At 37.3% G+C, this 128,071-nt stretch overlaps 29 protein-coding genes, 2 long non-coding RNA genes and 1 other non-coding gene across 37 annotated transcripts; 16 read left to right on the plus strand and 16 right to left on the minus strand.

Annotated features, from left to right (window-relative positions):
• Positions 1-1,750: 1,750 nt before the first annotated feature.
• Positions 1,751-3,845, plus strand: LOC18018130. The gene is made up of 3 exons (XM_006400000.2): positions 1,751-1,921; positions 2,122-2,168; positions 2,266-3,845. The coding sequence occupies exon 3, from the start codon at positions 2,273-2,275 to the stop codon at positions 3,722-3,724; it is 1,452 nt and encodes a 483-aa protein (XP_006400063.1). The 5' UTR covers positions 1,751-1,921; positions 2,122-2,168; positions 2,266-2,272; the 3' UTR covers positions 3,725-3,845.
• A 342-nt stretch (positions 3,846-4,187) lies between these two features.
• On the plus strand, positions 4,188-6,214 carry LOC18018131 (EID1-like F-box protein 1). The gene is made up of 3 exons (XM_006400002.2): positions 4,188-4,521; positions 5,087-5,906; positions 6,005-6,214. Exons 2-3 carry the CDS (start codon positions 5,132-5,134, stop codon positions 6,124-6,126), a joined length of 897 nt encoding a protein of 298 aa, XP_006400065.1. The 5' UTR covers positions 4,188-4,521; positions 5,087-5,131; the 3' UTR covers positions 6,127-6,214.
• LOC18018151 (chaperone protein ClpB3, chloroplastic) lies at positions 6,159-10,480 on the minus strand. Its single transcript, XM_024156569.1, is given in 9 exon segments — positions 6,159-6,679; positions 6,974-8,160; positions 8,243-8,551; positions 8,652-8,802; positions 8,885-8,939; positions 9,027-9,222; positions 9,310-9,547; positions 9,635-9,853; positions 9,994-10,480. Coding segments are annotated over 9 exon segments (2,910 nt in total). The 5' UTR covers positions 10,219-10,480; the 3' UTR covers positions 6,159-6,349.
• A 273-nt stretch (positions 10,481-10,753) lies between these two features.
• On the minus strand, positions 10,754-11,911 carry LOC112086773. Its single transcript, XM_024156507.1, has 3 exons — positions 11,708-11,911; positions 11,468-11,599; positions 10,754-11,347 (listed from the first exon to the last, which is right to left on the minus strand). Exons 1-3 carry the CDS (start codon positions 11,909-11,911, stop codon positions 10,754-10,756), a joined length of 930 nt encoding a protein of 309 aa, XP_024012275.1.
• Positions 11,912-12,168: 257 nt separating this feature from the next.
• LOC18018132 (membrane-anchored ubiquitin-fold protein 2) lies at positions 12,169-13,810 on the minus strand. The gene is made up of 4 exons (XM_006400003.2): positions 13,573-13,810; positions 12,930-13,178; positions 12,593-12,757; positions 12,169-12,440 (listed from the first exon to the last, which is right to left on the minus strand). Exons 2-4 carry the CDS (start codon positions 13,060-13,062, stop codon positions 12,352-12,354), a joined length of 387 nt encoding a protein of 128 aa, XP_006400066.1. The 5' UTR covers positions 13,063-13,178; positions 13,573-13,810; the 3' UTR covers positions 12,169-12,351.
• A 362-nt stretch (positions 13,811-14,172) lies between these two features.
• Positions 14,173-17,898, minus strand: LOC18018152 (probable galacturonosyltransferase 14). The gene is made up of 6 exons (XM_006400004.2): positions 17,224-17,898; positions 16,429-16,484; positions 16,180-16,335; positions 15,352-15,942; positions 14,954-15,256; positions 14,173-14,857 (listed from the first exon to the last, which is right to left on the minus strand). The coding sequence occupies exons 1-6, from the start codon at positions 17,432-17,434 to the stop codon at positions 14,576-14,578; spliced, it is 1,599 nt and encodes a 532-aa protein (XP_006400067.1). The 5' UTR covers positions 17,435-17,898; the 3' UTR covers positions 14,173-14,575.
• Positions 17,899-19,268: 1,370 nt separating this feature from the next.
• LOC18018153 (zinc finger protein 485) lies at positions 19,269-20,477 on the minus strand. The gene has a single exon (XM_006400005.1). It carries the CDS (start codon positions 20,475-20,477, stop codon positions 19,269-19,271), a length of 1,209 nt encoding a protein of 402 aa, XP_006400068.1.
• A 594-nt stretch (positions 20,478-21,071) lies between these two features.
• LOC18018154 (UDP-glucose 6-dehydrogenase 3) lies at positions 21,072-23,708 on the minus strand. Of its 2 annotated transcripts, none has more exons than XM_024155916.1 (2): positions 23,615-23,698; positions 21,072-22,784 (listed from the first exon to the last, which is right to left on the minus strand). In XM_024155916.1, exon 2 carries the CDS (start codon positions 22,761-22,763, stop codon positions 21,321-21,323), a length of 1,443 nt encoding a protein of 480 aa, XP_024011684.1. In that variant the 5' UTR covers positions 22,764-22,784; positions 23,615-23,698; the 3' UTR covers positions 21,072-21,320. The 2 variants fall into 2 exon arrangements, with proteins under 2 accessions (XP_024011684.1, XP_006400070.1); XM_006400007.2 differs by having other exon boundaries at positions 21,101-22,775; positions 23,615-23,708.
• A 1,985-nt stretch (positions 23,709-25,693) lies between these two features.
• Positions 25,694-27,263, minus strand: LOC112086699 (KRR1 small subunit processome component-like). The gene is made up of 6 exons (XM_024155883.1): positions 26,872-27,263; positions 26,686-26,754; positions 26,470-26,517; positions 26,253-26,291; positions 26,050-26,161; positions 25,694-25,944 (listed from the first exon to the last, which is right to left on the minus strand). Exons 1-6 carry the CDS (start codon positions 26,956-26,958, stop codon positions 25,895-25,897), a joined length of 405 nt encoding a protein of 134 aa, XP_024011651.1. The 5' UTR covers positions 26,959-27,263; the 3' UTR covers positions 25,694-25,894.
• Positions 27,264-27,409: 146 nt separating this feature from the next.
• Positions 27,410-29,798, minus strand: LOC18018155 (ankyrin repeat-containing protein BDA1). Its single transcript, XM_006400008.2, has 2 exons — positions 29,379-29,798; positions 27,410-28,806 (listed from the first exon to the last, which is right to left on the minus strand). The coding sequence occupies exons 1-2, from the start codon at positions 29,692-29,694 to the stop codon at positions 27,734-27,736; spliced, it is 1,389 nt and encodes a 462-aa protein (XP_006400071.1). The 5' UTR covers positions 29,695-29,798; the 3' UTR covers positions 27,410-27,733.
• A 724-nt stretch (positions 29,799-30,522) lies between these two features.
• On the plus strand, positions 30,523-32,651 carry LOC18018156. Its single transcript, XM_024156514.1, has 7 exons — positions 30,523-31,441; positions 31,526-31,571; positions 31,696-31,788; positions 31,884-32,003; positions 32,094-32,192; positions 32,273-32,332; positions 32,427-32,651. Exons 1-7 carry the CDS (start codon positions 30,633-30,635, stop codon positions 32,541-32,543), a joined length of 1,344 nt encoding a protein of 447 aa, XP_024012282.1. The 5' UTR covers positions 30,523-30,632; the 3' UTR covers positions 32,544-32,651.
• A 5,233-nt stretch (positions 32,652-37,884) lies between these two features.
• Positions 37,885-39,675, plus strand: LOC18018157 (biotin carboxyl carrier protein of acetyl-CoA carboxylase 2, chloroplastic). Its single transcript, XM_006400010.2, has 7 exons — positions 37,885-38,120; positions 38,486-38,527; positions 38,605-38,723; positions 38,806-39,112; positions 39,277-39,348; positions 39,482-39,547; positions 39,648-39,675. The coding sequence occupies exons 1-7, from the start codon at positions 37,998-38,000 to the stop codon at positions 39,669-39,671; spliced, it is 753 nt and encodes a 250-aa protein (XP_006400073.1). The 5' UTR covers positions 37,885-37,997; the 3' UTR covers positions 39,672-39,675.
• Positions 39,676-40,209: 534 nt separating this feature from the next.
• LOC18018158 (sister chromatid cohesion protein SCC2) lies at positions 40,210-50,693 on the minus strand. Its single transcript, XM_006400011.2, has 28 exons — positions 50,213-50,693; positions 49,510-49,619; positions 48,964-49,214; positions 48,802-48,889; positions 48,466-48,719; positions 48,080-48,187; positions 47,844-47,955; positions 47,503-47,602; positions 47,242-47,428; positions 46,715-47,146; positions 46,135-46,643; positions 45,853-46,063; positions 45,727-45,777; positions 45,454-45,612; positions 45,195-45,362; positions 44,766-45,065; positions 44,536-44,688; positions 44,166-44,335; positions 43,880-43,988; positions 43,279-43,440; positions 43,091-43,195; positions 42,753-42,986; positions 42,535-42,668; positions 42,170-42,448; positions 41,678-42,089; positions 41,073-41,165; positions 40,836-40,961; positions 40,210-40,732 (listed from the first exon to the last, which is right to left on the minus strand). The coding sequence occupies exons 1-28, from the start codon at positions 50,482-50,484 to the stop codon at positions 40,496-40,498; spliced, it is 5,526 nt and encodes a 1,841-aa protein (XP_006400074.1). The 5' UTR covers positions 50,485-50,693; the 3' UTR covers positions 40,210-40,495.
• Positions 50,694-53,247: 2,554 nt separating this feature from the next.
• On the plus strand, positions 53,248-54,583 carry LOC18018159 (expansin-A23). Its single transcript, XM_006400012.2, has 2 exons — positions 53,248-53,465; positions 53,863-54,583. Exons 1-2 carry the CDS (start codon positions 53,294-53,296, stop codon positions 54,483-54,485), a joined length of 795 nt encoding a protein of 264 aa, XP_006400075.2. The 5' UTR covers positions 53,248-53,293; the 3' UTR covers positions 54,486-54,583.
• Positions 54,584-55,207: 624 nt separating this feature from the next.
• Positions 55,208-60,049, minus strand: LOC18018160. Its single transcript, XM_006400013.2, has 7 exons — positions 59,730-60,049; positions 59,281-59,465; positions 56,725-59,195; positions 56,592-56,640; positions 56,258-56,505; positions 56,039-56,143; positions 55,208-55,890 (listed from the first exon to the last, which is right to left on the minus strand). The coding sequence occupies exons 3-7, from the start codon at positions 58,911-58,913 to the stop codon at positions 55,674-55,676; spliced, it is 2,808 nt and encodes a 935-aa protein (XP_006400076.1). The 5' UTR covers positions 58,914-59,195; positions 59,281-59,465; positions 59,730-60,049; the 3' UTR covers positions 55,208-55,673.
• A 505-nt stretch (positions 60,050-60,554) lies between these two features.
• LOC18018162 (ribosome biogenesis protein WDR12 homolog) lies at positions 60,555-63,993 on the minus strand. Its single transcript, XM_006400015.2, has 14 exons — positions 63,734-63,993; positions 63,352-63,440; positions 63,133-63,239; positions 62,720-62,755; positions 62,529-62,614; positions 62,328-62,386; positions 62,145-62,255; positions 61,928-62,053; positions 61,651-61,794; positions 61,418-61,526; positions 61,182-61,318; positions 61,055-61,090; positions 60,863-60,958; positions 60,555-60,743 (listed from the first exon to the last, which is right to left on the minus strand). Exons 1-13 carry the CDS (start codon positions 63,888-63,890, stop codon positions 60,866-60,868), a joined length of 1,290 nt encoding a protein of 429 aa, XP_006400078.1. The 5' UTR covers positions 63,891-63,993; the 3' UTR covers positions 60,555-60,743; positions 60,863-60,865.
• A 4,150-nt stretch (positions 63,994-68,143) lies between these two features.
• On the plus strand, positions 68,144-68,946 carry LOC18018163. Its single transcript, XM_006400016.2, has 2 exons — positions 68,144-68,589; positions 68,700-68,946. The coding sequence occupies exons 1-2, from the start codon at positions 68,144-68,146 to the stop codon at positions 68,944-68,946; spliced, it is 693 nt and encodes a 230-aa protein (XP_006400079.2).
• Positions 68,947-69,628: 682 nt separating this feature from the next.
• On the plus strand, positions 69,629-72,027 carry LOC18018164 (transcription initiation factor TFIID subunit 8). Its single transcript, XM_006400017.2, has 3 exons — positions 69,629-69,900; positions 70,128-71,396; positions 71,893-72,027. Exon 2 carries the CDS (start codon positions 70,257-70,259, stop codon positions 71,394-71,396), a length of 1,140 nt encoding a protein of 379 aa, XP_006400080.1. The 5' UTR covers positions 69,629-69,900; positions 70,128-70,256; the 3' UTR covers positions 71,893-72,027.
• On the minus strand, positions 71,705-75,367 carry LOC18018165 (protein LONGIFOLIA 1). 2 transcript variants are annotated; one of them, XM_006400019.2, is made up of 5 exons: positions 75,177-75,367; positions 74,809-74,864; positions 73,050-74,726; positions 72,821-72,962; positions 71,705-72,667 (listed from the first exon to the last, which is right to left on the minus strand). In XM_006400019.2, exons 1-5 carry the CDS (start codon positions 75,331-75,333, stop codon positions 71,889-71,891), a joined length of 2,811 nt encoding a protein of 936 aa, XP_006400082.1. In that variant the 5' UTR covers positions 75,334-75,367; the 3' UTR covers positions 71,705-71,888. The 2 variants fall into 2 exon arrangements, with proteins under 2 accessions (XP_006400082.1, XP_024011465.1); XM_024155697.1 differs by having other exon boundaries at positions 72,821-74,726.
• LOC112086682 lies at positions 74,191-75,197 on the plus strand. Its single transcript, XR_002899546.1, has 3 exons — positions 74,191-74,526; positions 74,615-74,836; positions 75,113-75,197. It is a non-coding gene; the product is annotated as an uncharacterized LOC112086682 (long non-coding RNA).
• An 8,191-nt stretch (positions 75,368-83,558) lies between the features above and the next one.
• On the plus strand, positions 83,559-84,337 carry LOC18018166 (protein SPIRAL1-like 4). Of its 2 annotated transcripts, none has more exons than XM_006400020.2 (3): positions 83,559-83,618; positions 83,734-84,005; positions 84,108-84,337. In XM_006400020.2, the coding sequence occupies exons 2-3, from the start codon at positions 83,772-83,774 to the stop codon at positions 84,198-84,200; spliced, it is 327 nt and encodes a 108-aa protein (XP_006400083.1). In that variant the 5' UTR covers positions 83,559-83,618; positions 83,734-83,771; the 3' UTR covers positions 84,201-84,337. The 2 variants fall into 2 exon arrangements, with proteins under 2 accessions (XP_006400083.1, XP_024011868.1); XM_024156100.1 differs by having other exon boundaries at positions 83,568-83,618; positions 83,743-84,005.
• Positions 84,338-84,629: 292 nt separating this feature from the next.
• Positions 84,630-87,409, plus strand: LOC18018168 (eukaryotic translation initiation factor 3 subunit M). 2 transcript variants are annotated; one of them, XM_006400021.2, is made up of 10 exons: positions 84,630-84,842; positions 85,199-85,328; positions 85,449-85,587; positions 85,701-85,913; positions 85,995-86,133; positions 86,278-86,428; positions 86,526-86,635; positions 86,726-86,823; positions 86,899-86,968; positions 87,060-87,409. In XM_006400021.2, the coding sequence occupies exons 1-10, from the start codon at positions 84,750-84,752 to the stop codon at positions 87,174-87,176; spliced, it is 1,260 nt and encodes a 419-aa protein (XP_006400084.1). In that variant the 5' UTR covers positions 84,630-84,749; the 3' UTR covers positions 87,177-87,409. The 2 variants fall into 2 exon arrangements, with proteins under 2 accessions (XP_006400084.1, XP_024011867.1); XM_024156099.1 differs by having other exon boundaries at positions 86,726-86,968.
• Positions 87,410-88,037: 628 nt separating this feature from the next.
• LOC18018169 (COBRA-like protein 4) lies at positions 88,038-90,011 on the plus strand. The gene is made up of 6 exons (XM_006400022.2): positions 88,038-88,239; positions 88,329-88,408; positions 88,501-88,957; positions 89,091-89,238; positions 89,332-89,609; positions 89,695-90,011. The coding sequence occupies exons 1-6, from the start codon at positions 88,149-88,151 to the stop codon at positions 89,976-89,978; spliced, it is 1,338 nt and encodes a 445-aa protein (XP_006400085.2). The 5' UTR covers positions 88,038-88,148; the 3' UTR covers positions 89,979-90,011.
• On the minus strand, positions 88,293-90,110 carry LOC112086718. Its single transcript, XR_002899586.1, has 4 exons — positions 89,872-90,110; positions 89,107-89,205; positions 88,658-88,927; positions 88,293-88,565 (listed from the first exon to the last, which is right to left on the minus strand). It is a non-coding gene; the product is annotated as an uncharacterized LOC112086718 (long non-coding RNA).
• Positions 90,111-90,689: 579 nt separating this feature from the next.
• Positions 90,690-90,762, plus strand: TRNAF-GAA. Its single transcript has one exon. It is a non-coding gene; the product is annotated as a tRNA-Phe (tRNA).
• A 742-nt stretch (positions 90,763-91,504) lies between these two features.
• On the plus strand, positions 91,505-94,216 carry LOC18018170 (solute carrier family 25 member 44). The gene is made up of 6 exons (XM_006400023.2): positions 91,505-91,950; positions 92,511-92,892; positions 92,977-93,173; positions 93,290-93,437; positions 93,614-93,770; positions 93,893-94,216. The coding sequence occupies exons 1-6, from the start codon at positions 91,889-91,891 to the stop codon at positions 93,916-93,918; spliced, it is 972 nt and encodes a 323-aa protein (XP_006400086.1). The 5' UTR covers positions 91,505-91,888; the 3' UTR covers positions 93,919-94,216.
• Positions 94,217-96,336: 2,120 nt separating this feature from the next.
• On the plus strand, positions 96,337-98,489 carry LOC18018246 (UDP-arabinopyranose mutase 2). Its single transcript, XM_006400024.2, has 4 exons — positions 96,337-96,781; positions 97,305-97,555; positions 97,638-97,806; positions 97,917-98,489. Exons 1-4 carry the CDS (start codon positions 96,440-96,442, stop codon positions 98,244-98,246), a joined length of 1,092 nt encoding a protein of 363 aa, XP_006400087.1. The 5' UTR covers positions 96,337-96,439; the 3' UTR covers positions 98,247-98,489.
• A 456-nt stretch (positions 98,490-98,945) lies between these two features.
• On the plus strand, positions 98,946-100,214 carry LOC18018247 (putative F-box protein At1g26515). The gene has a single exon (XM_006400025.2). It carries the CDS (start codon positions 98,946-98,948, stop codon positions 100,212-100,214), a length of 1,269 nt encoding a protein of 422 aa, XP_006400088.2.
• A 1,073-nt stretch (positions 100,215-101,287) lies between these two features.
• On the minus strand, positions 101,288-111,617 carry LOC18018248 (protein furry homolog). 2 transcript variants are annotated; one of them, XM_006400026.2, is made up of 18 exons: positions 111,483-111,617; positions 111,241-111,382; positions 110,778-110,896; positions 110,403-110,448; positions 110,135-110,207; positions 109,991-110,048; positions 109,771-109,866; positions 109,474-109,591; positions 109,141-109,407; positions 108,961-109,062; positions 108,386-108,743; positions 108,188-108,301; positions 107,378-108,009; positions 107,094-107,290; positions 106,459-106,681; positions 106,190-106,309; positions 104,785-105,561; positions 101,288-104,509 (listed from the first exon to the last, which is right to left on the minus strand). In XM_006400026.2, the coding sequence occupies exons 2-18, from the start codon at positions 111,334-111,336 to the stop codon at positions 101,435-101,437; spliced, it is 6,471 nt and encodes a 2,156-aa protein (XP_006400089.1). In that variant the 5' UTR covers positions 111,337-111,382; positions 111,483-111,617; the 3' UTR covers positions 101,288-101,434. The 2 variants fall into 2 exon arrangements, with proteins under 2 accessions (XP_006400089.1, XP_024012030.1); XM_024156262.1 differs by lacking the exons at positions 110,403-110,448; positions 110,778-110,896; positions 111,241-111,382; positions 111,483-111,617 and having other exon boundaries at positions 110,131-110,151.
• A 284-nt stretch (positions 111,618-111,901) lies between these two features.
• LOC18018249 (DNA-directed RNA polymerase 2, chloroplastic/mitochondrial) lies at positions 111,902-118,070 on the minus strand. Its single transcript, XM_006400027.2, has 19 exons — positions 116,931-118,070; positions 116,507-116,722; positions 116,275-116,408; positions 116,117-116,183; positions 115,796-115,854; positions 115,415-115,532; positions 115,211-115,324; positions 114,986-115,117; positions 114,484-114,900; positions 114,291-114,341; positions 114,127-114,197; positions 113,958-114,042; positions 113,524-113,676; positions 113,339-113,413; positions 113,160-113,249; positions 113,004-113,051; positions 112,794-112,908; positions 112,585-112,688; positions 111,902-112,487 (listed from the first exon to the last, which is right to left on the minus strand). Exons 1-19 carry the CDS (start codon positions 117,861-117,863, stop codon positions 112,377-112,379), a joined length of 3,093 nt encoding a protein of 1,030 aa, XP_006400090.1. The 5' UTR covers positions 117,864-118,070; the 3' UTR covers positions 111,902-112,376.
• Positions 118,071-122,689: 4,619 nt separating this feature from the next.
• On the plus strand, positions 122,690-125,812 carry LOC18018250 (F-box/kelch-repeat protein At5g15710). The gene is made up of 3 exons (XM_006400028.2): positions 122,690-124,563; positions 125,609-125,684; positions 125,754-125,812. The coding sequence occupies exon 1, from the start codon at positions 123,064-123,066 to the stop codon at positions 124,405-124,407; it is 1,344 nt and encodes a 447-aa protein (XP_006400091.1). The 5' UTR covers positions 122,690-123,063; the 3' UTR covers positions 124,408-124,563; positions 125,609-125,684; positions 125,754-125,812.
• LOC18018251 (GDSL esterase/lipase 7) lies at positions 124,917-126,410 on the minus strand. Its single transcript, XM_006400029.2, has 5 exons — positions 126,148-126,410; positions 125,932-126,059; positions 125,595-125,843; positions 125,225-125,483; positions 124,917-125,137 (listed from the first exon to the last, which is right to left on the minus strand). The coding sequence occupies exons 1-5, from the start codon at positions 126,389-126,391 to the stop codon at positions 124,917-124,919; spliced, it is 1,101 nt and encodes a 366-aa protein (XP_006400092.1). The 5' UTR covers positions 126,392-126,410.
• Between the last annotated feature and the right edge of the window lie 1,661 nt (positions 126,411-128,071).

The raw sequence follows: 128,071 nt of genomic DNA on the forward strand, positions 1-128,071 counted from the left end.
GAACACAATTGATTTGTTTGTTTTTGAATGAATAAAAACAATGGCTCTAAAAATCGAAGTAAAAAAAAAAAACACACCTGAGTGTTAACTGTTAAGTATGAGAGGAATTGATTGAATAAACAAGTATGGAACGAAGATAGTAGAGAATAATTTTAGTCGTCTCATTTCTATTGGATATATAGTTGATGCATGTAAGATAGCAGATGATATAATTATATTTCAAAACTATTAACAAATATGGAAATTTTTTGTTTTTATATAATAAAATAATATTATTTAATTTTAATTTTTATATATTTAAATAATATATCTAAAATATAAAATATTGTAATATTTTTTTTTTATAATTTGTATTATTGTATTTGAATATATATATATATATAAATTGGTTTAAATTTATATTTTAGTATATTGCAAAAACATGTTAAATAAATAGATTAGTTGAGTTTGACAACTCTGTTTATAATAATCAGTTACATGTATTATAACTTTTTTGAAAGATATCAAAATAAATTTTATAAAAATTATAAGGATTTAGTAAGCCAATGAGGTATAACAATATCATTTCAAAAATGATAGCGAACATAAGTAATATTGTTTAATGTACTTTTCTAGCGTAGTGAAAGAAGACAAAAAATAACCATGTGCAATAATTCTGTCTTTTTCGTGTCTAGTTATGTAAACCAGGCAAAGAAGAAAAACATTAGGGACCAAAGTGGCATAAAAGGAAAAATACAACGTGACATTATTTGATTCGATTGTATCTGGTTGGTCGACATTCCTTCGATAGACTCAATACCAATAAATAGAAATGCTGAAATATCGATTTTGACCTTGGCGATTTGAACACGACATTTCTTTTGGTTTTGAGTTCGTTCACGCGAAGGAGATCTAAGGCTTTTTTGGAACCAAATATTTTCACCAAAAAACTGTATAAATATATTTTTCGGAATCTTCGATTTTGTGAACGATTCGGTTTTAAGATCCTCTGATTATAAAATACCAAACCTAGCTGAAAAGTGAAACCGATAGTTTTCTGTTGGTTGGGGTTTTCACATCTTTTTGTTTGGTGTGTAATTCAGTTCTGGCACGTTTACTTTCATTTGCAAAGTTCTAAAAAAATCTATAAAGAGTAGCAAATATTTATTGGTTCGGTTAGTTAAACATAATAAACTGAGTTACAATTCGACCTGTTTAAGAAAATAAAAATCAAATTGTTAAGTCTAATAATGCACTGCTAGCTATCTTTGTAGGTAATTTTTTCCTAAACTATTATGATCCGATTACTTAAATAATCTAGTTTGAACTTCGTTTCGAAATGATGTATTTATCACATGCTGATCTGGGTCGAGGAAGAATATGGATCTAAAATACTGTATTCCATTAATTTTTTAAAATAATAAGAGAAAACAAATTATTATTCGATTTTTTTTTGTCAACACAAATTATTATTCGATTTAAAACTCTTATTTTAAAACCATTAAAGGAAAAAATCAGTCAACGCAACTCTTTTTTTTTTCTCGACACAAAAATACAAATAAACCCATACATGTATTGTTGGCAGATATACCATGAAGGGCCACGTAAGCCTAAGAAATTCCGGCCCATTAAAAGAAGTGGTCACACCACAGCTATATATTATATATTTACCCACGTGTCAGGGTGCTATTTTTCGATTTTCTATAATCGAAAAGAGTTCCGTAAAAAAAGGATTTACTCTCGTCGGAAAAAAAAAAACGAATAACCCTTTCCTAAGAAATCTGCGAAAAATGCGGAGAGCAGGAGAAAATCCCCAAATCGAAACTCAAAAACGAAACAAACAGACTTCTTCTCTCCTTGGTAATTGGTATGAAACAGAAACGTCAGAGAAAAAATGAATGTCGTCTTTTACATCCTGAAAGTTCTCTGCATAAACAAAAAGGTGAAACTTTTTTCTGGCTATAAGAGTCCCCTTTGCCACCTTTAACAGAAATGATTTCCGCTCAGCTTGAGAATCGACAAATTCAGTGTCTTTTCATGATGATGATGATTTATAATGTTGATTGAAGCTGGATTGATTAATGTTCAGCATATTCGTAATTAGCTAAGAGCCTAAGATTGTATTTTTATTTTTCCTGTCAGGTCGAGGATCTTCTCTAGCCTAAATGTGTAACTAAGAACATCAAAAGGTTAGAGTCCTTTGATTTCCTGAATCAAACATTCTCTCTTTGTGTTTCTTTGTCCTTAACATTTGTAGTTAAAGAAATTATCTTTGAATCTCTCTAGCTGATTAATGGCTGAGGAGACCGTACGTTTGCCTGATTCACGGGATGTAAACAGATCATGGAGAAGGATTTCTACTGGAAAACTGAGTTTTCTATACAGTGAAGAGAAGATCCTTCCTAATTACCTCAGATCTCCGACTGGTTCTTGTCATGATGTCTGCAAATACGGAAGAAAACATGAATCTGAAGACAAGCCTAGAGTCTCACCTCTCAGAAAAAGGGTTAACAGAAGCTTTTCTGGAACTCTAAGCTTTGATTCACCATTGAGGAAGAAGGCATTGACCAAATCAGTGTTGAATCCTTCTTCTGGTTCTGATGATTCTGCTGGTGGGTGTGATCATGCGATGAGCCAAGTTAGAAACTTTTCCACCAGAGTTTGTGATGTTAAGAAGCAGAATGCGGAGAGAACAAGGAAAAAGGCGGTATCTTTCTCAGATTCTCGGTTAGGTGATTCGACTAAACGAAAGAAGACGGTTTCACACTCTTTCAAAACGATTGGTGTGTCACGGAGAAGAGCGTTGGAGATGGTTGAACATAACAAGCGTGTCACTGCTTTGAAGCTGAAATCCGTTGCACAAACAGCAGCGATTGCTCTTCGTCGCAGCACTGTGAATAGAAAGAAGATTAATGGCGGATCTAAAGCTGCAGAACCAAAGAAAGCAGTTGTGTCTTTAAGAGCCACAGTTTCTTCAAAACGGTATCCCCTAAGCTTGAAGACAAAGAAGGAGAGTAACAGCTTGAGTAGCGTTCCTCTTAATAAAACCCGGAAACTGGTGGATGATAAGTGTAAAGAGTTGGTTGAAGAGAAAACTCTCTATGTTATTAAGATGAAAACAGGGAATGAGACTATTGAATCTGATCAGAACCAAAGTTGTGTCATGGATTCGCCTACTGATGATCCAAAGAGCGAAAAGAGCCAAGACGAAACTGAGTGTAATGTGACTGAAGCTGATGATGAATCTTCTCAAGAAGAGGAAGATGAGAATGCGTCTTTCTCTGAAGATAATAACACAACAAGGCAAGGAAAAAGCAAAGCTCCCTCAACAGAATCCGTTGTAAATGACAAGTCGATGAGACTGAGATTCAAAATAGGAAAGTTTGTGGATGTTGGATCACAAGACAACAGTCCAAGAAAGCTCAAGTTCAAGAGAGGAAAAATCGTTACCGGAGCTGACAAAACCTCAAAATCCGGTGGCCGGAGAAGTTTAAAGACCAAAGGAACCAGCTTTAGCAACGACAAGGAACAACAACACAAATCCAGATCGTTGAAAGTTGTTCTAAAACACCAAGATACACAGAAGAAGAGAGGTTCAAGAGTGTTGTTGTTCAACAATGTAATCGAGGAAACAGCTAAACAGCTTGTTGAGACTCGCAAGAGCAAAGTTAAGGCTTTGGTGGGTGCTTTTGAGTCTGTCATATCTCTCCAGGAAAGAAATCAACAACAGAACACATATGAATGATTGTTCTCAGAACAAACTCTAACTAAATCATCTTTTCCTACTTTTCACTGGTGTTTATGTATGTATGTAAATGTAGATGTATATGTAATGACTCATAAAATTCTACAATTTGTGGGGGTTGTCATGTCTAATCAAATTTCTAATTGTTTTTTTCTCTTATTATCCTCAAATTAATCAGATTGTTCACTAATCTTGTGATTGGATACATACTAAGAAAGGTTATACCCTATATTATAAGCTTTTGATTCTATGGTTACAATATGTTGAGTTACATTAAACTAGGGGCTGAAAATAGAAAAACATGAAACCGGACCCCACGCCACGCCGTCCTTTAAAAGCCATTGACTATCTAGATTCTTTAACCAACGTGTCATATGGTTATTGGTTATTGTCGTTTGTGTCTATCACAGGCTGTCCCTCTACCATTCCTGGACTTAATTTAATTTTCCTTCGTCTGCTACATGGAGTAAAAAAAATTAAAGCTCTGAGATTTCTTTCCTTATCGATTTGTTTCCACGAATTGTTCGTTGTTATCATCTGCTACTGAGTTTTTCATTTTGTTTTCTCTTCCTTCTTCTTGATTCTGTGTTTTATTTCGAAGTTTTCGAGGTTCCTCATACGTTGCTTCCGTGGAACTTCTCTTTCTGTTTACTTTTGTATTTTTTTTTGTTGCTTTCAACCTTTAAATGCCCTAATTTCCAGGTTCTAGTTTACGGTTTCTGGATTAGGAGCAGAAGCCCTTTCTAGAAAACTTCATGTTACTAGCAATTTGTTGAAGTTCTCACAGTTTTATTCTGGTAAAGTTGGTCCCTTTACTCTTTCAAAGATCTTCGTTTTGTTGTGTGTTCCGGTTTGTGGCGTTTTATTATCGTGAATTTTTGGGATTAGAAATGGGTTAGATGAAGAAGATTTGAGGTTCGAATTAGCTAGATTTTCTAATAGAGTGTTGTTCTTGATGTGTTCTTATAGATCTGAGTTACATTGCTGGTGTTGCCTCGAAGGTCTTGGGCTTGTTTGACTCCGATTTTATTGGTCGTAGATATTTGGCGTTGATGGTTGAGAACGCGTGACTCGTTATTTTGATTTCTTGGCGTTTTATTTGATAAGCAGTGATGTCTAGAGAGATTAGCTAGTTAAGAACTAATGAATCTGAAAGCAGTTCCCTTGAGAGTCTCCGTTTAGTGGGTTGTTATGAGGCCTTGTCTTGAACCATGTTTAGTGGATTGTTTCATTTCTTGTGGAGCCTGTATGGCACCGAGATGCTTATTATGTATTTCTTGAAATGAGAAACTGTTTGCTATAGAGCTCAAGTGTATTGGAGTATTACGAGAACTGATGAATCTCTTATTTCTCATTGTGCAGTTGGAAGCTCTTTGTGTTTCCTTCGGTGATTGAAACGCAAAGGGAATGATTTTACCAAAGCAGTATCGTTGCACACACTCCCCAAGCTGCCAATGCACGAGAGGCCATCTAAGCGAAGACGTTTTGTTATTAGTGTTCCAACATCTGAACTGGAATCCTAAATTAGTTGCAACACTTTCCTGTGTATGCAAATGGTTTGATGATTTCGCCAAACGGGTTCTATGGAAAGAGTTTTGCAAGACTCGTGCCCCAAGAATGATGCTTGATTTGCAATCTAGTGGTAGTCACTGCATCGACGGTAACTGGCGAGCACTTGGGAAGCTTCTCATCTACTGCTCAGGATGTACACAAGGCGGTCTATTTAATAGCTCGGTTCAGATACCAGGCCACTTTGTTTACAGAACAAGGTTCTCAAGAACATTGGGAAGAAGCCTCCTTCCACCTCAATGTAGAACCGACGTACTCTACGTATCTGATCCATGCGAGCATCTTGATCAAGGAGAAGAAGGTGATGTGGGTTTGTTCCGAGGGATTTTCAAGTCATTTCCGACATCTAAAGTCCGGAAAGTTATCATCAACAAGGCGGTTCCTTTTCATCCATCCGAGGTTTGTCCGTATTGTAAAGCTAGACTATGGAGCATGCTACAAGCTAAGATAATACCTCAGAGTGCATGTATTCGTTTGGAAGCTTATGAAGACTGCATCGAGTATTTCGTTTGCCTCAATGGACATTTGCTTGGTATCTGCACTCTCGCGCCTTTGTCTGATTCAGAAGATGCAAATCCAAGCGAAGATAGCAATCACATTGAGAAGAAACAAGGTATTCTTCATAACCCACTCTTACTGGTATATTACAAGACACGCTATTTTTTCACCTGACAACAGCAAAATTTTGTTTGTTTGTTTGTCTATTTGCAGACAATTGCTTTGCTAAAGAAAACGTATTGAAAAGGAGAAATTCTTTGTTGGGTGGAAGTGAAATTGGACCTTCGCCTCAAAAACGACTGACCAACTCGAATCAATGTAACATTGATGTGTGAAACATCTGTAAATTTGTCAATTTGTGTACTTCTGCTAAAATCTATTGCATCTTCAGAAATTCAACATTCATATACAGTCAAATTATGATGATCATCAGTTTCCATAATCATTGGATTTTGAGACATCAGTACAATGACTCATCAGCTTATTACAAGTAACTCGCTAGAAGTTCTGTACTACTATATAGTCTGAAACTTCTTGAGCTTCAAAAGGCTTCATTTTTCAATTACTCTGTCTTGAGAAAGCGTCCTCTTCTTTCTTAGCATCTGCTGTTTCTGACTCGATCTTTTTGAATGTGAGCTTTTGCTGAGGTAACTGGCCATTGGAAAACGCTGTGACCTCTGTATCGATCAAAATACCATCTTCTTCCTTGAAGTCTCCTCTCAAGATGCCTTTCGCGAGCTCGTTCTCAATGTTTTGCTGTATCACACGCTTCACAGGTCTAGCTCCATAGTTAGGATCATACCCGAGGCTTCCGAGAAGATCCACTGCAGCATCTGTGATCTCTATCTTCATTTTCCTGTCTGCAATTCGCTTCTGCACACGAGCCAGCTGTAGTATACATAGAAAGAGAGTTATTCAAGGATGGTTTTAAGAAAGACTGTTATTCATCTGTGATCTCTATCTTCATTTTAAGAAACTTCAACTTTGATCAAATCCATTTTGAAACAAATCTTTCTCAATTTTGGCTTAAGAAGTAATCTCCCAACTAGAATCAAGTGAATCATACGGTTCAGAAGTAAAGCTATTCACCAACGTCTATCATCCTAATCATGTCATCACTACAATAATTTTACAAAATTGAGGGGGTAATTTTGTGATTCTTCCTGGACAAGAAAAGCGTACCTGTAATCGGACAATCCTGTTGATCTGCTCGCGGTCAAGAGGTTGGAAAACTATATACTCATCAACCCTATTCATGAATTCAGGACGAAAGATGGATCTTGCAGCATCCATCACTCTCTGCTTAATCGTTTCATAAGCGAGCTCTTTTGCATCATCATCTGTGTTGTTCAGGATAAACTGCGAACCAACGTTCGAGGTCATAATAATAACGGTATTGGTGAAACTCACTGTACGTCCTTGAGAATCCGTGACACGCCCATCATCCAAGATTTGGAGGAACACATTGAAGACGTCGCCGTGAGCTTTCTCAATCTCATCAAAGAGGATGACAGAGTAAGGCCTTCTTCTAACCGTTTCTGTTAGCTGTCCACCTTCTTCATAACCGACATATTACCCGAGGGGTGCAAATAGAGAGCGTTGCCCTTCGTCTGAGTACTCACTCATGTCGATTCTCACTAAAGCTTCTTCTGTGTTGAACAGATAAGAAGCAAGTGCTTTGGCTAGCTCGGTTTTACCTACACCGGTTGGTCCCATAAACATGAAACTAGCTATTGGCCGGCCTGGATCCGAAAGACCGGCTCTTGATCGTTGGATCGCTTCAGCTACTGCGGTTACTGCTGGATTCTGACCGACTACCCGTTTATGCAATTCTTCTTCCAAATGTAAAAGTTTATCTCTTTCGGATTGCTGAAGCTTTGATACTGGGATTCCAGTCCATTTACTCACAATCTCTGCTATATCGCTACCCAAAACTTCTTCTCTAAACATCGATTTCCCAGAGCTTAAGTATTCGTTCAGCTCTTTCTCTGCTTCGTTTAGTTGTCGCTGCAACGAGTTTAAGCTTCCGTATTTGAGCTCTGCTGCACGGTTAAGATCGTATTCACGCTCTGCTTGCTGGATCTCGAGGTTAACCCGATCAATCTCCTCTTTAATCGATTGAAGACGGGACATAACAGACCTCTCGTGCTCCCACTGTTCGGTTAACTCAGCTTGCTTCTCCTTTAGTAACAATAACTCTGTTTCGATTCGATTCAGCCTTTCTCTGGAAGCTTTGTCTGTATCATTAGTGAGTGAAAGCCTCTCCATTTCAAGCTTTATCACCGCACGGTCAAGTTCGTCAAGAGCTGTTGGTTTCGAGGTGATTTCCATTTTCAGTTTAGCTGCCGCTTCATCAACCAAGTCAATTGCTAGAAAACCAAATACCAATCCAGTTAGTAACATTGTCTTAATGAAGATCATATAATAAAATGGTAATGACAAAGTATCAACCTTTATCGGGTAGAAACCGGCCACTGATGTAACGGTCAGAGAGAATAGCAGCTTCGACTAGGGCACTATCCGAGATGCGAACTCCGTGATGAAGTTCATACCTTTCCCGCAAACCACGGAGTATTGAAATAGTGTCTTCGACCGTGGGTTGATCGACATAAACCTGTTGAAACCTACGCTCCAAGGCTGGATCTTTCTCTATGTACTTCCTATACTCATCAAGCGTTGTTGCACCGATACAACGTAACTCGCCTCGACCCAGCATCGGTTTCAGTAGATTACCAGCATCCATCGCCCCATTAGTCGCACCTGAAAGAAAGAAAAGAAAAAACCAAATTTTCTTTTATCATCATTGCAAAGAAAAAAAAAAGTATAAACTGTTACCATACGGTCCAAGGACGTTGCATACCGGCACCAACAACTGTGTGGATTTCATCGATGAACAATATGGTTTGGCCTTCTGAGTCTGTGACTTCCTTAAGTACAGCCTTTAGCCTATCTTCGAATTCTCCTCGATACTTTGCTCCAGCAATGAGTGCGCCCATATCGAGAGATATCAACTGAAAAGAAACCAAAGCACGATTAAATCAGTTGTTGACCAAATTGTAAGAAAAGAGAAGACAGTTTGAATATAGTGAATACCTTTCTGTTCATCAATGCTTGAGGTACATCCCCTTGCACAATCCTCTGAGCAAGTCTGTTTCAGAAGTGGAAATGTGATAACTTAGCATTACATACATAGATGGTTAAATTTCTGATTTTAAGTGTTTTGATGATAATTTACCCTTCTGAAATTGCGGTTTTACCAACACCTGGTTCACCGATCAACACAGGGTTGTTCTTTGTTCTCCTGGAGAGAATCTGAATGCATCTACGGATCTCATCATCTCTCCCAATCACAGGATCGAGTTTCCCTTCTCTCGCCATTGCTGTCAAATCTTTTCCATACTTCTCCAATGCCTCGTACTTGCCTTCCGGATCTGTCAAACATGATTATTAACTCTCTTATCCACTAAATATGCAAATGATTTTTCTTTTAACTATCAACCACAAAAATGGTTACTAACCTTGGTCAATGACTGATTGTTTCCCTCTAATGGATTCAATGGCAGATTTCAAGCTCTTCTCTGATATCTGAAAATCCTTAAACAACTGTTTCCCAAATCGCTTATCATCAGCAAAAGCAAGAACTAAATGCTCCACTGAGACATAAGAGTCTCCTAAGTCTTTCTTATACTGCCTTGCTCTCTGAAACAGACCTTCCAAATCCCGCCCCAACATCGAACCAGCAGCTTCTCCATAGACCTGAAGTCACTAACTAAATTCTCATTAGCATCCCAAAAAAAAAGGAACAAACTTCATACGTTATTACATTGAAGAGACATCCATTACCTTTGGTTGGCGTTGAATGAATTTTTCTGTGGCTTCTAGAACTTTCGTGTTATCCACACCGATCTTAGAGAAAATCCTGCGCGCTAAACCATTCTTCTGCTCCAAAAGAGCTTTCATTAGGTGCTCTGTCTCCACAATCTGTTGCTTATTCTCCTTCGCCACATCTGGTGAAGAAACTATCGATTGCCACGCCATTTCTGTGAATTCTTGCTGCGTAAGCTATAGAAGCAATCAACATATAACCCAATTAGCAATCCAATTAGCAACATCGAGTGTTCATATCGATTCCAGATTCATAAAACTAAGGAAGACTTAAAAGTACAGTGCAAATAAAACCTAAAGTTTCAGACTTTACTTACCCGTCCATTGGAAGAAGCTTCACATCTGACAACGAACGGCCGATGCTCAGGCCGCCGCGTGAGGCTCACGCTCTGCTTTAATTTCAGAGCTTTGAAGGAGTTGGGCTTCGCCGGAAAAGCCACAGAGGGTTGAAGATGAGAAAAAGAAGAAACCCTTCGAGTCTCCGTTCCTACGCCGACTACACCACTAAACGCCGCCGTGGCAGCCGTCTTAGCCGTCGCCATTTGCTCGGAGACTTAAAACGGCAAGCGATTCACAAAGGAAGATGAAATACGACAGGGAGTTTAGCACAAATTCGCCAAAATGGCGAGATGTTTACTTAAGAATTCAGCAAAGATAACGCTTTTGCTTTCTCTGTTCTATTTGTTTTGTTTTTTTTTTGTCTTCGCGTAGTTTAGCGAGAAGCAGGAGAAGGTGAACGAGGAAATAATAATAAAGTAGAAGGTGCTAAACGACGCCGGAGGATTCGTGAACCCTCGGGATGAGGTGCACACTTAGTCCTTCTTGTGACACGTGTCCGCTCACGGAAATATATGGTTTTCCGAAGTAGAAATAATATAAGCCGTCCAAAATAGAGAAGAAATATAATACTATAAAATCTGTTTTCCCGAAACTTGGGCTAAAGAGGTCGGCCCAGAACGACAGTAACGTAAATTAACCACTCGCATGTATGGAGCGTGGACTGTACGCGCGTTAGAACTGTATTTTTCTTTTTTTTTTCTCAACATCAAACTTTCCATTAACCAAATGAAAAAATACTCAATTACAACTCTGTTTTTCTTCCTCAATAAAAGATAGAACACAATCAGGCATGATAGAAAACAATTTGGATGCATGATTCAACAGTGAAAAAGCTTCCTTTGCCATTCTATCAGCCACACGATTTCCATCTCTAGGATAAAAGCAAATCCTAAATGCATACGGGGAACTAAGGATCAGCTGTATGTCCTGATGGTAGCTGCTAATGATCGGCCATGGTGTCTCATCTTTTAGAGCATCCACCAACGTCTTCGAATCAGACTCAAAAAAAACATTCTTGTAGCTTAAATTTGAGATACAGACCATGGCCCAGCGCAGAGCTTCAGCTTCTGTATCAATCACTGATTTCAGCAAAGGTAATGACTTAGTTCCAGCCCATAAAGCTTCCCCGTTGCTATCTCTTAGAATCCAACCAATACCGCTTCGGCGATGATTATCATCTCTTGCTCCATCAACATTACATTTCAACCAGCCATCTGGGGGAGGTCTCCAAGAGGATCGTGACACCGAAGCAGAGAGAGGTTTCACAGTAAGCTTAATCACCTCTTTTCTTTGAGCCCATTCCTCAGAGTCTTCTTTTGCCTTATTGATAACCTGATGAGCCTCCCATGATATGCCTTTAAAAATAAAGTCATTCCTCACCTTCCACAATCTCCATAGAAGCCAGGGGACATAACAATGTAAATTATTTTGATGGCTCTGATTGTCCTTTACCGTTAAAGCTCGGTAGAGATTGGTGAAGAGAGTATTGTGCGTAGCTGCATCAGGTGGTTCAGAAATAGGAGAGATCGTCCAGACTAGTCTGGCAAAAGGACACTGGAATAATAAGTGATTGACACTTTCATCCTGGGATTGACATCGAGCACAAAATGGGTTTTTGAGAAGGTGCCTATGAGCTAGATTGCCTGTAACAGGTAAACAATTTGAGAGACATCTCCACAGGAAGTGTTTTACCTTTGGACTTGTGTCCAAATTCCAGATAAATTGGTATAGCGGGTCTAAGCTGGGCTGGTTGAGCTCTTGAAGATTCTGCTTTTTGAGGACGATATTGGCTGCCACCCAATACCCGGACTTGACCGTGTAATGCCCATTTTTGGCTAAATCCCAGCAATAAGAGTCCATGGTGGAAGCACCTCTTGGTCTGACTTCCTCAATCATTTCGCAGTCCTCATCAACAAAGAAGCTTCTTAATAGAACTGTATTTTCTTTTAGTGTAATATTTTTTATGTGGTGCCAATGTAGATTTATTTATATCTTTTTTATTACGACAAAAAAAATTGATATCTTTTTTATTTAGACATAAATCTTTCAATGCTCATGAAAAAAGAAGAATGATTTATGCTGGTGCTAAAGAAAGAATAAGCCAACAAAATGGTATGTAATTCGTACAATGATTCATAAAAACACGCATTATGTTTAGATCTTCGGTGATAATTAGCTTATATCTGCCGTATTATTCTTAACGATTCACACTAATCTGCAAATTTGAAATGTTTTCTAAGATTGCACGGTGTTGCGAATCAGAATTACATCAGAAGCCAAACCTTCAAGCGATTAAAAACAAAAAAAATCATAGGAAAAGAAATATTGAGAAAGGATCAAGAAGAAAACCGATATCCAAAACATAAACAGACACATTTGTTCTGTTTCAGATCACCGTTTTTAGGCTTCTTCTTCTTCGTCTTTTCTGTTGATAACATTGGCAAAACAAAGAATCAACATTGGCAAAACAAAGATCTCAGATTCTCATACAAAGACAGATACGAACGAAGCGATTAAAAAGGGATAAAGATTTTGATCAAATGATCTAAGAGATGTTTGTATAATAAAAAGTTTTACCTTTTTCAGTAACCTGAGGTTGAATGAGAACATGCATTGTGGTGACAGCACCTGAGAGATTACAGACAGGACTCCTGCAATCTCCAACAGTCTTGTTGTTCTCCAATACTCTACCCGCGCTTATCAATTTCACATCTTTCACTGTCTTTGGCCCATTCTCCTTTTCTGCTCAAACTCATAAAGACCAAATGATTCACATTTTAGAGAACAGATTTTGATTTTATCACGGAAATAAGCGTGAAAAAACCAATGTAAAAGCAAAGCCAGCATCTTTCTCCGAAACAATGGGAAACCTTTACAAGCTCAATGCATAAGAAGAAAGCCGGAACACACAAACCTCTTGGCCATTGAGCAACAACAGTTTCTTTCAATGTTGCAACGGTTGTAGCATCAGGAAACGATTTAGGACCGATATCTGAACCATCCGCTAACCGGAACTTAATCTCCAAATGTTCCTTCACCTCTGCCATGATATCTCCAAGAACCAACTGGCCTCACCAGTGATTTCACAAGAGCTCGACTATGTATCGAGCTCCAAAGAACCAGGAAAGTCTATATGTTATATAGCTCGTAGGGTCTTTCCTTTCTGCAACGAATCGAAAAAAGGAAGAATTGTGTGACAAAAGAACAAATTTCCATCACCGAAGAATTAATAATGTCTGTAAAGAAAAAAAAAAAAAAAAATGAAAAAAACAGATTTTCTGTAGCTCAGCCTCATTGTGAAACGTGAAGCTCATAGATTTAAGGTTGATCTTGAATATTGGAAATGAATATAAGAGCACTGATTAAACAATACGAATCGCAAAGATCTTCCATCATAGATAAGAATCAAGACTTTCTCCTTAAAAAAACTCATGAAAACAATCAACAAATGAACTAATGAAGTATCAAATAGAATAATTCTTATATCAAACCACTAAAAACTCGGATTGGGTTTAGCTGATCATAAAACAAAAATAAGCCCTAACTGGTGTTCTTACTTGGGTCCGCGACTGATTTGAGTTTGATGAATCAGAAGGATCCTTGAAACCTCCACATCACAGTGAGAAAGAGACCAGCGAGAGCGAGAGGGAGAGAGATATGAAATAATTAGGAGATCTCGAAGATTTGAGAATCAATTGCAGCCAAATGTTCCATTCCTTCCTGTCGTTCTTCCCATCTATACGCCAATGAAAATGCTCAACCCTTTACATTCGAGCCCATTTATTTTATTATTTTTAATTTATTATCAAGATACGAAATGCACTGTACGAAATGATCTCCCAATTTCTTTTTTTAATCGAAAAATTATAAAATTTTACATTCAAAAGCATTTGGCTTTCTCTTTTGTTTATTGGCAAGGTCATCAACTTTTGTTCAATAGTTTTTTTCGGGGTCTAATTATCTTAAATTTTTAATGGTTCTACCTGACAAAACATAGCTCCAAATGTTTTTGCTAAAAATAAGTATAGCTCCAAATGCATATGCAACTGAGGAAGAAGATACATTTCTAAGGAGAAGATGTTATGATCGATGCAAACAGAATCCAGAATTAAGAGATTTGTAGAATATACGAACCGCAAATGATATAACAAGAAATGTGGAACAAATGCAACAAATGTATAATTGTTCTGTTCTTCAATTATCAACAACTGGCCTTTTTGGTCATGACCCCTTAATAAACCAAAAAAAAAAAATCCAATCTTTCCCATCCTTATAAAAGATTCAAGAATTGGAGTCTCCCAATCGAAACCAAAAGAATTTCAAAAAGGATACCTTCTATTTTACAGAAGAATGAATCTTTATCTCTCTTTCTCTTATGCAGCTTTTCCCCTTCGCTGCAACAAGTTTCTTATGTATGTGGCAAACTAAATTTCTGAATCTTTAAACTGTGAGTAAAATCTGCAGTGCTCGTCTTTAATCTCTGCTTTTTTACTTCCTAATCTCTTCCTCTGTCTTTTACACCCGTTGTACCTTCAATACCATCTGAAAGTTTCGGTTTTGCTACTCCAAGATGTGACAGTTCTTGATGAAATCATTCGAGTAGTTGACGTATTTCGTCCAGAATGGCCGGAGATGCTCGAAACCAATCTCGAGCCATGGCTTTGACTGGCCATTGTAGTGGATCACTGCAGCTTTCCTGACATTTTCTATGTTGGTCTTGTTCTGATAGCCTAACCCAAGCATATGCCATGACGAGTCTATTATATGAACATGGCCCTTAAACGCGATAAGAGCTGGAGGCAAGGTTCCAAGCTTCCACATTGTCAGATTCGACTTTAGATTCTGCTCAAAACCAAAAGCAAACAAGAGTAGGAGAGTGAGGTAACTTGAGATTCTGCTAAGGAAAACAAAAGAGTGTAAGGTCGAATACATTCATACCTCTCTAAGCCATGAGTGATACGTTTCTCTGATATTTGTCTTCCTCCAGGTTTGTAGATCGAAGACATTCATACCATATGCCCAAGCGCATTCTTCAGGATCTAAATGCTTTGCGATGAGCGGGTGAGAGAAATTGAAGTAGTTCCTTAAACGCTTTGACATCACCCATTCATCTTCACCCCGGCAAGTTTCTACTGCTCCATTGACCTTACCACCAAGGTCAACATCCCAAAGTGGCGTCAAGTCTCTCTGGACAACGATATCATCGTCTAAGAAGACTACCTTGTCTAAGTTCGGGAAAAGCTATTCCAAAAAACAAAACAAAAAAGGGAATTGGGATATGATTTCAGAGAAAAGGGGCATAAAGCTACGTTGCAAGTTTAGCATAAAACATTTACCTCCGGTATATATATTCTAAGATGGTTGAGCAAAGAAATGTATTTTGGACTTCTAGACTGCAATTTTGAAGCAAAGGTTCGAGGAGTTGTTTCAGTGAGGTTTGCCCCAGCGACATGATTCCCGTGGTAATAGTTCCTGACACCATTATGGCTTTCCACAGCTTCCAAAACCGGAACATTCTCTCTCGTCAACCAGTCAAACTGATGAACACCTTTAACTTCCACAATAGCAGGTGCTACAGAATTGAGCGCAAACCATGAATGCATACCCGCGTAGGTTTTCTTGTCTGTGATGATGTGAAAGACAATTTTCTCGGGTTTTGAAGATGACTGCACAGCGGATGAGACCACAACTGATGCTGCCAGTATATTGTCCGTGGACAGAATAAAATGGTGGTATGCATTATCTGAAAGAACAGGGAGAAACTCTGGTGAAGGAAGCTGTCTACGAGCATGAGCATTGGAGGAATATTCATCTGTCAGTCTTAGAGAGAGACAATGAATGCCTTTGGGAATAGAACTTGCTGCAAAGTGCTTGTTCATAAGTTCTGAAAATTTAGATTCCCTAATATCCCGTTCGAGCTTCTCCATCTGTTCAAGACAGACAAACATATCACATAAGATAATCTTCCAATTTATATGGCTCACTTTAGAGAGAAACAAGAACTAACAATAGTAGATTAGAAACACTGTCTACAATTTGACAATTTCAAGGCACAGATAAATGTAACAGATTTTCCAGATAAGACAAAAGTCTACAATTCGATACAGGAGCAATAGGGCGCATTATGTAGGATGAGAAACATTTTCAGATTAGACAAAGCGTACCATGGCTCGCAGCACAATAGCAAATGTTTTTGCATCATAGTGGTTATTCTTCATATCCGAAACAAGTTGATTATAAGAATCCGGAAGCTTCAAACCATCTGGAATTTCTTGAGTGCTTACTTCGTTTAGAATTCTGTAAAAGTCTCTAGCTATTCTCTGCAGCAAGAGAAACATGAGGGGGAAAGAAATATCATTTAAGAACATAAAAAGATAATGAAAAATAGCAGACTAAAGAAAGCAACCACTCACCTCCGAATCATCTACCCTACCAAGAAGACGTGGACCTAACCGCCTCCCTAAACAATCTGAAAGTAAGAAGAAAAAGGGAAGAAACTTAAATGAAAGCATCATAACCATCTCCCTAAACATAAAAGCAGATCATTCAATTGAAATGAACACCGATCTTGGATGCAAAAACTCAGTAAATGAACTTCCTAAACCATATAAAAGTATTGAATCGAGACATCCTCAAACATCATATAGAATAAATGTATATGGAGAAATTTCCTCGACGTTTTTAGCTCAAATGTGGTAAAGCAGAGAAAGATGTAGTTCTTACTCCACACATACAAACAAAAAAAGGGATTTTTGCAAAAATGTCACTCAGCTCCACAATCCAACAAAATGCATTGACGGGGAAATGTGAGAAATAGATTGTGGAAATTATATGCAATGCTAACAATTGAGGTCGTACAGCTACTTGAGAACCAAGATCTTACAAAATTTATTAGTGGGGACCTAACAAGAAAATTCCAAAATCCCCAAACTTGGTTGACTTAAGCCCCATCCTAGTACGATCCCAAACATTGCCGTAAGATCAAACGTAAACCTAGTAAGATGTTTGGGACAATGGACACTAAAGATGCAAAGAAAAAGACAACACACAATGAAGAGCCATAAAATTTGCTAATCCATAAAATTTGCTAATCCGAATATAAAAAAGGTTGAGATCCGCAGCAGTAATGATGAAGAACACAACAAAAACAGAAACATACGAATTAGTGAAGATGAAAGATCGAACAAGAGGAAACAAAAGAGGTGTACCAATGGAGGAGCACTTGTTGACACCTTCGAGGGTAACAACAGCGGTTAGGATGAAGACAAAAGGCAACAAGAAGGCGAGGATTAAGATGGTGTGGAAGAGAGTTCGGTAAGAGATGTGACGAGCTGCGACCTTGATCTTCATCAAGTCAATAAACTCATTGCTGCTCGAAATCGTGATGCTTCTCATGCTAGGCGATATGTGAAGCTGCATCCTTGGTCGTGCAGCACCACCACAGTGACAACAGAAACCGAATCCAAAACCCTAATTCCTGACGCCGGACGCAATCCCAAACCCAACATCAGATCCGATCAGATTCCGCCTCTCCGATCCCAATTTCCTCCCGATTCTCGATCTAGAGTCCTGCGTCTCTCCCAAATCCGTCTCTGTTTCGTTCCTAATCGCTATTCTTCTTCCTTGTGGTCTTCTCGCAGACCGCATTGGATTTCCGACCGCCACTGGAAGATCCAAAATTTGAGATTCCCGCCTCCTCCTCTGGAGATTGCTTCAATCAAATTGAACACGAGAGGTTTTGCCACAAATTCACGTTTTAAGCTGACGTTGAAGAGTCTTCTCACAGATCAAGATTCAAAATCAAAGAGCTGAGGAAGAAGAAGATGAAAAAATGAAAAATAAGAGAAAGAAAAAAATAGAAACAAATGAGAGGAATATCGAGCTTTTGTTCTCAGTGATTTTGCCGGTGGATCTAAACATATTTATTCCAAAACCAAACAAAAACAAAAAACAAAAAAAAAATAATAATTTATTCAAGATCTAAAATTAATAATGAGTATTAGTTAATTGGTGTCTTGACCTTGAGTTTAGGGATTGTTTTATAGAGAGCTAATTATACATTTGTCTCCACCTATTTTCATGGCTAAGCAAGAGTTTTGCTTTTTCATCTTTCCTCTTAATTGATGATTGATAGTATAAATTGATCCCTATTTTAACATAATATTCAAAATTGACAATTAAATTGATAAACATAAATTATTAGACATTTTATACATAAATGGCATATCTCATTCTAGATAATTAGACACTTACTCCATCTTCCTAACATATTTATTGTATACATTAACTTAACATTTTATATATGGTTTCGACAAATCAATGCAACTGAAAAATAAAAAATTACACGATACTTGTCTTGAGTAACGCATAGTATCTTTTTTTAATGGTAATGAATTTGCATACGAATTATTTTATAAATAGAAAGAATCATTTTTTCACATTATTTATATAACATATGTAAATAGTTCTATCTGTTACCCGATATTAAACTTGATTTGTTACACAGTAAGTTGAACAGTTTAATCCAGAAATTGACCACCCGAAATCTTAAGATAATCACATATTTTGTACTAATCCTTACACTAAATTGGCGTCGTATACATGAAAACACCATGAATTACAGTTGATTTGATGTTGTACGCAAGTTCGATTTAATGTGATAAGCAATTCAAGTATGGTAAATGTAGTCTTAGCTGGTAGGTCCAATTACACTATAGGGGTTTTCCCAAAATTAATTACGAAATTTCCGTACAATTCTCATTGTCGTTTTCGTTTAGCATATTACAAAAGGTAGTTATTTAATTTCATTTATATGCTCAAGAGTTTTGTTGAATACCAAGACCGACCGACACATTCCATTCTGACTTTTCAAATCAACAAAATTGACTCCAACCGGAATCAAACCCGAGTTAAGAATTTTTTTTTAAAAAAAATTGAGAGTTTTCTCGAAAAAAACTTCTTTATTGTTTTACTTTCACCCATCACTTTCCCGGGAAATTTGCTAAAAGAAACTATGAAAAGAAAAACAGAGCAAAAAGTCTACAACTTGGATTCAGAAAGTGAAGATACTGCGATAAACAAGAAAGTAGAGTAAAACAAAATCCCAATCAGTTTATCCATCAAATTTCACAGGAAATTGCTAAAAACTCCTAAGTAAAAGGGTTTTCTCATCTAAAATAACAGAGCAAACAAAAGTCTAGAATTTGACTATCAAATTCTTTACAACATCAAATCCTATTCGAATAACAGAACTTCAGTAAAACTTGATTCCATCAGTACCAGGAACAACACTGAGTAGCCCCAAACCCTCATGCTCATGCTCTGTTTTCGACTGTTGCCTCTTGCCGTGACACTTCTTGTGACCACCTAAAGCATGAACCGAGCTGAAATTCCTTGAACAGATGCTACACTCGTGCCTCTTCTTCTCTTTCTTCTCAGTAACAGACTCAACCTCAGGCTCTTCTACTGATTCCTCTCTGCGATTCTTCTTGTTCTTACTTTTGCTCATCCGATGAAACGTCTGATGACCACCTAAAGCTTGATATGACGAGAACACCTTGTTGCACAACTTGCATTGATGCTCAACATTCCTCTTATCAGATCCAGTATCTGAATCAGAACACTCCATATCTCCTACTCCAAGCTCAGTTCTGTAAAACCCAGATTCAAAGTCACAAGATTTCTGCAGTTTCCACTGATCCAATCCACTCTTTTCTCCCAAGAAACTCGCTGGCTCCTCTGATGTTTCATCACTACTAATCTCGTCTTGCACCAGTTTCTGCTCATCACTCGAAAACCCAGACTCGAATTCAGCTGGTTCTTTCGATCTTTCATATCTACTAAACCTTTCTTCCATAAGATTCTGCTCATTACTTGAAAACCCAGATTTAAATTCATCAGCTTTTCGTGGTTTCTTGTTGCTCAAACAACATCGACGCGTTTCAGGATTTGCACCCATTGCTTCACTAACAAGTTTCTGTCCGTCTACTACAAACTTGGGACTACTCTTAGACAATAGAATCAAACACTCTGCCACTTCTAATTCTTCATCATTCGCAGCGAAAACAGAAGGCGATTCAACAAATGTAGTGAACGAACAAGACAATGGAGTCTTCTTGTACCTGATAACTCTCGACCTCTTCTTCTTCCTCACAAGACCGAAGCTACTACACAGACTCTTGATCGATTCTTCATAAGCCCTCTGGTTCGTCGATAAATGCATCCCCTCTTGATGATTCGAAAGACACTTCTCGTATCGAAACCCTTTTCCACAATCTCCGCATCGGAACAAAATCTTCTTCGTCAGTTCTGGCGATTCTAATCCAAAAGATTCCTGGGTTTTCTTCTTTGGGTTTTCCCTTAGACCGTAGTAGCAAGAGAGATCTCGCTGTGACTGAGAATTCTTGTGATTTCGCGGAACTCCATAGATGGGTTTATGGAGATTTTGACGTTCTTCTTCCATTAGGCGCGAAAAACATGGGGAACTCGGATAAAGAAGAAGTCGATGAAGGAAATGATCATGTAGACAATGTAGAGGAGTAGAAGGAGGCAACAAACGCAAGAAAGAGACGACGAGCACATTTTCAAAGAAAAAGAAGGATTATGCTCTGTTTCTTGTCAGATTCCCAAGAAAAGAAAGCGTCGGAGACAGAGGAAGTAACAGTTTTCTGGGAAAGAAAGAAGAGAGAACTAGATGCTATCGAAGAAAATGAAAGAAAAATAATATGGAAGAGAAGAAAAATCTTTTGTGTTTCTGTGACTTTTCGGGTGAACGAGTGAGCGAGAGGAATGGAAACAGAGAGAAACTGAGAAAATATAAGAGGGAACGAGGAGAAAGGGGCATTTTAGTAATAAGAGGGAGCGACACTTTGCTTTCGACTCCGAGCTTCCACGTGGCAAGCAGCATGAGCCTCAACCAATTAAAAAATAACTAACAGAATATTCTCGAGTTAAATAAATCCTTCCTCATTACCTACCATTCATTTAATATTTCTATCAAGGTGTCTCGCGAAAAAATTCTAAAATAACAAACGCAAGTAGAAAAGAGTCAATGATATTCAACTAAAGAAAAGTTTTATATTAATGGAAATAATACTTGAAAAGCTTACAATATTTGGTAACCCAAGGTACATAATTACCAACAAAAATCAAACCTAAAAATCTCTGTTGGACTTTCATACGAAGAACAAAAGCGACAATTATTTGATCAGAACATAGTAAAAAGCAAAAACATATGAAAAACTCATATGATGATTCGGGGAAGAACAAAACAAACAAAAAAATCTAAGGAAGAGATTTGCTTGTCTTAGGCAAGAGCAGGCATGTCCTTGAGCCACTGGTCCAATGGCTTACCAATGGAGTAAACAATAAACCCAATCTTCCTGAGTTTCTCAGCATCCACGACGTTTCTACCGTCGAAAACAAACGCCGGTTTCTGCATGTTATCAAAGATCTTCTGGAAGTCGAGTTTCTTGAACTCATCCCACTCGGTTAAAATGCAGATACCGTGAGCGTCTTTGGTCGCAGCGTATGCGTCCCAAGCGACTGAGACTTGCTTCACGGTGGTGGGACTCATGGGCTGGAGATGCAGCGGGTGGTCCCAGTCGAATTTGTTCATGGTCAAGTCTCTTTGGATCTGGTCCTCAGTGACTTGTGGGTCGTAGATGCTGATACGAGCTTTGTCACCTAACAGACCTTTGCAGACATCAATGGCTGGAGTCTCTCTCGTGTCTCCTGTGTCTTTCTTGAAGGCGAAACCGAGCACTGCAATCTTTTTGTTGGAGACTGTGTTGAACATGGAAGAGACAATGCGGTTAACGAATCGAGTTTTCTGGTAGTCGTTGATCTTGATGACTTGTTTCCAGTATTCAGCGACTTCAGGTAAGCCGTTGCACTCGCAGATGTAGACCAAGTTGAGGATGTCTTTCTGGAAACAGGATCCACCGAATCCGACACTAGAGTTCAAGAACTTGGGGCCGATCCGAGAGTCTTTACCGACAGCGTAAGAGACCTCTGAGACATTGGCGCCGGTTGCTTCACAGAGAGCAGACATTGCATTGACTGATGAGATCCTCTGGGCTAAGAAGGCATTAGCTGCAAGCTTGGAAAGCTCAGCGGACCAGAGATTGGTGGTGAGGATTCTCTCTTCAGGGACCCATTGGGAATAAACGTCTTTCAAGGCCTTGACTGCTGCAAATCCTTCAGGTGTTTCCCGACCACCGATGAGGACACGGTCAGGCTGGAAAAGGTCTTCAATGGCGGTTCCTTCAGCAAGGAACTCGGGGTTGGAGAGAATCTGGAATTTGATTCCTTTGCTGTTGTGTGTAAGGATCTTCTCAATTGCCTCTGCGGTTTTGACAGGCACAGTTGATTTCTCGACAACGATCTTGTCGGAAACCGAGACATCAGCGATCATACGTGCCGCGCTCTCCCAGTAAGTCAGATCCGCAGCTTTGCCTGCTCCAAGACCACGGGTCTTGGTCGGGGTGTTGACAGAGACAAAGACAATGTCAGCCTCTCTCACGTGTTTCTCAACATCGGTGCTGAAGAAAAGGTTCTTCCCACGGCACTGCTTGACCACATCATCAAGACCAGGCTCATAGATCGGGAGCTGATCGCTGTTCCAGGCATTGATCCTTGGCACAGAGATATCAACAACGGCTACTTCAACAGATGGGCACTTTAGAGCAATGACCGCCATGGTTGGACCACCGACATATCCAGCTCCAATGCAGCAAATCTTCACCATTTTGCTTGTAAACTGAATTGCCTCCAGGGAAAACAAAAAAAAAGTGAGCTTAATGTCAAACTACAGAATTCTCAGTAATCAATGCCATAAATAAACACCAAAGAGATGTAAGTTCAATACATTACACAAGTCTGAATAATATGGCTGCGTAAAAGTTCTTAACAATTCGAATGTTTGCATTTAGGTTGCACTGGATAACGAGAATGGTGACTCAACATGTCAGATCAAGCAATTCAAGCGTTCTATGATATGCAAATAAAGCTAAAAACATCCAAAAAGGAGAATCCACAATATACAAGAACTAAACTTTGATAGATTCGCTTTTTTAAAGGAACCCAGATCCGGTTTCGTAGGAATTAGAAGATGCACACAGAATACATTTAACGTAAACATGAACCGAATATCATATCAGGTGAAGCTACGAATTCATATCAACCCAGAGATCAAAATAGTCATGATCATGCTTAACAATGAGGCGTTTGAAGCCGAAATTCGACGAACAATATACACATACGATGAGAAATTTGAATAAAAAATCTCAGATCTGGTACATGCAAAAGAACCCGGTTTAAGGAAATGAAAACGTAAATGGGATATGAAATTACGTGAATTCTCAGCGGATCACCGACACAGATCGAACCTGAATGCAGAAAAAATCTTAACTCTCAACAGGAAATAAGCAGAATTTTGGTGTTTTTTGGGACGAAACACACAAACATTCAAAACCAAATCCATGTGAAAAAAGAAAACCGGGCCAAACAGATCGAAATCGAAACGAGATCGGATCGTGATAATCAGAAAATTGGATCGAGAAAACACGAATTAAGAGAGCTAGATACAATTGATCATACCTTTCGCAAGCTACGTAGCCTCTGGTCTAACACTATCGAAGAAAATGGAGCTGAATTTGGTGAAGAGAATTAATCGGTAAATCTGACGATGGAGAAGAAGAGCGGGGTGAGTAGAGAGTTTATATAGGTGATGAGATTCCTAAAATGCCCTTGAAACCGTCAAAGAATAACGCGGTTTAAAAGTTTTGGTTACTTATTTATTGCTAAAAGGAAATTAAATTAAGCTTAAGACTTTCTTTCAGTTAGAAATTAAATGTTAAGGAAAGGTAGAAAAAAACGATGGGCTCACAATATTTGGCAGGTTTCCGCGAGTCTTAAAGACACGTTAAACATTGGACATACATGAAAGGATTGGATTTCGACCAACATAAATTGATTCTATCGTATAAGTCAACAAACAAAATTTACCATATATGCATTCGAGTAATTAAATTGTATCTATTTTTCTTGCTTTGATTATTTTTCCTATTTTAGACATGAATATTGTTCAGTTTACACTTACGGATTCCGTTTTGTGTTGATAAATTTATTTATTTTAATAAGGACTTCCTTCTGCTTTCTGTTTTCTCGACTTCCTCTTTTTTTTTTTTTTGGTTGATACAAAAATAAACAATCAATCAAAATATATTTCCCTCTAAGCAATCGACGCTTTTCAAGCCAAAAAATACAAATAAAATACATACATGAATATATTCTATACCTGGCTCTAAGTAAATTACAAGCAAGTGATACTATTTTAATTTGTGAAATATGAAGATGAAGATAAAACATATACAAAGAATGAAAAAGGAATTTGTGAATAAAGAGGTCAAAATAAATTCTGACGAATATACATCATTGGTTTTAATGTTTTTGTGTGCATCACTGTCTATATACTTCCCAAACCTAAAGGTTGGTGTTTAGTGTCAATAATGTACATGCTAATCTATTATTATTAAAACTTAGTTGTCTCAGTAATTAAGTGATTGTATGGTGGAGTCTTCCGGACAATCTTCAGAGAAAAGACTAATAGCACTTTGCTTGAAAACTCAGTCACACTTTTTGAAGTGCTTCTCAAGCTATATATTAAATATACCAAGAAGAGTGTGTTTGATTTTTTATATAAAATAAATCAAAATCAGAATCGAAACCAAATTAATCTTATAGAGAACAAGCGAATATTATAATTTGTTTTGCATACGTTGACCACGTGCCCAGAAAGGTGATTTGTACACAACTCAATTTGGTTTGCCATGTTACTTTAACTCGATGACTATACAACCCAGAAAATAAATGATTTCTAGGTCTTCACACATTTTCTTACTAATCTAACTTTGAATTCGAATGCGGGTTATAGGACAGCTTTCACTTTTAGCAATATATACTCCAGTCATTTATGTAGTTAAAGATAATTGTTGGATATGGTGATTTTTTATATTCTTCGCATATCTTATAACAACTGTTTTGTAAAATATTGTCAAATACAGTACTAAAACAAATCTGAAGCATATGAACACACATGAATATATTTTAGCATAAATCAGAAGTTAGTATTGGTGATTTAAAATATTAGTATATGTCTATATAAGAGAATGATGTCTATATAAGAGAATGTAATTTGTAACTTTATTCTTATAATATAATTCTTCCTGAAACACTTTTGTGTTCTTACTCTCATCAATATATCATAGTATCAGAGAGGGTCCCTTGTCGATTTTGACGAGGACGCATGGATCTTCATGGACTAGTTCGTATAACAGATGGATGTTTCCAGATTTAGCAGCAGCTTCTAGCTAGTGACCTTTGATCCATATTAACTAAGATCAAGAGACAACGCAGCAAAATGACGACGATGAGAATGATCAATGTTTTTGGTAATTAAATATCTCAAACGTTGAAAACGTAATTGGCCACAAGATGATAACTAGTTTCTGAATGTGCGGAAAATTCCGAACAAGCATACAAAAAAAAAATATGTGGACTAAGTCAGCATGCCATCACCTTGATCTAACTCTCACTTCCAATCATGATGAAACCTATAAAACCAGTTTATGCCGTTGTATTACATCAATTCCCGTTAAAAACAAGATGTAAGCGTTGAAGAGTTCTCATTCAGGAAATGTCCAAACTACCAAAGATACTGCATATATGATTTAGATGGAACAGAAAAGGCGGGATCGGTCGTAGTTTTTTTTAACAACAATAATATTTTTTATAACGCGAGATTAAAACATAGGCCTTGCGATTCTGGCCTTTCCACGAGCACCCAATAGTAGGCGCATTTCATTTTGGATTTCTTTTTTAAGTTCCTCCTCCTTTTTCGTTTGATTCTCGAGATGCAGCACAAGATCCTGCATAAACAAGCGTAGGAGCAACTAAGTCTATATATTGACAAGTGAAATACACATATATAGAGAACCAAGGAAAAACAGAGAAAATATTTCATACGCACGTACGTTTATAAGGTCTAAAGGATGCCGCATGCTCTGCATGCTTTGTTCCACAAAGCTTCGGACTTGTCTGATACCAACTAAAGAAGAACCCATCACAGCTACGTACAGTTCTTCCCTGTGAATATCCCAAAGGAAAAGTCAAATATATATATACCCAAAAAAACAAAACCTAGAGAGACATTTGCAAAAACAACACACACGATTACCTGAACTAGAATGTAACAATTGGTTATCATTTCCAGCTTCTGCAAGCAGCACGTTGGTTAGTCCCCAAAGCAAAACAGAAACAACAAAATAGTGAGCATAGGAATATACAATAGTTTGTACACAAATTAATCAATCATGACTAAGACTATCTCTAAACATCTCCATTAAATATTGACCAAGACTAATCTCTAAACAGACAGTTGTTCACACACACACCTTCAAGGCACGACCCAAAAGCCGCTGCCTCCTTTGAACAAATATTTCCTGCAACGAAGAAAGTCTATATATTAGGACTCACTGGCATTGACAATGCATGCCGGAATCATGTCGAAACATAAAATTCACGGTCGAAATATAAAAATTCACAGCAAGTCATATCAAGTATTGTAGTAGAATTTGTAACAATCCATCATAGGTATGTAGAATCTATACCTTTTTGCCAACCAAATTTCGGATATTGATGATAGTAGATTTCCAGTCATCTTTCAGAATTTTAATTGCCTGTAAAGTAAAGTGAAGAAAAATCCATGAATAAGCATATGATTTCAAAACGTACAGACAAATCAAAAAAAAAAAAAAAAAAGGAGCAGCTAATAATCGTACATACAAAAGAGATACCTGAGGAGCGGGAACACCTCTCGCCAGAAGCCTAAGCAAAGACGAAGCTCTGAGAAGGACGCAAGGAAATTTTTCCGAAACAGTCATACAACGTTTAACCTACCATTAATTGCAATCACCAAAGTCCAAAACAGATCAAACGAAAACCATAAACCCCAAAATGATCAACAAAAAAAAACCCTAATTTATATATATATTTTATGCGGCTACGAAGCTTCTTTTCATATAGTATTAGCTAGGGTTTGTGCCCCTCTCTTAAGTCCCTTCGAGCAAACTTAGTGGATCTAAACCGGGGACGGGGACCTGACCCAACTCAATCCAAAATTTCATGTATATTTTTTACGTGATTACTAAGTAACAAATAATTTGTTTAATTAAAGCCTTAATAAATAATAAAAAAAAAGACAATGTATTTGTAAACAATGTTGGTTCGATTGGGTTAGGAAGAGAATATTATACTAATGATAATAATAAAAATTTAACTAACAAGATTGACAAAACTAACAAAACGGGCACGTTTGCAAAAAGACAGTCGTAATCTCGGAAAAACAAGCTTCTTATAGCAAAAGTCTTATTTTTCACACAATTACTACTTCTCTGAAGCATTTGGTTTACATGTTGCTATCTGTCTAGCTGCTATTACACTAGGAGTCTAGGATTATAAACTTTTACATATCGCTCTATGATCAAACTCGATCACAAAATACAAACTTTCCTGATTTTACGACACAGCCCTTGTTCTCCAACAGAGTTGATGACAGACTTTACCATAACTATACATCAATGGCATATTCCTCATAACGATCTATGAAACTCATGTGACCTCACAAACAGTAAAAGTATTTATTAGGCGTAATCAAGATCACTTAATCAAATGCCCCTTAGGCGCAACACCTCTAGCTTCATCCAACGTAGTGAAACCTTCCCACACCAATACACTCTTTGGTCCACGAACCTTGCTTCGCTTAGACTGTATCCGTTCCCAAAACCAGACCACCAACCCCCAAATCGCAAGAGCCACGAACGAACCCACGTCTCCGATCGTGAATGCTCTCGAGTTTGGTGAGATCACTCGCCCTGCCACATTGTAAGCAAATAACAGAGGAACGATGAGAGGATAATACCAAAACATACTCTCTTGCCCTAAACTCAACAAACGTAGCGTCAGTGCCAAGGCTAAGTAGAAACCCGCACTGTTCCATAACCATAACCAGATAAAGTTTCCCTCTTCCATAACCACAGAACCCACTTTCCCACCGACCGTTCCACCACCGCTTCCGCCGCCGTCAGAAACGCCTCCGGGAGGCTGGAGAGCGGTCTGATAAGTAGCTGTGATTATCAGAGTGGCGACCACTAAAAGAGCGTTTCTTCTTTCTTCAGAGATCCAAGAATATGAACGTATCATCCTCGTCCGTCTCGATTCTCTCCATGTTAGCCGCGAGCCGAGTAGATCTGATGTTGTCTTGATCTTTACAAGAGAACTCGAACATTTTCCGCCATGTCTCTTAACCAGTCTCTCTATTTCTCCTCTGTTATTGTGTTGTCTTTGTACCAAGGCAATGTCCAGAACAGTGTAACCGTTCTTGTTCTCTATGTTGACGTTAATCTTGGAACTCTCTAACATCAGTTTCATAGCTTCCCGATTATTCTCATACGCAGCAAGATGTAAAGGCGTGTTACCATCACTGTCTCTTCGGTTTATGACTCTTGCCTCGATCCACTCTGCATCCTTTTGACACAATCTTAGGATCCATCCCATGAGAACTTTAAGGACTTTTAATCCTTCTCTTTGGTCTTCGTTGTTCTTCACAGCGATGTGAAGAGCGTTCTCTCCGTTCACGTTTGCGTCCACGATGCTCTCAGGGCAAATCAAGAAAAATTCTGATATCATATCAATCTTCTCTCTGCTTACCGCAAGTAGCAATGGCGTCATACCTTGTTTGGGAAAATAAAACCGACATTAACGACTCGGTTATCGTTCTGATTAAACCGAGTATATGCAAGGTTTACCAATCCGATGACACTTACCCATACCAAATCAAAATTGTTCCAAATTTCGGAGAAAATCGTTTCAAAAACTGAACCAAATACAAAATAATCTAACTTGGCTATTTATTTTTCTTTCATATTTGAATAAACCGGATCGAACCGATAAGTAAAAGAGCTTTTGTAAAAAACCGGGTCGAACCGAGAAAGAAAAGAGCTTGTGTAAAACTTTCTTTCAAAATAAATTATTTAAAATTCAAAATGTAGTTAGACAATAAACATAAATTTAGCGATATATGTAGTTGGAAGAAGTAAACAACTCAGTTAAGTTTTTCAATCGAATCGAACCGGGGGAAAACACCCGACAAAACTTGGTCGTGTAAAATAAAATCTCTCAATTTGTTTTGTTTGGTGTTTATTGAACAACAAAATCTCTGAAATTAAATATACATAATTTATTTGACGACAAAACAATATATATATATATATATTATTTTTTAAAGAAAGAGTTGGGTACGTACCTTGTCTCCCTTGAAGACGAACAAGGCTTGGATCAATCTTAACTATTTCAAGAACTAGCCAGAAGTGACTGTGATCGACTGCGAGGTGTAACGGCGTAAGTCCGTCGGTGTTAAGTTTCCGAGCAAAAGATGGTTTCAAATTCATCATTTCCATGGCGAACTCTGTTTGTCCGGCGACGGCTGCTACGTGGAGAGGAGTATCAACGAAGGGCACGTTATCGATTTTGACAAGAACGCATGGATCTTCATGGATTCGTTCGTATAACAGATCGATGTTTCCAGATTTAGCAGCAGCTTCTAGTGACCTTTGATCCATTAACCAAGATCAAGAGAAATTGACAAATTGAGAAATTGAGAATGATCAAATGTTTTTAGTAATTTAAATATCTCAAACGTTGAAACGTAATTGGCCACAAGATGATAACTAGTTTGTGAATGAATGAAAAATTCCGAACAAGCATAGAAAAAAATTGTTGAAAATTATCCTGGCAGTATATGTGGACTAAGTCAGCATGTCAATCACCTTGATCTAACGGCTTATATTAGATCAAAAATAATTGTTGTCAGAGAATCTGATTTGTACACGATTTATTAGAGCATATACATCAGAGGATCAATGGGTTCATAGCACGGTTTTTGAGACAAAAGATCTTAATATTAAAGAGACAATATCATCCCGACGAATCTGAAGAGACGGTATCATCCCAAATAAAGCATCCTGATTGGTCGAAAATTATAATTTTCGAATTAAAAAAAAAAAAAACTAAAACAAAAAAAAATGTTATTATATTTTGGTGAACCTCTCTTTTAGGGGTTCACTGATGTACATGCTCTTACGATGAGCGTTTATCATCTCTTTGATCCAACGGCTGATATTAGAGCGAATAAGCTGTTTGATGTGACGTGGCATTAAACATGGATTAAAATTCAGCATTATGATTACTTTGATCCAACGGACAAGATTATGGAAACAAATGATTTCTTACTTATTTAGTTTATTTAATTAAAAAAGGGCACCAAAAAGACTAGCCGTTATCGGAGAGCGTCCAAAAGAGCGCCGCAACGGTCACAATTTCCCTCCAATCTTATCTTCTTCGACTCCATCTTTTAATCCACAGCAAAGAAAAAAACACTAATTCTCCATTTCCTTGTCAGTTTTATTTTTGTTGGTGTTGATTTTTCAGATCAAGAGCGATTATTGTTCGTCTTCGTAGTGTTCTTTTGATTCCAGATTCTGTTTTTGATCTTTGATTGATGGAGTCGTTGATTTTGAAGAACGGGAAACCGGGGACTCCGGTGAAGGATCGGAGCAAGTTTCAGGCCAAGGTTCAAGATACTTTCAGGTCGTCGGAGAATTCGAACCCTAACATTTCACACGCTAGTCCGGCTAAGTCTCCGCTCGTGAAATCTGCTAATTCGAAGAAGAATAATCAAAGTCCGAACCCGAAACCCAGCCAGGCGGTTTTCTCTCCCCGGAATCGGATCAGAGAGAGGAGATTTGTTGTGGTGGCGAAGAAGAATTCGAGGAAGGGGAACAAGGATCCAGTGGCGACTGTTGCTGAGATAGATTGTAAATGCGGAGAGAGGAAGAAAGGGAACATGAAGTGCGTCTGTGTTGCATACGAAACGCTGCGTGCATCGCAAGAGGAGTTCTTCAAAGAAAGAAGTGAATCGGAGGAGAAGCAAAATGTTGGAAATGTAGATGAACTAGAAGGAGAAGAATCTGAGAAAATAGGCGTTTCTACAATGAAGAGGCCAAGGGACAAGCCTGAATCGAGTAAAGTGATGAATCTTGTAGAAGCATTTGAGAAACTCACTTGCTTTACTCTTTCGCCAAAGATAGAGAACAAGAAAGAAGAGGACCAAACCGGAGAGGATATAAAGAAGCCAGTGAAGTGGGAATTGCCTGGAACGAGACAGCAATCTAAGTTCTTGAAGGTAGAGAAAGAGCAAAACCCATGGAGCTCTTCGTTTTGTCCATCTGAATTGGTCTTAACAGCTAAGAATCTCGGGTTGGACCCGAATGCCTCCATTTCTTCGTCCTGGGACAGCAGTCACGGCAGGTTAGTTCGTTGGTGACTTAAAGTATCTCACTTAAGTTCTGAACTGTTAGTTTTCTGAACTTGTTTGAACTGCTGATGTTTCAGTGTTTTGAGTGGGAATTCAAATGCTGGCAGGAGAAGCAGAAGAAACGTATGTGTCTTGGATTACTCGTGATTTCCGCTAATTTTTCATGTTTGCTGAAATGATTATCTGTCTTGCATTGTATGTCAATAAAGCTTAGGAAGTAATCATTTTATATTTCTGTATGTGGCAGAGCTTGGACTCATCGACTACAATGGGAAGCAGACGATCAAAGAAGAAGCAGGTTAAGGTCACTTCATTGAAGCCGTTCAAACTTAGAACTGAGGTATCAGTTTCTTAGATCAAAAATATTGAAATTTTTAGGATTCATGGTAGAAATCGAGTCCTGACTGTTTTGGCTGGTCTTTTGTTTCACTGCAGCAAAGAGGTAGAATGAAAGAGGAAGAGTTTGCAAAGAAGCTTCAAGAAATGACGATGGAGGAAGAAAAGATGAGAATCCCCATTGCTCAAGGTCTTCCTTGGACAACCGATGAACCTGAGGTAAGAATGCTGCTTCTTGTTAAGTAAGCAAATGATGTCTTGTTAAATATGAAGAGGCTTGCATCTAATGTTGTTGTTTTCTGTGTTCAGTGTCTGGTTAAGCCTCATGTGAAAGATATCACAGTACCAGTCGACTTGACGCTACACTCAGATGTCCGGGCAGTAGAACGCGCAGAATTTGATAATCAGGTAAACATTGCTAATGCAATCATTACATTCTGTGTATGGTTTGAAGTCCACATCATAAACTGTGTGAACTATTGTTCTAGGTTGCCGAGAAGATGAGGTTCATTGAGCAATACAAAATGGAAAGAGAAAGACAACAGATGGTAAAAGTTTAAGATGAGATGCTGTATTAGAGCCTTGCTTTTAGTTGAGATCCATCGTTTATGGTATGTATTAAGTTTTTATTTTTCTTTTCAGATGGCAGAGGAAGAGGAGATTAGACGGTTGAGGAAGGAATTGGTCCCAAAAGCGCAACCAATGCCATACTTTGATCGGCCATTCATTCCAAGAACGAAAAAGACTGTTAGATATTGATGGTAGAGAGACCATTTGTTCTTCTTGAGATTTTGGGTAGATGAAAATAATTTTGGAGGAATAGGATTTGGTTATCTCATTTTGTTGATATTTTTCATAAAAGAAACATTGGCCTAAGAGCCCATTTTCTAATAAATTTTTGAATGGTTTACGAACTTTTAATTTTTACATTATCAAACTATCAACTAATTAATAAATGAATTAAACAATGGAATAAAATTAGGACAACATTGTATTGTGTGTTTCGGGAAGATCAGAGTATTGTCTCGAGGGAATTGGTGGAAAGAACATGGCTGAGACAATACAAACAGTTTCGAGGCTTGACTAGCTAGTATTGGTTTCTTGGCTCATCGATGAAGATAATTTGAGGTGTACCATTGAGAAACAAAAGTGGGGGAGTGCAACAATTACAGATGCGCAAGTCTACAGGTCAGTTGTTATGGAAGTCTGATGATCTTTTCCCGACAATAATGGCAATACTCTGTCTCACATAGAGGACGACATAAACATCATCGATCATGCCTGATTGCAATGAATACCATTAGAATTATAGTAGGAGGTTGTTGCAATTTTCTAAAACAATGAAGCATTTGAATGTAGTTAAACCGACATGGTTCTAAATTTTTGATTTTATTGTTAAGAAATCATAATCTTTGTTTAATCAGTTGAACCGTTCACTTGACCTCATATAAAATCTAAGGCATTACAGTCACTGGGCTCCCAAAGGAAAGAAAAAAAGGTAGCCTATGTTAAACACTTTAGCAGGAAAATAGCCAACCAAAAGGAGCCCACAGAGACAATATGGACCAATTACAAAATGAACATTTTAGAACGTATTACAAAGCAAATTGACGTGAACGTAGAAATTGTAGTCCTTTAACTCCTTGTAAAAGACAGACAGACGCAGCTATTAGCAAAATGAAACATAAAAAAAGGAATACACATGAAGTTATCATCAAATTTAGCACAACAAAATCTACGAGACTTCAATTGTTGCTGGTAAAAAGGAAACCCTTACATGATTTGCTACAGAGTATAATTAATGGTTTTTCATACTAACCCGACAAAATTAATGAAACGAGGAAGAAATGAAAAATATATAAAGGGTTAGCTTCTTCTACAACATGTGTTAAAAATAGAGATTTCTCATTGGTAGTTCGTTTGAGGGCTTGACTCGTTAAAGATAGAATGTGGCACGATTTTAGGCTCGGTTTTCCTGGCTGACGTGGACACTCGATTTGTTGTGTAATCTCCAAGAAGCAACAGCAGACCAAAGATAGATATTAATTTGAAAATTCGTTTGTAAAATTTCAATTGAAAGTATTGGGCCAATTTTCCTGTAAGTCCCAAATACTGAATGTAACGGATGTTTGATATAATTTGGAGCCCATCGAACCTTTAGACTAAACAAACTCGTTCCACTACACGCTTGACCCGCGTGTGACCCGGTTGAGCTAAAACGACAATTAACACTCCTCACACGCAGCCAACTCTATTGAACAAGTGACAAAACTCCAACCAAGATAAAGCCTTGCACTCATCCGATATTTTCTTATTCTTATATACAAAGATATATAGAGACCCAGATATATATGAGAGAGAATCATCCGGTATTTTTCTTATTATATGCAAAGATATATGAGAGAGAGAGAGAGGCTGCTTCAAAAACTCACAAAATTGAAACATAATCAATTGAAACACTTAGTTCATGAATCCTTTTTAATTCAGTAGTGTTTACCATCACCGCACATACCCTGACTTGTTTCTGGTTCAATCCAATGATACAACTCACCCTTATTATCTCAGTAGAACAAAATAGCCCATGTACTCACATGAAAGTGCCAAAGAATAACGATGTTGCACGCTTACACACATGAAAACAAGGGGGCTACAGTCGCCAATTAAAGAACATTGTGGGTTACTAATTACCATCACACACCCAAGAAATATACTTGATTACATAAAAGATCACATATCCTAATTACACACAAACTTTTACCAAAGAAAAAAACCAATTCCTAAAACACACAATAATCACTGATTGCATGAGCACATATCCTAAACAAACAAACTTTTACCAAGTTAACAAAAAAAAAGAAAAAACAAACTTTTACCAAAAAAAAAAACACAAACAGTTCCTAAAACACACAACACACAATAATCACCAAACTTGACTTCACTTATTTTCTTACTCATCACAACTTCTATACTCTCCATCTATCCCATAGAGAAACGGCAAGCTGGACAGTTAGTATTACTCGAAACCTAGAGCCATTTCAGAATGCATTTGTCGTGGAAGAAATGCCCACAAGGGAGCATAGTTGTACGATGATGTTCCTCTAATTCGAAGGTACATGAGTAGCAGACATTTCTGTCAATTTCCTCACCACTATCACTTAGGTTTTCCCAATGTTCATAACTCCAGTTTGTGCCGTCGGTGAAACAATCTTTGCCAAATGCATGATCACCTTTGAGAAGGAAAGGCGGCCTTTGCATTCTGTCAGCCTCATTTGGAACGTAATTTCCTATTTTTGTAAATCTGATGACTTCATTATACAAAGGAACCCAAAACGACCTACGTCTAGTTTCTTGGAAAAAAGGATCCGGAAGAATTGCTTCCCTCCAGCGCGGTTGAAAGTTCTAGACATAGTTGTGGAACGCAAGACTTGACTGTCTAGCATCATGCGGTACGTCAATCCTATATGCATATGACGGAGGCGCAAACAAAAGTCTGGTTATTATAAGGTTTGGTTAGTGAATTTGCGAAAAAAAGAATGAGAGAAAAATTTATGTCTTTTCATAAAATTTTTGTTGTTTGGTATTATTTTTATTTTTTTGGATGATGTAAATTATTATAAGTTTTGTACCAAATTAGAGCGATAATATTATAATTTTTTATGTATTATAAGGTTTTTTATCGATAGACCTGACTCTAATTTTTCTTTTGTTTGAGAAACGTATGCAACCTTATCTTTATATAAGCTTATATACTTGACGTAAATTCTATTATTTGATTATATGTGTTGACGAAGTTGAGAAAGAAAACAATCTCGAATTAGACTTAAATATATAAAATTCGATCAGTTTGAAACTAAATGTATATAGAAGTAAAAACAAAAAAGATAACTAAAAACTCATATAGCAGCTGTGAGTTTCTGTCAGGATTTGTTATGGAAGCTGTTCTCACCACATTAGATAGAGATGTAGGTGTTCTTTCATTGTTTCTATTTGGGATTCGATGGTAGATTTGGTTCTAATTTAGTTTGTTGGGATTGATAAATTTTTGGTGTTGTAAAGATATTATGGCTGATGAATATAATATGGTGAAGAGATTCTCATAGATTACGATCCACAATACAGACATAATATTTCTCCATCTGCCAGTCATCTGAACATTGCTACTTTTCTTTGTGACAATTCAAAATAGGGCAGTTTTGCGGGTAACTTGTGATCCATATTCCTGTTTCCTTCAAACAAATTGAGTTATTGTGCTAATTCTGATTATATGTGTTACTTATAATTGGTTACATGGACTGGCTGGCTTTCTGAATCCCTGCCGTATAAAGGTAGATCATCTTGACGTGAATTCTACTATTTGATTATATGTGTTACTTATTTATCTAAGCAATACACATTCTCTAGCCTCATGAGTGCCATTATTTTCAAATAAGGTTGAACGAAATGACGACATGTATCTGCAATCCTATGTTCATCAAAACGCCAAGATATACTAGTGCATACGATTGTAAATATATATCATGTTTGTGAATTTATGAGGATCTAATAGATATCTCGTGTTTAAACATCCAATTTGATATTTTTAATTCTTATGATAACATAATTCCAATTAAGTGTATGAAAGTGAAATATTTATTTAATTTCATCCTAATAAAATTATGTGTGAAACAAACTAAAATTTACAAGAATACTACTATCATATAATAGATATCCTTAATTATTCTTAGATATACTATTTTCATCATGTATCTCTTCATTTCTTCATTTGTCTCTTTAATCAAATTTGTTTTCTAATAGCTATAGAAAGTAAAATGATTGTTTATATATATTGAAGCATTTTAATACTTTTTACTTTTTAAGTATATGTGATTGGTGTATAAATATACCATTTATACATTGACTGAAATCACAGGATTAGCTGCTCAACATCTTGAAAGATTGAAAGCTCTTCAATTGCACAGATATAAATACATATTTGTATATATATATATATGTATATGTATATTCAACACATACATTTCCCATAAAAATCTTACTTGATTTCGGTGGGATATTTAAAACTGTATCACTTTTACTTAATTTTAACTACATTAGATTTTAAAATTTTAAGATACAAGAAATTGGTTTTTATTTATAAAAAAAAAGACAAGAAATTGGTTTTTATTTATAAAAAAAAGAATTTTTTTGAAAACCTACGAAATCCAAGATTAAAACTACTAATATGTAAATACAAATTAAAATCCACACATTAAATTTAGATATTGGTATATTCTACAATAATTTCTAAATCTAGATACAACAGTAAATTATAAATATTTTATTAAAGATTAAACTATCATTTTTAGTTAATGAATTCTATAATATGTATTAATAATAATTATCTGTAAGATTTTTAAAGTGAACAAACCCATCTATTATGTAATTTAATAAAATATTTTTTTACCAACTCGTAAAAAAGTATAATTTTAAAATTTGAAAACATATATTTCAGTTTTTTTATAAAAATAGTAAAAATAAATTTTCGAAAATAATGCTAATTAAATATGAAAATAAAAAAGTTTTTTTAATATATTGATTGATTATTATTTAAAATAATAGATTATATTTAAATATTTAATAAGTAAATAAACTAAATATACTTTTAATTTATTTTTATATATATTTAAAATAAATTTTCGATTTCTATATTTAACTATTTTTACGGAAGAATATTTAATTGAGTTTTTTTTTTAAAGTTTATTTATGAAATATTTTATAAGTAATATTTATTTATGTAATATTTTATAAAATAAATGTTTATTTATGTAAAATATTTTATAATATTTTATAAATAAAAGTTTATTTATGTAAATGTTTATGTAAATAATAATATAGAGATTCGATTAAAAACTGTTGGAATATATATATATATATATATATATATATATATATGTGTGTATTGTATATACAGAATATACTATTCAGAAAAAAAAGACATGCATACAGACAGGACAAAATGAGCGTTGTCTAACAAAGTTCGGTGAAGTTCTTTATCAAAAAAAAAAAAAACCAAAAAAATATGGTGAAGTAAGTTTAATTGGGTTCCTTCGTCTCGTAAGCATCGAAATCAGATTCTTTTACTCAAAAAGAAAAAAAGAAAAGAAAAATCTGTCTCTCATATCTCTCTTCTTCCTGCTTCCTTGGTTTCATCGTCCACTGCATTTTCATATCTCAACAATGGCGTCATTGTCGGTACCTTTCGCCAAAATCTCTGCTCCAAACCGGCGAATCGGATCAATTCCTGGAATCCGATGGCAGCCGCAACCCAACGGAATCTCCGTTCTCTCCAACGTATCTCAGGTTTCTTCTGCTTCTCTTCTCTATACCACGTAATAAAGTTTGAGGCTTTACGAAAAGATTAGACTTTTCTGATTGGGTAATTCTGTTTGGTGCAACTGATTGGATAATTATGATCTGTTTAGTGTTTTATAAGTTTCGATTAGTGGACTTGTTGTGACACTCTCGATTAACTATGGAACTCACTCTACATGCACAGTCTTCCATCTTCAACCGCCTTTAAAAGAAAAGTAACAATAAAATATTTTGCAAATTCATATAGATATGTGCGTGCGGTGTGTATATATTACAAGTTTCAATGATTGATGATCAAGTTGCTCTCTTGTTATACTGATTCATAACCCTCTGTTTTCCTTGGTCTTCTGCAGAATCAATCTACAATGTGGAGGTTGAGTGCGACAACCAATGAGGTAAAAGCTTACTTATTTGATTACCCTTACAGTTATATAAAACCTTCTTACTCATTTTCTGACTTTTTTCCATAAAGGTTGTCTCTAACTCGACCCCAATGCCTAATGGTGGGTATTTGAACGGAAATGTGAAGACCAATGTTCCTGAACCCGCCGAGATCTCTGACTTTATGGCTAAAGTCTCTGGTCTTCTTAAGTAAGTCCAGTCCCAATTGTATCCTTTTAGTTTTGGTCTCTCTCGACGAACTAATCAAACATTTTATCTTATCCCTTTTCAGGCTTGTGGATTCAAGAGACATAGTGGAACTTGAACTGAAGCAGCTTGACTGTGAAATTGTTATTCGAAAGAAGGAAGCTTTACAGCAACCTGCACCACCAGCTCCAGTTTATCACTCGATGCCTCCTCCTCCAATGGCGGGCCTTCCAATGCCTCCATCTCAACCAGTGGCTTCTCCTGCTCCCTCCTCATCCCCTGCAACAGCAAAACCAGCAACTGCTCCTTCCTCTTCTCATCCTCCACTCAAGAGTCCTATGGCTGGTACTTTCTACAGATCTCCTGGACCGGGTGAACCCCCTTTTGTCAAGGTACATGAAGATGCAAAAGCACGAGAAAAAAAAACATCTTTGTTTCTTGTGTGAAATCGAATCAAAGATTTGAAAGTTCTCTACCGAGAAATCATCGCGTGAGAAAGTCATTACTTTTTTTTTTTTAAAGTTGAGGTGAGTCCTCTCTGTTTTGCACTCTGCAGGTTGGAGATAAGGTGCAGAAGGGTCAAGTTGTTTGCATTATCGAAGCTATGAAACTGATGAACGAGATTGAGGTCTGATATTCTTTATGACATTACACGATAACTTACAGTTGGAATTTGTGGAATTTGTGATTATATATGTTTCTGTGATCAGGTTTATGAACTTTCAGAGTCTTTAATTTGTGAAGTTGTGTGTTGAAAACAGGCTGAGAAGTCAGGAACCATCACTGAATTACTGGCTGAAGATGGAAAACCAGTCAGCGTTGACACGGTACCAATCTCTCTCTCTGGTTGATCCCGGTTTTTCTTATTTGAATTGGTTTTCAGATCATTAACTTGTGGTTAATAATACTACGACAAACTAAATGCAGCCTCTGTTTATCATCGTACCATGAAACGGAGAAGCATCAATTTAGCTGGTTCAAAACCTCCTCAAAGTCTTGGCTTAGCTATACCGACGTGCTGAAAATCATTAAGTAATTATTTCGCGTTTGGTTTCGGTTGTCTATTTTTCTTCCTATTTTTTTTTTGTGTCGAACTGTCACTTTCTTCTTGAAATCACGTAATGTGTATGCATGTCTTTTTGAATAAATTCCATCGTTTGATCAAGAAATGTGTATTGCCTTCTGATAATATTAAAGAATGTTACGTGATTATATGGTTTCAAGTAATGTGTTGTTAGATTGGTGTGGTTTTCGGTTGTAAATACTTATAAACTATGTTAAAAATATTAAAATAGCATACGTAAAGGAGACAATTTATATCACAGTCGCATTCATATATAAAACTGGCGCGTGAAGTGGTACTCGGAGCTAGTTGTTTTCTTCCACTTTCATTGTTATATATATATTATATGTAAGATGAATGTCATTGCGATCTTACATTATAAAATAAAATAGGGCAAAGAAACAGAGAGAAGAGACAAAAAAAAAAAACAATATAATAGCAATAAGTAAGTGAATTCCATGTAATGATCAAATTAGACCAAAAAAATACACCCTTCCCTACCCAATTCTGGTCTTCTTCTACTTAGATTTTGTATTTCTTCCCTTAACAAAAGCTTTTAACATTCGAGTCTTCCTAATTTTGTAAGAAACCGTACTGTACACTGGTTAAGAGCCTAAAAATCACAGCGTTTTTGATTTTTTTCTTCTTTTTAATTGCGCCGCTTTATGTACAGTAATCTATAACAGGAGGCAAAGGGGAATGATCTCTCACATTACCTTCTATTGCTACTTCTGGTGCTGTAATTTAATCTCCGAGCAGTCATACGACCTCCTCCTCTTCCTCCATTCCAACCTCTGTCATCATCGTCATCATCACCATCATCTTCATTGTAGGCCACTGCTTTTTTAGCTGATCTTGTGCCTTTCCTCGGCGTTGGCCGTTTCCTCTTGACGTTGGTTGAATAAATTGTGTAGTCAAGAGTATCTTCTCTCATCGAGTTCTTATACTCCTGCAAGAGAAGAGATGAATGAAATTATGATTTCTCTGCCCCCAGGGATTTAAGATTTTTAGACGTGTGAACATAAGTGGGAAAAACTCGTTCGGGTTTTAACCTGATATCTCTCAACTAAGTCTTGATATGTTGAAGGTAAGTCAGTGCGAGTTTCGCTGAGGTCAAAGGCAACACTTTGTTTGGACAGAGGATCTCCTGGCTTCAATGGTTCCGTTGGAGAATAGGCCTGCGATATTTTTTTTCCAAACACAATCACGTTTCCGTGAGCAAGTTTTGAAAAAATAAAAAAAAAGAGACTTAAATCTGGAAAAGAGTAGTGGAAAGACAAGAACCGTACTTGGCACCGGTCATCGTTTAAGCTGTACGTGACTTTTAAGTATCTCTTAAGCTTCAAAAGAAGTTGTAAAGCTATAGCTGATAAGCAATCAACCTGGAAGAGCAACCAAAAGAAAGTCTGGCATGGTCAGAAAACGCCTTATATAAAAAACAACGATGATATCAAGAGTGCTCATTTTGGATAAACCATATGTAAAAGTAAAACAAACAAAAATACATATTTCGTAAGGTTTTTAGATTTTCTGTATTCAGAAGAACAAAACAAATCCTTGAGATCGGAAAAAAACGAACTAAAACATCTTCTTTTTATATAACAAAAAGTCTGTGCTTGGTTAAAAGAAGGAAACCAACCTCAATCGAAAACAAATCCTAGAGAAAGGAAAAACCGAACTGAAATCTATATTTTCTTTAAAAAAACAAATTGAGTATATATCTGATTAAAATGAAACCGAAACAAACCTGAGTCGAAAAACAAAATGTACCAATATTCAAGATTCGGTTGACAAAAGATATCAATCTTCCTATTGAAAAAGTGAAAACTTCAAACAAAAAGAAACCGATTTTAATACCCTAGGCATCACAGGAGAATAAAGGTATGAAGACTACCTGAATTTTCTGCTGATCATCGATGGATAATTCGGGCGGATCAGATGAGGTCATCTTGTGCACATTTGCTTCCCCATTATGGGTTTGATATGTAGTAAATTGATCCCTCGGATCTTGGTATACTACTCCGTTGAGATCAATTGGAGTTGGATGGCCATACGAATTCCAATGCGTTGGTTCTTCTTGGATTCTTGTGTTTAAATCCATCGTGTGCATATGTCCGAGGATCGGATCTTGTTGGTACGTTCCATTTCCATGCTGAGGCTTTGCGGAATCTTTATGTAACAAAGTCTTCAAATTTGACTCGATTGCACCAGCCCGGATTTGTATAACTCGGTTTATGGAATATACAAGATAGAGCGGCTCATCAGGTGTTGTGAATGGAAGTAAAGCAAGGGTTTCAGTGCAATACCTATAAAGAGATACAGAGAAGTTAGTGTTTAGTTTACCACCTAGAGACTGTGAAGTTTTATTGTAGCAGCGCATACTCACATCAGAAAGGCTATCACTGAGCCACTCCAGGTTGGATTATCAAACTTGCGTACAATAGAAGCCATAAATTTGTTCCGAGAAATTCGGTTTCCACGGATAAGCTTGTAGATTCTAGAGACTCCAAGTCTAGCTTGTGTGAGACCGTTCCCCGGCGTGTTTGTCGAACCCTTTTGCTGAGGAATTTGATTTGATTCTGAAGTGACCTGGCTAATGGATTGCATGAAAATGAACGACATTTGAAGTCCGTCACCGAGACGGCTTTCAAAAAACGCCGGATACCTGAGGAAAATGTCGACGTATGTTAGTGCGCCGATACTTGATGAGCGAATAATGTATAATTTTGTAAAATCCAATCAGAGGATTACTTCTCATGCATATTCATTAGCAAATGATGTGCCAGCTTTTGGTTGGCCTCTAGAGGATCTGTCTCAAGGGCAATCAGATAAGGAACACATGTAATAGGATGAACAAGACCTTGACGTAGCACAACTTCCACTATCTGCAGAACAGATATATCTCTTATTAATTCACACCTGATCAAAAGGACAGAAGCATATATTATAATGGAAAAAAAAAGGCAAACCTTGAGAGCAGTCTGGCGGATTTGATCATCGAAGTCCAAACATCTACCTAATATCTTATCCCAATACAACTGCACAATGCCTCCGCAAATGTTGGTGTCACCTGCACCAGCGGCTACAGGTACATTATGGCCACCTTGCTCAATTGGGTTAACCGTGTTATCACCAGCTTTATCGGATCCCAATTGTTTTTCCGCATCAAGAAGGTACTCATACATGTTTTGTAATGCTTGCATCTAGATCATCAGCATTATAAAAAGAATGTAACCATATGCAAGCGTTAAGAAAAAACGTGTACACCATAGTAACTGAAAAACGTACATAGATGGGGAATATTTACCTTCATACGCCCGTTTGCTTCATCTGATAATGTACTATCGATTATCTTTCCGATGTCTTCTTCCAGCATGTAATCAGGCCGCGCAATTAGAATAAAACCTAAAGCCTACAGGAAGTTTGTGGTCACTATTATTCTATCATAATAAAATATTGAGAATGTGCAACAAACTAGCACTGTATGCACTATACCTGCAGGGACCTGACTTTCAAAGCAAAATCTTCTGTGCAGAGATGTCGTTTGAACAAATTGAGACAGCCAGAAAGATTGAAATTCCTGCCACCTGAGGTGCTAATAAGAGAGTTTCCATGCCGAATAAGCAAGCCAAGACAAAAAAGGGACCGCCCAGCAATCTGAAATAGACAAGAAAATTTCACCATTTGGCTTCAGGGTAATCCGTTGGTGGATTTATCTTGTAACGAATATCAATTATCTCAACTCAGACAACACTCACTCTTAAGTGAGATATATGTGAACACTGAATATTACTATATTCAGTAGTAAGCAGTAAAACCACAATGAAGAGCAGTATCAATAGAGAATTATGATCTTATAAGCAAGAGGAAAATGATAGTCACTTGTGTCTCTAGTCAAGGTTAAACAAAATACCAGTTCAACGAGAATAGAAAAAACCCCAATTCAGTTAATGCTGCAACCAAATTTACACTCACAAATGCAAGCCATAACAGTACAATATACCGACCCACAGAAAATTCACTTGTATAATCATGTGCATGAAACAAGACTCGAAGAAGGCCTTAATTTTGTTTAATCTTTTCAAAGAAAACCCACCTGGTTGTTATCGGACCCTTGGGCTTCCAGCCGTTTAAAAAAGAACTGAAGAAGATGCTCAACTACACTAACACCTTTTCCCGCCAATTTACTCACAGAACAGAGACACCTGAGAATTTGAAGGGTTGCACTAATCAAATAGAGCTAGTCTCCTAAAAAAAGATGAACGATTTTCCTCGACTGCATCTTCCACGAAGACATGTGATCATCCAAATAAAAATGAACGCATGTGAAAGCGAAGACGATGTAAAACCAGGAATGATGGTAGTTGAGTAATAGAGGGTACCTAACGCAAGCGTGAACAACGGTTAGAAACGAGTGCCGAACGATCATATGCTTTAGATCTTGCTCCAGATCTTCTGTCACACTAAGCGGCAGCTTGCGGATCAAGGGTAGGACAGAATCTATAATGAAAATAATACTCTCTAGTAACTGTGCTCCTATTCTACTATCAACCTGCAACAAATACAGGACGAAAGGCAAATTAGCAACAGTTCAAAGTTTGAGATACTATTGCGGACACACCTTCACACAACTGATATCTTCTCAGGATTACTACCACTAATTTTCAAAGAAAACAAGCATAGATAAGCTCCCAACAGAATCATTCCTCTACAAAACTTAAGAGAATCTTGAACAGATTGGGGATATATAACCTGACTCTTCAGATATGGCTGTAAGGTGATAACAAATTTAGTAGGGTCTGACGCCGGTGTACACAGCCCAGGATCCACGAGACAAAAAGCATGCAGAACAAGTACATAAGGAAGCACTTGCCCTTCTCCTTCTTCACGGCTCATTTCTTCTACCTGACGGAAGAAACGATGTTAAACACTGGTATTGTAACCAACCCCTCAATGCACATACATGAAGCATTAATGTTCACCTGTAATATTTTTTCCAGTAAACACTTGCACATCAGCTCGCAGCGCCTGCGCACTGATGCAAGAGCAACTGGGTTGATACCAGCAGCTTTAGTTGCTTGAGGAAAAAAATCAAGGGCCAGGGCTCGCTTAATAATTGTTACAAGAAGCTGATGATTTGGGGTCCTCCTTAACAACCCAACCATTTGATTGGTTTTCATTTCCACTTCGACTGGAATGGAGCTAGCATCACTAGCAAACTGAGTATGATGCCCTGGAGGTTCCTCAAACCAAAATTCATAGAAAGTTTTGCACACAAGATCCTGCGCATGAACAAATATCTATCACAGATCTTGTATTTAAGCATAATATCACACTAAAGAATGAGGATAAGATACAAGAATGATGACAAGATAGATCAAAAAGCAATGCATACTGATTACAAAGATTACCTGGATGCTAGATTCATCATCACTGATACGAGATAATATCTCAGTACATGCACTTGTAAATTCAGAGAAGTTTGGATTTGAAGTACACATGTCACGTATTATCTTGATGGCTCGTTTTCGAACACTCACTCCAGTATCCTTAATCCTCTCAGCGACCTTCTCAAAGTACTGGAAAAAATAAATTCACTAGATCAGCAAAGAAACAGCAATCATAGGGAGTGTCATATGACAAAAATGATACATGGAAAGGTCAATTTACCTTTAAACCAACATCAGGATGTGATGCAATGTACCTACCAACAAGTTCCAGTGCTGCTTCTCTAACAGATATTGCAGAATCACAAAACCTTCCTTCAACAGCCAACTGAACACGCTTATCACACAATACCTCTGGATCAGAATCAACAATTGTACTAACCTGTTATGGTCAAAATCAGAGAATGTCTTATCATTTTGCTAGAATAGCATAACTGAATTCTGGTTTTACCCACAAACGGAAATAATAACGTGTTTGCACACTTTGCTCACTTACTGCTCGCATAGCTTTGGCCCTAATAATGGGAGAGTTCTCTCTTAAACTAGCCTGAAAAATTAACACAGTTAGAAGAAAGACGGAAACTCCAAAAAAATAAAGATGCATACAAAACCTTTCACAAACCAGGAGCATGTGTAGAATCTTATCAAATCCTCTGGAAAAGGAATTATGCAGTCCCAGAGCTAATGTAATCTTTTTAATAGCATCTCTTGTCAAGAACGACGTAGTTGCTCCAGAATTACGGATTATTGACTTTGCTTTCAGTCTAGCAATGTAATATTTGAATTTCTTCTGAGATTTTGGGACATCTTTATACCAAAGGCACAGATAAAACCTGCACAAAGTAACTTTCATATAAGACCCACCTATATAGCAAATTCCATGTGGAACGGGTCAAGAACAAACCAGCAAATGAAAGTATGCACATCATCAGCAGATCCTGCATCCTGAAGGTAATTCAAGAGCATCTGTTGCACAACTTCTGTCTGTGTAATCATATTTGAGTCTTCTTCTGACTCCAACTTACCAGTACTCTTGGTGTCCGTCTTGCAGTAAGATTGCAGTACAAGAAGTTGCCTCTTGCATACGCAAAACGGACAGTGCCAATTTCGACTTGAAATGTCTAGTTCCTTTAAACCCAAACAGTCAGGATGAAACCACCTTTGACAAATTTGACAGACCAATAAGTTCCCAGCTCTTTTGCCTAAACAAAGAGCACAGTCTTTTGTGCCAACTTCGTCAACTCTAGTTTCACTATCTGATTCTAGTAACGTCCAGAATCTGTCTCTACTGCAGAGGACAGCATCTTTTTTCAACCTTGCAGCAATGGTACCTAGCAGTTCCATGGCCATTGACCGGGCAGAGACATCTTTTGATTTCAACCCTGCATTATGCAGCAGTATGACACAGAGAACCTGCAAAATCTTACCTCTTAGAATGGAAAGAAAATTGAATAATTACAAACACTACTACACATTACATTTACCTCAAGAATAGGGGACACTGATGGATATTCAGGAAGATTCAGTGCTGTCAGCAAATCATTAACAAGGTTCTCAATCATCACTTTTATCTCAGAAGCATCCTGAGCCTTCAAACTGGCAAAACGTTCAAGGACACGAGTCCAGAAAAGGCAACATGTTTCTGTAGCCGCCTCATGACATTTAGTTAGGTAACCAGCATCAACTGGGGTCTCCAGTATGGAGTTTCCACTGGAAGCCTGTCTCAGGGTTTCAGGAAGGCTTGTGCTGTTGTGAACCAACTGAATGAGCAAAGCAGTGACCATTTGAATCTGCTTCTGTTCTTCATCAGGAAGAAGATACGCTCTCAATGCTCGTTTCGAGGAAGGTAACTTCCAAAGCAATTGAGATAACTCATCTATCACATAGGTTCGATGTTGAGCATATGAATTATATATCTGCATTAAAGTAGATTTAACATTACAAACGTGAAAGACACTGATATTTAAAACAGAAAACACATCAAAGATGTGGAGTAAGTGAAGAGTCTTACACCACCAATTAAGCTAATTGCTTTAAGTTGCAGAAGTTGGATATTTTCCACCAAAAATGTGGTAATACTTGTCTTCAACAGTTGTAAAATGCAACTGTCAGATAACCTTTCTACCAACAACAGGTCCTTGAGTAAACCAAGAATAGTGCACAGTTTCTGAAGTGCAGTATTCACTGCTCCAGATATCCTACGAAACAGAGATATCAGATGGGAAAATGTGTGCAGTTAAAACCACAAAAGAATGGGTATCAATCAATAAACCTGTTCACTCCTGACTTCTTCACTTTGCCACTTTTTCCTGTGCGCCGCCTTTTGCTGGCTGAGCCCATGTCAGGATCGGGATCATCATCATCATCATCACCTACAAATGCATGTGGCATATAATGTCAGATTTGTGTAATTAGAACATACCTTGTGAAGCAACTGGAAGATGAATGAGAATGAAAAAAAAAAAAAAAAAAACAGCAAAGCATGTCGCAAGGCACAATCTTGTGCTTACAAACTACAATAAAACTAAGTTTTAGATATTGGGAATGACATGCCATGCATTGGAACCAAAAATGCATAGCAAATCCAACTTCCAAAGTATATCGGAAAACAACCTTCAAATGCCACATTATCTGCCGGTTTACTTGCGGTGCGGTATGATGGATCATAAGCAGACATAACAGCCATCATTTGGTGCCGAGAAAACTCTAAAATTCTCTCAATTACCTGATTTAAAGATAAACAAAAAATAAAGAAATGAGTAAGTTAAACATGATTAAATGGTAGCAGTGTGCAGAGAAGCATAAGCATAAACAGACTTCAGGGAAAACAACACTAATGAAGCAATCACCTCTTCCTTGTAGAGCTGCTTTGGCATATCACTGTTAGCCATCACTGCAAGCGATGCATGGATTGACTCAAGGGCACCGAGAACCAACAAAACAGAATCTGAATCTGACTGAAATGTTTTTGGACAGGAAATGTTAGCTAAAAAGAAAAACAAGAATTCACCAATTTTATAATACTAAACGTAGTAATTTGATACAAAGTAAATGAACTAATCATTAATGCATTCGTGCAATTCCAAGAAAATATACTTCAAGCAGAGAGAAATAATTTTCATTGAAAGCTAAAATGTACGATAAAATAGTCCATGCATCGAGAGCAACATGGAAACAATCCCCTATAAAGCAAGAGAGGCGCAAAATAGAGTGAGCCAAATACAAAATTACTCACATGCTCACTATTAATGGACAAGCCTTCTGCCCTATGTATCTGATGATCCAGAGTGTGCAATAACCTCGATAGAATATCAACAGGTACCATATGCAAGAGCATTTTTGACCGTATAGTCATCAATTCATTCACAAGAACGCGAACGTCATTAACAGGCAGTGATGACCACTCTGCTTCATCCCTATCATCACCAGGGACTTCAGCTCTGCTACAGAAGTCCTCCAACATCTCACAAAAGCTTTTTACGATGGACTCTAAACAAGAGTTAGAAAACTACAAATTATTCAGAGGGTAGGGGTAACTGCAAAGAAAACAAGGAAAAGAAGACAAACAGACCTTGAAGCACAGATGGATCTGGTTGAACTGAAGACAGGTCATCTTTACGTCTCTTCTTGCCCTTTGGCTTTTTGGAAGCAGAAGATTCCTGCACTTCAATTCAATTATGTCTACGGCACAGAATAAAACTACTGTAGAGGAAGCTTATGATAATGGCCTTACATTCATGCTGATCGTTTCAGGCCGAGAGTCATGAATTGCAATATCATCTCTCGGTAACTGGTTTGTCAAAGGTTCAGCCTGCCAACTATGATCTTCAATATGATTTGATCGTAAGACCCTTTTCACAGGATCAGGCTGGATATTCCTAGCTAAATGATGATCTGTCTGTCGTTGAATCTTGACAGGAATACTTGGCTCAGATTTTCTCTTTTTAGGTTCTTCATTGATAAAGACTGGATCGTAGGTCGGACCTGATAAACTTGAAAGTTTTAATAAATAGTAAACAGATACATATTAAATATATCATAGACTGGCGCAATAACGAGTTTCCCCAGAGCAACCACACGACTATTAAAGCTCAGCACAAGTGGAGCGTAGAATATAGGTTCGCTACCACCTGAGTGGGTGAAAAAAGAAGGAAGATACTGCTAGTATCAAGCATTAAAGGCATCTTAAAAGCGGACCAAATATTCTAAAACTTTCCTCAAATCTGTAGCACTCCACATTTTAGCCAAAAAAGGGACAAGAACAGAAGGCTTCATTTACCAGGGGTAACAATATCAAATGCTCTAGGTTTGAATCGTAGAACTTGGTCATATAACTGAAAAGGCTCCTCAGAATTACAACTGAGCGCCCTAGCTTCGTTTCTAAGATCCCTGCAAGATGATTACAGAGAGAAATAAGTTAGTGCCCTCTACAATCATGGTCTCGGAACAGAAACGCTATCCATCATAATATTTTCCACAGACCTAAAACAAACCAAGCTACGCTAGAGGGGAACACGGCTGCTCTACCAAGCTTTCGAAAGAAAGAAGCACAATCTAAATCTCAGAATCACGTAAGGTTAGCCGTAAATTTACGCAGCACATAACCAAATGTTACTGCTCGCTTCAGCAGCACAAAAAATTGCCAAAACCTGAGACGTGAACCTATCTAATCATCAAACCTCTTTATATCACTGAAATATACGATATCATCCAACAAAACAACAGATGATTCACTGCAGCCACGACTGCGTTTCGTAAAGTAGCTGATCTGGTAGCTTCTAAATCTCACACGCGGGATAATCTACTTACAATATTAGCAACGCAACAGATTTTGATATATAAGATTCTCAACCCTTTGCAGAGCATTTCACAAGTCCAATTGAGGAAGAGCTCTAACTAGTTTCTGATTTCCAGTCACGAATTATAGTTGCCAAAAACGAGAAGTGAAAGGGTCAAGGGAGGAGACGAGACAGATCACTTACAGGTAAGAAACGTCAGTTTCTTCAAGCAGGCTAGCGATTCTACAGGATTGCGAGAGAATCTCAGTGCGATTCAATGACCTGTTGCCGCTACTACCTTGGTTAACCTCATCGAAGAGCTTGAACTCCCCAGGTTCCGTCGCGCCGCAGAAAATGGGTAACGACGGTAGCGGCAAGTGAGGAGCAACCTCCGACTGCACTGTATTGGCCAAACCGATTCCGAACTGAGTCAAACTCGAGCTTGAGCCCCATCCGGAACTGCTTGGATTGCTCATCTTCGGATCGAAGTGTACACACGGATTCAAAAATTAGGGTTTCCAGATATCAGATTTCGAAGAACTTCCGAGAATTGACGGGGAAATTTGAGGGGAATTTGAAGTACGTATATCAGTCATAAGAGAGGATTGAGACCTAGATTGAAATTAGGGGAGAAGAAATTGGGGAGATGCAATTGGCGGGGAAAAGCAAGAGACATCTTCCTCTGCAATTTTCCTCCTTTTACATTAAAATGATTTAAGGTTATTTCTCACCTCTTCAATGACCGTTATACCCACGACTATTACCTGATTAGCAGTTATCAGCCGATAAGTAAGCAAGGGTAGTTCTGGATTTCTCCCCTCCGGATTACGATATTTAATTTTAACCTCAGTGATGCAGGCCTGGCTCGAAAGTAGAAAACAAATATTGCCCCTAATTAATAGTTTAACTATAAGTGCAAATAGTTGACACATTTAAAGAAAAGATGGATAAAATTTAGATTGCAATCTACTATTAAAATTTAGTTACGATATTAATCTAAATTCTATTCGAGTCCACGAAATAACTGGAAAAATAAAATAAAATGGTTTCGCTGAAATTCGGTACTCATTATAATAGAAGAGAAATACCAATGAAAATAAGTGGAAAAAACCTAGTCCTTCGATCTCATCATTATTCAATTTATCCCTCTCAATTACCACTACTTGCACCATATGTAAATTTCCTTTTTACAGTATTATTAATTTGGACATTAAACTACATCAAGTTTTTGTTAATTTTTCACGGTTCGTATGCAAATGTATACATTACAATATTTACACATGTCTACATACGGCTTGCATTGATGATGAACTGATGATGTTTTCCTTACATCATAATTATATAGTTTAAACCAGATATACACTATTCTCAAATACAAATATATACACATTTTCTAGTTTTTTTTATACCAAATTTTGTTAAAGATATTTGAGTTTATGATCTATTTGAAATATCATACATATCATATGTGTATTTTACTATTGTATGAATGGACTTGCTAGTTCTTTTTACCATAATTTATTTAATATCAATGAAAATATAAACATAATGTTTTTTAGCAAGGTTTTATATAATAGGATGTTCAAAACTACATCTCAATATGATTATTCTTTTGTTATATGCTATATATGTTTCAATGCGTCCGAGTAGCTTTATTGTATGGTGCGATATATCTGTCGGATGAAGCTGTATCGTGAAGTGGCCTCGCGACTAGCGTCTATTTTTAGTATCCACTAGTGTTTAATGTTCAAAGAAAAAAAAGAAAAAAAAAAAGTAGTAGTTAATGTATGGGATCCATCCAGTGATACATGTCCATGTGAAAGCCTTAGAAGAAGCAAACGATTACAACTCTAGAGTCACTCATGCCGATTAGCGTTTGGGTCTATATATCGATTGTTGTGGTTCGGAAAGAGTTTGGTATTATTACGAATGCAATTAAGTTGGCGCGCGATGCATTCACACGTCGTTCGTTGATTGAATTGGTTTTCTCCAATTAGCCGAAAATCACATCCAACATACTATCTTTTACATTGTTGAAAGTATATATGTATGTATATTATATTGACTATGATAAGATTGGTAGTCCATTATATACAGATTTTGATTACCTGCTTTAACAAGTTGCAAATTATAAAATACTGTTATTTATAGATACAGAAACGTCTGACCGAAAAGAAAGATTCATATATATATATATATATATATATATATATATATGGTTTAACTACAATTGTCCAAGGAAAACAAACCCAAAAAGTTATGTGGTATTTTTGCACGGCAGTTATGGGGTTTGTAAAAAGTAGAGTTCGAGTAAATTAGCCATAATATTACATAGATCCTCTGAAGTCTGATGTACTGATGTACAAGTGTACTTGATTATTGTCCTCTTCTTCTTCTTCATTTTTTTGTTTAATATGCGCCTATGTGGGATATATTTATTGACTGTTATAGCAAAAGTTACTTTCTACAGTCAACAGCGACATGCACTGCAAGTCTGCAACAAACAAGGAATGTTTTAATTGCTCAGAAAATAAAAAGAGTATGTTTTCTTCTGTGTCAGTTAAAGTTCGTTATCGGGATTTCGCTGTGAAGAAATTATATTTCCAAATTATCCAATGCCACCGTCCATCTCTAACTTTTGCTGTTACGTAAGCAGTTTCACTCCTTATGTGAAATTTAACGCAAAAATAAATTCAAGAAAATCTGTGCTTAATATATTTGTTTACATATAAAATCCTGTTATCTGTGCATATATTATTAAGATGATTATGAAGACCCTACCTTTACCAAGAAAAAGATGTTTTGACAAAAAAACAAAGATGATTAAAACCACGAACCATTAATACATTTACAATTTGAATCTTAAAGCAAAAAGTATTACATATATATATATATATATTCATTCAAGAGAGCTCTAATAAAACAAACCATAAAAGTAAACAAAAATGGTTCAACATTCACACTTTGATTTTGATTTAAGAAATCCAAAATTAATGAACAATAGAAAACACGATTAGTTATATGTACATATGTTTTTTAGTACCCTATCAAACACAAAACCATAAATCTAAAATTTAAGAACGTATGCTAAATTTAGAACAAGTGTGCAACGCCTTTTTCTTTTTAGATTTTTCAAAATAATAATTAATTGGTTTCTACTTAGACTACTTTTCACGTTACCCCTCTTTTTGTCGTATAAATACCTGATTATGGAGTATTTTCCTTTGTTTCATCATCATCTCTATATATACTAATAACTTTTGATTTTTTTGGGTGAAATTTGTTATGTTGGCTACATACATGGCTCGTAAATTTACGGTGGTTATAGCCTTATTGACCACCTTGACCGCCATGGGCCACCGACTAAGAAGCACTGATACCGCCATTAGTGATGAAAACGGATGGGAGGATGCTCACGCCACATTTTACGGTGGTTTGAAGGGCGAAGAAACCATGCGTATGTTTTTTTATTCATCGAATTAATATCTGTGTGTGTGTGTGTGTGTCTATTTATCTATGGTTCCTTTTTTTTCATTTGCAAGAAATGCAAGTGAGTACTGATTCAAAATTTAACATATATGTTTTAGAAACAAAAATTGATTTTTTTTTTGTGGGATTTGTTTTATAAATCAATGAGTTGGATTTTAAAACCTTTTTTGTTGGTTATAATTTAACTTATGTCATGCAACTCAATTTGTGCTGAATCGTATTATATACAATCATTTACTCAATGACATCATTTTGAAATTGTTAAAAGAAATGCATGCAGTTCTGTTTATTATTAGTAGAAAATATGGTATTTCAACGAAGTCTAAACCATACATGTATTTTTATGTATCAACCAACGTAACCAGAAGGAGCATGTGGGTACCAAAATCTATTCGAGCAAGGCTACGGTTTAGAGACGACGGCTCTAAGCACGGTTTTGTTCAAAGACGGAGCCACGTGCGGTGCATGCTTCGAGCTTCGATGCGTCAACGATCCACAATGGTGCATCAAAGGAGCCGGAACTATACGCGTGACAGCCACCAATTTCTGCCCACCAAACTACACCAAAACCGTAGGTGTTTGGTGCAATCCACCGCAGAAACATTTCGATCTTTCGCTACCGATGTTTCTCAAGTTCGCTAAGTACAAAGCCGGGATCGTTCCGGTGCAATACAGGCGAGTTTTATGCCCCAAAAAACAAGGCGGTGTCAAGTTCCGGTTAACCGGAAATCCTTATTTCTTGATGGTTCTTGTTTTCAACGTTGGACGTGCTGGTGTTGTGACCGAGGTTAAGGTGAAAGGTTCGAAGACCGGTTGGATTCAGATGAGGAGGAACTGGGGACAGGTTTGGGATACCGGTACGGTGTTAACCGGACAGAGTTTGTCGTTTTCGGTTGCTGTCAGTGATGGGAAACGTTTGAAGTTTGATAATGTTGCTCCACCTAATTGGCAGTTTAATCAAACTTTTGCTGGCAAGAGTAATTTCTAGTTGGAAAATTCATTTCTTTTAATGTACTTTTGAACAAAAATCATTGTTATCTCTAAAACTTTAAAATATAGTTATGGCCTTGTGGGGGTATTTTATTACTTAAAACTATCTTTCATACGCATTTTTTGTATTATATAGTTTATATTATATTGCATGTCCAATGCCAATAGTTATATGTCATCTTCTGACTTCTGATCATTGTGGTCAGCAAAAAACTGTACTTTTGTCGTCTTACACAATCACTTTCCAACAAACTCAAGATACTGACATTGAAGACAGTTTTCTTCGTCATTACTAATAAGGATCTTCTCTAAGCTCACGTGTCACTTCAACTATCAGACAATAAGCTCCCACAAATTTGGAAGAATCCGACAAAAATTTGCACATAAAGATTTTATTTTCTCATCTTGTTATCATAACATTACCTTTATTTTGGTCCATATATAATACTCCATCTATAATGGAATTTGAATGAGTAACAAGCAAATGTGCGTACATGTATATGCGTGTGTGTGTCTGTGTACGTATACAGACATCCTGTAAACACATCTATGCCTCTAGATTTAAATTTTTGGTCCTTAATTTCATTAAAAGAAGCACAAAAACATTTAGCTAAGAACATACCTCTATTAAGAGTTGTTTTATTGCAGGCTTCAATGTTACTTCGAAGAGCTTATAAGAGTTTTAAACCTGAAAGGAAAGTGACAGAGAAGAGCAAGAAGAAAAGAGAGAGAATGGAGATTCTGAAAAATAAAGATATATTAAAGGGCAATGCCATTGTCCATATGTATTGATGAGATTCTAGCTTCCAAACTAACTTAAAAGTTAAAACTAACACAAAAACAGACATATCTGTAACTAAAAGGATCATCCTATTCTTCCCGCAGAGACCTGATACTTATTGCATTATCCCAGATTCTTGATCTTTTCAACCCAGATAAAAAAAACACACACGCACACACACACAGTCACAATAGAACAATATTTACTTCCCTTGGAAAAGAACAGCAGCAGGAGCATAGCTAAGCTGTTGTGTTATTCGCTAATCCGAGGATGGTTGTTTTTCGATATTTTCTTGCGTGCCGGGGAGGCAAATAATACTAGCAAAATAGAGAGATCAGATACTGTATTTTCTTCTCTGGGATGATTGGTTATATGCATAGCAATGATTAGTTTCGAAACGCAGAATCATAACGAAAGGCATTGTACTCCCTCTGGTAGGTACCGAGGCAAGGGTCCCATTGCAACATATCTCTGTGGTATCGGTTTTAGAAGAGTGGATTGTGAAGGGTTTCCGGAGACTGAGCCCTTGCTGTGAAACCTCGCGAAACGGTTGATAACAGAGAATCTTTCCGAATCCGCGATGTCGAATTTTATGTCTGCCACTGATGGCGTTTTCTCCAGTCTGCATCAAAGGAATTGGAAAAGGTCTCTATAACAGTAATGAGGTAACATATTCTTACAACTATTGTGTTGTTATCATTGAGAGAGATGTGTAACATTAAAGTGAAATGTTATGAGAAGATAGAGCAGCTGCTAAAGTAGTTTCATACCTTTCGAAGCTTTCCTTGAGTTTCTCTGCTTTATCTATTAATTTCTTAGCAACTTCAGAATGTTGCACATCCTTTCTCTCACAATTCTCAGTCTTTTCTGGTATGCTGTCAAGATATTCCGGGATAAAGAGTTTACAGGATCTCAGTAAAGAAATTAAAAACTGTGGGTAAAGTTAGTATAAAGAAAGTGAAACGCGATTATATCAGTATAACACTCACTTCTCAACTTCAGATGACGATGACGGCAACACAGTTTCTCCCTTGTGGGTTAGGCTGCAAGCATCACCAAGAGTTGCTCTAGCAATGAAGAAGAACAAAAAGTCATAGCTTCTTGACGATGCAGCTGAAAATATGAATGACGGTGGAGGATCAAATAGCTGCTGCATAAGCTGTGAGGTTAGAACAAGTCTTCTCTTTGAACGGTGCAATGGCGGTGCAAATTCAAAGGTCTGAGTACCATACTCGGCCTACAACAGAAAGCAAATAGAATATTCAGGATATGGAGATAAAATCACATATCAATACTATAACCAGTTTCTGTGAGGTAATATACCTTCTCAACTAACAGGTTAGTTACTCTGGCCCATTCTTGTTCTGCCCCACTGCAGAAAGAATTTATCTTTTAAGTTAATCGAATGCGAAAACAAAAGGGAAAAGTCAAGAGATCTAAATAGTATGGAATGAACCTGATTGAGTGGTCCCTTTGGGATGCATTAGAGACTTCTTCATGCCAACTCAACTGCTTTGTTCTCATAAGTTTTCGTTTCTTTGTTGCGATTATCTCCACGTGTTTGTTCATTGTGTTTAAAGGCTCAAATTGCTGAAGCAACTGATCGCGAGTCTCCTGAGAGTCATGTACGGGTTGCATCTGGTCATTTCTATAGGCTCCCATCTGCTTGAACCACACGGGAGCTGAAGCGGGGAGATTAAGTTGGCAACGTACCATGCCACTAGCTAGGGTGGGCTGCTTTCCACTGGAACAAACATTTTGTTCCATCTTTGGGTCATCGGACGCACATGACTCAAGCTGTGACATTGACTTCAAACATGTACCATAATCCATGTTATTCTCCCCCTGCAATTTGTTAGAATCTTTGTTGGAGGCAGTAAAATCAGAGATATTCTTCGCAGCAGCTCCTTGTTCTTGAGGCAAACCAAACTTCTGTGGCATATTATATGCTGTGGGCGACATACGTTGCGCCTTTTGCGAGGTTGTGACATCACTTCCTGATATCTCCACGGGTGATGTTGAACTCAAGGGAACCTTGAGTGATTCTTGATCCAAAGGATGTTGGCGAGTTGGTAAGTCCATCCACACATTAAACTGCTGATTGGTACCTTGTTGGGGTGATCTAGTCTGACTAAAGGTGTGACCTCCAAGGCCAGCATCCAAATTAACTCCTGGAAATGTTGCGTTGTCAGGTTGAGAAGCTACAAATGGATTGATCATCTGCATTTGGGACACAGACACTGTAGCAAGATCATTCTGTTGTATATGCTGCGGGAAAATCCCTGGTTTTCCGAGCTGACGGGGCACATTCAACCATTTTCCACCTTGGTCAGTTGAAGACATGCCGGCTAACTGACTTGCAGATGAATCAGCTGTAATGGAGCGATGATTGCCTGTCTGAGATTGCAGCTGATCAAGCATCCCGGAGGACTGCAGATACATATTACCCGTAGATACATTTTCAAAAGATATCTTCGGTTGAGGATTAAAATCCATCCAATGACCAGTCACGTTCGAGGACCTCTGAGTAGAATCAAGAGTACTATCATCTTGAAAGACACCTGATCCCAGCTGATCTGAAGGCACCTGAAACCCAGGGAAGCTAGAGTTTAACGACGCAGAGCCATGCAAGGTATTGTTATTCACACCACCAGCCTGTTGCTTATCACTGTCCAGGAAATTAGATATGTCGTTAATATCCGCAGGTAGTTCCATATTCTGATATGTTAAGCCGCTAAACTCCTCCTGAAGACCAGTATCGCTGCTTGAAGCTTCTGCAACAGCAGTTTGCATTAGAGCGCTCCAGCTCCCACTCTGCATAGAAGGGAAAGGGCTGGAGATATTCACACTGTCAAATTTGTCACCGAACACTCCAGAAGCAATCTCAGAAATACTACTATCTTCCATGTTGAACAAAATCTTCTCTTCTAGTGGGTCAAGAGGAACCAAACCCTGAGATTGCTTTGTACCCTTCTGCTGAAACGAAGACCAACTTGCTTGTTCCTCCTGCCTCCTACTAGAATTTTTTGATGAAGTGTCAAATTGTTGAGAAAGGAGATTTCCGGAGTGAATTCCATTACTCAGACCTTGGAAAGAACCTGCCTCGGACATACCTCGAACTCCAAGATTTGACATAAATGCTCCATTATGTAAAGATGCTTGCGGTGGAGATAAATCATACTGACTTTTAAAGAAGGGGTAACTAAAATCTGATGATTGCATCAAAGATTTCTGTGATTGACCACTAGGAAGCCTAGCTGCTAGACTGCCGGGATCCTGATACATGACTTGGATGGGAGGCTTTTGACCTATATTACCTCTTGTGTTAGCAACCGGAGTACCGTACAGAGAGAGATCAGGCTGCTGAGAACCAAGACCCACCGAAAACATGGTTTTATCGAGCGTTCCTTGTTGACCTGGGAATGCATTCCCTTGCGCCCAGTTTAGATATCCTTGTGAAGAATCATTTAGAGGCATTTCATCAAGAAGAGGTGGAAACTGCAGCCCGCTATTATTAGCTTGCTTCTGAACTGTTGATGAATAAGGGTTTAAAAAGTTCTGCTGCTGCATTTGAAGAGCATGTAGTTGCTTGAGCATCACCTGCTGCTGCAACAACTGCATCTCATCGTAACCAGACTGCTGCATAGGGCTATGTTGTGCAAATATTTGCTGGTGGACAGGGAAGTTCTCTTGAGGCTTTGTTTGGAAACATAAATAACCACTAGAAGCTTCAGTTATCTTGATGGAAACTTGAAAACAGACGAACCACCTGGGCTTGTAGTGTATAGTTAGTTATAGCCTAAGCTTTCACATAACAACCCTGGTTGGTTTTGCATCCCGTGCAAATACTGTTGATCAAGCAAGGAAACATTTTGATTTGCTGGACAATTCACACACAGATTTCTAGAGCAGCTCCGTGGCTTGGTACTGCATCGGTTAAATTCAACAATTAACTTACAGAACGTACCAAATCATCAATCCAAAAGCAAAAACCATAAAAATAGGTACTTACCTTTTGTCTTTAGATTTGGAACTCAACGTTGCTCCACGCTCTGTAGTTATCAAATATCAGCTAAAGAATAAATCTTGAAATTCCGATAAATTGCAGAATCCTTTGTTCAATTCCGTTCACGGGCATTAAACTTCTAACCCCATCAACAGCTGATCCCTCTCCGAAGACGATAGATCCATCAAAATCTGTAACAGAAACAGTATTCAAGAGGTGTCATCTCAGTAAAGGAATGCAAAACTTAATAGACTAATCTACTCAAAAAATGACAATCAAAGGCAGTAAATTGGGGGAAGAATCCTGAATAAAAAAATAACTTAAAACACTAACACAACTACTAAATTTAAAGCAAAGAAACATCAGATTTTCAGGACCTAGAGCTAGAACGATGAACCAGAATCAATCAAACTAAAGTTAATTTGACAGATTATTCATGAGAAACTTAGAATTACCAGAAGGAAAAATCGTGATTGAAGCTGAGAATCGTCTAGGGTTCTTCTTCACTGGAACCGCAAACCTCAACACGGCTCAATTTGCCACCAATACAAAAGAATTCTTATTTATTTCTTTCCCTCCTCTTTTCAAGCTTCTCTTCTTCTCCCCTAGGCTTGACGCTGCAGAATTCGCCCAAAGAAAAACACACTGTTCTGAGACTATTTTTCCTCTCTTTCTATGAACAGTAGACTGAGAAATTTCTGATTCTTCCAAGATGTAAAATTTTCGGACAAGAGGCCGAAGACAGAGTTTCGATACTACAGCAAGAAAAAAATACAGTGTGAAAGAAATAAAGAGAGAGAAAACTGATTTCCAGAAATAAAAATGATAAATAAAAAGTTATAATAAATGCGTGACAAGGAAACGAACCTCAGGTTCGGAGTTTGGCTCAGTAAAAAGGGTAGCAATAGCGTGCACAACGTGTATTAGATATTGGATGCACTTTGTATATTCAACGGCCAAGATGATGGTGAGTTGAGGATCGTACGATGTGGATTTAAAAGAGAAAGTTGACCTAGATAACTACGAATCGTTTAGCTTGATTAAAGTGGGTGGAAATTGGTTCTGAGATAATTTATCCCACGCGCTTTAATGAACGCGTGATTTTTTTCTTTATTTTTTTCTTCTCTCTGCAGGTTCTAAAAATGTTATTTCCAAACTATTTTGCATCTTTTACTAAGAAAAGCTAAAAGCAAATCTTTTTTTAATTGTTGATGCAATTTATTTCCCCTTACCAAACGTAGCATAACAAAAATGGTATTCAATCTGGCAGACAAAATAAGCAAATACAACTTTCTTTAACTATCGGTATTAAACAATAAAAATAAAATTAAGATTCAAAAATTTCGAAATATGAATAACATACGAAACCTTAAAAGCAGTAATCTTTCTCGAGCAGAACTTACAACAGTCTCTCATTCCAGGATCGAGAATCGTTAATGATCTTGGCGTTTCTGAGTTCCACATTTCATCTAAGAAAAAAAATGGTCGAAAGAGTTCAGATTTCAGACCTTTGAAGAAACCGAGTATAGTTTCGTTCCACATTTCATATAAGAAAAGAAATGGTTGAAAGATTTTCGGATTTTCAGACCTTTTAACAAATTGAGATTCCGGAAGAAATTCGAAGGTTAGAGTCTGCTCCTCCGCTGACTACGCTCTCTCCTTTCCACCAGTCAGCAGATAAAACCTTTAAAACCGAGTTTTATTAACACCGTTTCAGTAACGTAGAAAAGAACGAAAAAGAAGAGTCGAAGATAGAAGATAAGATTGTGTGTTACTCTACCTTATCCTTGTGTGTGTCGATAATTGACAAAGGCCACTGCACATGGAGGAATGAAATTAGTGTCAAAGCGGATAAACCGGCGAGTAATAAAGGAAAAGAGTGAGTGTGTGTGTGTGTGAGTAATTACAGCGGTTCTGAGATCCCAGAGCATGATTTTGCCGTCATAGGAAGCGGAGAGCAAGTGAAACCAAGAGCTTTTGTGCCATTTACAGGCGGAAATCCATGATGAATGGGAAGAGAACTGAAACACAGGAGCAGATGTTCCTACAGAGTAATTGAAGAGAGTTTATCAACCATGTAATAAAAACCCGGTCTCTGCTTAGATATTTTGATCCGGCGTGTGTTCATATATAGATTTCTCACCTGGCTTACGAGGATCCCATACTCTAAGGATTGGATCTGAGCCACCAGCAGCTACAAGTGCAGAACCTTCACCGCCAACATCTAACGTGTTGAGAGCTTTTCCACAGAACTACAATTTGACAGAAACAAACCGGCTATAATTCGACGGACACAACAGCTGATTTTTCAGCAACGACAGGGAGGGTTGTGCGCCTGAATTTTATGAGATAGAACAGGAGAGTGAGAAGGCCTACCAAGTTCAAAGAATCTTTCCCTGTCGGAACATCCCATCTCCTTACGGAATGGTCCCATGAAGCGGAATAAATTACATCATGCTCTGGCCAAACAACTGATGAGACACACTGTGTGTGGCCAACAAATGTAGTCTCCGCCTCTCCCTGTAAGAAATTCAATGTCGTAACTGTTATCAGATACTTCAGCTGAGTACATCCCTCTCTTCCTCTTAATTTGAAGAGCAGATTGTGCATTTTTAAATGAGTTTCCATATCATCCAGGCTTAATTGCGGGTACCTCTGATTGGAATTCCTCGGCCTGATTATTCCCTTTTCTTTTCTTCACTGCAAATGACTCGCCTTCTGATGCAGAATCATTTGTGTGCCATAAACTGATTGTTGAATCCCATGAACTCGAGCAGACCTATATTATATAAAACAGCAGATGAGCACGATGAAATACAAAGTAGTTTCACTTGCAATACACAAAGTAAGCGCAAGGGGTAATAGCAAACCATGTCCCCGGATTTCTGAGCTACAACGCTTTGCACTGACGCCTTGTGCCCACGCAATATCTTGTAAGCCCTAACTCTTGTAGTAGAGTCAACAGATTCAGCTGTATCAACCTTTATAAAGAAAGAGATGACTTTAGTTGACCGGAAAATTAAAACCGTTGGTTATATATTATCCATGTTTACCTTAAACAATCTCAATGTCCGATCTTTCGAAGCAGTGGCTACAGTAACAGTTTCTGCACCTAGATCCACGAATCAACCCAACAAAAATAAACTAGATAAGGTAAGGAAGTGACCTATGAGCGAAAGGCAAAATCCTTCTTGATAATATCATTTGCTAGTAACAAACAGGCATAGTAAAGATTTCTCATGCTATGCTCATACCATTGGAGTTAACAAAAGCAACAGAGGAGATTGCCCCAGAGTGGCCTTCTAAAACGTGTGTACACGATCCACTAGAGCTCCATAACCTTATCAGAAGAAAAACAAAAAAAAAAGCTCAGATTCTTGCAAATGTTGACAGCAATACAATAAACAGAAGCATACAAGATATAATAAATGAGTCAATTGATTACCTTCCTAAGCCATCACAACAGCCCGTCAAAATGAACCTGCAAATGACAACAACTGAGTTTAGGACAACCACTTACACAACGATTACAAACAAGAACAAATTATTATATTAATCCTTTAACATCATAACAGTCACTGGCTGACCCAAATTTGTTTAACTTAAAGCAAAACCCACAGAACGAAGAGGTGAAGAATAATCCCAACAACAATGATAAGGCAATCGAGTACATTAACCCGTTAAACAGTTCTATGATTTTCCATATGGCATCAACCAAAAGGTGGTAACGCAAATGATTGAATACGTTTTTTTAAATCAAATTACTGGTGTAAAATAAAAAGAAAAAATCGGAAAAGACGTCAACTTATAACGCCATTCTACCTTATCAAGTAATGAAGTGGAGATAAACAACATTACCTGGGAGAAGAACCATCAACCGCACTGACCCAGTCATCATGCAATGAGGGATTTTCCTCCTTTCGTGGAGTCACAGCCCTTATGTATTCGATTTCAAGAGTTCGTTCCTGCAGCAACCAACAATCAAAGTTAACTATATGTTTCCAAGATAAATTTGCTGTGCCTCACGATATGAAAAAGTTTATGTGTTTAGTGGATGATTAGTATTGAAGACATTACCGCCGATATTCCCTTTGCCAGAAGAAACTCTCCGAGTGACATTCGAATAAGCTCCCCATCGATCAGAAAATCAAACGGCTCAGTGTTCTCTGTTCATCCAAAGATATCACTTATATACCTTAAAAAATGAACCTCAGAATGCAAATTACATAAATTCAGGTAATCACTTATAGATGTTCTCAAGTACGCTCGAATCCATAAGTAAAAGCAAATGCCTGAAACAGACCTAACACACTCTCGCATGAGAATGAGACCAGCATCCCATAAATACATTTTGGATTTCACAAATTTATAACATAAGACCAAAAAGCAGCAGCAATCGAAACTGAACCCCCTAAAAAAATCATCAAGGTACAAGATAGAGAGGGAGAGAAAAGTCTACCGAGAGTGAGAAGAGAGTTGACAATGGTTGATAGACCGAGACGAGTGACATTGGAAGGGATAACGACGGGTCTGACAGGAGCTTCGAACGGAGAGTCAAGCTTCGTCACGAACTTCACGTGGATTACCTTAGCTGCATCTTCTCCTTCAACATCCATTTTCGCCTCTAACTTCTCCAATCGCTTGTTACAGAGCAACCAGAATAAGAAGAAGAACACGGAGATAAATTAGGGTTCTGACTCGAGGAGAAGAGTATTGTGAAACTAAAATCACTGAGCAGGGTTTAAGGAAATTATTACGAAACTAACCTCCTTTAGCTCTGTCCGGGCTGATTCGAACCGAGTGTACTCAAACCAGGGGCAATTTGCGGTTCGACGACTGAGATCAGATCAATTTTGGGCCCAAAGTCTTTGAATCTCAAAGATGGGCCCTCGTAAGGCCTATCTTACTTTTTGTTTTCTTTATTTTGCTTCTATTTATACTATATGTAAAAAACCTTTCGACAGAAAAATAAATATTAACATGTAAATTGTAAACCAATAAAATGATTTAGTGGCGACAAAAAATAAAAATAACCATAACTATCTGAATTTAATCAAATCTGAGAGAACCTTAACTGAATCAAATATATTTAATTTTTTATTAAGAATTATAACACTAATTAAAAACAATTATTTTTCTAGTTTTTTAAAGTAAAAACTGAACCGAATATGAATCAGAAACTAAATCCGAAATTTAACTGTGTCAAAAGAGACCAAAGAAGTTGGTTAATAATCTGAATCGAATATTATTAAACTTTTTTGAAAAGAAAAGAATCAATTATAAAAGGGAGGATTACTACACTAACCTTAGAAAGTATCTATATTACTTATTCGACGCATTTTTATTTTTTTTACAAAACTAACCTAACATACCCAAAACACTCTTTTCACCTTTGTTGAAAAAAACCTTATTACGAAAATGCCATTACTTTTTTAATGTCACGTAGGCAGATTTATGCGCTCAAAAATTAATAACTCTACCAAGCAATGACAGTAGACTTATGAAAATTTGGTCAACGCAGAAATTTTGTTGGTAGAGTTATTAGGGCGATGGTAGATTTATTCAAGAGTTGGTAGAGTTTTTAACTGTTGGTAGATTTTTTTTTGTAGAGTTTTGACGATGAGAAGTAGATTTATTATGTTTCGGTAGATTTGTTGTTATGAATGGCAGACTTGTCAAAAGTTTTGGTAGACTTGTTAAAAAAAGCGTTGACTTTCTTGCATAGTTGACTTTTTCGGTAGATTTATTGATAATGAAGTAGATTTATTTTCTGAGTTGGTAGACTTATTTCCTTTAGCGGTAGATTTATGTGAAAAAAGTTGTCAATACGTGCGGTAGATATATCTGTTTAATGGTAGAGTTATATATAGTTGGTAGAGTTTTCGCTATTGTAGTAGATTTGTTTGACTTGTGGTAGACTTATTTCACTTAAAATTCATTCCGGTGAGTGGTAGATTATATGTTACATGAGGTAAACTTAAAAACTGTTGGTAGATTTATTTGTTTTGTGGTAGATATGTTTGTTTTATGGTAGACTTATATTTTAAATAAATTTCATTCTTATTTGTGGTAGATTAATAATGACATGAAGTAGACTTACAAGATGTTGGTAGATTTGTTTGTATGTTTAGTAGAGTTTATGTAATTTGGTAGACTTATCGACCGTATGGTAGACTTCTTGAAATAATAATGTGGTAGATTAATTAAGTTTGGTATTTACAGAGATAACCTTGATCTGGTAGACATATGACATGCTTATGGTAGACTTGTTTATATGGTAGAGTTATTTTTCATGCTTGAGGTAGACTTAGTTGTTAATGTTTGGCAGACATTTGACTTTTTGGATTGAAATTACTTTTTTGTCCTAAATATATTCTCTTATCTACGAAAAAACCAGCGGTTTGGTATACTTGTTTTGGAATGTTGTATGTTAAACAGGTTTCGTACATATGGTAGACTTGTTCCATGGTTATATTTGACTTGGTTTTGTTACCATTGACGTTTTCTTTGCATGAGTTTGCTAAGATTATGTCGGTTAACTGTGATTCAATCACAGATGAGTATTGGTCTTTACGATATAGATCCCATAATAAATGATCAAAAATTTATAACATGAATATTATTTCTATGATATATCTTTTCTCTAAGATAACTTTGCTTTTCATATTAACTTTGAACATATATGTCATATTTGTAATAACCATCTCTTAACTTATGATCTTTTGATTTTTATTTTTGAATATTTGTTACATTTAACTCTATTTACATAAACTTTTACAACATCACAATGTCAAATGATTTCAGTTATGATATACATCATAGTGAAAGTAAAGAAATAAATTAAATTGAATAATAACATTACTAGCAAATGTGATAAAAATGTGAAATGTCTGGATCAAAGTTTTACGACAAATATAATTTGAAAACAAAAATATTATCATTCAAAATCTAATTATCATTTTTACAAATTCAAATATAGATATACAAAACAAATCTATCAAATGTAAATCTACAATTCATAGTAAAACATGTCGGATCGGTGCTGGATATCCCTTCAAAGATTTGTTCACCATGGCAAAGCCCATAATCTGTCAGAAAAAAATAAACAAATATTGCTATTCATATATAAAATTCAAATATATACGACTGATAAATCTACCATAAATAACTAATAAATCTACCAAACACATATCATTTTTCAAATAAGTTACCATTAAATGACTAATAAATCTACCAAATCACATCGTTTTACAAATAAGTCTATCATTAGATGACTAATAAATCTACCAAATGACATCGTTTTTTAAAATAATTTTACCATCAAATAACTAATAAATCTACCAAACCACATTTCGTTTTCTAAATATATCTACCATCAAATAACTAATAATCTACCAAACTACATACCGTTTTTCAAATAAATCTACCATCACACATTATGAACTTTACAACCAAAAAGATACAAAATCGATTTCCAAATATATCTACCAAACGTACCTGAAAAAAAAAAATTTATGCCGCCGACAACCTCCACAACATCACCATTCCATCGAAACAACGTCTATCCACTGCGGTTGTGCGCGACGCAGCGAGAATGTTGCTTAAGAGTCACCGCCAACCGCCACATCTCCATAGTTTATCGTTGATATTAGATCCAAAAACCCAGATCTAGAAAAAAATCAAAGAATTCGAAAAAATGAAAAAAAAACTCACATAATAGCAGAATGAATTGTAGAAACCATGGGAAGATCTAGATCTCCGAGCTTGGAAACGTTGGAGGCTTCTTGATACAAAAAATCGGTAGAACTAGTTGTGTTTTTCTCGATATGAAACATTGAAGCTTTGAAGTTCATAAATAATACATATTCATACAACAAAATTTAACAAAACAAAAGAAAAGATAAAGAGGAGAGCAAGAGAGGAATGAAAAGATTAAGAAGAAGAGCAGCTCCATGAGAGAAAAAAAAACGGCTGAATTAGGGTTTCTTTTTTTTTAGTTTTTAGTTTTGTATTTTTTTTTTTTTTTGCTTTTTTCGTTTAAAAAAAATGTTTTTTTTCGTCAAAAAAAATTTCGATTTTTTGAAAAGTTTTTTTCAAAATTAAAGTTTTTTCGAAAAAAAAATTATAAAAAAAAATCATAATGGCATTTTCGTAATAATATTCAACATCTGGATAAAATGGACTTAAACCAACTTTGTAAGGTTAGTCTAGTAAGCCCCTCAATATGTTAGGCTATGTTTGTCATTTCATTAACCTTAAAGATTAGTTTGAGGAATTTTCTCATTATAAAATGTATAAATTTAAGTAGCATTGAATTTCTGTTAGATTTACCTTCTTCCTTTTTTGACGTTTGTTGATTAAATTATTCAAACTCTCCATCAATAGGTCCAATACTAATGATTTTTCTCGAGCTTACCGTCTTTTTGCTAAAAATAGTGGAATAGTAACAGAACAGGATAAATTAATTATTGATCAGTTTATCTTCATACACACACACACAAACACATTAACCTCATTACTAAACTTCGTTAACTACAAACTAATTGCTTACATATGTCCTTAAACGTTCCGGCGCATTTAACAAACGCCATAAACTAATGCCTTCAACTTTAATAGTTAACAAACAACAACAGCAACTAACAAGAAAAAGAAAAAACCTTCTATAAATCTTATTTTGTTTTTACCACACAAGCGAAAGCACAAAACACTTTTTAGATTATTTCTTAAGCTTCTTATTTTCCAGGTTATCTTCATCACAATGGCAAATATATAAGATACAGCAATCAATTACAACACTCTAGTTTTCTACTGCTCTAAATCTGACAATTTTTGTATTTGGTCTTTTTTATATCAGAATCATATCGAAGACATGGACACAGAAACTGGTTACAACACAAACCGAATTCCTTCCTCGACTCTCTTTCGTAAACCGGTTGGCTCAATCGATTGGAGTGTAGTCTCTGACGCATCGAGTTTTAACCTATACATGGAGAATGTTAGTCTCTATCGAGAACATGAAATCATTTGGTTAGCAGATGCGTTAAAATTGGATGAAACACATAGATCGAACGAATTGGTTAGCCAAATACCCGAAACAAACTCGGTTGTTTCCCTTCTCCCGGTTATGGAATCACAAGACTCTGAGTGTGATGATGACATCAAAGGAGAAGAACACAAAATTTCAGTTGCATCCGTTAAACAAGATGAAGAACAAGAAGAAGTAGAAGATGTTAAGGAAATTATACAAGACGATCCAAGCATTTGTTGTCGTTCAGACAGGAGCAACAACAGTATCTCTTCTTTCACATTCCCAATGTACAAATCTGCTCTGTGTTCAATCCTTATGCTTGCACATCAAGAAAACATTTCCCTAATTCTTATAATCTGAATCAAAAATTCATCTTTGTTTGGTTCTATAATGACAGACTGCATAATGAAGATGGAAGTGTCAAAACGCCGACTATGGAATCCAGACGGAACTTTTTTGATAAGCGGCTGGAACTGTCTCATCAGCCGCGTTCGCAGCCACAATTTTACTTCATCCCATCAACTCATACGCCGAATCACCTACCGCCACAAAGGAAGTCGTCGTTTTCAAAGCAAGCCTCTGAAACGCAATCGCAAAAAGCTTTTCGGAACCGCTGGTTCTCTTGCTTTTTTGGTCCATTTTAACGTGTGATTAGATCAGTCAAGAGACTGAAGAATGAAAGATACACAAAAAAAAACAGAAGGTTATCTCTGTAGCCTATAGGCATGGTCTAACTTGTTACACAACTTACACTACAAGTTACAATATGGGTTTGGTGTTTAATTCAAGGCCGTTCGATGTTTACTATCATATAGCCAAGCCAACCAAGCCTTCCCAGTATATGTATTCAGCATTTTGTCAATTTAGCTAATAAATTAATTTAAGGACAATTTTAATTTGTTGATTGATAAGAAAACAGAAATTTTGGTCCTTTAAAATTTTTAAAATTGTTTTTTCCCATTCTATTACTTTAGAAGGTTTATTCATAATTTATTTTCAGCGTAACGTCTAAACTTAACGATAAATTAACATCTAAACAAAAGAAAAATAATCATATGAATTCAGTTTGTTCTTATGGATAAATTATTGCATGTGACTTCATCACACGAGTAAGATTTACGGAGTTTTTCAAACAGAAAAAAAAAAAAATATATATATATATATATGGAATGGATCTTGCTAATTAGTATCACTGGAGCGAAAAAATGTATTTTAACTAAAAAAAGGAAAAAGACACGTGTCAGAGGATGGAGATTTGTGACGGGATCTCTATCTGCTCGGTCGTGAAGTTATCATTCTCTCTTTCCTTTAATCATCTGCTTCCGCTTATAAGTAAGGACGAAAAACTCACACTTTCAATATCTGTCTCTCTCTCTGGATCGAGGGGTTTAAGCTGGGTTTAATCGCTCTCTCAGCCCTTGAATTTGGCGCCTTTCCACTTCGATTTGGGTGTCTTGGTTCCTCCGCAAGCCCTAAATTTCTTCCAATTTCGCTCCTTCTCTAGTTTTTTCGCCCCTGGGTTCCGACTCCGTCCGACCCTTCTTCCTCGTTGATTCTGCTGCACCGGCGTTTTGACAATGGGGAAGGCTTACTCTCCGGTAAGCATTTCAATTCCGTTTATCGAATTCTCTTTAATTGGTGCGCTCTTATGTCGTGAACTTTCTAGGGTTTTGCTGGGGAGAGTAGTGGTTTTTTTTGGGGAAGAATTGATCTTTATTCAAGTTTAGTTTTCGTTACCTGTATTGGCCAAACGGGTTCTTATAACTCAATTTTTATTTCAATTCGATGTCGATTCTGATTTTGTTCCCTTCTTTTGCGCTTTAAGGTACCGAGAGGAGAACTCGTGTGGGAATGAATTAACAATATTTCTGATCTCAAAGGAATGCGCATCTTGAGTTGATTCAAGAAATGGTTCTACATTTTACGCTGTGCAAAGTTGTAATAAGGGTTGAATATGACCAATGGAGGTGGGGAGGGTGGAAGTCAGCGGAGAGAATTACACGGGAAAAGAAATCTTTTTCGTGGCAATGATTTTGCGTACGCCCTAGCTAGAATGGCCGTGGCTCAGATATGCGAGGGAGTCGAGATTAGCACTTATCAGGAATCACAGGCACGCGAAGGTGCGAGATTCAGTTCTTTCCAAGAGTCTGCGCTCGAAACACTAACCGACGTAGTGATCCAATACATTCAAAGCATTGGGAAGACTACGCAGTTCTATGCTAATATGGCTGGTAGAGTAGAAGGTAATGCTCTGGACATTGTTCAAGCACTGGAGGATTTGGGATCTGGATTGGGTTTCGACGGTGCCCCTGATGTTGAGCATTGTCTTGCTGATTCTGGTGTGGTCAAGGATATTATTCGTTATACAGGTGAAGCGGAGGAAACGCCGTTCGTTTATTCTCTTCCCCGTTTCCCTTTCAACAAAGGGAAAAGACCAGCTCCTAGCTTCTCTGAGATTGGAGTAGAGCCACCAGATGAGCATATTCCAGTTTGGCTTCCTGCTTTTCCCGAAACCAAGGTGTCTAACGGGTTGGAGGAGACTAATGTTGACAAAATAGAAGGAGATATGCGAAGTAAAGAATATGGACCGTCTTTGGCGAACATGCAGGAGTCTGTCGACGTTGATAGGTTAAAAGTTCAGAAATCTATGGATCAAATAGATGTTCAGAAACCAACAGAGGAACCGGAAGGCAACCCATTTCTTGCGGCACCTGTTTGGGTTGGAGAGAAGAACGTGCCACGGGTGTTTTGCCTGTCGGAGCTTCCGAATGAAGAAGTTAGCATTAGCCACGTTCCTGAGAAACAAATGAACAAGAGCCATCATATTCGACCCCTTGAGGCAGATGCTCCATCTAATGTGATCAACGAGAAGACCATTTTAGCTGAAACAGAGGATGGAGAGAAAAAAGATGGTGCAAGAACACAACGAGCTTTGCTTCGTTTCAAGATTGGGACTCGAAAGGCCTCTATGTGTTGGAAGGTAAAGCCGAGCTTAGAGGAAAAGGGTTGGTTTGAAGAGGATGGAGACAACAAGAGCGAGAAGAAGGTAGAACGCGAAGAAAAGCGGGAAACTATTGACACAGATGTAAAATAGGTATTTTGTCAATTAGAATTTGTAGACGGAATATCTATGCATCTTGAGTTTAGTGATAGTTTGCAATTGAACACGTGACTCGTTAGGGAAAAGAGATTTTTTACTGACTCAAACTGCTGGAGGAAGAGAATCATGTTTGGTCTTTAGCATCATTTGCTGGTGAAACATTCTTTTTCAAATGGAGATAAAATATCCTCATTTCTAGTGACTATCGATTTTCCTGTAGGCGTTACAAAGTTAGTAAATCAAACTTATTTCGGAATTGTTGGAAAAGAAGTGGTGTCGGGTCTTCACATTAATTGAGGTTTTCTGAAATAATCATCTTAATACAACATCATGAGCTTTATCCTGAGTTGAGTTTTTACATAAACAACTAAGAAGAGAACACAAGAAAAGGTTCAGAGAACTAAGAAACCAAATGTTCTCTACTCTGTAAAATCGATGATTTTGATTCCTTCATTTACAATTCTAAGTGATGATTAATAATGCATACTAGCTATGGAAAAGCTGCCCGGGTTGCCCACTGAGCATTTTTGGAAAAGCTGCAACTTCGCTTGTCACAACTTCACTAATCAAGTCCTTGAAGATTAGCCTCTCAATGTCTAACACTAACCCCGGTGTCTCTCCTTCAATCTCCTTCCAGTTCATGCCTTGGCTTTGCAGGTCCTCCCAAATGAGGTCTTCATCGTCTTCATCCAAGATACACTTTGCTTTATCTTGTAATTGATCAATCTCTGAACACAGAGTTTGCAGAAGTTCTTTCCCTCTTGAACTTTTTTCAGTTGTCCTCAGCGGCCTGATCGATGATATCATGGATGGTTGCTTTGTACATCCTTCTGCAGCGAATCTGCGAGCTAAGATCTCGTTGATGGTGTCAAATACGAGCTTCCTCCTGCTTCTGTCTATCAGGTTCGCTGTCTGTTGTTGTCCAAATCCTCTGGCTTTGTGTTTGTCGTCCTGTAGACTCAGATTGCTTGTCTTGTTCTGTTCTAGGACAAAGAAAAGGCTCGGGTTGATTGGTAGGTGTGCTTGGTGCAGCTGAATGCTTATCATGCTGTAGTCGATATCTCTTAGAAGCCCTGATGCCAGCAGTATCTCTGAGATGTACTTGTCGTCACCATTTTTGAATTCAACACCTTCATCCATGAAACCCATAATAGGTTCGGCATCAGGCTGCTTACTCGCGTTATTCTCAGGCCACACAATCGATCTACATATGTTGCGCTGCTTGTTCATCCACTGGGACTCTTCAGAACCTAGATTATCGTCCTCTGTGGCAAGAGAAATAGTAAAGGTGAGAACTTTAACCAATCAAAACTGGCAATCTGTTTTGGATATATGTAGTTTCGATAAATGTAACGAGTTCAATACCAATGATCATATCTCGGAGAAAAATTGCATTTAAAAATTTCTCAGTGACTCACCTTTGAAGACAATGGATATCTTCCTCACAGGGGATGGTGACTCATCTTCGTCGAAGGCTACATCAAGAACTGAAACCGGGCTGGGCTGCTCCACTGTAATTTTGAGAGGTTTTGGCAACGACCTCATTCCCAACTCTGGACTCTGCATTGATAAACAGATGAGATTCAGTGAGACATGTAGTAGTGAACAACTTGTGTCGTGAATTTGAGATAGAAGAAAAGCTTGTACCCTTTGTTTTGGGGTGTGCTGCTCGGTGATGTCGTTATTCCTCTCATATTTATATCTACTTGTACCTTCGATGTCAAGGTTAGAGGTCAAACTTATGTTGCTGTCAGATCTTAGACTTCTCAAGTCACTGGTTTCGTCACTGAAATGGTCTTCGGATTGCTGCTGAACGCGAGATTTTATCCCTGGTTTTCTTCTTGGGGAAGCTGACTCTGTCTGTTGCCTACTGAGTTGTTGTCTCTGGATCTTGTTTGGCTCTGGTTTTGGAGACGTTGGTCGAGACTGCTTCTCGAACGCGAGCTTCTTTGGCTGTGTTCTTGGGCTCACACTAGGCTTCTGGCTCTTTCCTGACCTCATCATGTCGCTTTTCGATTGTAAAGGTCTAGTAGTAGTGTTTTTCGTTGCAGAATCTGTCTGGCCCTTGTAAAAGCCCGGCCTCGGTGTCACATCCATGCCGCTCTGCTTCCTCTGAGTGACTTTCTGGGTTTGCCTCAGGTTTGCGACCTTGACATTTGGTAAAGCAACACTCCGTGGCGAGAAAGAGGTGGAACCACAATTTCCTGTCTCTTTGAAGACTGCAGCCTCCGCTGCTTTCATAACCACGATGGAGGAAGATCTTAAATTCTTGGACGACGGGCTTGTTGTTGCAGATGGAATGGGCTGATCAGCTCTCTGCATAAAGTTGGTTGAACTCAGACTGTTGTTGTCATCATCTTTGCTTATCAACTGTTGCGTCTTCTCCATTGCTTCAAGTATTTGCTTTAGAGCTCTGAGATCTTTCTCAGACTTCTTGAATTCAAGCTGCGAAAGCCGCTTCTGTATCTCACCATAAACTGTCAGTGTAGTAGCAGCGTCAGCTGCTATACCTTGGGTCTTGGCACCATCCACTTGAGACCATGGGGCTGCTTTCATTGGAAACTTAGCAGGCATCATCTTCTTGACTGAATCAGAATTTCTTGATCTTTGTAGATCTGCTTCCGCTCGAGAGGTTGGCCTTGGGGAGTCACAGAAGCGGTTCTGGTTCCCTCTGTTCTGATCGTTCACAGACTCGTCTGGAATGACTTCAAGACCCATTAGTTTGGCAACGACACTCGATGTTGTTCTTCTGTGACCCGTTACAAACTCTTGCGGCTCTGGTGAACAGCTAGATCTTGCGCTCCTAAATGAATTTGATCTACTGTCTAACGACAACCTTGGTGTCTCTTTCAACTTGGCGCCTGTTTTTCTCGCCTCTCTCTCATCATAAGAGAACCGAGGACTGTCTTTCAGCTTCACTACTCTGCGTCCTTCGCTCCATTCATTAGAATTCCGAGATGGTGATGATTCTTTGAGAAGAGACACATTAGCTCTGGCTGATTTAGGCTGCTGAGACAAGTTTTCTTCTTCATCTCTGGTTCTTGTCTCCTTATGAATGGAGCTTCTCACAAGCTCTCTTAAATCACTCGGCATCATTAAACCGCCCAACCTTGGCGACCCGTAGGTTGGTTCTCTTACCGGATTCTCACCATTATTCGTTTGAATCAAGCCGGGTTGTTCGAACTGAGATGTCGTGGTGCTGATATCTGCAGATGAGAAGCTCGAGGAGCATGGTGAAGAAGAAAATGACAGCCTCGAGGACGATTCAGAGGAGGCTCCCCTCTGTTTCTCCTTTGCAGCCTTCTTCTTCTTCTTACTCTTCTCCTGCAATTCCAGTTAAAATCATTTTTTAGATCCATTTTCTTCCGTGGAAATTATCATATCTCTGCTGGATACAGATTCTTACCGTTTCCTTGCTGTCCGTTGAAATATTGGTATCACCAACACTGTCACTTGCTTTGCCTGCCAAAAAATCCCAACTCAAATTTAGCTTTTAACCAATACTTAGTTGCGTACTTGCGTTAGATATAAACCTATAGATAAGTATAGCGAACTTAGACACTATGACCATCTATAGACAAGTCATGTTCTAAAGCTTTGGTTTCTTTCATTTGTGGTCCTGAATCTTAGATTTAGGATCTTAGTCAGAAACTAGAATACAAAAACAACGTCTTATGTTGAAGAACTTTTCTCTGAAACTTTTTCTTCAGGTTTTAATGGATATGATGACATTGCAAGGAAAGCCTTAAGACAGAGAAGGGAGAGAAATGTTACATGAAGGCAGAGACTTGAGCTCATCTCCGGCGCCGGCAACACGTCTCGCCGGATAATGTTGCCGGTAAAATACCTGAAAGATCCCATTCATACATCCAAACTGTTTATTCAGATTTGGATTCTCATCCGACAAGTTATACAAAAGCTTCGCCGACATCTTCTTCTTCTTATTAGCTCTGGTCTCAGAAGGTTTTGACTCTAAAAAACAATGGAACTCTGGGATTCTCTCATATCAGTTCTTGAAAACCTTTGTTTAGTGTCTCAGAGGAGGAAGAGGGAGAAGAAGAAGAAGAAGAGACAAGAGGACAAAGAATAACCCAGCATTAAGACAAAGGTAAAGCTACTTGTGAAGTTATGACCAGACAAGATATTAGGTTTCTCTGTGTTTGTTCTCTTGGAGGGTTCCTTGAAGAAGAAAGAAGAGAAGAAAAAAAAGTTTTTTTTTGTTTGTGATGTTTCAGAGAAATGAGTCTGTAAAAGGCAAAGAGCTCTCCCTACAATTATATGGAGAAGCTTTTGAAGCATATATAAACATCCGTTATGAAATGTATATACACATGCGTGTACACATGTATACGTGTGTATCCGTAGATTTATACATGTAAGAGAATGTAATTGAATTATTTAATATTTTAATAATTTTAAAATAAAAATTTATGACGAAGCACTGAAAAAAATCTGCTTGGGAATAATGAGGTATCTATTTTTTATGCATCTTGATGAAAGTGATGCACATGAAAGCACAGACAAAACTAAATTCTTTTTTTTTTCTTTTTAATTTAGTAAGACAAATGATATTGGATAATCCCTTATCTTTGTGGGTTTATACGATAATCCGAGAATTTTTTCATTTATTTATTTGAATCTGTGGCTTTTTTTTGGTAACCAATGGTGAATATATCCACACTTTTTTTTACATCCTACTCTTATTCATTTCTATAAACACAAATTAGATGATAGAATCACTAATATAAATTTTGATTATTGAACAGAGAAAGGCAATAAGAAATGAAAAAAAAAAGAGGTTTCCTTACACATCCATGTGGACAACATAATGTGGGTGGGTCTCAGAAGTCTTTGGTGCCCTTTTACATATGCATGTGGAGTTTGTCAGAGACAGACAGCAGAAATTTTTTTTTTTTTTTAAATGTAGATATATAAAGAGAAAAACCTAATAAATAAGAGAGGAAACTAATGGCCAAAAACAATTACAGTTAATTGTATAGGAGGAATAAAGTGGATTGGTGCACTGGAAGAAAGTTTGCATGGTCTTAGATTGGTGGGTCTTACAAAAGAATTTTTTTTTGGGCTTCACAAAAATATAATTTAATTCTGGAAATGGAATACTAATATTTTAAAGAGTCATGTTATCATAATTCTGATTCTTTCGAATTACATATCTTTTTTTATACATTTAAAGTGAACTACATATATCATAGCCTAGTGAGTTATAATAATGTTTCCGTTAAATCATAAATCATATTTAGATTTGAAAATGTGCACATGTAAGTTATAAACGACCAGATATATATTTTTTATATTTCGAATAATGTATCATTATATAAGGCATAATAATGAACTTTAATTTGAGGAACTTAAGCTTCTATTATGAGGTAGAATAATGTCTTTTTGGTTTTTGTTTTATTTAGAGTTTAATACATTGATTTGAGAGTTTATGTCATGCGATGTACTAGTTAAACACCTTTTGGGCGGATCACGTGCTTTTGTTCAACTATGTGCTGTGAACAAGGTGGGGTTTGTGAACTTATTTATTTGTTTTGTATTATAATGATTTGATTTATTTTATCATTTTTAAGAAATTAAGCTGTGGTCTTGGAAGTAACCAAGGAATATGCTGCACATGGGCAATTAGTGAGAGTTGCGAATCAAGAATCATCATCCTAGTCGTTACTAAGCGTGTTTCAGGTTCTTTCTTTGATTTATAGTGATTTAACCGGTTATTTGGATTGGAATGCAGAAATATACGAGTTTATAAGTTACTGCAACTAATAAGACGTATCGGTTCTGTTTCTGAAAAGATTAAGGTCGGACGAGTTTAACCTTTGTAATCGAAATAACAAAATCATGAAAATATTAAAAAGATTGAAGAATATAATGACATAATTAATGTGTTTATGTCAACGAATGACATATTTTAAATTAAAATAAAACTTACCACATATGATGGTAAAGTTTATATTAATTAAAAAAAGTTTATATTAATTATCATTAGCAGAATAGTGAATTGACGGAACATACATCACAATTCTCGTGTCATCTGTAAAAAGTAAAAACATATGGAGGCGCATGTTAGTAATAAACTACTCATTTTATTTGTTAAAGATTCAAAACTATTCATATTTATGCATTTTATTTTATATGGTATATATAAATTAAAAATATATACATACATACATCTATTGATAAAATGATATAAACGTAACTTGTAATTATCATTTCTTAAAAAAAAACTATTTTCTATACCATACAAATAAATAAGATTATTAATCCTCTATGAGTTGGTGTATACTTAATCGATTTTCATTTTGTCGTTGAAATAAAAACGCAGACATATGCAAAATTACTTAACCTTTATATATGAAAGATATTTGTCGTTCCCAAAGATCTTGATGTGTTTTAGAAACTTGAGAATGCGTGAAAAAGAGAGTACGAACGTCGAACTAAGAAGTTGAACATGGACCTTGTTTTGTTTCGGTAATGTGCTTTTCCAAGTTGACTTTTTGCATTGACCCTTAATTCCCAAAACGGTACATATGTATCACACATCAATCACGCCATGCATGTATCGTCTATGACTATGACATCATGTAAGTTGAACCCATTCATCAGAATCAATCAAATTCTTTAAAGTCCACATATGTTCATGACCAATGAAATATAACAACAATTTTTTTTTGTCAACATATAACAAGAATCAAGAAAAATATATAACAACAATATATATATCCATTATCCGTACGAATGTTTGATCTATGCTACGTATTTACACTGAATTTAAGAGATGAAAAGTGTTTATATAGGGTAAACCTACGAAATGGAAACAAAAAGAAAAGTAGTGGGAAACGATAGGCAAGTGCAACAGAAAATAGAAGGGAAACATGATCACATGAAGCAAAAATCAACTTTGATTTGAAATAGCATACGAATATTATTGTTAGTGATTACGTTCAAATAAAATCAGACCTCGTAGTGTGGTTTCTTTTGTGACAAGTCTCATTATTCATTTTAATTCAATTATTGGCACATGATTATCACCCACCCTTTCAACATTTGTTGAGTTTCACCATTAATTTTAAGTGTAGGTTTCTTTTCTCTTTGATTTTGACAAGAAACACTACACGCACAAATCATTTATGTAATGTGTACTTACACTGTATATTCATGTAAAATTTGTGATAGAATTTTTTTTTTTTTGAGAAAAAATTTGTTTAACCAAAACAGTATAGTTCTATACAATTTTCCATATCATTTCTTAATTTAATCTAGACTGAACATATATGATAGAATAATGTTAGTATTGGGTATGTAAAAACTAAACGTGTGAAAAATGAAAACCATTTAGATGTAGGTATCAAACTATCAGAGTACGTAAGAAAAATGCAAGACAGCTAATTTAACGAATTAGAGAAAGTGTAATTACTTAAAAAGTTAATAGTTGAAATGAATTAATTAAAGCTAAATATACTAGGGAAAAATGTTGTTAATTTCGTTATACATGTGTATGCAAATGGCAGACAAAGTCATAAATTCTGTCATAGAAATGCGATTCGTAAGACTGTTTCTTAAATATTTATGATTTATCCCTAACTTTTTAGGCATTACTAATATAAAAGCAATCTTTCATATAACGTACATATTGTTTCGCTATACACATCAATTAGGTCAACTCATGGAACATAGATAATAGACATCGCCGGGAGTATTTTCATGTTCCCTAAGGAACGAAAGGCTTTTTTTTTTCTTTTTTTTTTTGTGGCAAGACGAAAGGCTATTTTTTATATTTTTTCTGCTGATATATTTTTAAATTTTATCTACCTAATTAGGATTAAAACTGAAATAATTTCTAAAAATTTGTATTAGAAATCTAAAATGACACTTAATTTGGAAAAAATCATAAAAAATATACTATAAAACATTTACTAAAAAGTGTGTTATCAATGAACATTGGTTGGAAGTTGAACCAAGCCATTACTATTAGGTACACTATTAATGGTATGGTGTATGGATTAAAATGGAAAATAAGAAAAGTCAAGAAACAAATTACCAATTCAAAGCATGCAAGTTTTGGCATCTACATTACATTTTAATGTATTAGATAATAGTTCTCATCATATATATGCACATGGCAATTTGGTGCTTCCTTCGTATATACTCAAAAACTTATAATATCAAAGCAGTTGGTTAAAATACGAGCCAGCACTGAAGGTTGTTTTGGTGAGAGGATCTAGTGGCTAATTAAAAAACATGATCACTTTGATACTCCCTAAGCATATAATCCTAATCTGCCCACTACTACCAAACTCTTTCTACGCAGAATGCCTCATTGGAAAGTACGAAAATCAAACCATGATATTGCTCGTAACTAACTAAGATTAGATCAGATATTTTAATCAAACCAACGATGTGATCTACATTTTTCGGTCTATGAGACTATGAAGGATTCTATAATGATTATAGCAATCTTTCCACTTTTTAGATTTTATTTGCTGGATTTTGATCTGCTTAAAAAGCTTAAAATGGGTGTGTTATAGATTTTAATTCACAGCATAAGTATTTAATTATATAAAATCCATCACATTCACAGCATAAGTTATTGGTGTTCTGTATTAATGTACGAACCAGTTTTCTTACAGAATTGTCGTCCCATAAGATTAACTCTTCGTTCTTTTTTTTTTTTTTGTTTTGAAGGAAATTAACTCTTCCTATTTTAAAAGTAATCTTAATTCTGTATATCAAGGTTAGGATTAGAAGTTTAATTGCGTGTCTAGACATCGTTCTACGGACTGTCCATTAAGACATTTACCTTCATGTGTGGTTATCTAATACGCAAATCATCGAATAATATATATAACGAGTTGATGGCAATAGAAAGCTTAAATAATACTCTCTGTTTTGTAATCTAAGATTTTTTTTTAGCAAAAAAGCACAAAAATGAAGATAGTTTTTTTTTCTTTTCAAAAATTAATGAATACAATTGGTTATAAAGTAGTACAACAAAATTAAAATTTGCCTAAAAATAGAGAACATCCTATGTTATAAAGCAAAATTAAAAATTTAAAACACCTTATATTATGAGACAGTCAGCCGTGTCGGAGATTTCTCTAACTACAAGCGAGAAAAAAAAATTGGCCTTTTAAAACTCTTTTTAATGCAGGTTATCCCATAAATAATTGGCAAAAAGAAGAAAAAAATGACAAATATGCGCTTGAGAAGAATTGAACCCAGACAAACTTCTAACCAGACGTGTTTTCACCTATTCACAAACCATTTGGACTAGCTTAAACTCTAAAACATTAGCTCCAAAAAATTATTTAACTTCTCTGGCTTTGAAGCATATTTTTCATTAGCCTGTGCTCGACTCTGGAGACAGATGGAGTTTAGATAGTCAGTCGTTCATTTTATTTGGTTAAGTTGTTCCAATCATATGGGCTTTCCCTTTTTATCTGCTGCATCCATAAGCTAATTCAAAAGCGCACAAGTATGCTGTACCTTCCGAACTTTTTAGTTCATCTCCTCTAGTTTTCAATTAATTTACTCATTTAAATTCCCAAAAAAAATATTATTTGAACACATGTGACGGAACTGGAAACATAGTAACAATAAAAATAGTATAAACAATCAATCACATTGAAAACATTGATAAACTGAGAGCATGGAAACCATGTAAGCACCATATGCTTTTCTCAGCCAAAATGATGCAACTCTTTCTCCTGTTATTTATCTTTTTCACTCTCAAATGTATATTCAACTCTACAAAACGATGTTAGTTAAATTATATTTTCGATTCAAAGATTCAAACTCTTAGACCAGCTCCAACGCAGGGTTTAAAAGTGGGGTTCATCAATTTTTTGGATTTAAATAATATTAAAAAGCTCAAGTTTGAAACAGTCAGTCTCTTCCTGAAGAGTTTGAAGAGTCCATTTATTTGGGGTTCAAGATGACATGGACATTTTTGGTTGGTCCACAAATAAGAATGATATCTCAAAATAATTAATAAAAAAATGATATCTCAAAACATTAATAAAAAAATCCAAAAACCCCATTACGTCGAGTTCAGCGTTGGAGCTGCTCTTAGTGTTAAAAAAAAGATTCAAACTCTTACTTTGATAAATAAGGCCACTAAAAGTCGTTCACACTCAGTTAAATATATATATATATATATATATATGTATATAAGATGCAAATAATACTACATCAAATGGTGATCGTAAGTGTTGACGCTAATTAAATGATTATTATAAAACATAATGTAGTTATGACTCATGATGCCATTTTTATTAACCTCGATATCTTATCTTTAACTTACATCGAAATCAAGTCATGTCATCTTGAATTTATTTATCCATAGAAATAAAACTTAAATGTATTGTTTTTAAAACAGCACTATCAGAAAAAAAAAAACAATATATTTTCTTTCATCAATGTAGCAGCAGGTGAGGGTGTAAAAGTGAGGGTGTTTCTTCAGTATTTCACATGTCCATTGCCATCCTTCAACGTCACTTATAAATCTAAGTCAACGAGAAAATCTCGTCCGTAGGATGATGATGATGATGGTCATGATCAAGATCATGATGATGATCGTACATATTGTTATGGTCCCTGAAGTCATGGGTTCTCTGGCAACGCTTTCAAGTATTGTGGTTAGCTCCTTTGTCAGAGTTTTGAGGAGCTTTTTTTATCCTCTTTTTGGGTTTATTTATCAGAAACTAAAAAAAGAAAAAGTGGAAGATATTCAGGCAAAGTTGACAAAAAAGAGAGTAATTCCGAAAAGCTCGCACTAACTTGATAAGCTTCGAATTTCTACTTCCAAAAGTTACAAGAAAAAAACAAACATTAAAAATAAAATAAACAAATCATGAGAGAGTTATAGCGAATAGGCCAATAAACTTAAAGAAGCTCAAGTAGGTTGGGCTTACCTTTTGTATTCTTTATAACATAAGCTCCCTTTTACTTTTTCTATAGCTAAGCCCATTTCAACACAGCCAACACTTTTTCTGGTGGGTTTATAGTGTATTCAAACAGATCCATCTGATCGTCCATCAAAGAGGAAAGTCGTTGAAATGTTAGAGGGACCTGTAGAGGCTCTAATTTGCAGATTCCACCTACCTAAGCCTCTATCTCTAGGGTTTACCCGCAATGTTAGTTTCAGAAACTGTTGAAGAGAGTCACTTCAAGCTTCCCAAAAAACGAGTTAGAAAGGTGAACTCTTTCCCGTTGCCAAGATACTCTTAAGCTTTCACAAATAAGCGGTTCAAGATTATTGTAGAAAAGAGTCAAGATAGTTTAGAATCTTCCTTAACTATATGTATATATATATATATATATATATGATTTTGTTGGTCATATTTTTTGATAAAATATTTGTTGTTTGTCAATGTAGATAACATAATTATTGATTGTACATTCTTCTTCTTAGCTGTGAACTCCCATTAGGATATGCAAAATCATCATGTGATGGACGAGAAATGTTAGGGAAGACTAGTATAAGATCTATAAGAACATAATAATAATATATAGACATCTTGCATAATGGTCTGCCTCTATTCGTTACCTACAATGTACATGACATATGTATTTTGTGGGTTGTCATTGTTATTCTGGAGATTCTAGCCTTTTTAAAAGATATAAATCAATTTTAATACTACGTATATAACCATGGCTACAGACGGCTTTACAACAAACTAAAAAATTGTCAAAATTATTGATTTGACTAACATTCATTCCAATTGGAAAAACATTAAACTAACATCATTAACAAAATACTGGCAGTAACTGATGACTAAGTGGTCAATTCTCCAATGTAATCACTCCTACCATGTCTAGAGGATCAAGCTCTCATGAGGTGAAGAAGTTATCTAAAGACACAGGGAAAACAAAAATATTAACTTCAAAAAATTGTATAATCATTAAATCAACTGAACGGTTTACCAAGCAGAGTCTCTCTTTTACTTGTAGTACTTTCTCTTTTATAGTTTCATCACTTTCACCCAACAGAAAAAACCGGTTTGATCCTAAAACCGGTATAAATTTATAAGTGATGCACCAACGACTTAACCCCACACGTGCCTACCATAACTTCATGTTATCCCACCACACATTATCTTACACGTGTATATATATGTAACATGTGTGTATCTCCTTGTTCCTCTGCCTTGACTTGCGGCCAATCGTAGAAGAAGAGGAAACAAAAACCAGAAAAAGGTTATTACGAAGATCACGAATCTACTCTCTCCTATGTGTCTTTGATGGTTCAAAACTATCTAAATTCATATAATTGATCTATATTCTTCTTTAATCTAATGTTAAACACTGTTAGGATTTCAAGTATCGGCGGCGGAGTTTTCTCGCCGGAAAATGGGGAAAGCTAGAGGAGTTAACAGTGGCGGCGGAGAGAGCTCTCTTGGTTATCTTTTTGGATCTGGCGAGTCTGTTCCCAAACCCAACAATCCCACCGCGACCACCACCACCACCACCGGAGATAAAAACAAGACGGAGGAGGAGGAGAAGAAACAGATGTCAGCTGGTGTAAGAGGAAGTCCTAATAACTACTTCAGAACAGAGGGACAAAACTGTGGCAACTTCCTCACGGTATTAATACAAGATCTCTTGAGTTTAAAAGTTGTATGGAGAATCAGAATTCGAAACAGAGTTAAGTAACACAATGTTCTGTTTTGGTTTTTGAGAAAACAGGACCGACCATCTACGAAGGTTCATGCTGCACCAGGTGGAGGATCTTCTCTGGGTTACTTGTTTGGATCTGGTCCTTCTGGATCTGGCAAATGATTTTGTATCTTCCACGACGATCGATATCTGCATTTGATCCGTTGAAAAAAAAAGTGTAAAAATTGTAACTTTATTTCCTATCCTTGAAACTGGTGATCGATATTTGTGTTCATGAGGAAAGTTATGGATTTGGCCGTTTCTTGTGTGTTTTCAAACAAAGATTTGTCAATTTATGGCTCTTGAAGTCTAAAGATCTCGAGAACGTGTTTCTAAGTTTTCAGTAAGAACCAAAAAAAACATTGACAAACCTTGCTCACTGGATCGCCAAATAATAGGAGTGGACTCTTGTTACTCATGACCGTTCGATTTTATACGTTAATGTTAGTGCACGAATAGCCGTTGGATGGACAAAAAGTCGTTTTTTTTACCTCCTTGTTTAATTGTTGGACCGGATTCGGTTTAAATCTTAACCGAAAAAGATGTAGCGTTGATTAGGGTTTTCATTTGTTCCTTTGTCCCTCTGCTCTGCCCTGCTGCTGAAGAATTTCTCTCTTACGGATTTAGGATTAGGTCGAGAAAAGAACCAGAGATTCGAACCACAGCAGAAAAATGACTACAATTGTTCCCACCTCCGAAGAAGATCCTTCGCTCGCCATTGTCCGTTTCACTTCCCAGCTTGCCTGGGCCGATGCAGGTCCCGAGGTAGAGCCCTTGTATCTGGATCATAAACATGTGCAAAGGATTGATTATTTTGGACGTTCCAATGCATATATATATATATATATATTGAATTCGAAATCGCTAAAGTTTGTTTTTTTTTTCTGGGAATATATGCGGAAATTAGATGTTTTCAATTGGAAAATTTGGCGGTTATTTTGGATTTTGATGCATATGACTATTGCGAAGTATAGTCTACTCTTATCCAGCTGAAATTATTCGAACTGAACAGCTTCGTGTTCTAACCACAATGACTAATTGAATACTGCAGTCTCACTTGATTTCATAAGAATTTGGCGCAGTGTGGAGCTGTTCAATTAACGATTGTTTTCTTTGCTTAGGCTGCAGAGCCCCAAGTTACTAGACTATGCAGTGAGGCAGAGGAGTCTATAGTAGCTGGAAGGTGGCTGGATTTGGCAACGTTAATGGTAACTTCAGCTGACTTGGTATCATCCAAGATCTCTGAAAAAGGTCAGTCTTTTATCATTGTATCATAACAACACTGGCCCATTTGTTTGCTAGAGTCCTTTCTCGGCCATAATACTGTGTATGTTTGTTGGCAGAAGTTTGATGTTGTTTGCCTCTTACCAGATCTTGAGTGTACCTACACCATAATTTGCAGCCTTGTCAAGAATGCGAAAAGTCCTGAGGAAGTCCTTGAAATGGTGAAAGCTATAGCTTCTAAGGTTGTTCAGCAGCCGAATGACAAAGCTTCATTGCTTTTGAAAATGTATGATCGTGTGAATCTTTGAGCTAATCTGTCGTAGGATTCTTTTACCATATGTTATAGTGTTTCATTTATGTATTACGCTCTTCTCATCTGCTGTTTGTCTCTCTGTACAGCCTCTTCAATCTTTATAATCTGCTGGACCACCCAAATGCTCGTTTTCAAGTATATATGAAAGCGCTGGAACTGGCTGTGAATGGGAAGGTCACTGAGTATATAGTGCCTTCCTTTAAGAAGATTGACAGCTTCTTGAAAGAGTGGAATATTGACATCAACGATCAGCGGAAACTATTTCTTGCCATTGCTAATGTTCTAAGAGAAAATAAAAGGTACTGCAACAATGTTTCTTTCCTCTCTTCTCTGTTTACGTATACCAATGGCCTCATGCGTTTTCTTAAACAATATTCCAGTTTGGCCAAAGACTCCCTTGAGTTTGTGACAAAATATTTGGCGACTTTCTCCGATGAGGATACACAGGTCCTGAGTGAAGCTAAGGAGGAAGCTGTTCGAGCAGTTATTGAATTTGTCAGGGCTCCCAATAAATTTCAGGTATCGTGTTCATATTTGATTCAAATGTGTAAAATTATTCCTCTAAACTTGTTACTGTCATTGAAAGTGTTAGCTACTGCTTTTTGTTCAGTGAGGTATTTTGATTTGAATTGCAATCCATGATTTTCTTTTTTCAAATTGCAGTGTGACTTATTAGAGATGCCAGCCGTTGCACAATTGGAGAAGGATCCTAACAACGCACCAGTTTACCAGCTACTGAAAATCTTTCTTACTCAGAGGCTGGATGCATACATGGAATTCCAAAATGCAAATTCAGGATTTCTGCAAACCTATGGTACTGTTCTTATCCGGTCATAAAGTCCAGATGAATCCTTGGTTCTTTAGTGAAGCCTTAAGTATTCAGCGTAATAAGCCATAGATGGTATTCGCAGGGCTTATCGAGGAAGATTGTTTGGCGAAGATGAGATTGTTGTCACTGGTGGATTTGGCCTCAAATGAATCTGGCAAAATACCTTATGCCTCTATCAAGAACACTCTACAGGTGAATTCTTTTGCTTGAACAAGACAGGAGACGTTGATAACCTTTTTTCTTTCATTGCTTCTCAGACTCATAGAATTTGTCGGGCTACAGGTAAATGACGAGGAGATTGAATTGTGGGTGGTTAAGGCAATAACCGCAAAACTGGTTGATTGTAAGATGGATCAGATGAACCAAGTTGTTATTGTCAGGCAAGTTCTATACGCTTCTCTTTCGGTTTATATGTGTAAAGCCACACACATACTCATACTTTTCATTATTTACAGCCGTTCTGCTGAGCGTGAATTTGGACAAAAGCAATGGCAATCTCTTAGAATAAAGCTTGCAGCTTGGCGGGTAAACACAAAATCACGGTTGCGATATTGAGAATGCTGATGTAATAGTAAACCATGTTCATTTTGTTTCATCTCGTTTTGTGTTTGTGCAGGACAATATTGAGAATGTCATCAGCACGATTCAAGCAAACAAGGTAACAGAGGAAGGTACTCAGGCATCATCATCATCATCATCATCATCAGCAACCCAGGGATTGACTGTCCGTTGAACGATTTCTTTGACGAAGAAGCTCTTAGTTTGAAGACCCATTTTGTCATCTCAAAAGCCGTTTATTGTATTCTTTGCAGAGTTTTTTTTTTTGGTATTGTTTTTTTGTTCTTGTTACTATTGAATCTTTTGATTCGGCTATGCATACTTCTCTCTTAAGAGAGTTTTCTTCGGCCAAATCCCAAAATGTCCATCTTTGCTTCCATCTAATGACTATACGTATTAATGATCCAACGGATAATACTGTTAAGAACAATTCTACCTGATATCCAATCTGATAAATAGCACGAATACAATTACTGCTTCTTTTAGTTTTTTTTTTGTTTGCCAAATTTATGGAATTGTAGTAGGCTTTTGTTGATCTCTGAGGGTAAAAAAAGTAACACAAGTTGACCTATCAAGAAAGAAAACACAGAACCTCGTTATTTTGATATTTTCTTCAAATTGGTATAAACTGCATAAATCATTTAAGATATAGCAATTTGAATGTCTTATTAATTACTGGGAATAAAATTTGGAAGGGAAAGTTATTAGAGGAGAAAACAGGAAAGCTTAGTAAGATGGTAAGCTAAGTTGGGAGATATGTTTGTGTCAGAAGTTGACTCATGGTCAGCCCCCACTTTTTCTTTGTTTTCAACCCCAAGTTACCTTCTCACTTCTCATCTCTTAATCATTAGGGTTTCCGTTTCTTTTTCTTTTCTATAAAAGAGAAGACAGTTGAGATGTTGTGTTCGGACAAGAACACGTCAGTTTCTGTTGCTGTTTTATTATCAATCACCATAAACATTGCTTAAAGTTATGGTAAACAAGAAAGAATAAATTTGGGAGAATGCAACAACAAGTAGGTAAAGCCCATCTTCAGACCAAAAAGACTCTACTATAATCTGTGAAAAGCTTCTGTTTAAATCCCATAAACACATCAATTTCAAATTCCTGAAGAAGAAGAAACTAAGGATAAAGAACCCTATCTAAAATGAATTTCCTTGGATATTTCTTAGGAAATTTACAGAAGATGAGGCTCTTCTTCTGCTTCTGTTTCTTCTTCATGATCATTCTTAGTGCAAGTGAGTTCTGATTATTCATTTTCGCTCGTTATCTGCAAAACCATAACTTCCTTTTTCTTATTCTATGATTTTTTGTTTTTGTTTTACAGCTGCATATGATCCATTGGATCCCAGTGGGAACATTACAATCAAATGGGATATCATGTCCTGGACAGCAGATGGCTATGTGGTAAGAATCCTCTGCACTCTTGTGCGTGCGTGTATGCGCATTTGATTACTCGCACAAACTCTCATCATTCTGTACACTATATGCATTTGCAGGCAACGGTAACAATGAACAACTTCCAAATGTACCGCCACATACAAAACCCGGGTTGGACATTAGGCTGGGCATGGGCAAAGAAAGAAGTGATTTGGTCAATGGTTGGTGCGCAAACAACAGAACAAGGAGACTGTTCCAAGTTCAAGGGAAATGTACCTCATTGCTGTAAGAAAACCCCAACAGTCGTTGACCTCTTGCCAGGTGTCCCTTACAATCAACAGTTCTCAAACTGTTGCAAAGGCGGTGTAGTTGGAGCTTGGGGTCAGGATCCATCATCCGCTGTATCACAGTTTCAGGTTAGTGTTGGTCTGGCTGGAACTACAAACAAGACTGTCAAGCTTCCTAAGAACTTCACATTACTTGGTCCCGGACCTGGTTACACTTGTGGTCCTGCCAAAATCGTGCCATCTACCGTTTTTCTCACGACTGACAAACGGCGAAAAACACAAGCTTTGAGTAAGTAAACTTAAAAGGGTAAATCAAGAAGAAAGAAAAATCTTAACTTGATCCAATCCATTTAAAAACCATCAATTTTCATTATGATTCCTTCGTCTATATACATCATTGATCCAAACTTATGCTTCTGCAGTGACATGGAACGTTACCTGCACATACTCACAGTTTCTAGCCAGAAAGCATCCAAGCTGTTGCGTCTCCTTCTCTTCTTTCTACAACGACACCATAACTCCTTGCCCGTCTTGTGCCTGTGGTTGCGAGAACAAAAAGAGCTGCGTAAAGTGAGCAAAAAGAAAAGCACAAGTCAATTAAATTCAGAAAACTCTTTCTTATCTCCTAAACTGAAACGACATTATTATTTTTTTTTCTGGCAGGGCTGATTCTAAGATTCTAACCAAGAAAGGTCTCAACACACCGAGAAAAGACAACGCTCCTTTGCTACAATGCACACATCATATGTGCCCGGTTAGAGTTCACTGGCATGTTAAAGTGAACTATAAAGACTATTGGCGCGTGAAGATAGCCATCACAAATTTCAATTACCGGATGAATCATACACTATGGACTTTAGCAATTCAGCACCCAAACCTCAACAATGTGACTCAAGTTTTCAGCTTTGATTACAAATCAGTTGCTCCTTATGGATCCATAAGTAAGTATCTCTCTCTCACTACAACTTTTAAACCTTTTGAAACCCAAACATTGCACGACTAATTTATTAAATCTTTTTTATGCAGATGACACTGGAATGTTCTATGGAACGAAATTCTACAACGATCTTTTAATGGAAGCTGGGCCTTCAGGGAATGTTCAATCAGAGGTTTTGCTACAGAAAGATCAAAAGACTTTCACTTTCAAGCAAGGTTGGGCTTTTCCGAGAAAAGTTTACTTTAATGGCGATGAATGTATGTTACCTCCACCAGATTCATACCCTTTTCTGCCAAACTCTGCACGAGGAAACTTCGCTTCTCTCTCGACACTGTCACTCACGATTCTTCTTCTTCTATTAATCTCAATCTGATCCTTCTGGGTTTCAGAAACAGTACCAGAAACAGAGTTTTACGAGTTTTTGTAACAGAAAATGATTAGAGATGTCTAAGTTTTTTTCTTTTAAATCTTGATCACAGCCATTGATTGAATGGTTCTGTAATCTGTACTTCTTGATCGATTCAAAGCCAATTTGCTTTTGTTGTAGAAACACCTGTTTCTTCCACTTAGCTCCATGGAACAATATGCTACTACTGAAACATGGAAGAATTGAAATCTTAGATCAAAACACTATGTATGGATGGTATGAACTGCCTAAACAAGAATTCTTGAACAGCGAACAACCAGAGCTATTACTCACTACATCAAAAAAATTTCCATTAATGAAAGATGGAAATCCAGTCAAATGGAACGATTGTATTTTGTTGTGACCCGCGCCCGCTACGCGCCTTTGAGTCGAGTGCATTTCCATCGGGAAGGATTCAATCCAGCCACAGGTTCCCGCCAATGAGACTCCGCTTGCGAGCTGAACTCTTTTTGGCATCATTCGCAGTGAGAGAAGAGAGCATACGCAGTGAGATCTTCTTTCAAAAGAGATTCGATTCGGAACTCTTATATGTCCAAGGTTCAATATTGAAATAATTTCAGAGGTTTTCCCTGACTTTGTCCGTGTCAACAAACAATTCGAAATGCCTCGACCATCTAGGACTCAAAATCCTCGTGTCACCAGTTCAAATCGGTAATGGCCGGGATAGCTCAGTTGGTAGAGCAGAGGACTGAAAATCCTCGTGTCACCAGTTCAAATCTGGTTCTTGGCATAGGAGTGATTAATTTTGATAAGTTTCTATTCTTCAAATTAAACGTATTTTTAGTAAAGTTTCTATCAACAACGAGAAAAAAACAACCAAATGGAAACAGCAACCAGGAGGTGGGCTTGGAAGCAGCCATCCTTTGAAACATTGACTGAGAAAGAACGAAAGGCTATAATAGTCAAAGCACTTTTTTATTTGGGCCATATATATACGCGCATTATACTATCGGCCCAAAGTTTTTTTTTCGGTAAAAAGTTAGGCCTCCTTACTTTATTATTGATATTTACGTGTTTCTATTATATTCGCATATGTATAAATTTCGTTGGTCCGAAAAGGCGGAAGGTCAAAAACGGCGTTTTGTTTTGGGAGACGCCTTTTGTTGGAAGATATTTTCTCGAAATGGCTCTATAAAAGAATAAATATCATTTTTTTTGGTCGCCAGTCTATCATTTGTTCAGTCTACAAATTTTTTTTCAATGTCTGAAAGAGTATTTTAAGAAAAACCTATATAATGAGTCCTCTGATTGAATATGAATTTATAGCGGATAGTTCTAGTTATTTTAAAATTAACTGTTTAACGCCAATGAGTATCAACGAGCTAAACAAGTACGGTTTTGCAAAATATTTATATTTACACAAAATAATGCTAAAATACGGTAAGGAGAAACAAATGAATTTATTTTACATGTAAATTGATGTATGTGAAAAAGTTGAACTTTGATGCAGCAAACATAAAAACTGTTAAGTGTCATAATTTTGTTATACAAATAAATTGTGAAATGAATAACAATTCTTGGCATATACTTATATCTGTGAAATAAAACAACGCCTTTTGATCGGAATCTGAATATAGGATTGAAAACTATGCAGCTAACCAAACGCTGACGTTCGGTTAAAAAACGCGTCTGCGTTTTTAAATTCTCTTCTTTGTGTGTGTGAAAGTACATTTCTTCTCCTGACGAATCCCATTAGTTTTGTTGAATTTGCCTCCAAGAAATCTGCAATTAGAAGTTTCATCTCGCCGTCATCGTCGTCTTCTTCTGCTGGTCTTCGCTTGATGCAGATGCCTTCCTGAGTCTTCGGGAGATTTGGTAATTTCGCCTCCAACTCAGTCTCGCCGCATTTGAGAGTCATGACCACGCCGCCGAGTTCTCGAGTCGCATCTTTTGGACAGACGGAGATCAACTGGGACAAGTACCTTTCCGTTTTCCATTGATTGATCCGACTCTGTTTTTTGTTTTGATTTGTTCTTCTAGGCGTTGTTACTCCGAATTGTTTATTGCTTCGATCCAGTTTTTCGTGATTCTGTGATTGGTTCTTTGGTGGATTTTGGTTTTTTCGGATTCCCTTGGCCAGTGGAAATGAAACAAATGATAGTTCAAAGATTTCTGAAATTTATAGGAAATGATATGTTCCTAGGGCTCATTGCTCAAGTTGAGCAGCTCGATTTCAGATTCTCAGCCATTTACCTATTTGTTCTCTGGTTTTGAATCAAAATCTTTGTTTTGTTGAAAGATCTGAGAGGCCTAAGATTTTTAAGGCTCTTAATTCTTATGGTATAATCTGAATTTGTGCGTCTAAGTTTCTTGGAAACGTGTAAGGAGCCACAAAACTTAAAACCAATACCAAAGTGGCTGTTAAACTTCAAGTGTTACTGGAAGAATCATACAACAGATAATAGTTCTTCTTTATCATTAGTTATCTTACAGAGAAGTTGCTTGAATTTTTCATTCTCTCTTTCCCTTTACTTGCAGGCTTGACAAAAAGAGGTTTTACGTTGTTGGAGCTGGTCTCTTCACTGGTGTTACAGTAGCTCTGTACCCTGTCTCCGTTGTGAAAACAAGGCTTCAAGTTGCTTCTAAAGAAATTGCTGAGAGAAGTGCTTTCTCCGTGATTAAAGGAATACTGAAGAACGATGGTGTACCTGGTCTGTATCGAGGTTTTGGTACTGTAATTACAGGTGCAGTACCTGCAAGGATCATCTTTCTAACTGCTCTGGAGACCACAAAGATTTCTGCTTTTAAGCTGGTTGCACCTTTCGAGTTAAATGAACCTACACAAGCCGCCATTGCGAATGGAATTGCAGGGATGACGGCATCTCTTTTCTCACAGGCCGTGTTTGTCCCAATTGATGTTGTATGTATTATTACACCACTTATGGTTTGTAAGAAAAGCGGCTCATGTTGTGATTGTTAACCCCATGTCTCCTATTTGCTGCAGGTTAGCCAAAAGTTGATGGTGCAAGGATACTCCGGTCATGCTACATATACTGGTGGTATTGATGTTGCCACAAAAATCATTAAGTCATATGGCCTAAGGGGATTATACAGGGGATTTGGCTTGTCTGTTATGACCTATTCCCCTTCAAGTGCTGCTTGGTGGGCTAGCTATGGATCAAGTCAGCGTGTTATCTGGAAGTAAGACATGAATGGTGTGATATATTGATGATAGTTTTCATTTTAGTTTGACTGCGAGAACTCTCGTTTCTCTGGATCCTTTTTTCACTGATCCAATATCTGCTACTGTTGGGCAGATTCTTAGGCTATGGTGGTGACTCAGAGGTTACTACTGCTCCTAGTCAGTCAAAAATTGTTCTTGTCCAAGCTATTGGAGGAATTATCGCCGGTGCAACTGCATCCTCAATCACAACACCCTTAGACACAATCAAAACGCGACTGCAGGTATTAACTATTCCCCTTCATAATACAAAAAAACTTGATATTTTATATTGAAATTGTTTAGCTCTCATGAATTTAATCAAGCTCTCGGGTCTGATGTACTAGTTCTCAATCAGAGAACTACGGGTATTGCTACATATATGAAAACAAGAATAATCAAACCATAAATCTATATTCAGGTCATGGGACACCAAGAAAATAGACCTTCAGCGAAACAAGTGGTGAAGGATCTGATAGCACAAGATGGTTGGAAAGGATTCTATAGGGGTTTGGGTCCAAGATTCTTCAGCATGTCGGCTTGGGGTACCTCAATGATATTGACTTACGAATACCTAAGTAAGAATCTTTCCTTTTATACTCTCTTTGAGCCATTTCCCAAGACAGTCAAGATCCTTCTTTTGAGCTGCTTACTTCTTCCTTCTCTGGCATATTCATTTCATGCTTGATTGTTTTTCCAGAGCGCCTGTGTGCAATAGAAGATTAGGAAAGGCCACCCTCACTACTGTTCGTTGGTTTTTCTCCGTCGACTAACTCGAATAGACGCATAAACCCGATTCAAATCTTGGTTATTGGGAGCTTCCTCTTTTTTAACAATTGGGCCATTCTTTCAACTTTGAAGTTTGAGTTCCGTTATTGTAATCATTCTTTCAACTTTGCGTATTGGAGTGTATTCTTACAGCAGAAGAAATTCCTAGATCATGGTCTTCTGCTTTATTAGCTTCTGTGAGTTACAAAGCTTCAAAACTTGGAAATAGCACTATGAGTATAAGTGGTTTTTGAAATTCCATTTTGCAAACAGTTCACCAAATCTTATAATCATATGTATAGTATATGTGTTGTCATAACATCCAGAATTGAGTTAGTTTTGCTTGAAATGACTTCTCAATTGGATCACTGTCTTCACAAAACTATCCTCAATCTCCGCCTGGACAAATGATTTTGTTATATCTGTTCCCATTTGGTTATTCAGTTGGGTTCAATCTTTTACCTAATCACAAATATTAATTTTGTATACAAAAATATTAATTTTATATACAATCATCATCATTATCAAACTAGAGAAGTAGCAACCATAGGCAACTAAGGCAAACCATAAGAACGCTTACTGGGCTATATTCAGCCCAAATACTTTAACATGTTGCTCTGCTTTTTAAGATTTTGGATTACTTATATCTGGGCCAACAAAAGCCTATCGACATATATCTCATGGTTTTTTCGTGACACTTATATATATATATATTCTCATGGTGATTTTTTTTTAAGTATATTCTCATGGTGATATAAAATTAGTTAAGTAAAAATATTTTAGATACGGGAAAATTCAAGATAAACACTAATGTATACGAGAAAACTAGAATATTCGTGTACTTAATTCTCTGAAATCTCCTACTTTTCTTGTGATTTTTTTTTTCTTTAATCTAAAAAACAAATCGGAATAGAATCAAATATACTAATGTGTCATCGATACTCGGTAGTAACTTGAACATGGAAGCTTTTAATTATTTTCGGCAGACTTTTTAGATAATTATTTAATATTTATGAAATAGCTATACAGTGTCCATCACCTACGTGCATGTATTCTCTTTTATATGATAGTTACATGATTTATGCAATAATCATAGACGACGTGCGTCTACGAGCGGTCCACGATCACGACGTAAGGATTACGGTCCACGTCGTAAGGATTACGCTTCAAATTTTATAACTTTAAAATTCTATATGTTTAGAATGAATGACTGGTAATTATTTAGAAAAAAAAGAATGACTAAATTTGTTTGAAAAATACAAATATCAGAGTATTTTATCAAATGTTTCGTATCTAATACGAATCATTATAGAATTATGATTTGTCCTTTTTTTGTCGACAATTATGATTCTCTGTTTTTATATACGTTGTACTTGTTTACCTTGTACAATACGATGTGTATATTAGCTAGAGTAAACTAACGATTTTTTTTTCTGATAACAAAAATTAATTATTTGAATAACGGCTTTTATTTTTAATATACGAACTTTAACTCAAATGGAAGTTAAATGTTGTAAAATTTAAGACACTACCACTGATCCCCACATCCACATGCACTATAACTTTGTTAAGTAGTAAAGTAAAACAGAGCATTTATTGAGTTGTTACAAATTCATTATTTTTTCTTTCCAGTTTTTCTTTAAGGTAAAGCGGTAAAGGAATGAAACCTTCTTTCGCAACCTAATACTGTATTACATTCCAGTCAACAATTATTAATTATTTAGTTTCTTAGATCTACGTTCATATGATTCATACGGTAAATTGTAATTAAAAAATAAGAAGTACATTAAAACAAAATTGTATGTGCATACGAATTAATTATACATTCTTCACCGTTTGAAAGATAATTAAATCCAAATCAAGTCAAACTGAAAAAAAAGCAAAATATTATGTTTATTCAAAACCAATTTGTATTTCATCATTATGTTCCGAGATGTATTGCTATAGAACTTCATGAGGATTTCTCATGCCTTTAATTGAAATATGAAGATGTTTTAAAAAGAAAAGCAAAATAGGACTTTAAGACTGAAATAAGATGGATTAAAAAGTATTAAACACACCTGATACTTTTTTTTGTTAACCATGAATTAATTTTTATCAGCCTAAAACTCTTGAAATATTCGGTGCTATCAATATCATCACAAGTTTTCCATTTTATAATAAATTATAATTAATTAAGATTATTACAACCCCGAATTGTACGGGCAGCAAAAGACAGAATAGAAGAAACTCACTTTCCAACCATACAGTTTTTCCGATTGGACATCTTGAACGAGTCTTCATCAAACACGTGTCAAAGCCAGCACGTGCCGTCACTAAAGCACGTGCCAGATCTGTATAAATCAAAGCGACGGGTTTCATCTAAGTTTCAAAACATAAAAAAATAAATAAAAATAAAACACCAAAATATCTATCTCATCAGCCAAAAAAAAAAAAAATCCACCGACGAGATCCGATCTCATCCCTCTCCCCTGAAATCATGGTTGAGCCGGCGAATACCGTTGGCATCGCGGTGAACCCGACGCCGTTGCTGAAAGATGAGCTCGACATCGTGATCCCGACCATCCGAAACCTCGATTTCCTCGAGATGTGGAGGCCTTTTCTTCAGCCTTACCACCTGATCATCGTCCAGGACGGAGATCCGTCGAAGAAGATTCATGTCCCTGAAGGTTACGATTACGAGCTCTACAACAGGAACGACATCAATCGAATCCTCGGACCCAAAGCTTCTTGCATTTCGTTCAAGGACTCCGCTTGTCGTTGCTTTGGGTACATGGTGTCGAAGAAGAAGTATATCTTCACCATTGATGACGATTGCTTCGTAAGTTTGTCGAATTTTGGTTCTAGATCTGTTTGTTTTTGGCTTATTGTTTTCCCCTGTGTGGATTTGTTTAAGCTCATTGCTTGAATTTCGTAGATTTGATGTGAGGTTAATATACTGGTTGACTAAATTCGATGGATCTTAGGTTTGTTGATAATCCTTGTTCGATTAGCTAGGTCGATTAGGCAAGTCAATGTTTTGTACCAGCTCGATCCATATACCCGCTTGATGAGTCTCGATCTGGTTTCACTAGCCATGGTTTCTGATGTGTTCACTTCTCTACTTTATAAGCTGGTGTCATTGTTGTCGGGCTGATCTCTCTGTGAAAAAACAGATACCTTTACGGTTTTTGTTTGAACGTCATTGTTCTTCACTTTTTTTTCTTTTGTTTACCTTTTGTGATTTGAGGCGTATATTCAAGGATGAGTCTCAATTACGCTCTCTTTAGTTTTAGTTTACCAAGGATCTGTATTTTAGCCACTTGTCTCATTCATACTTGTTCTTTGATGTGTGTTGTGTATAGGTTGCCAAGGATCCATCTGGGAAAGCAGTAAACGCTCTTGAGCAACACATCAAGAACCTTCTGTGTCCATCGTCTCCATTTTTCTTCAACACCTTGTATGATCCTTACCGTGAAGGCGCTGATTTCGTCCGTGGATACCCTTTTAGCCTTCGTGAAGGTGTTTCCACTGCTGTTTCCCATGGTCTCTGGCTCAACATCCCGGACTACGATGCCCCGACCCAACTCGTGAAACCTAAGGAGAGGAACACTAGGTGAGAATTTATTGTTGTTAGCCGGTTCTATGTCAGGAAATTCAAATGTCATTCTTTCTCTAAACATTTGGTAATGTGTCAGGTATGTGGATGCTGTGATGACCATCCCAAAGGGAACACTTTTCCCAATGTGCGGTATGAACTTGGCTTTCGACCGTGATTTGATCGGCCCAGCTATGTACTTTGGTCTCATGGGGGATGGTCAGCCTATTGGTCGCTACGACGACATGTGGGCTGGTTGGTGCATCAAGGTAGTCACTTTTTCCATTAGTATATAACTCAAAGCAGCTTTAATGTTATGTTCAGCACATGCCCTGTACTCAGCGATATCCTTTTTTGGGATGAATCTTTTTTTGTACAGGTGATCTGTGACCACTTGGGCTTGGGAGTGAAGACCGGTTTGCCATACATTTACCACAGCAAAGCTAGCAACCCGTTTGTGAACCTGAAGAAGGAGTACAAGGGAATCTTCTGGCAGGAGGAGATCATTCCTTTCTTCCAGAATGCGAAGCTATCAAAAGAAGCAGTAACTGTTCAACAATGCTACATTGAGCTCTCGAAGATGGTGAAGGAGAAGCTGAGCTCCTTAGACCCATACTTTGACAAGCTTGCAGACGCCATGGTCACATGGATTGAAGCTTGGGATGAGCTTAACCCGCCAACTGCTGCAGCAGCCAATGGCAAAGCTTGAGCAGTACCTGAGCCAAGAAAAAAAAAACCACCACAGTTTTGGTTGTTTTAGCTCAAATTATCATTTTATGTGCTTTCTTGTAGTTGTTTATCATTATCAATACTTTCTCATTGCCACAGGTCTGGTTTATTTATAAATCATGGTGGATTTGTAGTTCTATTTATGTTTTTTTTTTTTTCTTGCGATTCTCACACACTTTTTCTTCTTTTGTTTTATTAATAAAAGCCTTTACCATTACTATTTTCTTGTCAGTAATTAATCTTTACCATTACTAGCTTGTTACTACTAGTTTATCCACAGACTTTAAACGTTTACGTCATCACGATCCCATGGAAAGAAGCCATGCCCATTAAAACTCTACCATACACATTTGAAGTGTGGGTTATGGACCAGTACGCTAAAAACAATGCTTGGTTGAAGAAAGATTTAGTGAACAAGATTTCTTTCCATAATCTTGCAGACAAGATCATCAACTTTCCCAGTCAGATAATTAGATGGGAAAGCCCATTCACTATAATGTGGGCCTGCCGCCCTTTTTTTTAGCTAGAGGAGACTAACTAGGGTTTTGAACCATGATCATCTAGCTAGAGCTATTTATACTCTCTGTTTTTAAACGATTGATTGGCTCCCTGCTTATATATTGTACTACTCTCTCGCCGTAAAAGAGAGAAAAAGATTTATAAGGGTTTCGAAACAATCATGATCACACGCAGCAAAAAGAGCAAAACCAGCGTGAACGCCAATCCACAAACCTCAAAAGAGGAAGCAAACTTTGATGTAATCCCTGTGGACCTGGTGAGGGAGGTTATGGGGAGACTGCCTGCGAAATCCGTAGCTAGGTTTCTTCTAGTGTCCAAGTTATGGGAAAAGATCATCCGAAGTAGAGACTTCATCACGTCCTTCCCGTTTAGGTCGTGTTCTTCGTCCCAGCCTCGACTCCTAATAGCTTTCGGTGGTTTAGACAGTCCAGAAGGACGTTTTGGACGTCACGATGCTAGGAGATGGGATCCAAGAATGCAAAACTGGAACTTCTTCTCGTCGACTTTGTCATCATCCAATTTTCTGTCGCGTTCGAATGTGACATGTCCGCTCCCAAACCCTGAGGAAATAGAGTACCATTCGCATTATGTTAATGGCTTACTAAGCTTCGGATATGGTCAACAACAGTTCATAGTTAACCCTACAACCGGTAAGTCCATAGCTTTACCTAGAGTCAAAACCAGGAGAAGGTTTGCAAAAAGTTTCTTCGGATATGATCCAGTTAATGATGAGTATAAAGTATTGTGCATGACTGAAAAACTGCATGGTCTTCCTAAAAAGCCATCGTCTCAACATCAAATATACAATTTGGGCGGCGATATAGAAAAACAAAAACAAAAAGCATGGAGATTGATAGAATGTAGCCTTCCTCACCGTCCTTGCTCTAACGGTGTGTGCATAGATGGTGTTGTTTATTATCTTTCCAAGACGGGCAATGATTTGTCGCAAGTTAGCTTAATGAGTTTTGACTTGAGGTCTGAAAAGTTTGGTCTTGTTACTGGAGTACCCGCAAACACAGGCATTGTAGTTTACACCAGCTGGAAGACCCTTTTTGTTTTAACCTACGAGGGGAAAGTAGCAATACCCATCCAAGCTTCATATGCATATGAATTTGATGTGTGGATTATGGATCCGAATGATGAAAAACATGAATGGACGTTAATGAAAATATCTTTGGGTATTGAAACTTGGAAAATTTTATTTCAATATAATCAGATGATACGCATCAGAGGCATTACTCAGACGGGTGAGTTTATTTTGACACCAACGTCCTACAAATCTGATGATGTTTATGTTGTCTATTACAACCCCAACACGGATACCCTTAGAAAAATTAAGGTTGAAGTGAACACAGACAATGACTTTAGGTGTCCTTGTCCGCGAGGAATTGTTTTTTCGGGTTACGTTGAGAGTCTTTGGTTTTTGTAAGAGATACAGTTTATGATATCTCATAATATCAATATATTTTTTTCCCCGTTGATTATATATATAGTCTTGGCAAAGCTTGAGCAGTGTACTAGATCAAATGATCTTTTCTTTTAACTTTTAAATTGAGGTTTCCTGGTTTACACTTTTGAGTACGTAGTTTGTCATCTTCATCATCAATATGACAGTCCACCGGTTGTGGATTCGTGGTTCTATTTATGTTTAATTTTTCTCTTCGGTTCAATAGCAAAAGTTTTTTTCTTTAGGGTTTACCTTGAGTAATTTCTTCTCAGTAATTTATCTTAATTCTCAATTACTCCATTTGTTTCACAAAAAATGTTATTTTGGACTTATTATTATTTTTTTTTAAAATTTCACTTTACATTTTTTAATGTAACTTTTTACATCAATTTCTGTTTAATCCTATATTTACAAATTATAAATTTTGAATTTAAATCAATTACATTTAATTATTGATATATTAATTAGAGGTGTATTTTTTTCATTTTATGAGTTTCTTAATTGGTGTGATAGTGTGAAATATGTCGGAATAATACTTTTTAGGAAAACAGAAGAAGTAATAAAAAAAAAAACATCAGAGTTTTGCAAGACTCTAGACCCGGTTAGGCAAGGCAAGATCCGCTTTCCAACTTGGGTTAATTAGATGGGCAAGCCCAATAACCATACTATGGGCTTGCTAAACCCGATGCGTCTTTATTTTCCTACTTAAAAAATCTAGCTAGGGTTTCCAAATAAAGACCGAGCGATCATGGGAAAGAAGTCTCCGCATAAAGAAGATAACCGAGAACAATTCGAAAGACAGACCTCTGGTGTCGTTGCCCTGTCGACCCACTGATAGATATTCTCAATCGATTCCTCTTGTACATTAGAATAATGTGTGTATATATACAACTGGTAGCTACTACAATTTTGGTTTCACTTCATAAATAAGTACGTACAATTTATCGATGAAATATCAATGGAAAAGATAATATATATATTACATTTTTGTCATCACTAGAAAATAAAAACCCCCATCATCTATAGAGTAGTAGTAAGAAAATAAAAAACTTTCGTTACTAAATGTCTGAAATGCATTGGACTCCACTAAGCGTGAGCATACAAGTTAGTCTCTATAACACCAAACTATTCACACACAAACACATTGCTTCTTGAAAAACGTACAAGTAGCCAAAATAATTGCAAAAATTTACTGGAGAAACTTACATGTTTGCGATCGTTGTGACAAAAGGCACCAATCTTCTGTAATCCCTTCTTCCTAGAGCACAGTTATCGAGAACTCGACCCAATATTAGCCTTGTGTTCTGCAAAGCCACATCTCTCGGAGGTATCCCTGATTCTGCTGCTGCTGCTGCTGCTGCACCGAGAGGGAAAGCTTGCGACATTGTTGCCGCCATCATCGTGTACTGGAGAGGTCCGCTTCGAGCTTTGAATGAAGTCTGAGGTACAATTGTTTTCTCATCATTTCCGTTCTCCGAGTAACCGGAATCCTGAGGGTGGGACCCACCGCTACCGCCTTGTACCGGGCTACAGCTCTGAAGAAGGGCTTCGAGAACACTCAATGCTTCCCAACACAGAGTGCTTTCGACTAGCTGTGAAACGATGGTGTACATGTGGGGACTCTGTGAAGCATCCATGGGAGTGTGTTGGAGCAATGCCTTGAGCATAAGTAATATTACTCGTTGGTAGTCCACTGGTCCTTTCTTCAGCAGTCTTAACAAGTGACCGAAAGCTAAAGCTGAGTGTTTAGGGAACCATTTGTTGCAAAGCAGAGGAGAGACGCATGCAAGGAGATTATCAACTCGTTTAATCTCGCCTCGAGCATAAGCAACAAAAACCGTAGCTAGTTCATTAAGCGATTTCGCCCGACACCATGTAGCAACGTTAGCTGCTACAGAACATGCCTTCTGGTACTGCTGCTGGAGTGGTAACGCCGAAACCATGACTTGGTCTTGGCTCAGCTGCAAGCAAAGCCAAGGCAGTAGACCTGTGATATGCATAAGGAGTCTTGTCTCGGCGTCACCAAATATAGAGTCACATGAAGGCACTGTAATCCTTGATAGGACCTCAATCGAGAACTCGTGGCTAACAGTAGACATCAATCCTTTGAGGACAAGAGGTTGTACACCTTCGAACTTTGGCAGAGTTCCATTTGACGGTGGCATCTCGTAACCTCTAGATTCTGTCCTTTGGAATTCCCCCAAACCGTGAGTGTTGAATTCATCCCGAGGCATACTCGACAAGAGAACGTTTTCAGTTGTTTTGTCACGGAATGATAGACGGTCAATAATTCGGGAGAAGAGCTCAAGAACCTGGCAGTACACATGGACAAAGTCTGTGTGCATCATGGCGACACAGCCCCAGAAGAGTTGTGGGTATAGTATGACTTTCTCTGGTTCCATATTCTCTACCATCACCTGTAGCGTCAGAAGGATTTCCATAATAAAACCCAAAACTGGAGGGATGGGATTGCTAAGACATCGATGAAGACACCGTAGAAGGGAGACACATGCATCACTTGTCACACTTGGCCGTAGCGCACGGTATATTTGGTGTGACCGACAGGCTAGATGCCTTGAAGTGCATTCCATAGCCCATTTGAGAGCTTCAGTTCCCCAAGTTTCTCGAAGATCTCCTTGGAAGAATATAGCATCAACCATACTCTGAACAAGTGCAGACAAAAGAGCAGCACTAGGAAGATCTGTTCTCACAACCGTTGGATCTTCACTCTCCCACATCATGCTCCCTCGTTTTGATTGCACATACTTAATTAAACTCACAACCTGTTGCTTGTTTTCTCCATCGCTGTTTTCCACCTCATATAGCTCCAAATGGCGACCCGCAAGTGAGTACAATAAATTCACAAGCAAATGTTGACAATGCTCTAGCACAATGTCTTCAGAGCTGTCCATCGAAACAAAAGTGACATGGAAAAGCAAAGGCAGATGCTCCCTAAAATCTTCATCATTCTCATATGCGATTTCTGCAAGTAAAATCAGAGCTATATCGGCATGAGTGAGTGAGTGCTGCTGATGTCCCTGCAAGGCTGATTGGAGTTCCTTTGCATTGACACCATGCATTGCGATCCCAGAATGCAACACATCTTCCCCAGAATTTGGTGTATCAATGAGATAATCTCCACTATCACGTGAGACATGGCGACTCCTCAAACTTCCTGTAGAGCTCCTAACTCCCATTAACGGTCCTGATGCATTCACCAATGATGGCAGGAGCTGACCAGAACGACCAGTAGCTACAGGAACAATGTTCAACTCAGGAGGCATTGGACTTAAAGGTCCAGAAGCACTTCGCCCAGTCACGCCTGCTGTTCTCCAGCTTAGGCTCCCACTTGTATTTCTTAGGGGACCATCAAGGGAGCCTCGGACAAGAAGTGGTGACATGTGTGGCTGGTTGTCGGCAACTGAAGCAACTTGAGGTGCTGTGGCAGGTCCCTGAGAGAACTCCAGCACAAAATTTCCATTGGAATCACCCCGGTTTGCACCATAACCAATGGGTTCAATACTGTCTTCGAGCATCCGCTGTGACAGTTGGTAAACCAGGTGATCAATAGTACGCTGAGGACATATCCGTGCGAGGTACAAACTTACACGTTTAGCAACTGAAAAATATGTAGCAAATGCACCAGTTATTTCGGCAGAGGCATTTGAATCACAGTCCTCAATGCCCTTTGTGATCAAGAAATCCAATACAGGGCTGATGTTTCTGGGCTTACTAGCAATAGTACTCCAAAGTTTTTCAATCTCATCAGGGAACTGATCTCCATGTCGCCATGTGACATAATAAAGACTTTTTAGTAATCTTTCACTCCAACCCGAATCCTTGAGTTTCCAGAAATTAAGGTTCTCAATCCATGGAGCCATACAGGTCAAGACCTGATGCTGAGCAATTATATCAACAGCATCAAGCTGCCGCTGCATGATTTCTTCACAAAGGAGCTGGCTTAACTCAGGATGATCCTTGGCGAGTTTGCAGGAGAGCTTGTACTGGAACTGTTGATAAGAATCCGGAAGATTACCTACAACCGCTGCTCTATAGCCTCCTGAACCTTCTATACCATCCTCAGCCCATTCACGCATAGAAAGTGTCTCAAGCATTTGAAGAGCATCATCACGAATTTGTCTAGATGGATCGACTACCTTGTAGAGAATTAGACTCAAGAGCCTCTGAATTTCACATTTTGGTATTTCTTGTCGCATGTAGACCTCGGCCAACACACTGAAGTATCCATCAGCTATAGCCGCATCAGAGTAGTAACACTGGGAAAAGCACAGATGTATTAGTCCATGTAGTTTAAAAGAGTCCAATTAACGATGAAGTCACACGAATGAGCACGGCATGGAAGTAAAAAAAGCTTATCAAGAAAACTCCGGTGCTGAAACTGGAGCTTAAAATTAAAAAAAAAAAAAAAAATCATCATTGCCTGGATAAGCTTTCATCATTGAACAAAATAATATCATACATTAATATTGTAATTGCCACCAAAAAAATTACTGAACACAACTTCCATACATTCGGTCTGAGAGAACTTTACCTGATCAATGCAAGCAGGGAAGAGATCCAGGTTTGTTAGTAGAAGATTCTTCAAAGCCAATTTTGCCAACGCAACACGTTGATGACCACCTCTATGCCTATCACGGCCTGCTGTCCCTCGTCCACCTTCTCCTGTGTATTTGGAGTATGATGGAGTTCTCGGATCAGCAGGCGAGTAACCAAAAGGGACCCTGGGAGCAGGCTCGATAAACAAACTATTTATCCATGATATCACACGGCCACTCATTTTCCTTGCATTGTCATCAAAACACGGTCCATATAGAAGGGAAGCCATTGCATTCAACGAGGCCCATTGGATGGCTTCAATTTGCTCATTCAGTTCCTTGTCAAAAGAAATTTTGTCTACAGAATCTTTGGATCGGTTATGCTGCGAGGTCTTATAGCGCTCAACTTCACGGCGATAGTCACTAACAACATCCTGTCCCCACGTACTTCCTGTATCATCAGACCAAGAAAGGAGCAGATCGAATAGACGTTTCCTACTTCTAACATCAAATTTCTCTGATTTTGAATCAACAAATTCAGGGGCAAGGAATCTTAAAACAGACGCAAGTGCATAGCGCAGAGGCTGCATGTCCTGAAAGCTTTCAGGAGGTGCCAATGAAATGTGTCTCGTTGAATCTTCAATGAACCTTAGATAATGGAGGCGGAAAACTGGTTTACGAGCAAGCATTCCAGGCCAGACATTCTCAGACACTGTCCGATATATATTAGCAACATGAACACGGAGGTCCTCTCTTCGACCTCCCTTTTGGATCTGCATTCATATCACAAGCATACATCTTTTAATGTCAAGTTCCAATATTTTTCATGCAGCCGAAAATCATTGTAAGGAACATGGTGAAGAAGAAAAAGATGGTCATCGATTTCATATTTAGGGGAAAACTCTGCCAAATCTGGTTAGTACTTCGACATCTGTCAACCCTCTTAATGAGACAATAAATCTGAGTAGATCGAAGTTTTCTAATCCTTCTTAAGAGCATCTCCAATGTATGACTGCATATTTTCCTTTATTTTGGAGTAACTCCAAAATGGAGTTGGGTTTTACTCCAATGTAAACTCCATTTTTTCCTCCAAAATGGAGTTATGACAAAAAAAATGGAGAAATTTTATTTTTTGCTCCATATTTGGAGTAACTCCATTTTTTACTCCATTTTGGAGTGAGAATTGGAGTAGGGTTGGAGATAATCTTGCTGCAAACTCTATTTTGCAGTAAAATTTGGAGTAGGGTTGGAGATTGTCTAAGTGACAAAAAATACCACCATATATCTGTGCAGCCAGGCAGTTGCATTGAGAATCACCCATCTTGGGCAGGGAGTTATTCCAGGTATAATTTTTAACGAATGTAGATTACATGATTTTCTACAATTTGCTCAAGTATATACCTTCCACTTTGGCTTTGTCTCCGTCTCTAATGAAATATCGTCCATGAATGATGCTAGCTCGCTAAACATAATTTCACATGCTTCCAGATGCGAGCGCCCGAGAGCCATAGTTGCAGCATGCTACATGAGAGAAATATAAAGTAAAGATTGTTTGAAAAATTATCCAGGAGAAAAAGAGTCAACCAAAACCACAGAACAAGACAAGTTTAAAATACTGACAAAACGACCAGTTTCAAATAAAAATCGCAGAAACGTAAAAAAACACTTACGTTGTGGGTCTCTGACCCAAATCTAAGATAAGGGAAAATAAGGTGGTACATGTCTCTGGTTGATGCAATGCTACCCGCATCTTTTCCATCAGGTGGACACGAACACACAAACATAGCATACAGAAGCCACTGATCCAGTTTGTTATCTGTATCTTGTGACTGGCTAGCCTTTCCACCTAACTCAACAGGTGTAATATAGGCAAGGCGGTGCATAATTTCCGACCTGGAGATGAAAAGGGCACATTAGTTTCGTTCTTGTTAATTAATAATAGCAAAAGAGGTATGGCCATAAAATGAAACAACCAGTTTTTTGTGCGAAAAGCACTAGTGCTTGTAAAAATAGATTTCTTTCTCGAGTATTTTCCGTTCATGGGAGAAACCTCTTAAAACTTTCACAAAAAAGCAAAATTTTATCTACGCGTTAACCTAGGGCATAAATATTTTAAACGGCTTGTTGATCCATGAAGCTTATTTTTGAATGTTTTAGCCTTTTAGGACAGTGTTGACGGTCAGAGAAGAAGGTAACAAAAAAAAAATCATAACAAGACTCAAGACAACACACCTAGGATGATGTGGTCCGTAAAAATACTAGGAGCAAACACACGAAAGACAATGCAGCTAAGAAGTATACTTACTTGGCTTCTTGAACAGAGCGTGGGCAGAGCTCAGCAGCATATTTAACAAGCTCGCTGAGACACCGACCCCATCTATTCTTATCAGGGCTCTCGAAGATTATAGATTGAAGAGTCACATCGGAAGGAATGGCATCGGAATCTCGTCTTAAATCAAATGGACGGGCAGAATCCCAGTAGCAACTTTGAACAATATCATCCTATTATATTTATAATGAAAAAAGGATACAATCTTAAATGTTCCATAAAGCCTCTGAAAGAGCAAGATATACACAGAAGGTACTTACCCCATGTTCTTCCAAGACATCGATCATGTATATGGGTTCAGCTTCAAATTTCATAACATGGTCAGGGTGCTCTTGAATCATGAGATCTCGAATATCATTTCTCAATGCACGTACACATCGCAATAATTCTAGCGCAGTATGCCGTATCTGGCTGTCAACTGAACTAAGAAAAATTAGGCCAACAGCATCAATATCAGCAGCGCGAAACTCAATTGCACCTGCTGATTGATGAAATGATAATTTCTTGAACCTATCATTTCCCTTTGCTGTTTGCTTTTCCTCTTCAGCATCAGTATCTTGCCTATCATCTACTAAACAAGCCCTCCAGAAACGCATGAGTTCCAACAAGCGTCCTAGTGATGTTTGAATGAGGAGTGGGAACTCATCAGGAAGCTTTAAGATGAAGTTCGCCATCCCTCTCATAACCGCAAAACGGCGATGAGGAAGGTATCTAACAATCCGGTTCAGGACTTGCACTGCTTCCTCTCGAACTCCAGGATCAATACTTATACCATGCTGAGGTATAATTTCTGTGATCTTATCACTCCTTCCAACTTCCTCTATCAAATAAGGTATGCATTTCAGAACTGATCGGAAGAGAGATCCTTGAGACTTTTCTTTATTCACAGCATCTGCATATGTCTTGAAGGTTAGCAAGAATTGTTTTCAGGAGAAAGTATTAGCCAGAGAATCCCAGGTACAAATCAGAAAAGCGATCACACTCAAATTCGCACAACATCTAGTGATCTTTTGACTTCCCCATAAAACTATGTACATCAGACGAAGAATTTTGTGTAAAACTACATTTACCTATTGTAGTCCTCGATGATGTTAGAAGAGCTTGACTATAGGTCCTGTGGCAGGATCTCAAAATTGACTCAATTGCTGCTTTCACCTTTGGTATGTAATGGCCAATTCCATGACCTGTTAAGAGAATACTAAATTAAGTGTATGAAAGGACAAGCTTATTGAGACCAACTAACGAACTAATTCAGATTAACAGGTTACCCTTAAATATTTCCAAGCCAACATACTGGCTTGAAGGTGACATAACAAGTGCAAGCAAAGCACGAAGACCAATAATCTTTGCTTCACTTGGACTATCTTGCTTTAACAGTTCTAGTAACATGTGATTCATGGCGAAGTCAAGGTTATGTTCAGCTATGGTCACACAGAACTCAACGAGTTTATCTTGTTGGACATCCTGAGTGAGCATTCCTTTTCTCAGAACTGTTAGCAACTGTGATGTCACACTATCCAAGTAATCCCATATACGATTTGGTGGCTGGGTAGCAGCATATACACTCAAATAAAACCTCAACACCCGGTGAAGACAATCAAGTGCCATGTAACGATGGTTTTTATCCTGCATGAAGTGCAGTATGCTTTATAGTGAGTGAAACCAAGATATATATATTACCAAGAACAGGCTTTAAAAAAAAAAAGCCAATGTCGTCACAGGTCCTGAACTACTTAAGAATAAAAAGAAGCTGCTGTAATTACAACTGAACTCATCAAGGTTTGCGGACGTGACAATTGCTCTTGTGCATTCTTAATTTAAATTTTGGGTGCAGCCAACTTACTCTCAGAAGCTTGTACAATTGCTCCATGTGAGAGCTTAAATTATGATGAAATATAAGCGGGTCACCGAGACAGAGAAGAAGCGTCACAAGCGGATAGCCAACCTATATGCCCATTGATACATGTTAAGGACTGAATCACAGAAAACATGATAAAGTGATATGAAATTCAGATCGACGTACACCAAGATGTTTGCTCTGTTTTTCCATCCAATGGATTAGCTGCACTCTAATACGTCCAACAGCCTCATACCAGAGTGTCAGCGCAGGCTCTGCAACTGAAGGAGGCCACTGGCTTTTGCCACCATCGGAAAGTGGCGCCAGGATGTTAGAAAGCATATTGCAAAGCGCATGATGAAGCTCACTTTTACGTTTGTGTGGAGCACGGTTAAGAGGATTTGCTTTTGCTACAAATGAGGCAGACGCATTTAGCCCACCCTCACTCTTGACCTGACATCAACAAAATGTCACGTTCGCATCCTGAAGGCTGCATTACTTAAGATATCAGAGGCATACCCCGAGCTTTAAGTATCGCATCCCATTAATAATGCTGAGAGTTTCACTTCTTGCAACACTTGTGTCAATGCGGCGTGTATTGAGTTCCATGAAAAACCGCTCAGTGACAGAGCTGAATCTGTTAGTGAAAAATCATAGTAATAAATGGATTAGAGTGGTTGCGATTGCGGCTCAGAACTGGATCACCGTTTTTACAAGTTATTTCCTGCCAACTAAACTTGTAAATGTAAGTCCACCCTTTTTTTCATTTATACTTTACCATGCTTGGAGGATCGTTAACATTACAAAATGAAATACCTAATACGGGATAGTGCACCCAACAGTTGAGCAACCAAGTCAAGAAGGAGACCCCTCAAATCGACCAGTGATGGGTATTCCACTTGGCTAACAACCCTGTAACCGAGAAGTACCCAGAACTTGAGAAAATTAGCATTTTACAACTCACAAAAGGCAAGCCAAAGGATCAAAGCATACAGTTTAGGGAATCATATAAATTTCAACAGCTTGAGATTTCTACCTGTCAGCGTTAATTAGCCAATCAAAAACGAAATTCTCAAGTCCAGACCATAGCTTCTCTGCCAATGACGCAAAATGTTTTTTCTTTTAGCAAGGCAGTATACACATTTTGCTGGAAAGAAAGTGAATAGAGAAACTAACAAACCGGTGAGCCCTTCCTGCGGGCAACACTCTACAAAGCGAATACAAGCTGAGCAGAAGATGCACTCAACAGCCAACTGATTCCAGTCATGTAAAACCATATATCAGAAAAATGAAAACCAAATTCGAAAACTGATAAAAATAAGACCGTGGATGATAGTATTCTTAAAGAGAGGTAACAGTAAGAGTATAACAGTCTGGTCAGTTGGATGTAGTACACATAGTTACGAAACCCTGAGGACTTGCTCCTGTGAAAAGTCAAAAGAAAATACCTTTCTCTGGAAAGTCGATGCATCATTTGCACCTTTAGGTGATTCACTGCAAGACAGATATACAAGCACGCAAAAAATAACAAAATATTAGTAGTGGCCCAGAGAAGTGGCTTCGCCCCAATCATATAGATTACATCTAGTAAATAAACTCACTTATATGAAGCAAAAGTGATATCCACATAAGAAAATAATGATAATGCACCACAGAGTTTAAAAGCAACACTGGATCATGGACGATCAACGATTAAAGCTAAAATAATGCAAGATGCAGAAATAGTAGCCTGTGGGAGAAGGGTCTTTTGGACGTATGTCATTTGGAAAAAAAAGCCAGATACCATCTCATTGTTAAGAACGAGAGGAACAAAATTTACCCACCTTTCCCTCCATCTAAGTAGAGCTTCTAAAAGGGGAACAGGTGTGTGACGCGCAATCATAGCCAAGGAATCGAGCACCTGCTCATAAGCAGGATCTGATGGACGAAGGTACTGTCCATCCTGCAAACATCACACCAAGAACAATATCACTACCAACGACTGGTGTAAAAAAAGATACAGAACGTGAAAAACTATTTTAAGAAAACATATATACTAGTCTGTAAGTTGCAGTGGGAAGTGGGAACATATGCATTTCCTTCACAAGTCCTCATTATAATGTAAAACTTCCATTAAACCCTACTCTGGACTACGAAGTCTCAACTATCGAGAAGGAAACTACCCAATAAGCAGAAACGAACACCTTAAAGCACTGGGAAAAAAAAAACTTAACCACCAAAGAACATATGGATTCAAATGTGTGAACTCAAAAAAAAAAAAAAAAGCTTATTGAGAAGGAGACGAACCTGAGCCTGAGCTGTCTCGATTCGCCGTCTTGCGAGAGGCAGGAACCGCTGAAGCAGCGCCTCTACTATCAATTTCGCCGCACTCCCGGACTTCATCACTTCCAACAACAATAGATCCCCAAATGCGATTCAACACTGTCCTCTGTAAATAAATGAAATATATTCAACAAATTATAGACCCCGAATCAAACAGAATACGAGACTCAAATCTCGTGAAAATTCCCAGAATCAATAAGCCATACCAAAGAAGAGCAACACCCACAAATCACGAAACCATTCTAGGACTTAGTTCGATCCGGTAAAAGAATCGCTAAGAAATTTCTTTGATCGACGAGCTGCCTCGTTCCTCTTTTCTTTTATTTTCTTTTTGTTTTGTTTTTTTTTGTTTTTTTCATCTGCAGCTGTTAACGTCAACATCTTAAGTAAAAAATCATTTTTATTTCTAACAACACATAACAAATAAATCAACCAAATTTAAATAAATAAAGTATTGACTTTAAATATTATCAATCGTTGGATCCTTTGTCTGGAAAGTAATTTTCTTTTGTTGTGCACGTCGGGAAGTAATTAGAGAAGCATTAAACTAGTTTTTATATCATCTACTTCGACATTGTTATTCGTGGAGAAGCAAAAAATTACACAGCGAAAAGAAAAATAATGAGTCAAACATTATCAGTAAAACTCATTTATATATGTCAACTATATATTTTATTGATTCCTATGCTCATATACAAATTTAACGCAAATATATCATATTAAATTAGAGTTTTATAAAACTACTATATTCTAAGAAAAAAATGACATCCAATTTTGTTTTTCATTGATTCGATCTCTTATACCAGCCCAAGCTTGTAGTTCCAAAACACTTGAAACCATTATGGTTAGATGTGTCTGTCTTGGTCTTGGCTTTGTTCGAGTGTCGCACCAATGCCTTCTTTGAGTTTAGTAGTCTTAGCTCATCTTCTTGCAAACAAGTCTTCCTTGGCTATGAGCTGCTCCTTGGTTCCTTGCTCTGATTCAAGCTCTTCTTTTTTGGTGTTGCTCAGGATCACATCATCTGTTCTGATAGTCTCTCGTCTTGTTTCTTTAGAGCTTGGAAGATCTCTGAGAATTTACTGAAGCCATAGATTTCTTAATCAGTTGAAGAAATAAGGTGAATCTAACACCACTTTCAAATCTAAATCTCCTCGTTCAGGCAGAGCAGGAAACTCTAAATGAGGAAACGATTGCTCAAAGCTCTCCAGCAACTGTTACAAAGAGAAAACGACAGTCATGTCATGATCAGTCTTCCACAGGCCATATACAATTGGCAAACCGAAGATGGAGACAGATGATGAAGCTTACATTCTCTAGTATCGGTTGCGAATACAGCTCAACAAAATTTTCGCGTAATATTCTGTTTAATTTATCCACATCGCACGCATGTGTCCAGAATGAGTCATGAACTCCTGTTAGAATATTTTTTTATTAACAATGTGTTAGTTGACACAAGATCAAGGTTTCGAGAAAGATGGAGGTCAAAAAGATTTTAAGTTGTGAAAAAAGGACAGAACCTGCAAAACACACGCCAGCTCTTTTGCAGGCAACTGCAGTCATCATCATATGGGATCCGTCGAGGGAGTGAATAAAATTTGGAGGAAAAGCTGTCTTTTGTCGCCTGGCAATGACCTGCAAAACCAAAATCCACAAAAATCTTTCAGGATTAAGCCATCACCATACTATCTTTTGTCTATAATCGAAACCAAGGTAAAGCTGAGGCAGACCTTATCAGTTTCGTGCTGAAGCGATAAGGTTTGGAGGGATGTCTTTACCTGCATTCATTTTGATAAAAAAAGAAGACATCCATTACATTTAAATTCATACAAGAGCATTAGTGTTTACATAATGTTATTCACTCTATTAACTTTAGGAAGACTTACGAGTTTTGTTCCCATTTGGTAGTAAGGTTGCACAACAGGAAGACCCAATGGTGTTGTCCATCGAACTGTTTCGTTTTCTGAAGCAATAATCTGTGCTCATATAAAGATTTTATTTTTCATGAAGAATTAATAGTGTCCAAAAGTAAATTTATTAGATGCTGAAAAAAATGTCTACACACCTTTGCACAGTCACCAAACCAACGCATGATGGCGCGTGCAGCTTCAAACATTTCATCTATAGCAGTCAATGTTACCTGCCCCAAGCATGACAAAACCAAAAGATTATCGCCTAATAGCATTTTGCTTTCGGTTAGTTTTCAAGTACATGAGAACTGGAAAGTACTTTCATCTGTTGCTAATATACCTTTGCTGCATAGCAAGCCGCCCCAAAAATTTCTTTTTCATCACTAAATGCACTGCGCTCCTTCAACCTTCTCTTTATTTGATCTCGTGCACCAATATATGTGACACCATAGACTGCTGTCATAACCGTCTGCTTTACAAGTTTCCGATCCACCTACAGATTTTGAACAACCATCAAGTGGTAACACATGACCAAGTTATGTGACTGCGTCAATAATATTCCCAAACAAAACATACATCAGGCAACTTGCTCACACGCCAAAACTATATATACATTAGAACAGTTCATGAAAATCCAATTTGTGTGATTTAACAATGGTTTTCGAGGATGTAAGAAATGAGATTTCTTCTCCACTGTGCAAGCAAGGAAGCTGAAAACCGAGATACACATGATGAAAGAATGGAAATATAATGAAAAGAATTTCAGAGTCGGACCTGGTTGACTAATTTTCTTGCACGCAGTGCATCTGGATAAACTTCAGGATCTCTGTCTGCATCTCGGCGCATAATATTAAGAACTCTGCAGCGCATATGCATATGAAATTTTGATTGCACATTTATTTTTAAAATTATGTCAGCATAACGCAGTAGATGCAAAGCTTACCTGGTAGCTATTCCTGAATAAACATCGGCCGGCTTCTCACCTGCAACTAGATTTACAGCTTCTGCTCCTAACTGATATTCATTTTTTTAAAACCAAAATCAGAAAAGAAAGATGACAAGCGGCCAGAAAAAGGAAAACCACAGAAATAAAAAGAAGAGAATTACTGTGTCTCTCCCAAGCGCGGCATAATGCTGTAAACCATTGCAGGAACCATCCTGGCCAGAACCAAAGTGAAAGAAGGGAAGTTCGTATTAAGGAACACATATTGGAAGAGAGACTACAACGTAAAATCAATAAAAAAAAAAAATCAATCCTGAAAGAGGAGATGTCAATATGGTAACTTCTGCCATAAAATACCTGATGTATAGGAATATGTGAGAGAACTGTCTCCGGGGATGGACTTCTGAGAGCTTCAGTGAGATTTATGCACACAGCCAAGCACTGAAATGGGTCTTCAGCTTTCAGCCACCATCTGCTTCCTTCAAGTGGTCTGTCTGCCGAATCAAATATGTCATCCAAGTGATTCTCGGTGAAAGCTAGCCGACCCTCATGTGATAACTTGTCTACACCACCAGCATACAAGTTTGCTAAGTGTATCTTCAGCCAACGTAAGCCTGATCTTCCTAGAGGCCTTCCCTCAGCAAACTCCAAAACACCCCGACACAGATCAGAACCGAGATGATTTAAGTGTGGGGGCATGGGATATGCACGTCCCCGGAAGTCAATATTGTGGGGATAGTAAAAACCTTCTTCATCTTTCATTTTCCGTGCTACCTGTCACATTCAAATATCTAAATACTTACCAACAAGACTCTCAAAATGGCACATTACTTTGATGCCAAGGGGGTATAAAGCTCACCGAAAGCTTGAGTTCTATATCACAGCGCTGAGAATGTCTCTCGCTATTCTCCTTCTTAGCAGATCTAATTTCAAACTTCCATTTCTTAAGAATGCTCTCATCTTCAGTGTCGGGCTTTTCAGGTAAAGGAACCTACAGTTTGAATTAATAAAAATTAAAGAGCTTTTGTGATGCACAAGATCTCGAAAATATATCTACGCCAACAATAACTAATGTCGAACTCACATCGCTGCGATCCACCAGATCAGCAGTACAGCCGCCACTGCTCCATATCCTATCTACAACAGTTAAAACTCGCTTATTTACTCTCCATTTAGTACTTCCAAGCGTATCCAAGGCCTAGCAAATGTCCATAAGATATATTACAGAAATTAACAACCGTAACTGATCTCTCCACCTAAAGCACATGAAGAAACAGTATTGGCTGACCTCAAAGACTGGTTTTAGTTGTCCTTTAGGTGCGCTCTTAAGTGCCTCTCGTTGTTGCTTAGCTCCATGAGTTTTCATTATATATGACGCTAAGAACAAGTAAGCACCTTTGTCGTAACTGCGAATAACACAAAATGAAAGTGAATTCACTTACAAAACACTCAACAAAATAAAAGTCTTCCAAATCTTAACTTTCTTTTTCTCAACTATGTTTTGGTCAACTTTAGGCTTCTACCAGACCCGAGTAGCTAGTCTTGGTCACAAATATTGTACAATAAATATTATCATACTACAAATTCGTTTGGGATTATTATGCAAATACCATGCAATGCAATTATATCATCATTTGGGGTAAGCATACAGCAAAGAAAGCTTATTTACCCCGACCACTTGAGAGGGGGAACCAGCATTGGCATGTATGGCACCACTGCATATCTCCCCTGCATGATAAAATAAGAAAAAAAGGCGACATTCACACTTCCTACAATATAAATTAGACGTCTTAGTTATACCTTAAGCTTCAAATGCCCGATCTATTAAGTCTAATTTACAGGCACCACACAAGTCGAACCCTCTTTAGATATAAAGTCAACAAAATGAACATAAATTACTCTCAGTTCTGAAAGAAATTCACGAATAGTTCCGTTGCTATTGACTTAAATTTAATCTGACTGACAAACCAAACGAGAATAGGTGACCTACAGTTTTTTCCAAGCCTTTGCGGACCAAAGGGTCACACTGGATTACACCATATTTTCTCCCAGATTTCCTGTTGTACAAGAACGGCCAAAATATGAGCATATGACATTCAGGACAACAAGATGCGCACTACTTGAAAACCATAGACCAAAATTCCTCACATGTTTTCTTTTACTACTGTCTTGAGGGTATGCACAAATGCAGGTCGGACATCAGGCAGATCATTATCCTGCTGATTAGGTGGAGCTTGTATATAAGCTGTTCTTACCAACAATTCTATAAGACGACTTCCAACCTAAGTGAATTAGCAAAGATCAAAATGTTAGCAACTTATGCAGCCAACAGAAGCTTTCTTTACTTCCTCAGCACTATCGTAGCGAACCATACACACACCTTAGCCCTAGCATCTGCAGTCCATGGTTTTGTATAGTCATATGACTGCAAGATCTTTCTAACCGCTGACAACTTCTGTTTCTTTATCAGCTCATTGACCTTTTTTCTTAACTTATCTTGTTCCTTCACTGCAGTTCCGTTTTCAACTTCCCCGCTCTCCTCATTGTCATCCCCTTTTTTCTTCGTGGTCTTTCCCAGGAATGTGCATATCCTTACCTATCCAATCAAGAGAACAAAGAATAAAAAACAATTTTAGTATACAAGCATACAAGACATCCAAACACCATAGAGCAGATCAATCACAGAAGTAAACCTTATAGGCTAGGTTTCCACTACAACCAATCAACGGCAAACCAAGAAGATTGGTAGCAAAAGATCTGACATATAACAAAGCAGAAACCAGAAAGAGATGAAGCTAACCAACCTCTTGTTCAATGGCATCGCCTACTGAACAAGCAGCATGAACAACCTTAACACAACCGTTATCACCACCAGTCATCAAATGCCCCACCAACTTGTGCATTGTGATAACAGCTATCTTGTCGGCGGGCAACTGATCAAGGTAATGTGCATAAGTTGCTTTGCTCTTCCCTAATCTATATAATTCCTGATCTTTAGCAATGACATCTCGTACTGGTTCGAACCAATCCAGAAGCAAGGACTTCACATAAGGCAGATTAGGCGCAAGCTTTTTCTCACACATATCCGTCAAAAGCTCCCTGTACTCATTAGCAGCTCTTTCCCATTCTTCTGTCTCGATCTTAACTTGTCTTCTCCATAGATTCCGATACTTTCCGCGTCCCATTCCAACATGTTCTTGCTTCTTCATCCGCCACGAACGATGATCCTCTCTCTTCTGCTCTTTCTTCATTTCCTTCAACAATTCCTGTACCTCATCGACAACCGAAGGCTCTTCCTCGACATCTGTTGACGAGATCTCTTCGGCTACACTCGTGTACCTTCTAGCGAAGGACCCATTAAAGTAGCTATCGTTCTTTGAGAATCTCAACCCGACCCGCCCGGGAAGCTCCTCTGGCCTCGTGACGCCACTTAAACGACTAAAACCCATTTCGTGACATCCTGAGTCCGAGAAGGATCCGAACACCGAACACCGAAATCTCAATTTTTTCGAGAGAGAAGACTCCTGAGAAGACGCAAGAAAGCCACGAGTTTGGGAACCGACGGCTAATCTAGCAGCTTGTGACCTTGAAATGGCTTGTTTAGCAATGCTTCTCCACATAGGGAAGGATTGGGGAACTGGGTTTCGACAAGAAATCAAGGGTTTGTGAAATGGGATCAAATGATCGAATACCTTACTCTGATTTGCCAAGAACACTGGGGTTTGGGCACTGGACATCAATCGAGCTTAAATTGAGTAAAAATCGATAAAACAGAGCATACACAACACGAGACTGGATAAATTCGATCGCATGAGAAAGAAAACATAGAGCGAAATCGGAAAATTGGGTACACTTTCATAGAAGGAGGAAAAAAAATAACAACAACTGGTAAGTAAAGAGTACACGACGAAGCCGCCTTAAACCCTTTGTTAAAAACCCTTGCTTTTCCAACTTCTTCTCAGGCCTCTCTCTGTCTTTTTTTATTTATTTTGTCCCTCTTGAGTAAAGAAAAAAATAAAATAAAAATATCTTACAAAGGCCTCTACTGCGGCCCATAGTCTCTTTTCTAAGCAAAAAGGCTTGAGAAATTTATGGAGCCCAATTAAAAAAAAAATAGTTAATTACTTTATTTTCTTCTATTATTTGACCATTTCAAATAGGCTTGGGCAAAAAACCCGGATCCGAATATCCGAACCGGAATCGAACCAAAATGGAAGTATCGAATCCGAACCGAATCCGAACCGAAATTTTTTAAAAAAATCCGATGGATCTTAAACTCTTATATCCGAAGAACCGGAACCGAACTAGTACCGAACCGAGAACCGATTGGCTACCCGAATTATCCAAAAGTATCATTATATATCTTTCTAAATATTAGTTTTTTTGATATTTTTGATATTTGGTATATATTTCTGGTTTTACAGATATATTTTTTTTATTTTTGGGACTTTTGGGTAGGGGTGGGAAAAAAACCGAACCGAACCGAACCAACCGAACCAAACCAAACCAAACCGAACTGAACCGATCTATTTTCAATATAGAATCAGTTTGGTTGATGTTTTTCTCAACCCGAACGGTTCGGTTTAAAACCGAACCGAACCAAAAAACCAATACATTTATTTAATTTAATTTATTAGTTAATTTATAATATTAGTATATATGAAATATTGTGAATTTGTGACACGATTTCACCCAAACTGAACCGACTTTATTAATTCTTTTTTTTATTAATTCTAATTTTTTATATATATATTTTCTAACCTACTAGCTAAAAATTCTATATAAAATCAAAACCCTAAAAAACTTACAAACTCATATACCTAAGCAGCTAAAACTCTCATCTTCTTCTCATTCATTGTCGTTGATTCTCCATAGTCTAAAGGTAAGATTTTTTAACATAATATTGAAATATTCTAATAAGTCTTTTAGATCACAAAAAAACAGAAGTTTGATGCTAATGAACAATTATTGAAGGTTTTGATTTTTAGCTTTTGAAAGTCGACGTATCGTAAAGTGATTATCTTTGATATGTGGATTGAATTATTAATAATATGTTTCTTTCCTATGTAGATGAATAATAAAACCACGACCAGCAACAAAAGAAAAGAGTATGATTCTCAAACACAACCGCCAAAGCCGAAAAGAACACTACCACCACGATCACCGGCATGGGAAATTTTTACGAGACTTAAGGATGATGAATTGAAGTGTTCATGCAATTTCTGTGGTAAAGTCTATTCATGTAATCCTGCTACATGTGGAACTTCCAATTTAAATACACACATGAAAAAGTGCAAAGCTTACTTGGATCATAAGGAATCTGAGTCTCAGAATGTCTTAGTGTCTAGTGGTGGAAGTGGTGATCATGGTGGTAAAGTTGTTGGTATGACAAAACCTTTTGATCAAATTGCTTGTAAGTAAGCAACGGTGAAAATGATTATCATGGACGAACTGCCGTTTTCTTTTGTGGAGAATGATGGGTTTAAACAGTTTTGTGAGATTGATATTCCTTGGTTTATTATTCCGTCGCGAAGAACAGTTACAAGAGAAGTTGCTGGTCTGTATAACGCTGAAAAAACAACATTGAAGACTATGTTAAGTTTAAATAGGCAAGCGATCTCTTTTACCACCGACATATGGACTTCTATAACTACTTTGAGTTATATGGCTGTAACTACCCATTTTATTGATAAGGATTGGCGATTGCATAGAAGGATTATTAGTTTTAGTCCTATTCCTGATCATAAATGAGAGACCATTGCCAATCAATTTTTAAAATCTTTGGATGATTGGGGTATTGAGAAAGTATTTGCTATTACAGTTGATAAATGCAAGCAGTAATGATAAAGCTATCAACGTTTTGAAAGATCGGTTGCGTAATAGGAACAATGAAGCTTTGATGATGGATGGTGAATTTATGCACATACGATGCTGCGCACACATACTGAATTTGATTGCCAATGAAGGTTTGGATGATATCATTAACAGCATAATAAGTGTTCGTAATGCTGTTAAATATGTGAGGTCTTCTGGTTCAAGACTAGACTCCTTTAAGCGCTGGGTGGAGGTTGAGAAGATAAGAAGAGGAAGTGTGGTTTTGGATTGTGTTACAAGGTGGAATTCTACATACTTGATGTTGAAAAGTGCACTAAAATATCAAGTTGCATTTGATCGGATGGCTGAAATGGATAAGCCGTATGATGCATGGTTTAAAGAACTTGATTCTAGTGGAAAGAAGAGGAAAGGACCTCCAACATCAATTGATTGGGACAAAGCATGTCATATGGTAACATTCTTGAAGTCCTTCTATGATTCGACTTTAGCATTCTCTTCTTCTATTAAAGTAACATCAAATGGTTGTTACAATGAGATATGCAAAATTCAATCAACTGTGGCAACTATGTCTTATAGTGAAGACGCTGATTTGAGAGATATGGCTTCTGCAATGTCGGCTAAATTTGATAAATACTGAGAAGGTACAAAGAATATCAATAAGATATTGATAGCGGCTGGTGTACTTGATCCTCGTCGCAAAATGGTTTTTACAGAGTATAGCTTTGAACTCATTTATGGGAAAAGGTAATCCAAAGTGCAAAGAAATGTCTAAGTTGGTGATGGATGATTTGCAGAGAATATTTGAGCTATATAGTGCTCGGTACACCACTTTAAAGCTACAATCGTCTGCTGCTCGTGACAGTGAGAATGTAACACAGTCCAACCAAGATCATAAGGATATGGAAGAAGACAGAATTGATGATCCCTTTTTAAGATTCATGGTTGCTAAGAGAACTACTTCAGAAGTTGTAAATGAATTGGAGAAGTATTTAAAAGACAAGCTGTACGTAGCGACTGAAAACGGTATGGGACTTCCGTTTGATCTTCTAGATTGGTGGAGGACAAATAGTTCAAAATATCCAATTATGTCTCTAATGGCCAAAGAAATTCTTGCTATACCAGTATCTTCTGGTGCATCTGAAAGTGCTTTTAGCACTGGGAATCGTATTCTAGACCAGTATCGAAGTTGTTTGACTCCTGCTATGGTCGAAGCGTTGGTTTTGACCCAAGACTGGTTACGCGCTTCACGTCGTTCAGAAGCAATGAAGACTCTCGACAATCTAGAGGAAGAGAATACATATATGGATTCACTTGAAGAAGGTATTTTATTCTCTCTTTTTTTTCTTCTTCTAAGAATTATATTCATGATTCAGTAATGTCTCACAAGTCTTTATTTGAATTTTGTAGATTTTCACCCTCTTCCTCAGAATGAGAATGATCGTCATGCGTCTACTTAAAATTAAAAGCTCAAAGCTCAGTTTTTCTACGGTAAATGATCTTTTAATATTAATGCTGTGATGGTTCATATAAAGAATTAAAGATGAATAAACATTGACTTAGCTTGTAATTTTGTATAGTGAACTAATATTTAAATTATTGACTTGTTGCAGATTCTTTGAAAGTTCGAAGTGGCGATATCAGAAAGACGAGACGGAGACTTTTATTGATTTGTTGCAGTTTTTTAATAGCATTAGTACCTTATTGCAGAGAGACAAACTCGTTATTGGATCCTTTCAATTTTTATTTATTTTAGTTTAATTAGATGGTTTGGTTTGAGTTAATGGTTTGTTTTAGCTGGAACATATAGTATTAGATGGTTTGGTTTGACTTAATGATTTGTTTTAGTTGGAACATATACTAATGGTTTGAATTTACGTTTTTATTCTAGTTTTTTCCAAATTGATGTTTTTAACCGAATTGAAACCAAACCAAACTGAACCGAAACGAACTAACCCGAACCAAACACAAACTGAACCAAATTTATTTCGGTTGAGTTCGGTTAGAATTTTATTGAACCTGAATTAATCAAACCGAACCCGAAAAAAAAACTGAAATGCCCACCCCTACTTTTACTTTTGGGTATATTTTTAAGTTTTGATATATATATATATATATATATATATATTTTTGAATTTTTGTTATTAAAAAAGTGTGAGTCGAATTAAAAATTTGAGGCAAAAGATCTGAATCCGATTATCCGAACCGGAACCGAACCGAAATAAAGATATCGAACCCAAACCGAAATTTATAAAAATATCCGATGGATCCTAATTTCTTCTACCCGAAATATCCGGAACCGATTGGCTCCGAACCGAAACCGAACCGAATATCCGAATGCTCAAACCTAATTTCAAACAACATTTGTATGGTGGTGCCCATTATTTTCACCAAAGTATAATGCAAATGTAAAATAAAGACGCATTTGGATTTTTTCTCGAATAATATCGCTTGGATTTTGTGTTTTTTGGTTGTCAACAATATCACTTAGGACTCATCTATTTTATTTAAAAAAAAAAAAACTAGCCAAAATCTGATTTCTTGAAAAGTGTCGATTAGTGGTCGGATGTTAGCTGGGGTTCACCTATGATAACTCACACCTGATTGCTTTCAAATTTGATATTTTCCTCCTCTATATTTTTAATATATTACAAATTAGCCCATTTACTTGTGTTTGAGGAAGTAAGAAGCCCGATTTTTGTTTCCTTTCTCGGAATTGAAGCTGCAGATGCAGAAATTGTTTTAGGTCTCTCTATCTCTCTCTATCTCTCTCCCCGCGTTGCTCTCGAGAAAAACCCAGCTGGCATGTCATTGGATGCCAAATGATGAAGCTTGTTGCATACTATCTTGAGGTAAATTACGAATTACTGATCGAAAGTTAGAATCTTTACTCTAACTCCAGGCTAGCTGGTTGCGTGGCTTCCGATCGATTTTTGCCCGAGTTTTGAGTTCCTTTGCGGGCACTTCGTTGTTCTTCTGCTGGGTTTTTTGTTCGGAGATCTGATGCTCTGCTGGTTTGTTGTTTCTTCGATGATCGAGTGATCTTGCTGAAACTTTCGGGAGATTTAAAGCGCGTTACAGCTAATGGTTTGGATTTGAGTTTAAATGGAACGTCTCGGATTTTGGGGATTGCTGATGGGTAGTGTGGAAAAGTCATCGGATTCTGGAAATTCGGTGGCTTGCTCTGCATCTACGAAGAATGGAGACGAAGAGAATACTTCATCGAAGCAAGCTTCACCATTGAAGCGTCCTGGGTCGAGAAACACTAGCCCTTTAGGTCGGGTAGGGTCGAGAAACACGAGCCCCTCTAGGCAGAAAGTGGTCAAGACGAAACCTCGTGGTTTAGAGGAAGAAACAGTAGCTTCATTTGGTAAACCAGTTGTTGTTGATGTGCAGATGGAGGATAGTATATGGGCAATGCTTCCAGAGGATTTGCTGAACGAGATTTTAGCTAGGGTTCCACCATTTATGATATTCCGAATCCGGTCCGTTTGTAAAAAATGGAACTTGATTCTTCAAGATAATAGCTTTCTTAAGTTTCACTCAAATGTGTCATCTCACGGACCTTGTCTTCTCACTTTTTGGAAGAACTCGCCGCAGATTCCGCAATGCTCGGTTTTTAGCTTGCCTTTGAAGACGTGGTACAAAGTTCCGTTCACATTTTTGCCTCCATGGGCTTTTTGGTTGGTTGGATCTTCAGGTGGTCTTGTTTGCTTTTCGGGACTCGATGGTCTAACTTTCAAAACTTTGGTATGCAATCCTCTGATGCAGAGCTGGAGGACTCTACCGAGCATGCACTATAACCAACAAAGGCAATTGATTATGGTTGTTGATCGCTCAGAAAGGTCGTTCAAAGTCATAGCCACAAGTGATATTTACGGGGATAAGTCACTTCCTACCGAAGTTTATGATTCCAAAACTGACAAATGGTCGTTACATCAGATAATGCCTGCGGTGAACTTATGCTCTTCGAAAATGGCTTATTGTGATTCCCGATTATACTTAGAAACTCTCTCGCCTCTTGGTTTGATGATGTATCGGCTTGATACAGGGCAATGGGAGCATATTCCAGCTAAGTTCCCTAGATCTTTATTGGACGGTTACCTGGTTGCTGGAACTCAGAAGAGGTTGTTTCTCGTGGGAAGGATTGGCCTCTACAGTACCCTCCAAAGCATGAGGATATGGGAGCTTGATCACACGAAGGTTTCTTGGGTGGAGATAAGTAGAATGCCACCAAAGTACTTCCGAGCACTTTTGAGACTTTCGGCTGAGAGATTTGAGTGTTTTGGACAAGATAATTTGATCTGCTTTACGTCGTGGAATCAAGGAAAAAGTCTTCTGTATAATGTGAATAAGAAGATTTGGTCTTGGATTTCCGGGTGTGCTCTTCAGTCATGCAACAGCCAAGTGTGTTTTTACGAGCCAAGATTTGATGCATCTGTCCAGTGAACAATAATGATCCTCTGTTTCATTTGGCTGCTTCACAAAACATGTCAGAGATATCAAGTCGAAGAGCGTTTTGCGTGTACCTCCCACTGTTGATGAAGACTTCGTCGACAATGATATGCAACACCACCAAGAATAGCACTTTCAGGGAGAAAAACTGTAAGATAAACTTGTTTTTAGCTTTCTCTAAATTAGCATCCTCTGGATAAGAAAACTTTCTCTGTCTCTGTCTCTTCCACATGGAAAATATATAATGCTATCTATTAATTTGCTGTGCCTGTGTTGAAATTTCCTTTTCGTTATCTTACATTTTGAGCGTCACTTTGCAAATAATGACTTATTATAAAGAAAGGTTTAACTTTAACATTGGAATATAGATATGATCTTAAAGATTTGGGAAATTGTTACATATAAATCCAATATTAAATAAATTCTTCTAACTTGGAACTAGAAAAACAAGGTAATCTGGAAATGAGAGGAATTCTGGCTTTGATACACAGTCACACATTTCTCTACAGTTTAGCCAAATCATAGATACTGATAGGGTAAGAGTATTTGGTAGAGTTGCTGAAGGTATTTTCAGCTATGATTTTGTTGGCAATTTCTGTCGGATGAAATGCATCCCAAAAGACATATCGATGCCTATCCAAGCAAGGTTGCTGCAACGGAAGGCATGTTAAGGCTCCTCCATATCTCCCGTTGCCGCAGCATGCTTTGTTTGGTATAACAAAACCTGCAAAAAAAAAAGAGAGAACTAAGTTTTGATATTGAAATAAGGGTAAACCCCCTTAATCAGTAGATAGGTTGAGACCATTCTTACCATATCTAGAGGGATTTACAACCATATCATGAAAGAGATCATAGATGTCTTGATAGACAAAGTAAGATCCTGGAAGAGTTTTGTTGAGAGTATTTGGTAGATCTTTCAAGCGGCTATTGAACATCGAAACCAAATTATTGATCTTTGTCACACACCCGCTGTTGTTGGTGCCGCTTACCATAGATAACTGACTCGGTATGCAACCTAATGGTCCTGATCCAGCTAACATCATTTTTCTTGCACCTAAGTTGTACAGTCTCTGCCAAAATATATGTAAAAGAACACACTTTAAGCTTTCTGAGTATGAGATGAAAATTTGCGTCACTATTGTGAAGTTGTACTGTGAAAATAATGGGAGAGATTAATTTACTGATATTTGAGCAGAGAGAGTCTTGATCAGGAGGTTTGCATAGTCTTCTCCACTGTAGATTTGGCTGCTTGAGTATCTCTCAGGCATAAGGTAATTGTTGATGTAATCATTGCTTCCTATATTGATCCCAATGATCGATTTGGCAAGATACTTTCTCAGATCTGCAGGGTTTTGAAAGAAAGGCCTGAGCTTTAACTCTATCGTCATCTCAAACTGTGATATCTGTCCATTGAATGTAGTTCTTGCTCCCTGCAAAGACAAAGGTAAATCTATATGAAAACAAAAGGGAACACGTCAAGTCTTCATTTAGAAAAGGTTAAATTTTCTTGATCCTCACATAATGTTGACCAGTTTCGTCTAATATCCCAGCTGCTGCAGATGCATAGTTAAGCCCTCTCAAGACATTTTGCCCAATTGATAAAGGAGATAAGTATGGTGGCACCAATGGCAAACCGAGGTACATAGCTACATTAAGAACAACAATGTTTACATTTTACTGAGAAAAGTTAGATATAAAAGTAAATTTTCATGATCTTTTAGAGACTCAAGTTACCTCCATAATCGACAACTGTTCGGCCATTGCAGAAACGGCCAGTGGGGAAGCCAAAATCAATTCCATATGGGAGATAATTAGCTCGTGCAAGAGTGGGAATGTAATTGTTGTTTCCACTATCAACTAAGGAATCTCCAAAGACGAAGAAAGCTGGAGCAAGAGGATGATGATTTCTTGATAGGACATGGCCATAACTAAACCTGACAAACTCTAAGAACACAACACAAAACAACAAACTCTTCATGCTTAGTTACTATCTTTCTCTTTCTCTCTCTCAATCTCTCTCTCTGACTTTGGCTCAGGGGAGAAGCTTGTGAAGAAAACAGCTCCATATTATAAGAGGTGCCTAGTCCGGTTTAACAGATATGAAACCAATTAAACCACAGAGAAAATAAACCAATTCGATTTTAATGTCTAATATCCGAATAAACCGTGATAGGAACCAAAAAAAAAGAATTAACCAATCATTAACCATTTAAACGATTCAAACAAATTTCCAAAAGCTCAAATCCGAACCGAAACTATATCTAACCGAATAAACTGATATTCTGTTCTCTAACCGTTTCTTGATTTATAAACTGAAAAGCTATAAACCGGATGAAACAGAACCGAAACCGGATTATATATGTATGTATACATGTATTTAAGGGGATATAGAGGGAAACATGGTTACATGACATATGAGACAGTGTTTGTCTCAGACTTCAAGAGGAAGTGGTCGTGGTAAATGATCTCATGGAGTGTGGTGGTTAACTGTTACTGTTCTAAAAGATTTGTTTCTTCTTTTTTTTCATTTACTGCTTCATAAATTTTCTTACTCTTTTCTGCTTCTTTTCTATAGAGACAGCTTTTAGGAAGAGCCATCCCTTAACCTCCCACTTTTGTAAATCTGTTTTATAGTCATTGATGATTTTGCGCATAGCTTCTGATAGAACAAAGGTTACGTGACGACTTTGTAACTATTTAATGACGGTTTTTTTTTAGAATTTGTATATATCTAAACCGGTTTATTGTTTACGATAACCGGATAGATCTAACTAACATGATGATGAGTCTTAGAGTTTGTTTAGGCCTGAGTCCTTGGGTTTAGTGAAATTCATGATTCATCTCTGTTTCATTTGTACAAACACGAAAAGTAATTAACAGAGTATATTTATTTGAAAACGACATACTGTATGATGATGTTAATAAAATGCATAGTAGCTCATCGTTAATGTTTTAAAATTTGTGAAAGTTTTCGAGGAGCGACCAGAATCGGAGAACTCGTCCTCCTGACTGAGAAAGAATATATCAAATTCGATGTTAAAACAAGTAATAATGTAGTAGTAGATTAATGGTCCAACAAAGCATATGTTTTAGCTAATCGATGGCTGAAAGGGATCTTTTTGGGCAACTATAATTCTTTATCTTAAATCAAGCTAATAAGGTTTTAGTTATAAAGATTAAGAATTTAAGACTAGCTTCAAAACTAAAACTAAACCTGCTTTATCGGCTATAAACAGCAATGAAGCAGACTAGCTTCGAAATTAGTTTACCGGGATTTTAATCTTCGTAAAAAAAAAAAATGTTTTTAAAATTCTGGACCATATTTTTATTTTTGTTTTAGTTTCTCAACAAATACTTACTTAATTATAACCTCCTTACAGTTACCAAGGAGAAGTATCTTTTTTTGTCGGAAACCCCTAGCTAGCCTCTTGTTTTCACAAATCAATTATAACACATATCTTCATATATAATTAGGGTCAAATGTTGAAGAACTAATATATATCTTGCAAAACAGCGTAAGTACTATAAGTAGAACCTCCAGATAATATGAGCCAATGGTGAAGTTACCGACTTTCGTTGTAGGGTTTCTCTTCCTCGTTTATCTTCTTCATGAGCTTCGAGGTTTGAATCTACTCATTATTTTGAATATTTGTTGGTG

The sequence above is a fragment of the Eutrema salsugineum genome, unplaced genomic scaffold (genome assembly GCF_000478725.1).
Source record: "Eutrema salsugineum unplaced genomic scaffold, Eutsalg1_0 scaffold_2, whole genome shotgun sequence".
Classification (NCBI taxonomy): Eukaryota; Viridiplantae; Streptophyta; class Magnoliopsida; order Brassicales; family Brassicaceae; genus Eutrema; species Eutrema salsugineum.

What these genes read in the sequence shown, in the direction of transcription:
- LOC18018156 (XM_024156514.1), top strand. Translation starts at nt 30,633, where the DNA reads ATGGAGTCGTTGATTTTGAAGAACGGGAAACCGGGGACTCCGGTGAAG. An exon ending in GCGCAGAATTTGATAATCAG is followed by an intron (nt 32,193 to 32,272) that starts GTAAACATTGCT and finishes CTATTGTTCTAG; the next exon opens with GTTGCCGAGAAGATGAGGTT. An exon ending in AAAGAGAAAGACAACAGATG is followed by an intron (nt 32,333 to 32,426) that starts GTAAAAGTTTAA and finishes TTTTCTTTTCAG; the next exon opens with ATGGCAGAGGAAGAGGAGAT.
- LOC18018169 (XM_006400022.2), top strand. Translation starts at nt 88,149, where the DNA reads ATGAATTTCCTTGGATATTTCTTAGGAAATTTACAGAAGATGAGGCTC. An exon ending in CATGATCATTCTTAGTGCAA is followed by an intron (nt 88,240 to 88,328) that starts GTGAGTTCTGAT and finishes TTTGTTTTACAG; the next exon opens with CTGCATATGATCCATTGGAT. An exon ending in AACAAAAAGAGCTGCGTAAA is followed by an intron (nt 89,239 to 89,331) that starts GTGAGCAAAAAG and finishes TTTTTCTGGCAG; the next exon opens with GGCTGATTCTAAGATTCTAA.
- LOC18018170 (XM_006400023.2), top strand. Translation starts at nt 91,889, where the DNA reads ATGACCACGCCGCCGAGTTCTCGAGTCGCATCTTTTGGACAGACGGAG. An exon ending in AGTCAGCGTGTTATCTGGAA is followed by an intron (nt 93,174 to 93,289) that starts GTAAGACATGAA and finishes ACTGTTGGGCAG; the next exon opens with ATTCTTAGGCTATGGTGGTG. An exon ending in CAATCAAAACGCGACTGCAG is followed by an intron (nt 93,438 to 93,613) that starts GTATTAACTATT and finishes ATCTATATTCAG; the next exon opens with GTCATGGGACACCAAGAAAA.
- LOC18018251 (XM_006400029.2), bottom strand. Translation starts at nt 126,391, where the DNA reads ATGAAGAGTTTGTTGTTTTGTGTTGTGTTCTTAGAGTTTGTCAGGTTT. An exon ending in ACGAAACTGGTCAACATTAT is followed by an intron (nt 125,844 to 125,931) that starts GTGAGGATCAAG and finishes TTGTCTTTGCAG; the next exon opens with GGAGCAAGAACTACATTCAA. An exon ending in TGTAAATCCCTCTAGATATG is followed by an intron (nt 125,138 to 125,224) that starts GTAAGAATGGTC and finishes TTTTTTTTGCAG; the next exon opens with GTTTTGTTATACCAAACAAA.
- LOC112086699 (XM_024155883.1), bottom strand. Translation starts at nt 26,958, where the DNA reads ATGACTGTTTCGGAAAAATTTCCTTGCGTCCTTCTCAGAGCTTCGTCT. An exon ending in ATTGTTACATTCTAGTTCAG is followed by an intron (nt 26,162 to 26,252) that starts GTAATCGTGTGT and finishes GGATATTCACAG; the next exon opens with GGAAGAACTGTACGTAGCTG. An exon ending in ATCCTTTAGACCTTATAAAC is followed by an intron (nt 25,945 to 26,049) that starts GTACGTGCGTAT and finishes TTGTTTATGCAG; the next exon opens with GATCTTGTGCTGCATCTCGA.
- LOC18018154 (XM_024155916.1), bottom strand. Translation starts at nt 22,763, where the DNA reads ATGGTGAAGATTTGCTGCATTGGAGCTGGATATGTCGGTGGTCCAACC.
- LOC18018160 (XM_006400013.2), bottom strand. Translation starts at nt 58,913, where the DNA reads ATGCAGCAGTCTGGTTACGATGAGATGCAGTTGTTGCAGCAGCAGGTG. An exon ending in CAAAGGGACCACTCAATCAG is followed by an intron (nt 56,641 to 56,724) that starts GTTCATTCCATA and finishes TTCTTTCTGCAG; the next exon opens with TGGGGCAGAACAAGAATGGG. An exon ending in CTAACCTGTTAGTTGAGAAG is followed by an intron (nt 56,506 to 56,591) that starts GTATATTACCTC and finishes TTTCTGTTGTAG; the next exon opens with GCCGAGTATGGTACTCAGAC.
- LOC18018248 (XM_006400026.2), bottom strand. Translation starts at nt 111,336, where the DNA reads ATGAAGTCCGGGAGTGCGGCGAAATTGATAGTAGAGGCGCTGCTTCAG. An exon ending in GGTGCACTATCCCGTATTAG is followed by an intron (nt 109,592 to 109,770) that starts GTATTTCATTTT and finishes TTTCACTAACAG; the next exon opens with ATTCAGCTCTGTCACTGAGC. An exon ending in ATGTCTTGGAAGAACATGGG is followed by an intron (nt 107,291 to 107,377) that starts GTAAGTACCTTC and finishes TAAATATAATAG; the next exon opens with GATGATATTGTTCAAAGTTG.
- LOC112086773 (XM_024156507.1), bottom strand. Translation starts at nt 11,911, where the DNA reads ATGATTGAGGAAGTCAGACCAAGAGGTGCTTCCACCATGGACTCTTAT. An exon ending in ATTTGGACACAAGTCCAAAG is followed by an intron (nt 11,600 to 11,707) that starts GTAAAACACTTC and finishes TGTCAATCCCAG; the next exon opens with GATGAAAGTGTCAATCACTT. An exon ending in ATCTCTACCGAGCTTTAACG is followed by an intron (nt 11,348 to 11,467) that starts GTAAAGGACAAT and finishes GAGGCTCATCAG; the next exon opens with GTTATCAATAAGGCAAAAGA.
- LOC18018250 (XM_006400028.2), top strand. Translation starts at nt 123,064, where the DNA reads ATGGAACGTCTCGGATTTTGGGGATTGCTGATGGGTAGTGTGGAAAAG.
- LOC18018155 (XM_006400008.2), bottom strand. Translation starts at nt 29,694, where the DNA reads ATGGATCAAAGGTCACTAGAAGCTGCTGCTAAATCTGGAAACATCGAT. An exon ending in TCGTCTTCAAGGGAGACAAG is followed by an intron (nt 28,807 to 29,378) that starts GTACGTACCCAA and finishes TTCCCAAACAAG; the next exon opens with GTATGACGCCATTGCTACTT.
- LOC18018164 (XM_006400017.2), top strand. Translation starts at nt 70,257, where the DNA reads ATGACCAATGGAGGTGGGGAGGGTGGAAGTCAGCGGAGAGAATTACAC.
- LOC18018131 (XM_006400002.2), top strand. Translation starts at nt 5,132, where the DNA reads ATGATTTTACCAAAGCAGTATCGTTGCACACACTCCCCAAGCTGCCAA. An exon ending in TCACATTGAGAAGAAACAAG is followed by an intron (nt 5,907 to 6,004) that starts GTATTCTTCATA and finishes GTCTATTTGCAG; the next exon opens with ACAATTGCTTTGCTAAAGAA.
- LOC18018157 (XM_006400010.2), top strand. Translation starts at nt 37,998, where the DNA reads ATGGCGTCATTGTCGGTACCTTTCGCCAAAATCTCTGCTCCAAACCGG. An exon ending in TGAGTGCGACAACCAATGAG is followed by an intron (nt 38,528 to 38,604) that starts GTAAAAGCTTAC and finishes TTTTCCATAAAG; the next exon opens with GTTGTCTCTAACTCGACCCC. An exon ending in GTGAACCCCCTTTTGTCAAG is followed by an intron (nt 39,113 to 39,276) that starts GTACATGAAGAT and finishes TGCACTCTGCAG; the next exon opens with GTTGGAGATAAGGTGCAGAA.
- LOC18018162 (XM_006400015.2), bottom strand. Translation starts at nt 63,890, where the DNA reads ATGGATGTTGAAGGAGAAGATGCAGCTAAGGTAATCCACGTGAAGTTC. An exon ending in TGTTGTGATGGCTTAGGAAG is followed by an intron (nt 62,615 to 62,719) that starts GTAATCAATTGA and finishes TCTTCTGATAAG; the next exon opens with GTTATGGAGCTCTAGTGGAT. An exon ending in GGAAAGATTCTTTGAACTTG is followed by an intron (nt 61,527 to 61,650) that starts GTAGGCCTTCTC and finishes GTCAAATTGTAG; the next exon opens with TTCTGTGGAAAAGCTCTCAA.
- LOC18018130 (XM_006400000.2), top strand. Translation starts at nt 2,273, where the DNA reads ATGGCTGAGGAGACCGTACGTTTGCCTGATTCACGGGATGTAAACAGA.
- LOC18018246 (XM_006400024.2), top strand. Translation starts at nt 96,440, where the DNA reads ATGGTTGAGCCGGCGAATACCGTTGGCATCGCGGTGAACCCGACGCCG. An exon ending in CCATTGATGACGATTGCTTC is followed by an intron (nt 96,782 to 97,304) that starts GTAAGTTTGTCG and finishes TGTTGTGTATAG; the next exon opens with GTTGCCAAGGATCCATCTGG. An exon ending in GGGCTGGTTGGTGCATCAAG is followed by an intron (nt 97,807 to 97,916) that starts GTAGTCACTTTT and finishes TTTTTTGTACAG; the next exon opens with GTGATCTGTGACCACTTGGG.
- LOC18018166 (XM_006400020.2), top strand. Translation starts at nt 83,772, where the DNA reads ATGGGGAAAGCTAGAGGAGTTAACAGTGGCGGCGGAGAGAGCTCTCTT. An exon ending in ACTGTGGCAACTTCCTCACG is followed by an intron (nt 84,006 to 84,107) that starts GTATTAATACAA and finishes TTGAGAAAACAG; the next exon opens with GACCGACCATCTACGAAGGT.
- LOC18018132 (XM_006400003.2), bottom strand. Translation starts at nt 13,062, where the DNA reads ATGGCAGAGGTGAAGGAACATTTGGAGATTAAGTTCCGGTTAGCGGAT. An exon ending in TGTTGCTCAATGGCCAAGAG is followed by an intron (nt 12,758 to 12,929) that starts GTTTGTGTGTTC and finishes GAGTTTGAGCAG; the next exon opens with AAAAGGAGAATGGGCCAAAG. An exon ending in ACCTCAGGTTACTGAAAAAG is followed by an intron (nt 12,441 to 12,592) that starts GTAAAACTTTTT and finishes TGTTATCAACAG; the next exon opens with AAAAGACGAAGAAGAAGAAG.
- LOC18018247 (XM_006400025.2), top strand. Translation starts at nt 98,946, where the DNA reads ATGATCACACGCAGCAAAAAGAGCAAAACCAGCGTGAACGCCAATCCA.
- LOC18018249 (XM_006400027.2), bottom strand. Translation starts at nt 117,863, where the DNA reads ATGTCCAGTGCCCAAACCCCAGTGTTCTTGGCAAATCAGAGTAAGGTA. An exon ending in TTCAGCACGAAACTGATAAG is followed by an intron (nt 112,909 to 113,003) that starts GTCTGCCTCAGC and finishes TTGGTTTTGCAG; the next exon opens with GTCATTGCCAGGCGACAAAA. An exon ending in CGCAACCGATACTAGAGAAT is followed by an intron (nt 112,488 to 112,584) that starts GTAAGCTTCATC and finishes TCTTTGTAACAG; the next exon opens with TTGCTGGAGAGCTTTGAGCA.
- LOC18018152 (XM_006400004.2), bottom strand. Translation starts at nt 17,434, where the DNA reads ATGCAGCTTCACATATCGCCTAGCATGAGAAGCATCACGATTTCGAGC. An exon ending in CTATTGTGCTGCGAGCCATG is followed by an intron (nt 15,943 to 16,179) that starts GTACGCTTTGTC and finishes TGTCTTGAACAG; the next exon opens with ATGGAGAAGCTCGAACGGGA. An exon ending in ATCACTCATGGCTTAGAGAG is followed by an intron (nt 14,858 to 14,953) that starts GTATGAATGTAT and finishes GGTTTTGAGCAG; the next exon opens with AATCTAAAGTCGAATCTGAC.
- LOC18018168 (XM_024156099.1), top strand. Translation starts at nt 84,750, where the DNA reads ATGACTACAATTGTTCCCACCTCCGAAGAAGATCCTTCGCTCGCCATT. An exon ending in AGGATTTCTGCAAACCTATG is followed by an intron (nt 86,429 to 86,525) that starts GTACTGTTCTTA and finishes TGGTATTCGCAG; the next exon opens with GGCTTATCGAGGAAGATTGT. An exon ending in TAAAGCTTGCAGCTTGGCGG is followed by an intron (nt 86,969 to 87,059) that starts GTAAACACAAAA and finishes GTGTTTGTGCAG; the next exon opens with GACAATATTGAGAATGTCAT.
- LOC18018158 (XM_006400011.2), bottom strand. Translation starts at nt 50,484, where the DNA reads ATGAGCAATCCAAGCAGTTCCGGATGGGGCTCAAGCTCGAGTTTGACT. An exon ending in CTGAAACGATCAGCATGAAT is followed by an intron (nt 48,890 to 48,963) that starts GTAAGGCCATTA and finishes ATTGAAGTGCAG; the next exon opens with GAATCTTCTGCTTCCAAAAA. An exon ending in AGCCATATCTGAAGAGTCAG is followed by an intron (nt 44,336 to 44,535) that starts GTTATATATCCC and finishes TATTTGTTGCAG; the next exon opens with GTTGATAGTAGAATAGGAGC.
- LOC18018159 (XM_006400012.2), top strand. Translation starts at nt 53,294, where the DNA reads ATGTTGGCTACATACATGGCTCGTAAATTTACGGTGGTTATAGCCTTA. An exon ending in GAAGGGCGAAGAAACCATGC is followed by an intron (nt 53,466 to 53,862) that starts GTATGTTTTTTT and finishes CAACGTAACCAG; the next exon opens with AAGGAGCATGTGGGTACCAA.
- LOC18018165 (XM_024155697.1), bottom strand. Translation starts at nt 75,333, where the DNA reads ATGTCGGCGAAGCTTTTGTATAACTTGTCGGATGAGAATCCAAATCTG. An exon ending in GCTCAAGTCTCTGCCTTCAT is followed by an intron (nt 74,865 to 75,176) that starts GTAACATTTCTC and finishes ATTTTTTGGCAG; the next exon opens with GCAAAGCAAGTGACAGTGTT. An exon ending in CAACGGACAGCAAGGAAACG is followed by an intron (nt 74,727 to 74,808) that starts GTAAGAATCTGT and finishes CTGGAATTGCAG; the next exon opens with GAGAAGAGTAAGAAGAAGAA.
- LOC18018153 (XM_006400005.1), bottom strand. Translation starts at nt 20,477, where the DNA reads ATGGAAGAAGAACGTCAAAATCTCCATAAACCCATCTATGGAGTTCCG.
- LOC18018163 (XM_006400016.2), top strand. Translation starts at nt 68,144, where the DNA reads ATGGACACAGAAACTGGTTACAACACAAACCGAATTCCTTCCTCGACT. An exon ending in TCTTCTTTCACATTCCCAAT is followed by an intron (nt 68,590 to 68,699) that starts GTACAAATCTGC and finishes CTATAATGACAG; the next exon opens with ACTGCATAATGAAGATGGAA.